This window comes from Chanos chanos, chromosome 9 (genome assembly GCF_902362185.1).
Source record: "Chanos chanos chromosome 9, fChaCha1.1, whole genome shotgun sequence".
In the NCBI taxonomy this organism is placed as follows: Eukaryota; Metazoa; Chordata; class Actinopteri; order Gonorynchiformes; family Chanidae; genus Chanos; species Chanos chanos.
The window spans coordinates 7,379,907-7,483,903 of NC_044503.1; the positions used below are offsets into that span (position 1 = coordinate 7,379,907).

The 103,997-nt window shown below is 42.4% G+C and overlaps 3 protein-coding genes across 4 annotated transcripts in view; 1 reads left to right on the top strand and 2 right to left on the bottom strand.

Annotated features, from left to right (window-relative positions):
* Window positions 1–2,790, bottom strand: part of LOC115820275 (sodium/glucose cotransporter 4-like) — a 6,442-nt gene extending 3,652 nt beyond the window's left edge. The window contains exons 1-4 of the mRNA XM_030783786.1: window positions 2,665–2,790; window positions 2,298–2,369; window positions 354–458; window positions 36–200 (exon numbers count right to left, since the gene is read on the bottom strand). Of these exons, the coding sequence (XP_030639646.1) occupies window positions 36–200; window positions 354–458; window positions 2,298–2,369; window positions 2,665–2,790 (468 nt within the window). The remainder of the gene's footprint in view (window positions 1–35; window positions 201–353; window positions 459–2,297; window positions 2,370–2,664) is intronic.
* Window positions 2,791–32,109: 29,319 nt separating this feature from the next.
* On the top strand, window positions 32,110–63,670 carry bcar3 (BCAR3 adaptor protein, NSP family member). Its single transcript, XM_030784695.1, is given in 12 exon segments — window positions 32,110–32,431; window positions 39,357–39,396; window positions 55,529–55,657; window positions 58,690–59,129; window positions 59,665–59,765; window positions 60,372–60,651; window positions 60,653–61,142; window positions 61,737–61,852; window positions 62,145–62,316; window positions 62,443–62,554; window positions 62,906–63,112; window positions 63,348–63,670. Coding segments are annotated over 12 exon segments (2,577 nt in total). The 5' UTR covers window positions 32,110–32,117; the 3' UTR covers window positions 63,524–63,670.
* Window positions 63,671–69,096: 5,426 nt separating this feature from the next.
* On the bottom strand, window positions 69,097–101,116 carry fnbp1l (formin binding protein 1-like). 2 transcript variants are annotated; one of them, XM_030783976.1, is made up of 15 exons: window positions 101,019–101,116; window positions 80,553–80,668; window positions 78,175–78,225; window positions 76,150–76,297; window positions 75,889–75,951; window positions 75,055–75,159; window positions 74,821–74,949; window positions 74,443–74,589; window positions 73,658–73,861; window positions 72,968–73,120; window positions 71,510–71,619; window positions 71,285–71,417; window positions 70,601–70,701; window positions 70,087–70,229; window positions 69,097–69,492 (listed from the first exon to the last, which is right to left on the bottom strand). In XM_030783976.1, exons 1-15 carry the CDS (start codon window positions 101,040–101,042, stop codon window positions 69,314–69,316), a joined length of 1,806 nt encoding a protein of 601 aa, XP_030639836.1. In that variant the 5' UTR covers window positions 101,043–101,116; the 3' UTR covers window positions 69,097–69,313. The 2 variants fall into 2 exon arrangements, with proteins under 2 accessions (XP_030639836.1, XP_030639837.1); XM_030783977.1 differs by lacking the exon at window positions 72,968–73,120.
* Window positions 101,117–103,997: the final 2,881 nt, after the last annotated feature.

Consider the following 103,997-nt stretch of genomic DNA (forward strand, 5'->3'; position numbering starts at 1 on the left):
TGATCATGGAACAGAATGTGCTTTCTCAGTCTTACTGATATCCTCGTGAAAATGTATACGATGAGAGAAAGGACACTCAAGTAGATTCGGATGCGCTGTCCCCCAAATCTCTTCCTCAGATACTCTGGCATGGTGACCACTCCGGAAGTTATATACACAGGCATAAAGATCCATGCCAAAGCGATGAGGACCCAGGTTGCCTGTGAGAAATGTTGTCAGTGTGTCTTTGCCTCCTTGCTCATTTTCTACACTGTACTCTCTAAATGAAAACTGTTTAAAAGGTTTGACAACAGTGAAGGTTGTATACATTTAATTAGTTACTGTAAATAGGTGTGGGACATAGCTTTGCTTACGTTCCACTCAAATCCGCCAACGGCAATTCCTGCTGCTGCTCCAGTCCCCGCTAATCCAATGAACAAGCCACTGCTCACATTACTGGCCAACAAAGAGGCTCCAATCTGGGAGACAGGTACACAACAATGGGTAACTATTTCTTAGTCCCTCCTCTTAATTTTTTTCTTTATTATTTTCCCATTAAATTTTTCCACACATTAATATCCCTGCCTGGAGTAATAAAGGTTCTTGGACTTCCATCCCACATATCTATGGTTTATCATATCTGGCATGACGTCTTTTCCTCTCTCTTTTGGCCATCCGATGCATTTGAAAAACAGAAAATTATTCCCTTGTATTCAAGGAAAAAAAAGCATCTGTTTATATGTGGCTACAGTCTTAAAACTGCGCTTTGTTCTGGGCTTTCTGCTTTGTCACCAAGAGCTGACCAAAAAACAAAACAAAACGAACAAACAAAAAAACCCCCACAAATTCAATCGAGATCCTATTCCAACAGGCATTGATTTGATATGATACTGTGATGCTCTGTGCGTGCCCTGGATACATCTTCCGGACGCGCTGGGACGCATCATCAGTGATATGACCTGGGATCCAAGGGTCTTTCAGGTCTCTCAACATCACACATCCAGGGTTGATCAGGCCCCGACTCGCGTCCCAGCAGCAACTGCCCCACGGATCAGTCCCCCCCCTGACCCAAAGCCACCTGGTGGCTTTCTCTGGGGCTTCGCTCGCAGACTGAACGACCCTCTTCTTTGCCGACCCCTGTAATGCCCAAGCGGTTGAGCGTCCTGCAGAGCCTCTGCAGTCCACCTGTATGGGCTCCTCGTATGTCTTTCAGCCTCTGTCCTGGCACATCTCCACCAGCTCCTGGTACTTTGCACATTTTCTCTCATTGGCTTCTTCAGTACGTTCTTCCCAGGGCACTGCCAGTTCCAGCACGATCAGTTGTTTTGTGATCATGTCTGGCTGGAGGGATGTTGCTATGATGTACTGTGGAAAAATTACTCTAGGTAGTAGAAGTACCTAAAGTAGAAGTACTTTTGCTAAAAAAAAAAAAAAAATTACTCTAGGTAGAGTTAAAATATCCCTCCTGAAAAGTACTTAAGTGTGAGTAAAATAGTTGCTCACTTACATTTTACAAAAAATGGTAATCTGTTTAACTCTATTTAGAGTACTTTTTTTTTTTTTAGCAAGAGTGCTTCTACTTTGACTTTTGCCATCTCTGTTCTCCGCGCTCCGTTTCCTCCCTGTTCTCACCTCAATGCCAGCTCATGACACCCTCTGGTCCCTGGAGTCCCTGTACTGTAGGGCTTCTCTTGTTCACGTCACAATTTTTACTCTAATCATTTTTCTTTTTAAAAATCATTTTCAACCATGCTTCCACATTTTATTGCAATATTACCAGCTTCCATTCTGGAACAGACTTTTGAAAATGCTTAAAGTGCCTTCATGTGTCGAAGCAAATATTAAAGAGCAGCATTTATTTTTTCATGTACCTCTTCTGTTATAAACATTGCTTATTAAGGAAAAATATTTTTTTTTACCATTAGGTGCATTCTACTGCACTGGAGTCAATAAAAAGGAACATGCCATTTTAAAAAGCTATTTTCATGATTTCATCATTTTGAAAGTAGAAAGTGTTCATGAAAATGAATAACTGGAGAATATGTGGAAAAAAAAACTCTGCAGAAAGCAATGTCCTCAGCTCTGTGTTTTGGCACATTATTCATCATTTAACTCTTTGAATTCCTTCCTCTTTATTTTACTACTGTAAATCACATTAAGCTAACTTTCTCTATGAAATGTTAACAAAGTCAGTGACAAAAAGGTGAGGACATATACCACTGTTTTGGGGGCTTTCTGAAACACATTTTGACTAATTAAAGTGCAGCTCTGCATGTGAAAGGCAAAATAGTACACTGAACAGAGAAGGGACAACTTACCGGCCACCATGTCATGGATCTGCCAGCTAAGAAGTATCCCCCCACTGTCCCACGGTTGGCTCTGATAGAGGACTATAACAAAACAGACATACAGACTCACTGGAATGCTGAATTCTTAACTATGAGAAAAGTCCATTGAATATGGCATTTAGACATTTACATTACTGTCTGATCATCTAATACTGAACTGTATGCATGCAAAACATCCCAATGCACATAGTGATAAAGTGCAGACTGCTCCATACGTCTTGACTTTGTAGTTTTTAAAGCAGGAACCATTTGAGAATCATCAGTTTAATCATGCACCAAACAACAGGGAAGAGATTTAAAAAATTAAAAAAAAAAACAACAACAACCTATATCTTACCCATATTCCCACGGCAAAAACAAAAACAAAATAGACCAAAATGACAGCAATGTCACCAGCTTGTAACACGAGTTTTGAAGTGCTTTCAGGCTGCGCGGTGCCTGTCACGGCAGGTGCAACAGTCATCTTGACAATGGTATAGAAAGAAGTTTGAGTGTAGTGACAATCCCAGACTTCGTCAATTATTAAATATGCTCTTATCAAAGGGGTGAAGAATACACCCTTGTCAGTGGCATATATATATAGTCCTTGAACTGTGGAAAAAAAGTGCCGTTACTCCCCTTATTCACATGTTGGCTCGTATATCAGCTGGTATAAGCAAATCATTAAATATTACATTCTAAATTTCTACAGTGAATTAAAGTTACTAGGCGATATAGCTGATGTTCACCATCACCAGCGCTCTCTTTGTGCCCTTTTGCGGCAAGGGCAACATTATTGGCATTAACGTTACCTAGCATTAACGTTACGTTACTTAGACTAACATTAACGTTACTTAAACTTGTCGAGAGTGCACACTACAACATGAAGACCAAAGAGCTAGTGCTAAAAGGTGTTCTGAAAACTAGTGAACTAAGGTCCATAGTAGTCTGAGTTCAGTTCACTCAGAGTGGTTTGAATTCAGTTCACTTTCAGAGGGGCACTTAATATCACTGGTGGATACGTACAAAAACGTATTTTTAGCAACAGCATGAAAGTCATTACAGAATATAATAAATAAAAGCCTGTGTCTGAGACTGAGATCTTAAAATAGCTATGCATAATGAAGCGCTATATTTAGTTTAGATTGTTGCCCAATTTAGCCCTGCTCAGATAACAGCAATATTTGAAATGATTGTAGTGGTTTTTATTTTAGTTCTCTAGCTCTGTGCCTGTGGAAACACAGTTTGAGTGCAACCTCAATAAAACATCACATTGTGAACTTTACGGAGGCACATATACAGTACAGTCATGTGCCGTATAACGTCCGTTCGGGTAACGTCCGACCGCATATACGTCCGTGGTCCCCTAAGGTATAATAGAGTTCAGAGATCCCAAGCGGAGAACGGGACGTAGCGGACCTAACCGGACGTAGCGAACGCAACAGCCTCCCGCAAGTAACACATGTATCTCATGTCTCTTGTATACAAAGCGATTGCGCTGCCAGGCGTATAATGGTATAGTACATATATAACCCATAATACATACATTTTGATAGACATAATAAACGCCTATGATACTGGCTTATGTATGTACTATGCTGCACTTTCTATCCTTATTTTAATGTGAACTTTCCCTGCTTACAAATAAAAAGTTTACTGTGCAGGTACATTACAGTATCCCACATAGCTTTGCTGAGTGTATAATTTGGTATTCGCACAACGTCCAAATCACATAACGTCCTACTTCACAGAACTTAAGCAACGCATGATTATAGTTGCTTAAGAGGACCACAAGGGGGTAGAAAATGATTAGGCATTTGGCTGGTTGCTGAGACGCACAACCGGGATGTTTTCACTAAAAGAAAAATTCATTTTGAAAACATTTTTAAAAATTTCACTTCAACAAAGTAACACTGCTCCAAGACAAACCAAAAATCTTCAACATTAAATGTACCCTTTTAGACTTTTTTTCACACCGTGCTCACAAGAAAAGTCTGACAGGAATTCCTTTGAGGTACGAGCATGGGTATTGCTGAAACTGAAACTCAGAAGATTGTAGCAATGAAAACTACTCAGGGCCTTCGACAAATGTTTCTGCATTTACATGAATTTTGCTTTCAAAACACAAAATGTTCATTGGTTCTTCTGCTCAGCTCCATAAAAAGGTTGAGGAGGGTGAGATTAAGACCCTCAGAAAACAGCAGTTAATAACCTCTACTTAAACGGCAATTTGTGGACACTGACCTCATCTTGATTTACTGATTTGACTGATCCAGCCAATCTGTCTCTGATGGTCAATGTTTATGCGAGCATTTATGCTGAGTTTACATGAGCAATGTGAGTTTACTGAGTGAAGTTAGTAGAACTGTCAGTACTTCATGTTCTTGCAATTTCTCCACCCAAACTGTCTCCTCATCCATAAAACTGAGGAATCACAGCGGCTCACTTAAGTGCTTTGCTGTCTTTTCAAAGTGAATTTCTTTTTATAATGCTGATGGATTTATAAATTGTATGTTAGATGAGGACAAAAGATGTAATAGAAGAGTGACATTTAATGTGAAGTAAAGTGACTGCGCATCACAAATATTTTAATATTTGATTTTTTAATTTGTAACACTGGATGAAAACTGATTTTTTTTTTTTTTTTTAAATCAGATTCTGGTGGGGCCAAGGTGCATGTGAAAAGGTCCTAATCATTGTATGTGGTTTCCCAAAGTGTCATCTCTTTATGAAAAAATGTACATTTTTGAACACAGAGTCAATAGTAGAGCTTGAAAACTCACCTTTTATCAGCATGTATTACTCTGAGCTGTCTCCACCCAATTGCTGTGGAAAGCAATGACTTTTCAACATGCAAAGCCTGGGCTTTGGAAATGCAAGCTATTCACTTTTGTCACAACACAAGTTAGTCTTTTATTCAGCTAGCACCAATGAATAAATGACCTTATTGTGACATTAATTTATCATCAGTCTAATTTATCATCTTTCTGTGTTATTGTGTGCATGGTCTCAGTTACCAGTGATCTGAGATCTCCCTTTTCAAAGCCTGGGTCCCAAAGAAGTGCACCATGGTTGGGCAGGTGAGCGTGAGTGATAAATGATGTCTGCAGAGGAGAAAAGTCTTGCTTTGTACACCAGATGGTAGAAAAATGCACAGACAAATGGCCTTTTTCTGTGATTGGGTGAAGGGACAGCCCCCCCCCCCTCCTTTTCATACAGAAACAGAGAGGCAGTGAGATGCAACAACATACAACAGAACTAATTAAAGTCTCAATATCTGTTAGTCTCTGCGTTAGAAATATAACAACTCAAATTACCCTCTGTTAGGAAGCATTCAGAAGACTCACGCGTTCAGGTATAATCTCAAATCTACTGTCATTTACAAATAGCACATACCAATGGGAGATTATTGCATGTAAATGATCGAATGCATTGGAGACGATGGATTTCAGCCAGGGCAGTAACTGTGACACAGAGCAAGATATTGTCTATATCTGAGGAATGTTCGGTTTCAGGGGGATCAGTGCTGTTTTCCCATGGTTCTGTTTTTCAGGTTGTGTGTTGAGACGACTTGTCAGGACAGGACTGTCCAGGGGCATCTGTACACTTACCTCATCTCTATCTACAGAGACTGCTTTTCAATGCCTGTAGATGAGGAAGATTAGATATAGATTATCAGGTGACTTTTGCTCAAAGGCTGAGTCATTTCATACACACTTAACCACACATATTTATAAAAAAATATTTACAAGTACTCCTGCAAAGAAAATTAAACATCCTCTGTTGAAGACTTTTGTCAAAACAAACTGACTCTGTCTTAGCGAATCATGTATCGAGCAAAAGAAACAACTGACAATGGCAGATCTGCAGTCTTGCGTGGGTAACGCTCTCCTCTATCATAGTAAACAAAAATGTGCTACAAACAATAGCATATTTGTTTAGCATCTCAGAGGGCTTTTTGTTCTGTCATTAGGGAGCCACTCTCTGGGCTCTATGAGGAAACTCTCTTGACCGCCTCCTGTAGTGTCAGCAGTGGAGATGGCAGTGCCAGGCATGCCATCCGCTGGGCTTACCAAAACCACCAGACTGACATGTAAATGACTGTTGTCCCATTTACTCTGTTATAAAAATAATAGTGTAATTTTGTGTGCTCACTGTCTAATTATGTGTTAAAATGTATTATGATTACGCTCTCAAGTGAAAAAGAACCCAAGGGACACATGTATCCAGTATCTTGGTGTAAATGTACTGATTCAGAACCAGCTCCCCTTGGTCTGTATAACTGTAGTTATTAAGATTAAGAAAAACAGAACTGACCCTAGATCAGCACTCTTTCTCTGAAAATAACTGATACGTAACAAGTCAAGACAGTCTTTTCTAGAAAGGCTCAGTTCTTATGGTGGAGTGGCTGTTAAGGAACTATAAATGTCAGTCAATATTTAACAAGAACAAAGCACCTTTGTGGGTCAATCAAGATTTGGTTAGAGTATTTGGCTATTTAGCTACAGTATTCCATAGACTATCAGCTGGCCTCTTGGTTTGTAGTGGTAAAAAATGAAAAATGGCTCTTATAGTGTAATGTACACATTTAGAATATGTTATCCTTAAATCATCACACACTTCTTTGGCACCATTTAATTTTTGTTCAATAAAGTGACCAGAGCAGTTTGCTTTTGTGCTCATTTACGGTTTGTTGAAAGCTCCTTCTTTCATTTGTTGAACTGAGTTCTGTGCATGTTCAATAATTTGTCAGCATTTATTTCACAGTTAATTGAACTCTAACAGGATGTTCATAGAGATAACAGAGCAAATGACAGCCCAAGGTCACAGCTCTTGAGGAACAATAGCTAGAGACAGAGCTGAGTTACTCTTGGCAGCTTGCCCCAAGAACTTCGCACTGTTCAAGGACCAGGTAATATCGCTGACTGCATGCCAAGTCCATCTATCTATCTATCTATCTATCTATCTATCTATCTATCTATCTATCTATCTATCTATCTATCTATCTATCTATCTATCTAACTAAAATCTGTCTTTAAATCATGTTAAGCCGTTGCCATTCTTACGACTATTTAATTTGTCACACGATATTTTCACCAGGTCGCATAGTACTCTTTAATACTGTCTACTGGTACTCTTAAAGCAGTTTTGTTTTCAAAGGGACGACCCGCATCGTAAACATCTAAACTCGTGTTTTGTTTTACTCTGCCCATTTGCAGAGACAGGTTCGCGACACTATGATTGGAATGTGCGTGAATCTATCGTCGACGCAACATCTTCCCACATTCCAGGGAGAGCGAGTTGAGGCGAATGCATGAGCTGGCGATCTGCAGCAATAGCATCCCTCAGTAAACTGCGCCGTGGATAATAACGCTATACCTTCAGGGGTGTCACTTGCTTAGACTGAATGTACATCCAATGCGTCTGGAGACTGAATTTGTGCATTCATTTCACTCACTTCTTTCTGACCGTCGGACGCACTGGATTGATTTTTTTCTTCCTCCCCAGACTTTACATCTGTGTCTGGTTTTCGGGGTAAGTTTTGTTTTGTTTTTTTACAAACATCACTTTATAAAACTTAAAGCTTATTTCGAAGCTTTCAGAAAAGGTTTTAGTAACGGGGTTTTAACGTAGTTAAAGTTAATCCTCCAACTTTTCCGCTGCTAAATAAATTAACGGTTATTTTAAGAACTGCATGAGCTGCACATGCTGAAATCTGTATCATATGCAATTGCAGACGCTTTCCCAGGTTTGAGTTATATTTATGAGGGAGTGATGTAAACGCATGCATTCCACAAGAACGTTACAACACTGTGCAATCACGTTAATGACAGTGAGTGACAGAGCCAAAGTGAGTTGAATCCTCTTGTGTGCACATCTCGAGCTCATATAGCAGGACTAACAGCAAATAAATAGCTGTTTTGTCACTAATGTCTTGTATTGGTTGGTGGTGAAAGTAATGGGACATCAAATATGAGTTTCTCCTTTCTGGAGACTCTGAAGTGAGGGGAGACGGCTGTCACCTGTACTGACATTGAGCCGTTGGCACTGACTCTGACCAGTTCAGACGTGTTAAGTAATGCTGAGCTATTTTGCTGATTAGCCTTTTGGCTCTCTCCATCTTCTAATCAAAATTTCAAAAAGTCAAGATTTGAAATTCTAAATCTTACCACTCACCCACGCAATTCAAATCTCTCTCTCTCTCTCTCTCTCTCTCTCTCTCTCTTTCTCTCTGGCTCTCTCTCTCTGTCTCTTTCTCTCTCTCTGAAACTAATTTATAATGATTTAATGTGAGATAATGGTTTGGCTGAAACTCAGACTCCCTGAGACACATGTCAGGCAGAACCAGGGTTAGCTGATGCTTTGGCTGTGAATGCAGTGGGGGGTATGGAGCAGTCCTGGCAGTGTTTAGGCTCTAACCTCACCGCAGTGCAGCAGCGTGTGGGGGCTTTAATGTGGTTCTTCTCATCATGAGTGCCATAGGAAGACTCAGGCATGTTTTCCCATTAGAGACCACGAGTCTCATTCAAACAACTCGCATGCTACAGCATTTCCCTATTTAATTAGAAGTGCAATACCAGTCTTCAGCTTAATTTAAAAGGTAAACCAATAATGTTTGATAGATTTTTAATGGGGAAAATAAACATGCCATCACTCTCTGGGTTAATGAGGTCGTTTCCAGTTGCTATGGTGAATCAGTGTGAAGTTTAACAACATAGATAAGTTTTGAACAAGGCTCTTCCCCAACAGTTGATTAATCATCCTCACGAGTCGATGGGCCAGCCAACTGAAAAAAATGTCAAGCATGACAAGCAATGTCACCAATCATAATGGAATAGCAGCTATCAATATGAAAGCTCATGTATTGCATGCGTAGTGTGCTAATTCTCTTGGCTGACATGAGAGTCTATTTGTCTAAATGACTGCGTAAACAGGTGAATCATCTAGCCTAAACTCAGCCTGAAATGCAGTATGACCCGCACTATGTAGCCTTGAAAAAAAATCGGTAGTAAACTGTATTAATCCTTTCCTTATGTCCTTCCCGAAGTCTTCCGCATCTCTCTTGTTATTTTACGTTGTCAGCATTTTCGTGTTCCTCGCTATGACCTACAATCTTATAGAGTATTTGTCATGTCAGCTCACGCACTAATGGAAATTGCATCGTTTACGTAGAACGCCACACGTAAAGTACTTCGTAAAGAGGTTCACGGTGTGTCACTTTGCTTTCAGTGGTGGGTAAGACGTTGCTACAAAAAATGTTTCATAACCGTCCACAACATACATGACGCTTTATAACCTCATCCAGCGGCTGAATTCCGACATATTCTTTTCATTTATACGTGGAACAGCTTAAACATGTACTCACAATTATGTCACACACTCTTTACTTGTATTGTTTTGTATAATCAGGCTAGGTCTTAACAGCTCAGCGAGAGGATATATTAAGGCAAATACAGTGTTACTCAGGCAGTATTAGATTCTCCATGAGTGGGATGTGTCATTGTCATGTTTGCAGTGGTGGGTTTTGTCATTGCTTTTATAGGGGCTTCAAACCTCACCTTTCCTGAATGCATTTTGTCTGGCTCCAGCTGGTGAATAATCATACAACTGTCCAAAGCGTTTGCCAGACAAAGTGCCTCTCTAGACTGAGGATTCAAAAAGGTTCATGCCTGAATGAACAATATTCCTCTACTGCAATGCACAGTAAAGCGACATAGTTTTATCACTTTATCATAAACCAAATCTCAGTAGCCCCAAAATGTGTCTCTCCATTTATATCAGAATTTTATATTGGGCCACAGATGTTCAGGATAAGATTTGTCTGCTAGTTTATCTTTGCCGTTTAGTGCATGTTTTAGGAGTTTTAAGGAATTCTTTGGAAAATGACAGACCAGCATAATGCAGATTCTCAGAATGTGGAGCATAATGATCTGTGACATTGCCTAGGTCTTTTGGGAGTCAAAACGACCCTCAAAGGTCACGTTCCCAAGTTTTGATGTTGAGTGTCTAAGCTCTTCCTGTTTGGAGAGGAAAATGCACCCGTTCCCATGGACTTCAAATCAAAACAAAATCTCTCAGTTTGTTTCTGCACTGCCTGCATGTTTGACCCAGATAAATCCAATAAATCTTTTTATTCTTCTAATTACGACGCTCGCACACCCTCTCAAATTTGCTCCACTTTGAGACATAACGTCAATACTTGCATCTAAAACCCATACAGTTTTTTAATCTCTCGCCAAGTCTACGCAATGTTTGTTTACAACACGGAGCTAATGTTTAATTCCACCCGCATGAAATGTTGCTCTAAACAGATAAAGTGCATAAACGTTATGGCTGTGGAATGCTATGAAAATGATCTCCCCTCCTAGTCTGCACCAGGAGTCTCCTGCCACTGTTTACTGTACACCCAACAGCTGCAGCACTGGGACTATCTGGCAGCGCGTCCAAAAAAGTGAGTCAAGCAGTGCCTAAGAATGTGATGAGCGTTCCTGGCCTTAACACCATACCTCAGGCATTTCAAACATGTGGTGGTTCAGAATGGCACATTTGGGAGGAAACTCACCTCCCCTCTGGGTCTTCACAGACTATATGCTCGGAACAACCTCCTCTGCGCTTTGCAACGTCCGTACAACACGTGCGCAAGACGGTGTTTAGCAACCGGCTAATTGGTACGAATATCAAAAGAGGTGGATGGCGTTGCTTTCCTGCACATGCTAGAAGAATTATATTTGGAAGCCTGATCAGTAATGATTTTACCAGAGATGAGACGTCACCTTAACTCGCTGAAGTTTATGAAAGGCAATCCTTGCAAGGCAGGAAGAATGAAACAGTATATTTGTACAGTAGAATTATTAAAACATCCACAAAGAACATACAGAGATTCATATTCCGCAGTCTTCCAGAATACTGAGAGATTGAAAGTAATAATGTTTTGTTTTGTTTTTAAACTCACCCGCAGTGCTTGCGTTGAACAGTTTTTATTTCATTAAAAAATAACAGATTATGCATTGAGACGGAACGGAACACAGTGGTGCCAGTCTCGTTGTTGTTTCCCAAAACTCTGTGATAGTGTTGCTGGAGGCAGATAAGAAAAAAGGTACAGAACGAATGGTTAAAAAAAAAAGTACTGGTACTCAACATGGTGTTATTTCTGCCAGTGCATGGCATGTAGGCTCGTGCCAAGCTCACGTCACAAGGGTATCATAAATATCTCTTGTTTTTCTTGGACAGATATAAAGGGGATACCTCCAAAGCTAATTATCTTTACACACACACACACACACATACACACACTCTCTCACACACACACACACTTACAAATGCACTCATCCACAGTGTTTTTAAATGAGGTCAAATTTTGTAAGCCCATATTTTAAACAGTGGACTCCTTTCTGTCCAAAAAAACAAACAAACAGTTCTTTACCTCAGAGAGGAAAATGTGTTACTCTGATGTGACACTAACATAAAACCATCATTGTCTCTGTCATGCCAAATAGCACACATATGTAGATGCATGTGGTGTTCCTATAAATCAACACAGATATGCTGCTTTCATTTCGCTTTGCCTCAATACCTCATGTGCCTTCCTCACAGGACCTCCCGCATGCACCACAGGGATCTAGAATGCAGGAATTCTAGAACTGTGACATCACTGATTGGCCTTACTATTCTGATGAGAACCAGTCCTGTCTTGTTAGGGCATAAAAGTTTGGCATTTTGTGTGTATAGTGTCAAGACTACATAGATGTTAGCAGGCTGTGTAATTGGGAGTCAGGGGGGGTTACATGATAACAGCATGGCTGTCTCTGCTTGGGTCTGTGTGTGGCATGAGAGAGAGAGAGAGAGTCATGGTAAGCCTACAGCATTGTGTGGAGAATTGACTTGGCATTGTGTCCTCTCCTTGCAGAGGGGAGCAGGTAACCATGCTGTTCTGTTGATTCAAAGCGACAGACATGCTGGTCATTGTGTAAGGTGCTCCCACTGTCTCCAGACAATGGAACAGGGACCACTTAGGCTGGCTCTGAACGGAACCATCTGGAAGCTGCTGAATGGTTATAGCCTGACGCTTTTGCGCTTACAGCCTCCATGTGGTTTTTACAGGCTCAGAAAGGACTGGAGGAGTTCGGGGAGACATGTAATCGGTTCAGCCTTAGACATCACAGTAAATGATGAGAGTAACAAAAAGGCACATTAATTACACAAGGGAATGTGAGGGTATGGAATATCCACGTAACAATGTCTACACACGCGCTGCAGGCCCAAGAAGCACTGAACATACGTGGACAATCACGTTTAACTATAACTGATAATAATAGTTAATAATAAATCTCTTCACCCATGCAATGGACAAGGTTACAATCACATTCTTAAAAAAAGAAATGTCTTCATTCATCCACAGTGCAGGATCACTGTGCTTGCCTACTCTTTGTCAAAGTCACTGTACAGAGGTAGGAGAGATTCAGATGCCATGTGGCAGCATCCCTGGACCAAGGACCAAGTGGTGGGAACATTAAAACTTGAAGCCCACCAGTACGTTAACGTCCCTGGGTGCCTTGTCTGAGATTGTTCTTGTATGGAGGCCTAGCCTAATAAGCTATTGCTACCTGCACTTTAAGTTGATAATAACTCATAATAGTAATAGTAGCAGTTAATCATAGTGCTGTAACAGTATCTAACAAGGACTTAAAAAGGTTAAATAAAGTGAAATTACTTCATGACCTGCGTTTCCTGCCTGCATTACATTATTTAAATCCAAAGAAAGAACAGCACAATGGTTGTACAATTGACGGCTATTTAAAGAGTCTGGCAGGATGATCCTCATCTCTGCAAAACCTGACGTCTGCGGCCACATCTAAGGCGAGAGGAAGCGGCCTTCTGTATCGGCCCAAACAGGATGTGTAAGGGAGCAAAATGCAGAAGTTCACATGTGGCAGAATGCTGTCTCCAGACTACAGATTGTAGTAATTAGTTCCTGTTGATGCATTGTCTAACATTCAGGTGCTCAATGGATCATCTGGGCTCCTTTTCAGATGTTGTGGTGCCGGGGTCGGTTTCAGTTTAATTTGTTGTATCAGGAGATTCATGAGGATTTTATGCCCCAAAATGGATCCATTCCATCCATTCCAAGTATCACCATGCTTTACATTAATGGAACATAAAAAACTAAACACCTTAGCACACATGAGATGCAGCTGTTTGCAAGAAACATGTTTATGATGTCAACCTGAAGAACAGCCAATCAGATTACTTTTTTACATCACTTGGTTTGAGTCACATTTGAGTAACTGTTTAGAGCTTATCATCTAATGTTTAACCTAACCTTGGAGCATGCAGGCAAACATACACGATTGATGAACAGACAAACAAGAGCTGGAAAATCTTCAAAATGAGTAATGAGGTCAACCAGGACCTTGTTTTTAGTGGGAACCTCCTAGAATTAAGTGACATACTGTGTGTGTATGCGTTTATGCGTGCTTGCGTGTGTGTGTGTGTGTGTGTGTGTGTGTGCATGCATGCGGTTGTGTGTCTTTGTGCATGTGTATGCGTGTGTGTGTGTGTGTATCTATGTTGTGTGTTATCTGTCCTTTGGGTCCTTAATGTGATTGAGGTAAGGGACGGGGTCTGATGAGACCAGCAGTGTGTACCCACGCAGTCCTGACCTCAGCTCTTAAGGGGATTACATTGTGCTGATGAAAACACCCCAGGACTGACAACCAATCACATTGCCATTTCTCATCAGCATCACTGAAGGAGATAACTTCATCCACAAGAGACTGTAGATTGCTGATTTATTTTCTTCTCACTCCACATGTGCATGGACTTAAGACGCAGGTTTTACATTTTCCCCATTATTAAAAAAAAAAAAAAACGCAGAGAAGACAGGGAGCAATGACGGGGCACTGATATAGGTGTGGGCTGACATGCAATGTTATGATCCTCTTCTCTGGACAAAAGAATATGTCACAAGATATTATGCCATAAAAGATCATATCACAAAAAGATTTCATCATGACATCTGCCTCGATACACTGAGTGCCAGGCTAAATGACACAATGCTGAGAAGCGTTTAATAATTCCTATGTCACCATATGTTGCATAATGTGGAAAAATAGTGGGAAAGGGGGCAATGTCAGTGAGTTATGAATGAAACTGTTTAGTCCAGTGACTGTTAATTATGCAGGGTCTTCTTACCTGTTGTTTGGACAGATTATACAGATCACAGCTGAGTCATCAATTAACACACTCAAGTTCACAATGTGGATTAGACCTAATTGTTTGGATGCATATTTTATCTAAGTGTATTTCCTGCTCATTGAACAGGACTTTTGTGATGCCAATTTGCTCATGAATGACAGTAAGATCCTGGTCTTTCCCTTGAGGGAGGTAAACACCTCTCTCTCAACTGTTAGATGAGGCGTGAAAATAGCAGCGTGTGTTTCTGGTAAAGCATTGACTTTATCATTTGATTGCATCTCTTTCTTTGATTGTTACACCGCATGAGCAATTCACCAGACAGCAAGCACAGCTGGGCTACCAATGCAGGCTGGATTAACTGCAGCTTTACTACCTTATTGTTCCCCCTCCAGGGTTTACAACCCATGTTTTTCACCTCCATTTCCACTTTTATTGGCTATTGTTGGAGAATGTTTCAGGGATTATTGCAGGAAAGCAACGCCTGTGCCCTGTTGGACTATAGCAATCATATGGACTACCACAATGATAAGTACAAACATTAAAGAAAATAGGGTGGACTGCAAAAACAGTTCAAGGAGAAAAATAATTACATTTATGTCATGTCAGTCTCATTAAGATCGATTTCAACGTTGTGAGAAAAGAACAAACCTAACTGACTTTTTCTTTAGGCCCAGGGATCTCTATATTCTGGCCTCATGTTCATTGGATGCCATGGCTGAGTGTACAGAAGTCAGTTGTGGAGATTTGCATTATCATACCATATCCACATCTATAAGGTACAGGGAAGAGTATCCAGTAGCTGGCAGACAGAGGCCTTGACAAAGCACTTCTGTCTAGGCAGGTGACTCAGGCAGTAAGGATGTACCTGGCACAACTGCAGCACGGCTGAAGCAATATCCTTAATGGCATCTCCATGAAAGCTATTTAAAATAATTGCACTTGGCTTGCCAAGTTTTAAAATAATGTACAGATTCTCAATTTTGTTCCACTTCACAGTGATATTGTTATTATTTTTTGTCAGATATACTTTTTTTTTTTTGACTTAGTATAGCTCTTTACTCTGCACTTATAATTAGCCCCCATGAGTCACTTATAGTGTAAAAAAAAAAGCCCAGGTTAGGTAACACCTAAATATATTGTACACCGCAGTGGGTTGGAACTACCGACTTAGATGGAGCGATGCAAGTTTGTACGGCAATTACAGTTGAGACGAATGCTGTAAATTTCAACAGCGGTAATCCAGTCACTGACTGGGTGGGTCTTTTTTTGTCCTCAGGTGTGTAGGGTGAATCAGCCTCGATGGGTGAGAAAACATCGTGTGTCGAAACAGTAGCTGTCTTTTATGTCTGCTTTCGAAAAAACTATAATATTGTTGCCTCAGGCACTGCATGGTTTTGACTACCTTTTTCAGAGCACGTCAACCCAACCCAACCCAAAAGACGATTCTTTGCCAATTTTACTGTATGTGCACTGTCAATGGACCGTATATGCATTGTCAATGGACCGTGTGTGCACTGCATACTAACCTTAAGTTTGAGATATATTTAGGTTACTCCAAAGGTCTCTCTAAATCTTCTGGCCTTTCACAAGAGTTTGTACAACAATGAGAAGAACTTTCTGGATTTTCTTCATGTTATGACCTGTTTTGTTTTTTTTTTATTTCCCCTTTTCCTCAGGCTTTAAAAAAAAAGGACCACTGAAGAGGCAGTGGATTTTCCAACATGAAACACCTGCCAATCTCCAAATGGCTGAGCCAACTAGGCCTTCCTCAGTACTGCACATTGTTTGATGAAGAGTATGACGGAGTGGAGGTGAGACTAGGTCAACAGACACAAGCCGCTCAAAACAGCTCATTAAAGAAGAACGTCAATCCATCGTTAAGAACCCTCTATCCATTATTAATGATAATTTGTTGAACCAGATCTATGATTAATGATGGTGTTATTGAGTCATCAGTTACAAATCAGTTCACAACTTTATAATTGTCATATTTTGTGAATGAATTGCTTCTTTTTTTGTACAGTATTGAAATTTCTTCACTCTGTAGATGATACATTGCAAACGGTTTTCCTTTCATGACTTCAGACAGTGGGAATTCCATCAGGCAGCACATACATACTATTCTGACTTTTGAATTCATAGCAGACTTGATAGATATTTTCCTTTGTACATTTATAGGTGGGTCTAGCTTGGCCGTCTGCTACATGAGGAATGTTTCTGATTCCATGCGCAGAGGCAGTAGCAATAAGAGCATGATGGCGTGTGAAACCAGGCTTGACAAAGTTATTTAAAGGCACTGAACAAAAGCATAGCTTGTACTGCATGCCTCTTCCATGCCAGTCTCTTCATCTTTGCCCAACGAATGTACCAGCCTCCACACACGCTTTAGTCCACATACCACGATCTCTGGCCCACAGTTTTCTCACAATTCCACTGTATCGTTCACTCCGAACTTCTTATGCCTTTTCAAAGCCTGCTCCACTGCCTCTGTCTAGCTTACAATGTGATAGTGAGGTCTGTCACCTTAGATCTGCACACCCTAACTCACTTTCGCGGGGTCATAACACAGCAGAAGAGGTTCAAATGCTGTGAGCTGTGAATAGACTGATATAGTACAGTGTGCGTTCTTAATCAAATAAACTGTATTTCTCTGCGTTTCCTTAAAGCTTCAGTTTAAGGAAAAGATGAAGAAAAAAATGGTCTCCTTAGCTTCAGAGCGACTGCTTTTGGTATTCCGCATAATTCTTCTTGACAGAAACAAGAGTCCAGTGACCCTAAGTGTTTGAGTGCTCAACAAGTCTTTAAAATGAGTCTGTCAAGAGTCTTTCGAGCAAAGAATAGAAAACAGTTCCGCGTCTCCCAGGGCAACACTGCGAGAGATGGAACTTGCCTGAGGCCTCTCCTGCTGAGTGTCCCTGACTTTCACACACAATGCTTATTTTTGGTAGTTTGGACAGATATACCCTATACTGTCTGTTGTCTAGACTCACTGTTTGTGATATATGTAATCCTTATGCTTCATGCTATCCACATTTTGATACTGCTTTATCATTAGTAATGAAGGTCCCAACCTACACCAAAGGACTGTTTAATTCTATAAGTAGGAATATTTTTTTTTATCAAATCCAAGTTTCAAGTATTCATTACCCTGTTCATTAGCATCTTTTTAAATTATACATGACAGATCTTAACATGCAGCAAACTGACAATCAGTAAAAGGTTTTTTTTTCCTCCATTTTTATGAGACACGCTTTATTACCACCATCTGTTTCTCCTCTAATAACAAGCCCTCCCCGAGCCTCCAAACGCACATGGCCCAGGTGCTTGGCTATCAATGACCTCATAAAGACACCCAAATGCTCACCCTTACAATTTACTGTAAGCGCTCAGAAAAGCCTTTTATATAGTCATGGGTTACTGTTATAGGCACATTAATCTTTATCAGACAGTGGACTTAGTCACAAAGACAAAACAGCCACCAAAGAGAAAACCACTGTTCAGCTTCAGTGGGTAGTGAGGTGGGATAAATATCGTTGTGTTCACCTGTCTTTGGCTGAGGAGTGGACGCAGCCATTGGCCGTGAATGATTTCTCTTGTTCTTCTTCACTAATGAAATAGCCGTGTTTTCAGGCAGTCCAAAAAGCTAATGAAACTTCCATTACTGTGCCAATACAGGCAGGATGAATAAAGAAAAAGGAGGATGGGTTCGGTTTTTATTGTGTTTTTGCCGAGTAATGGACTCGCTAATTAAATGTTTTTTCCCATGTCTATAAAGTGCAATTAGATTTGCTCTTCCATGGGACATTAAGCAACTTTGGACTGAGAAGAAGAATACAAGGCAAAACAAAACTCTTCTCTCTCAGAGTGTTGATTGGTTGTGACAGGTTTTGTGCTTCAGTGCCTTGTTAGAGACAGGTAGGAGAACTGGGGGTTTTAACATGTTTTCCCTTCCACCATAGCCCATCACAATCATTGTAACCAGACAGATTAGTAATGCAACAGATCTTTACCGAACGATACAGTGATGACTCGTCCCTGGGCTCTGCGGTATTACATATTCCTCTATGTTAACACAAGCTCATCTTTGAGGTACAGTGAACCAGTATTCTGCTTCCCACCACAAACAACTTTGAGGATGTCACGCTTATATTGCTTCGATGCTTTTTTTCCAGCCTGTGTGCAGGAAAACATTTTGATATCTGTTGTATTAGGTGTATTGAAGTGGTAACCTTAAAGTTATTTTTGGACCACACGTGGCAGGAAAACAGTTTTGAAGTTGAGGGTGGTTTTAGTCATAGCAGGGTAGGCCCACGTGTGAGTGTATATGAGGGCATGACAACAGGTCAACAAGGAACTATAGACCCTTACCAGCAGAAGTTACCTCAAAAAGGTAAACATGCCTTACTCTGCTTCTCTCTCTCTCTCTACTCTGGGCCCCTCTCCTCTCCAAACCTTCCAGTAAAAACAGATTTTGGACAAAGCCGGAGAGACTGGCTGGTGATGTGAGAGATTTGCCCTGATAATTGGGCCCAGAGATAAGAATGTACAAAAGGTCTAATGCAGCATGCAGCTGTTTTCTCTGTCCACTGCGCTGCCCAGTGCACCTGAATAACCACGGTTAAACACACAAGGACAACCACAGGCCAGAGCTGAAGGATTTCACATGGAGAGCGTTTGTATGGTGAATCCACAATAGCAAAGCTGAAGCTGGAAAGTACATGCATAAATTAGTTGGAAAATCTGGTATAATGGAATGATTCAGTTCAGTGTAATCTACTGTTGTGGTCTCACTGTACCCACAGTAAGTATGTGTGTATGTGTGTGTGTGTGTGTGTGTGCGTGCGAGTGTGTGTGTGTATATGTGTGTGTTGGTGTGTGTGTGTGTGTGTGTGTGTGTGTGTGTGTGTGTGTGTGTGTGTGTGTGTGTGTATTTTGGAGACATCACAAGCAGCAAGGCATGCATGTTGTAAATGCTGAACAGCAGAAAATAGCTCACCACCTACAATTTGAACATCTTTGTTTTGTCTCGCCAGGAACAATGAAAGCTGGAACGTCAAGAAAAAACAAAGCAGCGTTTTCTTTTTTTCTTTTTTTTCCCGAAGGCTGCAGAAAAGCATTGTTTTAAAACCTAAACAAGGTCAGGGACTGCGAAGTGCGGCGGTAATTAAAGACATTGGTCTAGTGTTTTTAGCGTCAGGGGAGGGTACTTTTGGGAGGGCCGACTGGCGGTCGGGTCTAATGAACGCGTGTGCGTACGACGACTGTCAAATTGCACAGGGCCTCTGTCTCTGATTTTTCCCTCCCATGTTTCTTGTCTTCTCCAGGACCTGCTACACATAACCGAGCTGGACCTGCTGGAGTTGGGGGTCCACTGTCGCCTGCATCGCATCCACATTCTGTCCAGTATCCAGGTGCTCCGGGAACGTGAGAGGAAGAAAGGTCAGTGTGCCCTACACTTGCTTTGCACAGAGGCAAAAAAAAAAGCAAAGCCCCAGTGAGAAAGGCCTAGAATCTGACGTCCAATGGGACACGGAGCAGCTCTTGTTCTTGTTTACATTCGGCCGCATTAGGTAGACATAATAGCCGACGTGACAGAATCGTAGACTCAGTAGCCAGTGTGAAGTCATGTGTGACACGTGTGTTAGTGTATAAAAACAAAGTATTTTTTTTTTTAGGAAGACACCTCTCTCTCATGCTCACACACACACACACACACACACACACACACACATACACACACACACACACACACACACACACACACACACACACACATACACACACACACACACACACACACACACAAACACACCTTTCCAAAAATCACAGGTTGTCTAAACACGAGTGTGCATTATCAGCTCCATCAAGTCTGGATGTTTTCAGTGACTGGGCTACAGTTCTGTTTGCTCTTTGCCTTTTAGGACCTGTTTGTGTTGGGCAGCTTGCGTCTGATAGCGCGCATTGCTAGACGCTGGAGAGATTTGTTAATCAAACACGAGAACACGCAACCTCACTAGCCTGGAGGGCTTACTCAGACGATGTTCAACGAACGGCGTATAACATAACATAACTCAAACTAAAACATTTATACACCTTCATCACAGAGTAACATCTGAAAGTGTTCTTGGAAGGTTTTGCATCTCTTTTTCTCATTGACGTGCACCAGAAGGCCCCCAAAGGTACAAGCTGGGAATCATTAGTCTTCAGGAACACTTTCTCTGTATTTGTGTGTGCGTGTGTGTGTGTGTGTGTGCGTGTGTGTGTGTGTGTGCGCATGTGTGTGCATCAGTGAATCTCATTTCTGGGCATGGGTGTGTAAAGAAATGAGTTAAATATGTGTGCTGTTGAGATTTTGGGAGTTAGCTGTAAACCGTGAACGAGATAGGATCCTCAGGAACTTGCTGGGAATCAGAGAGAGATAAAAGAAATGAAGGTTAATATACGGAGAGGACACAGGAAAACATAATAAAACAGGCCCGTTTTCCGTCAACACAGATACCATGTCATGAACAGACTTGTTTACGCCTCCAGTGTGTATAACATGCGCATTTACACACACACACACACACACACACACACACACACACACACACACAACATGGCATTTAAATCTAGGGGTCCCCATTAAAAATGCATGCCCAAAACACACACACACACACACACACACACACACACACACAATGCACGTGCACAGACACACATGCCCCCTCACTGTTACTGATGGTTGGCTGCGTGAGCCGTATAAAGCCGGGGAGTCACGTGGAGGCACCAAGAGGTGATTATAAACTCATTGAGAAGCCCACAGACCCCGCAGCCATCCCCAGCCCTGGGGCTACTGCACTGTTCTGTGTGTAATTACGACTTAAGGCAGCCCATGTGAAAGGCTCCACACGAACCAGAGACAGGCTAGGGCTTGTTTCCCAAGCTCTTCCAACTAAGTCGCTGCTCATTGCTGTAGCTATACTGGTGGGTAGGGAATCTCTGCCCGACGATAATGTTTACGTCCAAAATAAGTTTGTTATTAAAATACCTGTGGTCTAGCAGCTCCATCCCCGCGCTGTATCACGGCCCCTATTGTTTTTCATGAGATGATTTCGCCTGTTTGTGAAATCGCCAGGAGATCAGATTAACTTAGCTTTCACACCTTCCAATGGTTTATCCTAAAGAGTATTCACTCAGCTGTGACAGTCTTACACATCCTGTGTGAATTGCTAATGTTTCTAACACAAAGACTTGTTAGACTGAAATGGCTTCTTCTTCAGGTGAATATGTGATTCCTTGGGCGTCCTGTGTATCCTTGACTCATACAAAGAATGTTTTCAGCGCATTGAGAAAGAAAAGAAAATAGCAAACTGAATAGAAAAGCAACTTATTACAACTGGTCCAAACATTTTTTAAGTTATTTATGTGGGAATATGAAGTGCTATATTTACATGGATATGGCTTTGTGTTTGTCAGTTTTCATACTTGTCGTTCGGAGACCAAGCATAGTCCACTGCTCAGTGGTCCCCTGGGAACTGCAGGGGAGTTTTATCAACTGTGCAAATTGGCCAAATACTTGCTAATCTGCTTTGTCTGCGTGGAAGAATAATTTTCCAACTCTCAGGAGTCTCTTAGTGATGATCATTAAAAAAAAAAAAGTTCTCCCAAAGTATGTGAGTTCACATTTCGCTTAATGGTTCCTATGCAGAATGATCACACACAACACTGAAAATGTTATCTCGATAGCTGTATGTGTGTGAGCTTGTGTGTGTGTGTGTGTGTGGGCGTGTGTGAGCGTGAGCGTGTGCATGTCTGTGTGTATGTGTGTGTGTGTGTATGTGTGTTGGAAGACATTGCTGTCATTTGTAGAATGACACAGCAATGCGTCTGTGTCAGTGTCAAACTGCTGTTTTTGTTGGGAACCTCCAGTGTGCTATTAACTGGGAGGTTGGCATGCTGCTTGCCCTACTATTAGAAGTGATGGTGGGTTCATAAGCGTAGATGGCGTCCTGTGTAAATTGCCTACACAAGCCTTTCTGACCCAGATAAGAACATTTGAAGGACACAGTTCTTGACTGCACAACGTAAGGGGGGGGGGGGGGGGGGGGGGGGGTATATTATTAGTTTCTTTTTATGAATACTGGGCCTCTTGGACCGCAGCCAACAGTGCATAAACTCTCGTAAGAAAAAATATGCACCCGAACAAGCATATTAAAAGAATGTGTTTATTTAAGAATTCTTGTTCCACAGAGTGTTTGAACTGATATCCTTAGAAAAGGTGGGCTTAAAGATAGAAAAGTTGAACAAGTTTAAACAGCTCTAATCATAGGTAGTGTAATCCTGTGACTTCAAATTAGTTCAGTACTTTCATCATCATATCCCAGAGTTTCTCTATATTTAGATCTTTTTTTTAAATTCTGTTGCTTTTACAAAACATTGTAATGATTTCTGTGACATGGGTGTGACTTAATTCATGTTCGTTTGGGTATGGTTTACAATTCTGTTTATATTCACGAAGCAAGAATACACCCAAATATGGGAAAGGGATGGTCAAGGACTAAATATATAATTAGAAATAAGAAGAGAGAGTGTGAGAAGGCTGCTTAAAAACATGGGCAGATTTCTTCCCAAACCGCAGTCTGATCAAAGCGGTGGGAGTAGCGACGGGGTAGTGCATTTGGTTTCCTATCTTTGCTGTCACGTAGGGTGTGGGAATGGAAGTTTTGACAGTAGCGACTCCAGCATGTCACATCCAGCCAACTTCCTCTTCGAGAGGAAGTGACCAACATAAACAAATATCCCTCAGTGTTCGACCGCTGGGCATGCACTCTTCAAAACAAAAAAAAAAAAAAGTGATATTATGATTTGAAATCTTATACTGGTCCATGTGTTTCTTTCCCAGCGGATGGGCATGTATAACAGACTTAGTCAGCGCTCTGTTGGTTGGTAGAAGATCTGAACACCTTGTCTGTCTGTTTGATAAATACACAAGATGGTAGAAGGACCGTTACTGAACTGTGCTTAAGTATCAAAGGCCATGCAAGCATTCTTCTTCTTCTTCTTTTTTAACGACGTGTCAGGAACAGTATGAGTAACTGTCATTTCTTTTCTCAACTCTTGGAAAATGTGACTGCTGACCGGTGACTGTGTGGTCATCTGTCAGTCAGTGAGGGCCTCTTCTACTCCTCTGGATCTAACCTCCTAACTTCCCTCCGATGACAGCTAAGGGCTAACATGTGAGAACAGATGACTGAACTCCCTGACACTGACTGGTTGTTTACCCCAATGGTAAATATTTGTTGCCATAGCGAGAAGATTCCTCACCGTGTTTCGATGAGCAAGAGGTTCAAAGATAGACCTGCAGCATTCGTCGGTGTCTTCTGATATCGAGAGGGGGCTGGACACAGGATAACTTTCTCAACAATTCCTGTCATCTTAGTGTAACAGAAGCACATAAAACACACAGTGTGGGTGTACTGTAATAGGTACAGTGACCCTATTCTCCAAAGAAAAAAAGGGGAGAAAAAGATCTCATGTATCTGTCATTTTTTTCCCCCACTTTCAGGACACAAACTGAATTGTGTTATGTTGATGAGTAAAGGTATTCAAACGATGAGAGTCTGACACACAATGAATTCAATTTGAGAGGATTTTCAACAATTGTCACCTTAAATTTCTGCGTGCACCTCTGATCTTCAACTTCAAATTCTGAAAGCTGGAAGTTTTGCCAGTTCAAGAGGATGTTTTCGGGGTTAACTTGACCAGTTGTATTGAGTCGTCCTCTGAAGAATGTTTTAAAATACAGTGGAATAACAGGAGAGTTTACATTTCACACAGTGATAAGATGTTCTTCCTCTCAGCCTTGGGCAGGGCTGTGGAGAAAAGACAGACTTTGAGTTCTTCTCCTAGAACAAAAATACCATCAGGGTGTCAGAGCTGGAGAACTGTCCAGTCATTGTCCAGCTCTCTTTTTGAGATCTGTCAATGAAAAAGAAGTTATGGTATGGTTCTGGACTTGGTTTCTGGTGTACGCTTGATTTTTATCTGTCACAATAAACACTGCATGCTTGAGCAGGAGCTATGAGTAATCAAACACAAATAACAGTTCAGTGTGTTGACTCACTGTAAATGAACAGCATCAACAATTCATAGGAGTGGTTTCCCTATTCTTATGACAGAGCTTGATGAATCAGTGTGTGGAAATGTCTGAGCACCCACCAGGTTTATTAGAGTTCAAAAAGGGTGCAACTAGAACTAGAAGCCTTTTTTATTTTCATTTTTGCTCTTTCCATTCACTAATAAATTCCGTCGGGTGGACTGAGGGGAACTGGTCAACTCTGAAAAGTTCCATGCACATGGGCTCAGAGAGCCACGCTTAAATTACTTTGAGGAAAGTCAGTGCAAAGCGCTTTGCCTACCCCCACCTCTGCCGGGTACAGAGGGTGCAGGTGGCCAGGCTGTGTGTGTGTGTGTGTGGGGGGGGGGGGGGGGTACAGGTGCCTGAGGACAGGGAGGTTATCAGATGAAATGTGAAGGGGGTGCTCTGTTCAGTATCACTGACAGAGGATAGTTAAACCAAACCAGGTTTCAGGATGATCCCTGAAAAAAAAAAAAGTCAAGAAAGACACACTATCTTACTTCTTACTTCATCTGTCATAAATATATATCACTTATGTTGAGTGTCATGTCAAGTGAACCATTTTATGGCAGGCAGGATTGGTTGCCTGCGTTTACTATATGAAGATTAATGATGTTACCTTGTATGGCGTTTACATTAGATATTTCTCTGATGTTTTGATTATGGAAGTGTGATGAATGAACTGAGCTATGAGTTATGGTGTGGTGTTCAGGCAGGTGTGGTGTAATTTTAGGAGACTTTTGCGGGTTCAGATGCGGTGTACGAGCCAGTCAAAACCGGCTTCTTTTCAGTCTCCTATGAGTCAAAGAGCCGAAGAGTCATAGCAATGTCCTCACAGAGACACCAAGCAAACATTACCTGCCCGCCTGTATTCTCTTGCTTGGCTTAGCTAAGCCCGTCTGTCGTCCACAGTCAGGAAGGAACCCACGCTGGGCTGTTTGTTATCACCAGCAGACAATGAGGAGGAATAGGACGACAAAAGAAGGGAAAGTGTGTTTAGTGGAGACAACCTCAGCCCAGTCAGTGTCAGCGCTCAACGCCAAACAAAACATAGCAACTGTCCTCTCACAAAAATTCACTCTTAGCGTAGGTTCGTCGCGAACCGCGCAGTCGCGATGTAAAACTGTTGAGTTTTACGGACAGTGATCTGTTCTGGACGCAGAGCGAAATATGCGACAGCTGGTAACCCGAGAAGACAGAAACCTTTTTTTTAAATTCGACTGTTGCATCGGTCATGGTAGAATCGGCGTGCGGGGCAGGGGGATGTGGGGGGGGGGGGGGGGGGGGAGGGGGTGCAGAGAAATGTGAGCAGTCAGTGTTGTGTTGTGTGTGCTGCGTCGCACTGGTGACAGGGGAGACAGGAGCTGAACTGAGCCGAGGAGAGGAGTGCTGGGGGTTAGGAGCAGGACCAGGGGCAGGGGGTAGGGGCTGGACCAGTGAAGACTCCTCAGGTTCCGCCCAGCACAGAGGGTGTGTCTGGGAAGTCGTAAATCACTCCCCTGCAGGGCTGAGCAGAGGAGCCGGGAACAGAGCGAGTGTGAGTTTGTGTGCATTAGTGAAGAGAGAGAGAGAGAGAGAGAGAGAGAGGGAGATAGAGATAACGGCGTGACTTTCTGCTGCAGTAACAAAACAAGAGAGAAAGACAGACAGAGAGTTAGTCTGACATTCTGAGGAGCGGAACAACGGTCAGCGTGTGAGGTCTTGGATTGCCAGGGAGAAAAGCCGTACATGCGACTCTTGTTTTTTTTTCCTGTCAGTGTGAGTCTGCGTACCAGTGTGAGATCCAATCCGTTATGCCTGCAGCTCAGCGGTGAATGAGTCTTACTCACAGATTAGTGAAGGGAAAATCTCTGCTTCTGCTTAGTTCACCAAGGAGTCAGCTGTCTTTCCGAGACAGGTAAGTTCTGCAGAATTTCAGTTTATCGTGTTGAGAGTGGAATTTCTGCTTTTCTGTGTAATGAGGCTAATAACAGATAACACCTGTCAGACGTTTTTCCTTGAAAAGTGAGGAAAGTTTCGAAAGGCAGAGGAGATGTCTCTCACTTCGGATTTTTAAAGTTTTTTTTGTTTGTTTGTTTTTTTTTGTCTGAGCCTACAGACCGCACTGTGATTTATTCTGTAAACAATGTCATACCGGCCTTAAGAAAGTCTTCTCTCAGACAAACACCGAGATTAAGTCAAACGCACTCAAGGACTTTGAGAGGAGCTTGCAGAGTGGGATTCTCCAGAGGAAACTTTCTATGTCATTAATTGTGTGTAGAGTTTGCTATGAACTTGGATTGATTAACTCTTTGGTAAAGTGCCATAAGCATGTGGAGCAGAGCAGTGAGAACCGACGGAAGCTGTTCTGGGGTTTTGTGTAGCTTGATCTGCTCAAGTGGAACAGAGTGACAGCCACCGCTGAGGATTTTAATAAGTTTTGTGATTAATACGTAATACGCATCTTGGTCTGGGCCGGCCATTGAAAGGAGCTCTGTGGGACGCTCCATGCTGTGAGGAGGGTGGGGTGGGACCCCCCCCCCCCACCTCCTTTTCTGATATTCCCCCCCGCCTCTTCCTTCTCTTTCCTCAACAAAGGAAAGGCCCATGAAAAGTGTCATGTGACATTTGGTTTCATTGTTCCCCTTTTGGGGTTGAGTGTGAAAGACCAGCCAGGGGCAGTGCTAAAGCTATTCTGTCCTGCGTGTGAATATATACATACATATGTCTACATATACATATACACTGGTTATATGTACTTGCATGTATTCGGGTGTGTGTCAATCATTTGTCAGAACTTGATGAACTTGAAGTTTGCATACAAAGGAAGAGGCGCCATTCTCAGTTTCCAGTGACTCATTTAGGCCTGTTTTCTGAACCAGAATTTGTTGTTGTGTCATTTATTTTGCTTTTAGGCCCCCCTCATTAACTCTCCCGGCACACACACAGAGGTAATTAGGGAGGAGGCATGCTTCATGTGATCCAGACGGAAGCTTTCAAAGTGTCTGTTTTTAGAGCAAAGAGCTGAGAGAAAGCCGGATACTGCTGCTCGCCTATGTGCGCTGATTGGCCTCGCCGTCTGTTCACAGGTCTGCCGGTATTCGCGCCCTCCTGAGTGATGTCTATTAAAACGCTGGCTGGGACTCTCCAGAAATTTGGTCGTTTTTAATATCTCCCCCGAGGCTGATTTAGTGGTGATTTGTGCAGTCTTAGTGACACGGAGTCGAATTTGAGAGAAGGGAAAGTTGAACTTCAAAAGCCCTCAGTCTGGAGGGAGGAGGTGAAAAGGGTTGAGAGAGATGTATAGCTACCCCATATGTCCTGTGGGAGTGGAAGAGTGAGTAGCGGAGAGAGAGAGAAAGAGAGAGAGAGAGGGAGTGAGAGAGAGAGGGAGTGAGAGAGAGAGAGCTATTTCTGAACCTCGTGCACTGTTTTGTCTCCTGTTGCTTTTGTGAGTGAGGGAGGCGAGATGAGGTTGGCAGCCATAGCTGGGGTTGAGTGATGTATTTGTCTCTGTGAAGAACTCTCTTACCCTGTCGGTCTCACTCAGGCCTTTTGTCCTCACTAAGCAGGTCTGAATTCATTAAAGCACAACTGAATTATTCACGAGAATCCCATGAAGAAGAGTGTGTGTGTGTGTGTGTGTGTGTGTGTGTTGGGGGGGGGGGGGGGGCTTGTTGATGCTTAGAAAGTATGAAGTGATAATAGCTTGCTTGTTTTTTTTGAAAGACACTGGAACATTCTCCTCCTTCATGTCTTAACCTTTGGCTTAGAGTTTTTCAACGCGATCTCTCAGTTATTTAAAGACCATGTCTAAGTAATGTGGATAATTGACTGTGGCTTTTTTCTCATTGTTTGTGACTCAATCCATATGCCTGCATAATTTCAATTGTTGTGTGATTGTACGACTGTCTTAGAATAGCCTCATTTGAAGAATTTTCTTTTAAGATGAACTCTTACAAAGATGAAAGACAATAATGGAGTTACCTCTATAAAAGTTTTCATGTGTCTAAATAGACTAAATAGAGATTAAGATAATGGCGTCCCCAAAGAGCAAAAGCTCTCTGACTTTCACTCAGATGACAGGATGTTGCCGTGAAACTGATGGGAATCTAGCCATGTGAGTGCATGTCAGCATGTGTGTGTGTGGGTGAGAGAGAGAGAAAGAGAGAAAGAAAGAGAGAGAGAGAGAGAGAGAGAGAGAGAGAGAGAGAGTGTGTATGTGTGAGTGTGTGTGTGTCTTGTGACTGATGTACATCTTGATATCAGTCAGCAGTAGGCAGCTGGTGATGTTAGACACAGAACAGAGAGAGAGAGAGAGAGAAAGAAAGAAACAGCACAACAACACAATAGACAGAGTAATACAGAACGACAGGCCAGAATGAGGAATGAGTGAATTAAGCAAAAGAGAGGGAAGGAGAGAATGTGCGAGGTGGAGGTGGAGAGTTGGTGACGGAGGAGGTGGTGGTGGTGATGGATTAATCAAGACGCCAGCTCAGGGCTTTGCATATTCACGATGTGTGGGGAGAACAGAGAACGTTAACCGTTTAATGTCTGGCACGTGCAGACCGTGACCGCAGGGGGGGCTAGTTATCCCACAGCATTCCGTTAGTTCTGACAGCTGTCCCTGAACCACACAGCTGTTTGTGATCCACTGTAGACTCACTCCAGTGTCCCTTCCCAGGGCTTTTCTCCTTGGCATGAGAACGTATGAGTTTGACCTGGGGCTCCATCTAAGATGATTCTTTTTGGAGGTGTTCTAGAAGAGCAACAGTCTGTTCTATTTGATAACCCTTGTCGTATTGAGATCTGTCCGTTCCAGCCGGTTTGGAACTGAAATGAGATTCAATAGGCGAGTTCGTAAGCTCGGTGACGTCGAACGACTGAGGGCAGAGATACGTTTGAGCGCCGCTGGGGCATCGAATAAAGATAATATCAATTCGACAATGGCGCTTTGAAACTTTCGATCAAAATTTCAGCCGAGTTGAACGCATTCCCAGGTAAGGAGAGGCAGGGTAGATAAACAGCACTGACTCACTGCTTGTATGTGTTTGCTGTTAAGATGTTGAACGTTGTGAGTCAGAGAGCTATGGACTGTGACTCAAACCCCCTCTCACCCCCCTCCATGCCTTCTAACACGAGGGGTCGAAATAACTATCTGAGGAGGTCTGGAGTTTTTCTTATGTACTGAGATATGTGAGGGAGTTGAGAGGATGAGAGAAATGGGAGATTGAAGGCAAAGTATAATAATCAATCTATGTTACAACGCTCTTTGGAATTCAGTGCTAGCTACTTGATACATACCACATCAAACACTCTGTGACTTGGAGTGTCTTGTTACAGGGCCTAGAACAGTGCACAGGTGTTCCAGGTGTATGGATCTACTGTGCATACACACAGAACTGAGCTTTTGATTTCACTGCCCGGCAAAATATCCTGATCAAACTGAAATCTCCTGTTAGCCTTTCAGCATGGCTCGGGAATTTCTAAAATCCCTGTGTAAACAAATGAAATCAGATTGTATGCTTCGCTCTTACTCAATACTGAAACTTACCACGTTACTCAGAAGAAGGAAAAAGGAGAACAGAGTTGGAGAAATAGAGCAAACAGGATTTATGGATGTCTTACACTGAACTGTAAATACACTGAACCATTCTGTGTGTAGACAGGGGTTGTTGGTTCGTTTTTTGGGCAGACTGTGATGTCTTGACAGGTTAAAACATTCCCCTTTAGATCTTCTACAGGGAATTTCCACTCTTTCTAGTTTCCCTCACTTGTGATCCACTCGTGGCATGGAGCAATTTATATCACAGACAGCATACATTTTTTTAAAAAAAAAATTTTTTTCATTGTCAGTTGGAAAGAAAGCTGTAATATCGTGTGGTAACTAATGTAAATGAAGTTGCTTGTTTTAGAAGGTTGGAGCCAGGGGTAAAAGTCCCCTTCAGTCAGACTGAGCTCACTGGTTTAACGTTAGACCCCAAAAAAGTGATGCCAACGGCGCATTAGATTAAATTTCACATAGCACAATGCAGACCAAAAAAGCCGACTGCAACACCAGCGTGTGTGTGTGTGTGTGTGTGTGTGTGTGTGTGTGTGTGTGTGCGTGCGTGCGTGAATAGGGCTGCACTGCCTGTTTGTGGTGAATAGGTCTAACAGCACAGTTTAATGGGGTCAACACAAACACACACTCAACCTGTGTCTGGGTCACCAGACTCACACGCACACGCACACACACACACACACACACACACACACACACAATTTACTCCCTTTCTCCTTTCTCTTCCTATGGAACCAGCTCAACAAGTTTCTCAATAGAAAACAGCTCAATAAGCTTGCTGGTTTGCTCTTTGTCTCACTTTGGGCACTTTAATGTGTTTTCTTAATTAAACAGAGGCCCTGAATCCATGAATATGCCACAGAAAACGCTCAGACAAGGGCTGAACTTGGTGTGCTCTGTCTGTCTGAGTGCTGATGGATTACATTTTAATTACGACAGTGCATTTGCTCTAAAAGAAAGAAAAAAAAACAGCATTAATTAAAACATAAATCAAAATCTATTCAGGTTTTAAAGCCATGCAAAACAAACATTGTAGTATATTCAGTGTTAACAAAAGAAACATTATGAATGCTGCTGTCAACACTTTGGCAGGCAAGAATGAGTGGGATGCACAAACTACAGACAAATTCTTAAACAAAGATGGGGCTCTGATTGGATGAGCCATAAGTTTCATTTACAGGGGAGCTGGACAGCTCCCATAATGCATCTCTCTTAGACTCTTAGACAGAGTCTCCAGTTTTATCCCTTCAATTAGTGGTGTGCATGCCTAAGTCTGGAATTTTGAGGTAAACATGTTTTTTTTTTTTTTGTGATTGGGGGGCATGTTGATCCGTTGTCTTGCGGCCAGAGGCATGAGGGTAAGTCTGATCTTATGCACCAGTGTTTCTGTGGTCTGTCTATGCCAGGAGACACAGATTTAATGGACAAGTTTTTATTACACGCTTCTGTCTCATGTTTCAGCTAATGCTTACATAATACGATGTTGGCGCTGCCTGTCTCGGTGCCACAGGGCGTACATGGGCATTTTGCTTATGCATCAACAGAACCTGTTTATGATCCCTGAGTGAATATCACTGTGGTATATAGCCATCGGAGCCCTGGGCTGTTTCCATAACATGGAGATGAGCAGGCCTCTATTAGTTACCCCGACCACAGTTATGTAATAACTGCAGGTGAAAAGACACTGTGGATCTGATTTCCATGACTGTGGTGTAATAATAACTATTTAAATATTTTCTGCTTCGCCGCTGAGCGAAACAAGCTGCTGTTTTATTACACCGCCACATATGGTGACTAAAAAGGAAACAAATACAAACAAAACAAAACAAAACCATCAGTGACAACAGAATTGCCCTTTGTAATGGTCATCTGGGCAACAGACCGTAGCAAGCTGATTGGATCTGAATGCATGTTTAACATGTGCTGTCTCTTATCGTCTTCCGTAGAGCTGAGGATGATGGCAGAAGGCAGGTTCGCAAGCCTGCCCAGGAACATGCATGTTGGCAGGCAGTGCCCACTGGCCTCCTCCATGGACCTGCTCAGCCTGCAGCCGTCTGTGGCCGACCTGCCCGCCGCCGGGGCGTACCAAGGAGTCTCCATTCACGGTACTCTGCCCCGGAAGAAGAAAGGAGGAGCGGCCGTGCACTCGTGGGACCAGCCTGGCTACATGGGGACCATGCCACAGCCAGCCCGTCACCGTCTGCCTCCATCTCCTCTCATTCATAACATCATTCAGGAGCACCAGCCTTTCCAGTTCACCGCTTACAGGTACAATCTTTATCCGTAGATCTTCCGTCAATTTAATAGAACGGGGTCACGTGTGAACGCAAGCTGGAATCAAAATTCCAGAAAAGTTGATTCGGAAACTGTCTGGGAATAGGACCCAAAATCTCTCAGTGAAGTCGCATTATAACTAAAATCACTCGCAAAAACTGTGTACTAACTCCAAATGCAGTAAGCAGACTGTTCAGATTCAGCTCCATTTACTGGAAATGCACTTTGTTCACACCCAGTTTCCCACCTACAGTTGTCAAATGGGGACAAATTATGATTTAAAGCAGCAATTTATTATGAATGACTTGAAGTCTTTGGTGAATTAGACTTTTGACAGCAATAGAATGCGTATCAACTATTCATTTCTCCAAAGTACTGTGTTTCTCAGAACAGTAATAATAATTTGTCCGTCACATATGTAGGAACGTCAAAACAAATCAACCACATGTCAGCCAGCCCCTAACTGCCTAATTATATGACTCGGCATAATTTGCAATGCATGTTTATTTCAAACAAACAAAACATTCTTAGCATATCTCATTATTTTTCTCTGACTGTAAAGTTCTGAGATAACATTACAGAGAGAAGAGCAACAGAGGGGTGCTTGCTTGAAGAAACCTGTTCAGTGTTTTCTGCCCATTCAGAGCTGTTGTGTTTAATACTGATGGGTTCTGGTAGTCATTAATGTGCAGTCAGTACATGAGATAGCCTGATAGGCCAGACTGCATGTCAATCACTCTTAAGACAGGTCAGGACTAGTCTGTGTTCACTCGTGCCCACCTACTTTGCCTCGCAGGTACTGACTCAGAGCTGTAGCTCTGTTGCCCTTCTGATTCTAATCATAAGTCAAAACACACCTCTTTAGTTTTACTTCATTTCATGATGAAAAACAGAAAGGTTTAAAGCAAAGGGAACTGAATATAATACAATGAATATAGTTTTTTTCTCCTCTGCCAAATGGATACAGTTCAAAAGGGATTTTATTAGTTGGTGACATAATCTGGGTGGTCATACATATAAATATATTTTGAAATATTTTAATGATATAAAAATGAAAATATATTTACTGAAAGCTCAGAAGACACAAATAAGAAGAGAGACATGCATGAGTGAGGTTTTAACTCTTTGCTCATTTAAAAAAAAAACAAAGCCTCATAACAGTCAGACTACACTCCAATATAAGTGTCATAAAGTAAGAGACGCACCTATAGAGGAGTTTTTATATAACTTGCAGTGCAACTTCTTGGCAGGATCTTTTGTCCTCACAAACACAGGCCTTTTAAAGCGTGCACAAATGACACATAGGTGTTCAATCAAGTAATGTGACTACTCAACCCAGTGAGTAATAAACAAGTTTAATGAATAAAAGCTCTTCCATTCTGAGCAGGTTTACACGTGGTAAAGACAAGGTTTAAATGGGTAAAATGGAAACTTAAAATAGGGGAAACTCCAAAATACAAAGACCAGGGAAAAAACAGTGAAGATAACTCCTTCAGAAAAGTGGATGTCTGCAGGACAATACTAAACTGGTGTGGTGTCAGCAGGTGTTATTAGAGCAAGATTTGAGGCAGAGGTGAGTGTATGTGTATATGGACATTCAAATATAATTTGTGTGGGCGTATGTTTATTGGGTGACAAAATTAAGACAGCATCTGTCCCTTGACATTTGAAGGTTCCCTAATGCAGGTCTACTATTTCACTCACACAAAGCCTGTGGAGTGAAGAGGGGTGAAAAATGAAGAGCACAACAAAAGAACTCTGCAGGACTGACGTTAGCGTTGGCGGTGACCTCAGGTGAATCTAGGGTTTCCATAACAACTCTTTGGTATAACACTGCATGACACATGGAGGCAGCGAGATACAAGTGTGACTTTCCTAAAAAATACAGGAGAAAGTGAGAAAGCAAGACAGAGAGAGAGAGGGTGAGAGAGGGGGAACTGGTCCCTTATGCACGTTTGTTTCTTCAAGGAATAACTCCTAGGACATCAGATAAAAGACATCTTTTCAACATCTCCAGGCAGTGGCTCGAGGATCCCAGTCTCACAATTTCACCTTCATCTAATGTCTCATCTAACTGTCATATAGAGGAATAAAGTGGACCTAACCCGGTATGCCCTTAGTGAAGTTTTGAGGAAGACTTTTTTTTTTGTGTGTGTCTGAGTGATTTGATTACAGACTTGACTGCTTGTGCTTTGTGTTGACGTGGTGCGGAGCTGTTACTTTAGTCAAGTTACGGTGGATGAGATTTCAGGATGACTGAAAAAAAAGCTTTGTCTTGCGCTCCTGTGAGAAAAACATGTCAGATAACTTTAGATTAGAGAGAATGCCTTTGCGTCGGTATCTGGGAACAGTCATCTGTCTGGCGAAGATTTAATCTCACGTCTACACCTCAACGTGTCTTCTTTTTTCTGTTGTTCTCTCTCTCTCTCCCCCTCTCTCTAATGTGGGTCATGTTTTCTTCTCTTTTTTTGGCTCTCCTGTCAGATAATCTGGCTGTGCTTGTGTATTCGTCCACATAAGTAAATTGAATAAATCTAAGTGAAGTTCTCATACCTATTTTTGTCCTCAAAACAGAAATGCGTAAATGAGTGAATTAGCATACTTCTGTGTACTCTGTGTTCAAACTGAGGTCATTCTATGGTTATCCACTTCATGATTTTTTTAAGACAGATTTTAGACCTAAAAGACTCCATTTCTTTTGTTCAAAGTCTTGTAAATCCATTTTATGATAGCAGTATCTGTTGAGTCATTTGCAGGATTTTCAGCTTTGGCGTAGTCTCGTCTCACCAACATGTGTCAAACAGCTGTTCTATTGGAGGACGCTGGATTTAGATGGTTTTCCAAGTCCCTTTCAGCTGAGGCAGGTGAAAAATTAGGAGATTTACTGCCTGACAGAGACAGATGAAAGAGCTTCAGGGAGAAGTGTGATGGCACAGAGAAATACACAGACAAAACGAGATTTGAACCTGAGATTAGCTTCACACAAAGAAGCTACCCACTGTGAGATCAAATCCGCTGACTCATAGTCAGGGAGGAAAAGAAGAGTGCAAGCGATTGAGTGAGTGAGTGTGTGTGTGTGTGTGTGCGCGCATGCGTGTGTTTTCAGTGATGGTACGGATCAGACAGCCTTGGGGGCTCATTAAAGCTGATGAAACATCCTGGAAGAACTAATTGTTGGTAGAACTCAGTGTACTTTTGGTACCAGCCCAATGGCGTATCCTTTTTAGGAAACATGCGGGGGGGGGGGGGGGGGGGGGTTTGTTTGTTTGTTTTGTTTCCTTCACCTTGCCAAGGTTCTTTGTCAAAACAATTCAGACAAGTCATGTGGACATGAAGGACATCTCCGCCAACAAATCAAATTAAAACGCACTGATGCAAGTGAGCAATCAAATCAGAGATGTCTGGTGTGACACCAAGCACTGTAATGTCATTGGGGGCAATGTTTTTATGCTTTTTAAAATGATTATATAACATTGAAGTCCTGTTTTCTGTGAGACACACAGCTTTTTAGGTAGTGAGACACCATTTTTTCTTTCTTTTTCAAACTGAGGCAAGATTTTCAGTTTTATGTAAGCTCATTACAGTTGCTAAGGACTCTAAGCATAATCCTAAGCATTCCCACACTGAGTCCAGGGGGGTATTCCAGAAAGTGGGTTTAGTGAAAACTCAAGAGTTAGTTAACTCAAAGTAGTAAACCTTCTAAAAGAAGAGCCCTATGGCCTCATTCTCCTAGCAAAACAAAGTCATAGGGCTCTTCTATTAGGAGATTTACTACGTACTCTGAGTTAACTGACTCTTGAGTTTTCACTAAACCCACTTTCTGGAATAGCCCCCAGGTACAGCCCTTGCTCCTCCATTCAAACTCATCTAGCAGATAGGAACTTGTAAAAAAAGTTGTTCAACCATGAGGTTTTTGTTTGATATTGAGTCCAATACAATATCTCTCTCACTCTATCTGAAACAGCAGTGTGCATTTCAGTACTTAGAGAGCACATGCCTGCACATGTGTGCACACACACACACACACAATAAATCCTCTCTGAATCTATCAGACTTTACTCTGTCATTTTAATGAAGTCTGCTCACACAGTGATAAAGTGATCAAAAGTTAATAATGAACCCTTGTGAAACTTTCAGTGATAGGAGGTGTGCCAAGAGAAGACCTACTGTACACGTTTCTCCATAGAGTCAAGCTGCCCCTACAGTCTGTGCTGTGCATTTGTTTTTCCAGCAACTGTCACACATGTGTTCATGACTGATGTTCTGACCTCTTGTGGTTTTTCATGTCAAAGGCTTTACTCTTGTGTTGGATGTTCAAACCCAAAGAATCGGTCACAAAGAAACCCAATTATCACTTTCCGTGACCTGCAGTGCAATCCCGTTTCGACATTCGGAGGTTTTGGGAAAGTCAGTGGTTATGCTGGGTACAAACTTCTTTTCTAGGACACAATGCATCTGCGGCTTGGCTGGGTTACAGACGGTCAAAAGAGATGAACAGGCCTCATTTACCAACCATTCTTAAGAAGAAATTTGTTTTTTAAAACCCACTCACGCAGTTTTCTGACATTATTCTTATTTAGGATTTGTTCTTGGGCAAGAACAGAATCTACGTACACTCAAAAGTACACTTACGCACATTTGAGTGCTGACATGTTTGTGAAAAATAATTGTGTTTTCTTAAATTCTGCGTGTGTTTAATATAGTATTTAAATTACAATAATATTTCATCATTTATAATTTTTTAAATAATTATTTATTATCTTACAAAGCATTATGGTCTTTTAAAATAAATAAACACTACACTAGCACTTCATGTAACACCCCAGAATGTAGTGCATATTCATTCATACTTTTGTACTATGAACAAAAAGAACAAATTGAGAACAGCTGATGGAGACTGTGATAAGTGAGCAGTAGTTTTACATTCGCTATTTATGGGTTATTCCATCTGAAACCAGACAAATAGTAAAGCAGGTGTGTGAGAATCAGTCGGTTTTACTTTTACGTATTGATAAATATTAAAATACCTGGACAGAGCAGACGCAGCCATTGTAGCCTTCGCTCCTGTCTGCTACTGTACGCGCGTCGCATTGAACCGTTAAAGCGGGAGCAGAAGTAATGGCTCAAGCTACTTGTTGGTTGTTAGAAAAGAACTCAGAATTACGAGGGAAAAAAAGTCAGAATTACGACGGAAAAAGTCATAATCGTGAGAAATAATACCGGAATACCGAGAAATAAAGTCGGAACTCCGAGATATAAAATCGCAATTCCGAGAAATAAAGTGGCAATTAAGCAAGCTTTTTTTTTTTTTTCATGTGGCGGAAACGGACTTCCGTTTTCTGTGTGTGCGCACGGCCCTGCAGTCTCATGCCCTTTTATGGGGATCGGTGGGGCGTTTACCTATGCTAATTAGGAACAACTGGCACGAGCTTTCAATTTACGACGACAATGGGATTCATCATTATCAGAACAAGATGCGAACAATTCTGCGGTTCAAGAACACGTCATGAATCTGACGTAGACTTTTCTTAGACTTTTCTCGAAAACAAATTGAAGAAAAAACTTAGGGAGATATTGGTGAATGAGGCCCAGTGTCTCAACACCTTGAACTGCCTACTGCTCTCTGTTATCTAACTCCAGCTGTAGCAAGGCCAGGTTTTTAACCTCCATGGTCACCTCTGTCATAAATCTGAATATAGCTCTCATTCCCCTAAGGGACAGATACACCCAACAACAGAAAAGAAAGAAAGAAAGAAAGAAAGAAAGAAAGAAAGAAAGAAACAGAGGATGAAAGAATATCAAGAGAAGGATCTCCAGCCCGCAGTGTGAGGGGGCAGTAGAAGAGAGGCTAAAACAGGAAAGAGGGAGCTGAGCAGTGCAGTTAGCTGCCGTAGCTGGCGCTGAACTCCTGAAATCTGGCTTGCTGGCTTTCTTTCTTTCTTTTTTTTCCTTCTTTTTGGAGTTTATTTTACTCTTGCCACTGTTTTTCATGCATTCTTTACTCAGAGAAATGCACCAGCAGGCATAAAATGACCCAAGATCATTGCTGTTGTTAGTATAAACTTGAGATAGATTACAATCTCGAAATCTTTTGCAGGGATGAACTTTGTACAAATATATGATTATTAAAGATTTTCCATATCAGCTTAGCTTAATTCTCTGTTGATGTTTTCCCTTCTCAAAATTGCACGCCACAAATGGGTGCATTAAGTGTTTATTGTACGCTCTCTCAGTCTGAATTTTTGAAGGAATTCTTATGTAAGACTGGAAGAATTAACACCCCCCACCCCTCCCCAAACTATAATCCCTCACATCTTGTAATATGGATTTAACTCTACATAAACACAATAGTGGAAAAGCTTTTTTTTCTAGAGGGGGGTAGTTGAAGGAGAGCTAAAAACAAACCAGATCTTTAAGTCAGACTGTGGGATGTATGACCCTTGGCAGAAATGCAGTTTAGTTTCCAGAGCTGCTATATGTCAGTTTTCATGAGGTATTTCCTCTTTTGCTGTATTTGCGTCGATAGCTGCTCTAGTCGTGGGGGGTGGGGGGTCTTGGAGAGGACAAACCCTTTGAGGCTGGGTTATTCCCTACTGTAGTGCTTTGGTAACTGGGGAATGTGTATATGTGAGGGGGGCTGGCTCTGGACTCATATGGCTGCGTGAATTAGTTAATGTGGTGTCTGTAAAGGGGGGGGGGCACGTCTGGGTCAGTGGTGGTGGGGGGGGGGGGGGGGGGGGGCAGGAACGTTGGAGGCAACCTCAAATAGAAGCCAAGCTACTACTGCACTGGAGAGAAAACACTCAGCAAACCTCAGAGGCGAAACGCCACTGTGGTGAGACAGACACTCTGCAGACGGTTAGACAAAGAGGAACAAGTGAATGTGTTCACTAAAACGAACCCTCTCTCTCTCCTCCAGGGACGCCAACAGCATGGACCCAGCCATGGAGTACGTCAAGGTAAGAGCCCAGTCCTTCTCTATCAGACACCTCCATTTGGTGTTTCTCATTTTATTTGAATTGAATGTGGAATGTCTGCTATCTTCAAGAATGCTGAAAAATTCCAGTGGAACTTTTCAGTTGTTTTAGGATTTAGGATTTTTTTCTTTTGTATATCTCATCCAGTGTTTTTTTGAGAAGTGGAAAGGGCAGAAAAACAAAAGATGGTTTACTTCCTGGGACTTCTGAGTGTTTAAAGAAGTTTAAAAAAAACAAAACAGGGGTACAGGAATAGGACAGGAACAGGGACCTAGTAATCAGTTCTCTCTGCTATTTTAAGCCAAATTATAAAAGCTTTGAATTTATTTGCTGACTGTAACACTTCATTTGCTGACTGTAAAACTGCATTTATTTCTACAATGAGTAGACAGGTGTGGAATATTGTTTCTTAGTCTGGAACTTTGGCCAGACTTTTTGCACTGTTCAAAGATCCACACAAAATGTGATGTGTATATTTGGAGTGTGTTTCTGTAGGGTGTGTGTGTTTGTGGGTATCTGTGTGTCAGAGCGTGATTTTTATGTATGTATATACTTGGTTTTCATGGGTGGGTACCTGCCCTTGAATTTTGATAGTGGTATTTTGATCAGACTTTAGTCATAAAAGCCTCACCTGTCTCAAGCATGTGTGTATGCTTGTTTTTTTCATTGTGTTTACTAGCTAACAGTTTGTTCCTCCTTCTGGTCATACCATCTTTCGTTGTGAACAATTAACACTTTGTGTGAAAAGTAGAAGCATCATTTTAAGACCTGAAAAACCAGACCTGTGCCCTTTAAACTGTGAAAGCAACGAAAATTTGTAGGCTTGATGGTAAAAACGACAATCTTTGTCTACCATATTTTGTCTTTTGTGGAGATTTGTGCTTATCTTTCTGTGTAAATTCATATTATGATGGTTGTACTTGAAGTAAGCTGCGCTTTGCCGGAAGCATCTGGCCAAGAAAATAATCTGTTTTGAATGATCCGATCAAGGCACAATGACAAAGGGATCCGTGATAGTTTATACGCGTTAACAGCCTGGGGGACAGTAGCAAAGAAAACCATTGATATTGAAAGCTATAATATAATCAAATTCATGAGAGCTTAACGTCATACACAGTAAACTCATTTGTAACGATAACCTTATTTTTCGGCCAGTTGGACAGCTCTCAGAAGTGGGCTGCTGTATTTGTATTGCCTTAATTACATTTTCCATTAACATCACCTGCTGCTTTGACTGGGCGTTTGAGCGATGACAACTACCAGTTTGTCCTGGTGCAATACCAAAAAAACCTTTGGCAGTCAGCTGAGATCTCTCTTTTCTCTCTCTCTCTCTCTCTCTCTCTCTCTCTCTCTCTCTTTCTCTCTCTCTCTCTGACTCCATCTGAGGGGTTTGCAGGCCCTTGTGAAGAGCAAAGCCCATCCTTGTCTTGTGAGTTTACCTCGCACATAGGAGGGTAAAGCAAACAACCCATGCATCACAAACCATATCAGTCTGCCTACCAACAGCATGCCAACAAAACTTAAGGAGTCCAGAGTGACTCGGGGAAAGATTCCGTATAATCTCAGGGAACATTCTTACAGGAAAAGATTCAGACTGGAAAGGATATCAGGGTTACAGCTGAGTTTTAGTCATTTCATTTGAAGGGAGCTTTTGTTTTTGAGTTTTTGAGATGAATTTCAGGATAATTGTACAGATAAACCTGCTGTAAAAGTCTGTGTTGGCTATACAGGCGGCAGAGGACAGCTGTCTAATCTCACTGTTTGGTGTCAAAGGGGTTATCATGAAGATATCACATATCAGACATTTCTGTTCAGAGCACAACTTGGCATGATGTCATGTCCTCACTTAACCTGTGTACCTCAGTGTGTGTGTGTGTGTGTGTGTAGGTAGGTGTGTGTGTGTGTGTGTGGGTGGGTGTGGGTGTGGGTGGGTGTTGGTGTCGGTGTGCGCGGTGTTTGAGGTAATAAGTCCTTTCCAATCCTTTGCCACTGTGTCTATTTCAAGGTGAAATTTACCCTGGCCTCATTAGTCAGGGTACTGTTTCCAATCCAGTGTTTAACCAACACTAGTGAGGCATGACAGAACAGTGCATTTTTGACACAGTGCATTCTTGGTTTTAACTCTGTGACTGTAGCTTGCTCCAGTGTACTAAGATTTCCACAGGGGGGGAAAAACCCTATATGACAGGAAAAAGACGAAACAGGAAAACCAAGCTTCTGTTTCTCCTTTTGTTACAAGTGAAAATGTAAGAACATTATGGGCTTCTTGGTATGTTATTAATTGCCACATAAAAAAAAAAAAAAAAAAAAATCAATAAAACTTTCAATATAATTTCTCTCCAAATCTAATCGGCTTTTGAAATGCTTGAAGGTTTAGTTTACTTTGACAGGAAGCTGAAAGTGGGGGGAGGGGGGGGCATTAAAGCATTCAGAAGCTGATGTCATTTCCTGTTTGCCCTGTGACCTGAAACTGACCACCAAAGAGGTCAGAGCAGACAGTATTTCAACAATACTAAATAGCAGATTATTGTGTTGAAGGGTATGAAGGATACTCCACAAAAACAAAGAAAGCAAAAAAGAAAGAAAGAAAGAAAAAAAAAAAACCCAAGAGGGTGTGGTCTGTTCTGCCTGGGGTTTCCGTTCTGTCCATCATTTCGCCCGGCTAATGTTGCGTGTGAACCACTGAACGCTTCAAATCTGATGTGCTACAGCCACTATCATCAAAGAGCATCTCGAAAGAGAGAGGGTGGAAATTGTTCTGGAAGGAACGATTGGCTAAAAATACCACTTTTCACTGGGTGGGGACCAAAACGTTCGCCTCAGGGGGGAAGATGGTGAAGTTTGCGGGTGAGGGAGTGCCATAAGTCAAATTGCACTAATTGCACTGTTCATAAATGAAAAAGAACCCAGCGTTTAACGTGACTCATATTTGGCTGTGTCATATTTTGTGTTTAGTGTCAGGTTGGGACACTAGTGCACAAAACGAACATGATCTGGGTGACGTCTGAAGACAGAGCCAGTCGGAAAGAAGAGAGAGGGAGAGAGAGAGAGAGAGAGAGAGAGACAAAGAGAGAAAGAGAAAACTGGAGGAAATGGTGTGAAAAAGTTGACCTGCTGAAAGTGACCCTCAGTAGACTCCTCCTGGAGAGGAACTTTTCACATGAGCCTTTGAGAGACTCATTCTTTCACATCTCTCTCTCTCTCTCTCTCTCTCTCTCTCTCTCTCTCTTCCTCTGTTTCGTTCGCTGACGGCAGAAACACACAGTATGGCCTGCTGCTCAGTAAGCAGCTAAGCTCTCATGAAAGCGCTTTAGAGAAACAATGGATCTCTGTGTGGCCTGACAGATCCGCTGCCCCCTCTGAAAGACCCTTTCTGATGTCCTGCAGCCAGTGCACAGAAATACACGAGTCTCTGTGACGGACAGAACTGGGACCGCCCAACAGGGTGCCTTCTGTTTGTCCAAGACTGACCATCAGCTGTGACTGAAGTGCTGGTCATTCTATTCGCTGAGAATTGCTCCGTCCTGGATCAGGAATGAAGAATAAGGTCCTGCGTTTAAAGGACAATGTTTGACCATCCACTGACCTCTGATCTGACATGGTGTTTCTCAGTTCATTTCTACAGGCCCTTTTATTTCACAGCATTTCACTGGACTTAGACTGGTGTATTTGACTCAGTATATTTTCAAGAAGGGTTTGGTGACCAAGTAAACTTAAATGAATGTACTGAAATGCCTAGACATGCATTGAGGAATATTTAGTCAACAGCTTTGTTTGTACTAATATCATCTGCTAAAAGCAGTAAAAACACGATTGTCCGATTAAATAATCTACAGAGAGGTCAGACAACGGTCAGTCTTCTGTCTGACTCGAAGAAAAAAAAAAAAAACTTGATAGAAAAAAACAGATCCAAAGTAAATGAGATCATTCAGAACATTGTAAAAGCACATAGTCAGTTATGTGAAGATAAAATAGACTGGTTTTATGACAGTAAAGTGATTATGATCATGATAAGAAAAGAATAGTCATGCTACACAGTACCAGAGCCAAAACTTGATTTTTTTTATTTTTTATTTACATACTCTGGCCTGTGTTCAGTAGTGATAAAAATAGCATATGGTTTTAATAACGCTTGTAAGAACCACAATGCGACTATTTGAATTTGCAGTAACAAGAGTGTTAACTCGGACCCATGTTAAGCCTTAAACGCACTTGCTGGAGGAGTGGATTACGTATTCTATCTCCGACACGTGAGCTTTAAAGTTCTCATAAAAATGGCACCATGATGCCTTAAAATACTCAGAGTAAAGTCACGTTTGAAAAGCGTGAACATTCACTGCTAGCGAAATGAGCAAGAGCAAGGCTCTGCCGGAATGACTTGTTGTAAGCCCACTCATTTCCCAAGCAGCGATAGCGGAGGCGCTTAAGGGACAATATTGCCCTCTAGTGTTCATATCAGTCTATGACAACGCACATAAAAGGTGGTGTCAAGGCTGCACTGATAGCGATGAATAGGATGTGTAACATAGGAAGAGAAGCTTAGAATTTCCATTATACGCCTTTAACTTAAAGATTGTACGTTTATCCCTTCGGGGCATGTTATGTAACTGTCATCTGAAACAAACTTAGGAATAATTAGATCACATTTCGCTAAGCTCAAATAGATTTCCTCTTAAGTCTTTATACTAGTGAGTATTTTATACAACCTGAGTATTCTACTACTATTTATTTTTTAAAATATTCTGTTAAACGTCAGAATCTCAGTATCTGACTTTTAGTGTTTGACGTAGTGGTATATTTTTCCTCTACTTGGGAAACAGCTTTTACGTCACTGATAGAAGGAGAAAAGATGTCATGTTATGGGTATAGTGATACAATGCTCTTTCCCATATTTTGCTATGTGGAAATGCAGATATGCCTTGTGTTTGTATCTGAATAAATCTTTCCTATCCTAAGGATAGGTTCGTTGTTTAAATCTTCGGGACAAGTAATTCTTCTATTATGAGACGCAGGGACACAGCCACAAGTCAAACTTAATATTTTAATTGAACATCGTAACTTAAAGCGTTCAAAACACTAGTTTAATTGATATTATGTATGCAGGAAAGTCCATAACTTGCATGAGGCTGGATTCAAATTTGTCCCGGCTTGCAGTCTATCCCGCGTCGGTCTGTTTTTAAACCGCTCGTTTTCATTTTCAGCCTTACAAAAAATACCGTCTGGGCCTCTCTGTCCGGGGAAAACTCAAAAAAATGTATTCGCTCGCAGGCTTTCTGGGGCTTTATTGAGTGTAATTAGCTTGTTTAGGAGCTGTCTTCTGGGAACGCGTTCCTCTGTTGCGAGGAGGGTGTGCCAGCCGGACTAAATGGCATTGTTTACCTTTTATGAGCGATTTGAGAGCAACAGAATTAAACATACCTGACAGACATGCAACTCTTTAACATCCGTAATATTTTGTCCGTAATTACGACTCGGGCATGACACCCCTGGACTTTTCCCATTGGCACAAACTTCTCTCTCAATATGATTCAAGACTTCCCTCTCTCCTTTTCAGGCCCCTCACCTTTTTTCTCTGTGTTTTACCGTAAAATATACATGATAGTTCATGCACCTTGGAGGACTGTAAAATAGAGAAATTGCAAAAACATGCAAGGAAACAGGGTTTTAAGTACGGCAGGCGTTTTTGTAAATTATAAATAAATAAATAAATAAATAAATAAGAGCGCAAGTCATGAGAGCGAGATTGTCGTGTTTGTGGTTATCACGCACACTTTCACATGCTTTCCGCAGACTTGTGGCGTTCACATTATAGAATTACAGCAAATGGTCATCTAGCAAGTCTGGGTTTCCCCGAGAGAGCAGACGCTTTTATCTAATTCTCTTAACGAAGGAGACAGACCAGAGAAGGTGCTTATTAGCTTTCTGTCGAAAAACAAAAGCCCTTTGGTTGGAGCGCAGCAGTAAAAGTGACTGCTTACTGAGGTGGTATTTATTTAAGCTCCACAGGGAGTAATATTGCAGCCCTCAGTCCGCTGTCCTCCTGCTGTGAGACAGGACAGTACTGGTTGTAAGTGGTCCCTTTTGGGTATTCTCTCTCTTTTTTTTTTCTTTTTTCTTTTTAGATAAACCTGCTCTCATCTCAGCTCAGCAGGACAGAGAGTGCTGACAGTGGCAGTGGAGTGATGGCACTGGGAGACAGGGCTCCGTCCATAGTGCAAACCTGTCACTCTTACTGATACTGCTGCTCTTTTCTGCTGCTCTCTGCTGTTTTCTGCTGATCCCCTGTTTCAGTCCAGAAACAGAGAAACTTCAGTTCAGAACTGCAAAATGCAATCCTTTGACTGCATATAGCTTTACCCACCCCTTTACGTGCGTTAATTAGTGAATGAGACAGAAGAACAGAAACACACAGAAATTAGAAACCACTGATTTTCTGTTCGGTAGGACGGAGGTAAATGTGTCTTGCTGACAGATTTGGAACTGAACGAGTGAGTAAAACAATTCAACGTTTAGAAAGGTGACACAAAAAGGGCATTCAGAGCGGCAGAACCAGTCAGACTCAGTTAGCGGTGGGTGAGCAGTAAGAAACACTGCCGCTCACAGTCTTTCTTTTCTCCCTCTCCTCCACCTCACTCTGTCTCTCTCTCTCTCGCTCTCTCTCCCTCCCCTCCTCTCCCTCCCTCCCTCCCTCTCTCTCTCTCTCTCTCTCCTCTGTCTGGGAGGGTTGTTGGGAGCGTAGGGTAGGGATTGGCGGCAATGCAACGAAGTGCTCACAGATGGCTAAGATTTCATTTGCCAGTGAGTAGTATCACATGGGGGAGTCCACAGCTCCATACATGGAGTGACCCGGGAGTGGAGCGGCATATGCAGAACAGGGCTCAAACATACAGAGACAGACTGTCTCACACACACAGAGAGAGCAGGTAAAACATGTTCACACTGATGAGTGGAGCAGAGATCCAGTTCCATAGAGACTTGGAGACTTTTTGAATTTGGTAGTCAAGTAAGGTTTTTTTTTTTTTTCTTTTTTAAAGAGGGTCTTTTTCAGTGTTAGTTTGTGTTGAGAAGTAAAGAGATGTCTGAGAGATGCAACATTCTGAAGACCATCACTGCAGCCCTGTGCTGTTTTTACCAGAAGAGCTCTGTCATCGGAGCCAAGGTGAGTGTCAGCCTGAACCCCATTTTCTACAGCCATCTGCAGTGGATGGACATTGTGAGTGTGTGTGTGTGTATGTGTGTGTGTGTGTGTGTGTGTGTGTGGGGGGGGGGGGGGTTAAGGGTTAAACTTTTAATGAACTTAGTATATCACAGAAAGTGAGGGTTAAGGGGTTTGTACCTGTTCAAACAAATCTATTTGTGTAGTGCATGGTTTTCATGGATTTACAACTAAGGGCAATTGAACATTTTGATATTACAGAATTTTATAATATCGCATGCAGTTTATCCTCAGCCAAGGTATCATGTTCACTGGGTTGTTGTGTGTATCTATAGGGAATCTGTGTGGTGCAAGCAGAAAAAAGATGTACCAACTGAAAGAGAAGAAATGGGAGGAGGGGGTGGAGAGAGGTCTCAACATCTTGTGTTTTAAAACCCAGAGTGTAGTTTTATGGTTACTGTCTCGGTTCTGGGTGTTTAGATATATTGCTCTTTTCATTAGGGTAAGTGAGGAGACTGGCCAGACATCTCTCCCTGTGTGACACTAACTGTAGAGGGAGCATGTGTATGTATGCGTGTGTGAGTGAGTTCTGCTTCCGTATGTTTCCCGTCAAATGTTTATGGGTACGTTTTTAAAATCGTTCGACCTCAAAAAATGTGAAACCAGGTGAAAGTAACCAGGAAACCGTAAGCTGTGAAGGAGTGAGACATGTAACATAAGTGATCTGTTGTGAGAGCTTCTCCTATTCGCCATTGACAGGTAGTGTTAAATAGATTGCTTTAAATAGTGTTAAATAGAGGCTTTAAATAGAGGAATTATTTATGCATCTGTTTATGGCTTACATAGAGGCAATATTTAACTGTAACATAACGCTCCATGAGTCAAAGGATACATTAAAGTACAGTAGTATTAACAGTAGGAAAATCTGATGGGAAGAAAGAAAAAGAAGAAAAAAAAAGATTTTTTGTTTGAAGTCATTAAAAGCAGCTATTGGTCAGAGGGTACGAATAAATCGTGGAATTCAAGGATTAAAGGATTTTTATTGTCATTTTTCCTAGAAATATGTCCATATGTTGTTAGTCTCATGGATTAGTCCTGGATAACGACGTATGTCATCAACGTTGTTTACCGTTGTCCAATAGCAGTTGAGCTATTGATCTCCCTTTTCGTTTTGTGTCGAAAGACTCGAGGCATTTTGGGAACACCATATTTTGTGTATGTGTATCATTCCCCTTCTTCAGATCCATCTTGCCTGGGATGATTTTTTTTTTCCCCCAGAATAGCCACCGGTTTGTTATTGCTTTCGTCTGGCTGTTTGGCCCACTGGGCCTTTAGCGAGGACTGGAGGTCTGCTAATACTTCAGGGCCTGTTTTTTCCTCGGCCTCCTTCCTAAAATAGCGGGGGGTTGTCATGGAAACTTCCGGTCTCTTGTGGACGGCGGGTGGACGTACAGATGTGGGGGTCTGAGAAAGACACAGTGGGCAGTGTTGGGTCTGGTGCATGGGGTCATTATTACCAAGACTGGATGGAGAAAAGCGAAACAGACTAAATGTTCGGTAGCGAAACTTTAGTCGCACAGGGGCTAATTCTGGTGCGGAGGGAACCGTCGATCGTTTCCTCTCTTTGAGGATGGCACGGGGTGTATCTTTATTTTAGTCGGTGTGACAGGCCTGTAAGCACAGCTGTGAGCGGAGCCATGTAGAGTACAGCTGTGAACTAGTCATACCCTGTAGAGGCATGAAATCCAAGCCCTACAGTCCGGCCTTAAATAAACAGGGTTACTCGCTTACCAAATGGCTATATTAACACCCGTCGGATGCTTCCCACTTAAACTCATCCACCATGCCCTACATAGACACACACGCATACACACAAAAACACACACACACACACACACACAGTGTGAGATGTGGAGAAGAAGGCAATATGGAGTATAATGAAATGGTCTAGCAGAACTGAAAGCTCAGCAACAGTGTGTGCTTGTGTGTGTGTGTGTGTGTGTGTGTGTGTGTAAGACAGCTGGAATCCACTGACTGACAGGAGATGGTAAGGTGCTGTCATAGCATGTTTGGATGAACATTAATGAAAGATGCTTTGGTCACAGCAGACAGCTTTGTTTAGGCACCCAGAGACTTCTCCGTCTCACTCTGCTTCTCCGTGCTCTTGGAGACTTGTTCCTGTCTGACGCACACGGTCTTGTCGTGTCTGATACGCTTTTCCTCCGTCTCAGGCATGCCCTAGGAAGAGAGTCTTCAATCTTCATTCGCTGTGCCACAGTAAAGACCTCTCTCTCTCTCTCTCTCTCTCTCTCTTTGCAGTCTAAATGCAGTTCGCTTGAGGAGACATTAAAGGAGTCGGTGTTTCAAAGTGATGCTGTACAGCTGGCCCTGGTTCCTAATCCTTTCTGCATGCCCTCCACGGGGGCTCTTACATGTTCTGGGCCTGATAGGGGCACAGTAGGGGTTAGAGAGAGAGAGAGAGAGAGAGAGAGAAAGAGAGAGAGAGAGAGAGAGCAAGAAAGACAGAGTGAATGAGCAAGAGGGAAAAGAGGAGAGAAATTCAAAGATTCTGCTCTAGAGCATCAGAACAACACGTTTACCAGATGGTCACACTTTAATCTGTTCTGACGATCAAACAACATTTTACAAATCTTCATTCAAAGGTCACTCATTGGATTAAGAGAGGTCAAAGGGTCGAAAGGGGTACTTTTAAAAATTATAATAGGAAAAAAAAAAATAGAACAGCGACATGAATTAAAAAAAAAAAAAAACAACTTAAATGCGCATAAACCCTCTTCATACATTCATCATGTTCCATTTGCCAAACACTCTCCCTGCCTCACTATTATGTTACATGAGCAGTCTCTGTGTCTCTATGTATGGGAGTAAGTGAACTGGGAAGCTCCTGGGAGCTCAAATGGAGTGGTGTTATGATGGAGGACTTAAGTGAGGAAGCAGACCGGAGGCCCTGGGGATCCCCGGGCGTCATCACTCAGAGATGGGACACTTAGATGATCTTCTCTGTTTACGTGTGCACAGGAAGGGTGAGACCCAACACCAAAAGGCCCTAGATGAGGCTGATACCACTGGTCATAACAGGCCCACTAATTTCCCCATTGCCAGCGGGACTTTTAGTGTCTTCATCTCTCGGTCACCCCAAAGGAGCCTACAGGAAAACACTAACTACAGTTTGATTGCTTGTGATGCCGAAGCTTCGCTGTAAACATTTCTAATGGCCGTTTGCACTGGGGATGACTCCTCTAGGTATCTGACCTTTTTCTGCCCTCACCTAACATAATCTGTGTGGCTTCCCACTTAAACGTGCTTTTTAACCATTTGTGCAACATGGGCTGTGGTACGGGTGAATGCGTAGTGGAGCAAAGAGGATTACGCGTTAAGGAATGGAGCGGGGGAATGGTTTCTCATTCATGGTCATTAACTAAAAGCGGCTTACCATGGTTTCGTTCTCTGTAAGTTCAGAGGTTGGCCCATCAGCTTAATAAAAGACTGGTCTGGTGCTGATACTCTTAGTTCTCTAAGGGCCTAGAACTTCCCATATGAGTCCATTTTTTTTCTTTCATCTTTGTTTTTATCTTTTGGTCTTTGTCTTATCTTTTATCTTTTTACGATTCTCTAGAAATGAGATGAGGGTTTACCAGGCTCTCCCACTGTTGAGGAAAACTGCATTAAATCTAGAACGAGTTTAAGCCACCCAGAATCGTGTAAAACACGGACGTCGTTCTCTGTCTCAGAATACAGGCAGAAATGCTAAGAGCTGCCCTTTATTCGCTGACTTTGGAAAATTGCCTTAAGCCTTTGAACTGGTCAACAAAGATGAGATAATTATCATTACAGGCAGTAATGCCTTGAACTGCACTGATGAGAAGAGATCGAACAAATGGGCATTATCTCATTGGTTGCCACAATCATAGTGAAAGCATTCCGTTCGTGAATAAGCCCACTCAGGTGCCTAAGTTAAGAGTGTCAGTACGATGATGTCACAGAGCACTGGATGACTGTCATGACATACAGCCAGAGCAATTCCCGTGTGATTTACTACTAAAGAATCCATGATGACAGCGCAGAAAGCAAAACTTAAAAGGGGGCTTTGTGGTCAATCACTGAAGTGTACTCAACACATGTGTCACTAGCTCTAAATGAGTGGATTAATAAAAGCATGGAGTGATCAAGTGATATTACGTGCGGACGTGTCAGCGATGTCTTTACCTGATGAAGGGTTTAACTGCCGTCATCTCAACATCATGACACTCGTGACTAATCACGCTCATGGCTATTTTTACAGCCAGGTTCAACGTTTTATGGCTTCAGTTCAATGCCAAATGGACCCAAGCCCAATTTCGTCGCTTGGGATAATGAAGCAATGTCGTATTGTCAAAGAAATGTCGAGGAGATGCCAGGAGCGTCTACCTCAACCGACCAAAAAAAAAAAAAAAATCTCAAAAGTTGCTATAAAAATCTAATGCATCAAACTCTCAAGCTTGGGAAGATGTGAGTTGAAATTTTCAAACATGTTTTCACAACCGTAGGTTTTCTCTCTCTCTCTCTCTCTATTTTTTTTTTAAATTTGGCTCTTGATTTATGTATTGTGTAATGCTGTTGTTAGACTGAAGCTTTAAAAACAAACAGTTCAACATGATGTCTCTCCCAGCCAGCATAAAAGTATACCGTCATCTGGTCACAGCAATTTGTGGCTTGTGGGGTGTTGGTTTTTGCCCGCTGTTGAGAAAATTGTAGAATACGCCTCACTACAATACCAATGCCATCAGAGTTTATTTCAGTCTACACTTAGATCAGGGACTGTCAGCCACTATAAATATATTACACATATGAGAAGGGTGGAGAAAAGCAAAGACAGTTCTCCATAAAGAGAAAAAGCCACCAAAGCTGTAGTCACACTAAATATTATTCAGAGCTGACATCTTTTCTCATCTTTCTAATATATCATTCATTCAGTGGCTCTGGGATAGGGTGTCTCCATTAAACTAAATCAGCTTTGTCTGATTCAGAAGTTAATCTACCTCCAGCAAGCAGATGTTGGAGGTAGATAAGTTAAAAAAATGTTTTAGGGAGGAGACTACTGCCTTAGCGTAAAAGAAAACACTAAAGTGTTGTTTCTTTCCATCTAACAATAACGTGTAACTCCTCTCCCACACTTGTAGCTTAAAACCCCGAAAGAGAAATTTGGCAAATCCCTTTTTGACTGAGGCGCACCAGGTTCATGCCTGTTCCCATGTAACCGTGGGAACAGCAGTGTGGTGCCTCCAGAGGCATGACACATGTATGTTCACACATGAGTGCAAAGAGGCCTGGGTCGTGACCCCCGTACCACTCACATGTTCTTGGTGGTAATTAAAAACCCAGTTGGAGGCAGTTACACTGCACAGTTCTCTCTCTGTAAGGCCCTGAGGATTTCCTGTTATTGAATGATTGGCAGTTTTCTGATGTGATTTATATCAGAGCGACACTAGGATAGATTGTCGGGTCAGGATTAATCATCACTGACTGAAAACAAGCCAGTGATCCAATGCGTCATTGTGTGTGCTTATGTGTGATTGATTTTTTGGCTTGGTTTGTTTGTTATAGCGTGTTTTTACAGTCAAACCCCCCACTCACCTCCTTGAGTGTGTGTGTGTGTGTGTGTATGTGTGTGTGTGTGTGCGCACCCCACCCCTTGTCATAGCTGTGCCCAACTCCCTTTTGCTTTCGGGATGAAAGGTCTGAGAACAGAACACTCGTCCAAGCAAAACATTCCGACACACCACTCAAATACCTAGGAATGTCCCAACATTCTGCTGTGGGCACTTGTACACATGGAAAGATCAACAAAACAAACAAACAAACAAAAAAAGGAACAACAAGCACGAATCCAGCTTTTGTATTTTTAGTTTTTAGTTGAAGTAAACTTGAGGTGATTTGGCTACAGAGTTCATGAAAAACACTGACCAGTCTGGATGCTTTAATGTTCTGCCACCAGACCGCGGAGAAGGCGTTTATGATCATTCTAGAACACAATCGCTGTGGACATTTTCTTTGAAACTTCTATGGAGCTATCCAGTGCTCACTGTGAAATCTAGCTTATATTTCACATACAAAAATCAGTATCAGTCCCCTCTCTCTCTCTCATAGGGTTAGAGCTCAATATCAGTATGCTGGGTTATAGTACTGCTCTCCCTGGCTGGTTGATGGGTATTGGGGCACGGTGTGGTCTTCCATGCTGACTTTATCGTACTGACAGCGCTGACAGGCCTCCTGCTAGAGCTGCACCCCCCACCCAGACTGACAATGAGAAAATAAAGTGAAGGCATCCCAACCCCCCTGGGATCATGTACTGATAGAAGCTGACAGCACTTCCTTTTCCTTTCCTTAGCCCCCCCCCCCCCCCCCCCCCCCCCCCCCCCCCGCCCCTTTCTCTTAAGGGTAGGCCGTTTTTTTTTGCTTTGGAATTTCAGGTGAAGTGGAGCTGGTATGACACACAGCAGTATTTACACAGGCTATATATGAAGAGTGCATATACCATCACAAAAGCATTCGATGTTACTCATTCAGCCCCTATAGAAACTGCCTCAGCAGGTCTGTCGCTCAGTGACATGACATCAGCCTTAAAAAGCCAGGCTCTTAGCGTAAGGAGCGCACAGCTAGTTTTCCTTGTTTTTTTTTTTTTTTTAAGGGTACAAATCAAGAGTTAATCAAGCCATAAAAGCTGTTTTCATCCGATGGCTTCCAGGGACACACTCTCCCAAATGGAACCGGCTAATAAAATATACAACGGCAAACGGTGGCTCCACGGCTGGCTGACAATAGCTCAGGCTACTTAATTAAGTCTGCGCTGAAACAAACAGAGCCATATCAGTTTAGGCTAGAGTTTCCATTGCTGTCCACTTAGCCCCTACGGCTTCACTTCTCCAAATTTCCTGTGTGCTGACGTCAGTTTTATTTGGCATGCAATTCTGTGCTCCATAATAAAAAGCTTGACTGTACAGACTAGCGGGGGAGTTTTTTTTTTTTTCCTTCCGCAATGACAGATTTAGCCTTGGGGTTAAGCAGCAGGTACCGCGTTCACGGCATCTGAGGCGCTGTAGCCTACTACTGTGGTGATATGGAAGGTGGTACTTTGGGTCTCTGAGGCTGAAGACCGCACATAGTAAGCATTCCTAACATTTAACCAACATGGATTGAAGTGCTCTGAATGTGAGGTGGTGATGTGTGTCCTAGTTGTAGTAACATGCCAATATTAGATCGATGTCCACATGGTCATTACTTTCAACATTTTACTCTAGTGAGTCGATAACTCTCTTAGATAACTCTTACACCCTCAATGTATTCAACCCCATATAAATAGCAACAGGATGATTAAAAGTAAGCAGTGCCGTTCAATAGTAGTTGAAATAAGCGAGTGACTCCGTGGCGTCATCTCTTTAGGGTGCTTCGGAAAGCACTCAAATCGGTTAACTCTGTGTCATCACTCAGCTGTGATTAATACGAATCGTATAATTTTAAATGCGCGCGAGAAAAAAAAGAATATTGCACAGTGCCAGTGGCTAAGAATGCAGCGTGCAGCGTATGCCTCAGCGGTTACTATTGAATTGTCGGATTATTGAGTTTACAGTAAGTCTCTGGCTCGGTGTTTGTGTGACTTTGGGTCGATATAATGAAACCCATTACCTCTCGTCTCCTCACTGCCTCCCCTCCCCTTTCCAGTTGTCATGGTGCAGAATGGCTTGAGTGGTCTCTTATCAAACAAAAACTCCGTTTTTGAGGGACACAGAGAGACAACTTCCCTGTAACGTTGGACTAAAACAAAACTGATAACTAACAACAATAACAAATAAAAAAAGCAAGAAAGAAAGAAAACCTACATTTACAGGGCTTGTACTGAAATTTAAATGACAACAATTATCATTAAATATATAATTTTATAATCCTGTTAAATATTTACATCTACATTTAGTCATTTTGCAGCAGGCAATGAAAAATAGGCTTAAAACAACAGATCTCAGTACACGGAAGGTAGTGGCAAGAACAAATCCAAGGAACCTGCATGGTTTTAGTGCTAAAACACTAAAACCATGCATGGAACTGGGAGTTGATCCTGGATTTTCAAGATTTGAAAGAGGTGAGTTTTGTTGGGTTTTATGAATGTGTCCCGTGTCAGACTGTCTAGTGGAGACAGGCAACTTGTTTCACCACTTCGGAGTTAGATCTGAAAGATAATATTCAAGTTGATATGGTGGCGCTATCGTCTTAAAATTTAGTTGTTTTGACGAACAGTTGTTGTCATCTGCCAATGTAAGATACATTTTATCAATCAGGAAAGCAGTCGGCGAAAACTGACTCAGATGCTGGTGGTTACATGGCTTGCGGGCTATAAAGCATGATATAAATTCTGTTGGATTCCAACAACTGCTAATGTTTTTTTTTTTAAAATATATATATATATCGAACTGATGTAGGTGTCTCTGGGAAAACATTGTGTTAAGTTTTGTGAAACACGGTTTACAGGAACCAGTGTGATCCATGGAATTACCACCCCCATACTGTCACACAGTGTCTCATCTTATATCCTAAGGAATGAGTCAGAAGCTGGTGTTGCGAAGCAGGTTATGTGTGTGTGTTTACAGGTAAAGGGCGAGGCTTGTCCTCGGGGCCTCAATGAGGTGGTTGGGGGGAAAAAGGGGAAGAGCTCTAAATTCATAGTAATCACTGCCTCCTGACTAGAGCAGGTACATTTCCAGCCAATCAGAGAGCAGCTGGATACTCTGTGTGTATATGTAACAGAGAAAGAAAGAAAGAGAGAGAGAGAGAGAGAGAGAGAGCGAGAGCGAGAAGTGTTCTGGCATTAACTGACACACACACACACTCGCACATGAAAAGTTTGTGTGCAGTGTGACCATGAATCTGACGTTACTGAAAGAGTCTCTTGTTCCCATTTATGTGCAGTTCTCCCGGGACAAGTACATCATGGAGGGCCCTCCGGAGAAGCTTCGCAAGGAGCTGGAAGAGGAGCTGAAGCTGGCCAGCGAGGAGCCCCGGAGTCATGCCTGGTATCACGGAGCCATCCCCAGACAGGTACTACCACTCAGGGCTAAGGACCTGAGTGCAGGCTGGAGGGTACTGGGTGGATACCGGCGAAATGATTCTAGATAGTATCAGATAAAAAAACACAGTAACAAGATGTGGGGTGATTTCCTACTAGTTTCTGTTCTTCCTAACACATTGTGTTACTGCATAAGTTGGTATATATTCGATCTGACCGCTTTCAAACTGTTAGAATTCAGGTTTGTTTGTAGTGTGCTACTGAGGATTCAGCAGCTGTTCTGGCTTTTTTCCCCCCTTGTTAAATTGTTTTTGCTCCTGATTTTGAGGAACACTCAGAAATGGTAGTCATGCCTCTTCTTTGGCAGAGGAACATTCGCCTTCTTTGTAAAAACTTATAATGAAATAAAGCCAGGCAGCCCTGTCTGCTCGGACTCCAATCTCTCTGAGACACAAATCCAGTTCAGGGAGATAGCAAAGCTCACGGGGGTTTAGACCTCATGTAACACAAAGGTTTTAGAATCCAGTTTCTCACTACGACTGGCTGTTTCATTCATTGCCTTCTGTAGACTGTTAACAAGAAACTGTTGCTCCAAAATATGGGTAGCATATTGACCTTGTTGGGGCAGGAAAGCCAAAGCTATTGCAATACTTCATAAACATAACATGGATAAATGGTGGCAGTCCTTTTAAGTTCTTCAGCTGTAAGAAGAGAGTTGTGGGGGTTTGGGGGTCAGTGTAACCGTGCCCTGTCTCTTCTTGTGACCCACATGTTAGATTTCTCAGTACATGGAGAGGTGGCAGGTTTCCTATGGAGAGCGCTCATGCGAAGCGCAGCATGGAATTCTGTGGCCTGTGGTTCGCTGAGAATGACAGTACCCTGACCCTCCCTGAAGGCTTTGGGCCTGTTTTGAAAACAAGCTGAAAATCCATGATGCACATTAGCTAAGGTCCTGAGTAAGAACAGAGCTGTGATAAGCTTAGCTGGTAGAGTTTAGAGGGACACCCTGTTCACTTGTAACACCCTGCGACATTGGTTAGCTGTTCACTTCTCCAGCTTGGTTCTCTAGGAGCCAAAAAGTCTTTCCCGCCCAGGACTGGTAGAGCCACATTCACATCAAGACCTGCCTAGGACGACAACCACAACAACGATTAAGAAATGAAACAGTGAGGATTTGAAAAGGCTTTCTTGTAATGAATAATGGGATTGCAAAACATCACCGTCAGACAGAATTACAGAACCTGACTCCGGTGAGGTCATTGACCGAACATGTCAACAAACTGATGAGACTCACAGTTGCCCGCATGTACCTTAAATCATTTACTTGAACCAAAGCTCAAGAGTTTTGGTTCAGGTCACAATTAATACGGTGTAGTCATGTTCCATTCCCCTGTTGTCAACGTGTCTTCACGAAGAGGAAGTCTCGTTCTGAGGTGCTGGGCCTGTGCCTCAACCTGTCTGTACAACGACATCCCCTAGAGTGTATTTAATGTGATTGTAATGCAGAAACAGCCACCATTAACCATATGACTCATATTTATGCAATAGTCTCATACAATCTGGTTTGGTTACCTTAAATTTAGCACTGCCGCTATGGACGTTATTGGGTTTATGGCACTCAGTAGCATATCACTGTGCCCCTAATCTGGCAGCCACTGCTTTGCTTACCTTAAATACACTACCAACAGCACGATGCTATCGGGTCTGTGGAACCCAGCAGGACATTACTAGACCCACACGTCTCCTGCCAAAACCATTGTATTGGTTCTGCAAGGCCTTGAGCGATGAGCTGCGACGTTCATGCCATTATCTGTTAAGGTCAGCTCAGCGAATGTGTAAAACACGCCCTGGTATTGGTAGCACAAAGCAACCAGCAGCACGTAGGACTTGACTCTGGTTGTATGACCACGAAGCCAGACAGCTCTGAGTAGGAACGAGTTGAACCAGCTTGATTAAAGACAAATGAAACAAACTGAAGGAAAAGAAAAGCAATGAGTCACTCATTTACTTAGTGTTCGCTTGTCATCTATTAACAGAAGGAAACGTGTAGTCGTTATTAACCCCAAAATTCCCAAGAATCATGTGATTTGTTTAGATTTTTTAAGATATATTTACAATTACGAGACACGTGGCAGATAGCACCATGTAGCGGTTATCCACCTGAGGTGAACTGCTTTTATCACTTACCTGGGAAATTGGCAGGACGTTATCAGCTCACTGGAACTATTATAGATTACTTCTCAAGACACTGTAAATAATGTGGAGTGAAATGAACTCCATAAGTTAATTTAGTGGACTTCTTGAGAACCTTTTATAGTGATAAAGACTTTTAAAAGGTGTCAGTCACACTTGTTCCAATGAATTGCTTTCTTTGAGGGAGCAGAAGGACCTGAACAGTATGGTTTATGGGTAAACATATTCATATTTAAGCCTGGGCTTAACAAACAGAGTTTGTTTTCAGGCCTGGCTGCAGGCATGTGACAAAGTAGAGCACTGACCTAGCTAAGACTGTGTCCACACAGCACAAATTTGAGAAGAAAAGACTTTTACGCAACCACTCTGAAAACAGTCTAGTTGCTAAGAGATCCTAATCATGTCTAATAACCCTCTTCCTGCTGCTACTGATGCCTGATTGTTAAAAAGGCTACATTTTAAATCCCAATTTTTAATTAAATGTCTGAGCCCTTCAACCCACCAAAAAGATTGTATAAACATTCATACTTTAATTAAGAACCCCTAAATTAAACGGAAGATAAGTTTGGGGAGGGATTTTTGTGTGAAAGAGGTGGTTCTTGCACAAGTTCAAGTTCAAGCAGACTCGACCATGTGACAGATTCTCAGGTTTTGGTTCATGTTGAGTTTCAGCCAATGGGCTCCGTGCTAAGAGAACAGCGATATTGTGACATCATCCCATGGTAACAAGAACCCCTGAGGGCCCAGTTGGAAAGGCTTACGTGTTATATGATCAGAAATAAAAGCATGGGAACAGCTGCAGACACAGATGTGTGGAAAAGCAGCCTGACTCCTAATGCATCCTTCCTGTCCGTGTGCAATTGTTCCTCAGGTGGCAGAGAACTTGGTTCAGAGAGACGGGGACTTCCTGATCCGTGATTCGTTGTCCAGCCCAGGGAACTATGTGCTTACCTGCCAGTGGAAAAATAGCCCACAACACTTCAAAATCAACAAGAAGGTGGTGACCATGAACGAAGCCTACTCGCGAGTGCAGTATCTGTTTGAAAAAGAAGCTTTCGACAGTGTGCCTGCTCTGGTGAGGTACTACGTGGGGAACCGTGAGCCCGTGTCCGAGGTGGTGGGTGCCATCATCTTCCAGCCCATAAATCGGGCGCTGCCGCTGCGTTGCCTGGAAGAGAAGTACGGGGTGGGTTCTATCCGGGTGGAGACGGGGCATCACGAACGAAACGCTCAGAATTCTAAGCGACTAAGCCTCAACATCATGAACGGACACAACCAGGATCACACCCTCGGCCGTGGAAACCTCCTTAGGTAAGAGATATGCTGTGGGCATACACAACATCACTGGTATAGAGAGCCAAACCTCTACTTGTTTGAAAGCTTTGTTATTATTAATAACAGTGCTGTTAATATATAGTGTTATACATTATAGGTGGCTGGATTTAAATAGTCTGACTTTAAACATCATTAAAATATGATACTTATTTGGACTCTGAATGTGTTGTTGTCATCGTGAAGCAACAGCATAATTACATTGGCCCTGTCTGGAAGTCTAAAATAAACTCTCACTGTGGCTGAGAAAGGGTGTATTCCTGTATGTGTGTGTGTGTGTGAGCTTAGAATGGAGATAGGAATCTGCATTGCCAAAACAAACCGTGACAAAAAAAAACCTCTTTCAAAATTACAAGTTTCGTTTTTGCAAACATACACACAACGTATCAGATTTCTCGTTTTGGTTCGCTCTATACACGCAGTGTCTTTTTTTTTTTTTTTTTTTACGGCCAATCATAGCGGAGCAAACTGAAGGTCATTCAATCAGACTGACCTCTTTGTTCTTCCCTCACAGCAACAAAGACAAATGTGGGAGCCAGCCCGCGTGTCTGAATCACGTTCAGGAGAGAAGACGACCCCTGAAAACTCACCAGTCGGAGAGTTTTCTTCCGCTCGGTAGGCGTCTGTCTGCTTTCTACCTCACCGTTTCCTCCGCCTGTCATGCTGTCCTTTCTGATAATATTCACTTCTGACAGCCCTGAAAACCTGTGATTTTCCTTTCGTGTTTGCTTCGTACAAAAACGCAGAGTTTTTCAGAGTTGATTTGCCGTCCTCCCGTAAAAGTTTCACCTTGTACTGTCAGCTTTGACGCTTGAAGTGGAATAAGGACTTGAAATGCATATAATTGTTTTCCAGAAGCATACTGAGAGCAATTTAGACTGAGAGTGGACATAGACACGCCTTGTGTTTGTGTCAGTTAAGTAAAAGACTTGAAAGATGGGAGAGATCTGCGGTTGTGCATTCCAGTCAGTGACTGAGGCATATAATTAAGCTTTCGATGCACAGAGCACAGTGAAGTTTTCTCAGCACATCAAAACAGGAGCTGCTGAATGAATGAAATGCATTTTTTCATGCATATATACATACACACACACATATACATATATATATATATATATATATATATATATATATACACACACACACACACACACACACACACACACAGTGCAGAGCTGGAGACGTGCTTTCCATGTTAAAAGTGTCTCCTCTGTTCTCTAGGTTCCAGGCAGCAGCCCCAGACCCAGCCAATGGAGCTGCAGTCCTGCCCAAAGTCACCCGTATTCCGGACCGGAAGCGAGCCGGCTCTGAGCCCGACGGTCCCGCGCAGGATGGCTTTTGAGATCCAGGCTGGGGAGGCCATCCGCGGTTCCGACAGCCAGCTTTGCCCTAAGCCACCCCCCAAGCCCAGCAAGATCCCTTCCATTAGGATTCCGCGATCTCCATGCCTGCAGCCTCTCGTGCCACCTGCCACCCCACCAAAGCCTCAGAAACAGCGGCCCCCCCCCCCAACAGCAGCAGTCCAGTCCGGAGTCGAGACACTGTGACCTGAGCCTCGGTAGTCCCGCAGAGCAGGAAAAACTTATCAGCTCACAGCCCAATGCTAACGGCTACGTGGAGCGTCTGAAGACAGAAGAAGAGAGTTGGAAAGGCAGCTGCAAACTAGACCGCAGCTCCTATCACCACGCCATCGAGGCCCTGGAGAACGGCAGCGACGAAGAGGATGAGCCTGAGGACGTCCAAAGACTGGTGGACCTGGAAGAGTCCAAAAAGGAGCAGGACGGAGAAGAGCATCCGCAAGACAAGACGGGAAGCTTCCAAAAACCCGTGTTTGAGATGGTGTCCGCGTTCAGACCAGGAGATACTCGGTTCAGACTCCTCCCCTCAGAGAACAAGCCACTGGAGATGTCCGTGCTGAAGAGGGCCAAAGAGTTACTGCTCGGTCAGGACCACAAGTCCATTGCTAAGCATATTCTTCTGGCGGACTGTCAGGTATGCTCCGCTTCTCATCAACAACCATTTGACCGCAGTCACAAAAGATTACATCATCTCCAGGCGAGTAGGCCGACAGCTTAGACTTAAAATAAAAGCCAGGATTCCAATGCCAGATGGGTGAGGCTTTGGATATCAAAGGGTAGCTATGCCACACAACGAGGCCAGAAAAAGCAGATGAATGCAATTATCTTAAAGTCCCAAACATGTTAAAAAAGAAGAAACCCTGTGACTAGGTGTCTGGAAAGAGAAGAAATATCTTTATTTGTGTTATTTAAAGAGCAGCGTAAAAAGCAACAGTCTGTTTGTTGGATTAGAATTGAATTATATGCTTTTTTTTTTAAGAATTTAGACATGTGATAAATATTATGAGTGAAAAACAGTTCCTAGGTGTTTGGGGCAGAATGTTAAAAAAAACAACTCAGCAGATAAAGTGGACATATTTATCTTATATTCATATCCTTAACATATTTTACCACGATATTCTAGGCCTCACTGACAGTCCTCTAAACACAGATGTCTTGGTAACGTTAGTGGTCTGTTAGTCACGAATGTGAAATAATGCAATGTTATTGTTGTATGTACTCTTGGCAGGTTGCCAGGATACTTAATGTTTCCGAAGAGATGAAAGGTCAGATGGGCGTGACCTCTGGCTTAGAGCTTGTGACGCTTCCTCATGGTGCACAGCTGCGTCAGGACCTCATAGAAAGGTAAACACAGTCTGTTAACACCTCAACACAAGCTTATACTGGCTACCATGGTGACCTACATTCTGTTGTTCTGTCCAGTTCATGACAAGAGAAGTCTTTCAATTTAGACATATTTTTCACCTGAGCACATGCCACATTTACATAGCAGATGTAAACATGATCTCTAATTTGGATTTGTGGAATCTCAAATCTGTCATTTTTCGTTTAAACTGGATCTCGTCGGTATTCTTCGACATTGTAATCGTGACAGTGAATTCATCTCTTTTCATCTCTAATTTCTCTCTGTGTTTAGGCACAGCACCATGGCTATCGGGGTGGCTGTAGACATCCTGGGTTGCACAGGAAGCCTGGAGGAGAGGGCAGCCACGCTAAACCGCATTATCCTGGTAGCACTGGAGCTCAAAGACTCCATGGGGGACCTTTATGCATTCTCCTCCATAATGAAAGCATTGGACATGCCTCAAGTAAGACACTTTTCAACTTGCTTTCTGTTCCAGAAAGCACTGACAAGCATTAAACGTCAGTCGCACGTTTTTTTCTGAAGTTGGATTAAAAAGTGTTCGTTCCTCTTCATTATTTTTGTTTTACAGATCACGAGGTTAGACCACACCTGGACAACCTTACGGAGGAAATACACACAGACAGCCATCACGTACGAGAAGTCCCTGAAGCCATTTTACAAAGGCCTATATGAAGGAACTGGTGAGTTTGTTTTTCTCCTTCCAGGTACCTTTAAGAAAGCAAGGGGAGTGTGTCTGAACATTTTTTTACGTACAACCCTCTGAATACATCAGGTTGAGTCAGGCATGGATATTTGATTTTATTATCTTTTGCAGTAAATTTATCATTCATCAGATCATTTCTCTAAAGTCTAAACCAACTGATTTCGTAGTGGAGCTGAAAATTGCACGGTATAACATGCCTTCCCGAACAACGACTTAGAATTAACATCAGACTGTACTGACAGTCACGTGGAAAAAAAATTGAAGCAACACCTTTTTCCTCTTTAAGACTGCCGGTAAAATAACATCCTTATCTTCTCTGTGTCTTCAGTGGAGCTCCCTAAGGGCAGTGCAAGCGTTCCATTGTTGATGCCCCTGCTCACGCTAATGGAGCGACCAGCTGTGGTTTTCGAAGGCATGGAACTCTGGGAAAATAACGACCAGGGCTGTGAGATCATGCTTCGGCACCTGGAGGAGGCTCGAGCGGTAGCCCGAAACGCCGACGCCTACAGCTGCAACGCGCAGCGCACCCTGCAAGGTAAAGAGAGCGATATCTTCCCTTTCGAACGCGCAGAAATGCGAAAAGTCAAGAGATATGAGTGCAATTTTAAATTTCTAGACAAAAGCCGTTAAAAGGCTAAAGGCTGAGTGGGTTGGATACCAATTGTGTAATTAGTTTAATCTATGGGTCATTAGGGGAGACCTGTTTTGTTTGGTTCATTACCGGGGTTGGACGGAGGGCGTGCTTTAAGCTGTCTCTGTTTTCTCTTCAGATTTTAAACCAGATGAAGACTTGCTGGAGATCATGAAGACCGACTTCCAGCTCCGGTTGTTATGGGGCAGCCGAGGTGCGGCGGTCAACCAGACGGAACGATACGACAAATTCAAACTCATCCTGACCGCACTGTCCAGAAAACTAGAACCTCCTGTCAAGCACACAGAACTCTAAAAAGACGGTCCGCCCCGACCTGGGGCGCAGGACGAGGGACCGTACCGAAGAAATGAAAGACATTTGACTGTTTTAAACGGAGACAAAAAAAAAAATCACCTTAAACAGGGGTAAAAGAAGCCCCAGTTGAGCTAGATTCTCTGGGAGTTCACTGGAAAAAGATGAAACGAACTTCCTTCACCTGTTCGTTCTAAAGGCCAAGGTGTGGTCTACACGTAACGAACGGGTTGTAGCTGTATTTCAACAGGTACACGTGAGACAGAGGAACGTATATAAAATAAGGGAGACACTCCCCACTGACTTCCTTAAGGAGCCTCTGCCTCTGTAGTAACGGCATAACATTTCTCTCCCGCTGTGGTTCTTCGTCCCGACCAATTATACAAATCAAATTCTGGAGAACAGTACAGACCATTTCAATAAAGTATCCAAAGATAAGTCGACTTGAAGTCAGAGGAGTGTGTAGGAGTATGTAGAAGTGTTTTCTGTTAAAGGACATAGGTATGTGTAGTATTCATATACTGTGTGGGGTGGGGGGGGGGGGGAAACCATTAACACTCTAAGCTGAAGGGCTGGGTGACGGAGGGAAACGGGGCCTGTCAGAGTCAGAGGAGACAGGATGAAGGTTCAAACTGGTGGTTATTTCTGAAATGTCTGAAAACATTTGAAAGTACTCTTAAAACATAATATTTGTACATTAACTAAGTCTATAACTGTGTAATTCTCATATCATAGTATATGCAGATGATCATTAAGGAAAAAAAAATTGTGTTTATCTGCTTAACCAGATGTGGAATATGGTGTATATAATCATTAATAAGGTAAGCATGTGAATGCTAGACTGTGTAATATATTTTCTTCTTAAATATTATTAAAATGTAAATAGTCATATGATAATTTTAATAACTTTTTAATGAACTGTCAAGAAATGAGTAGGTCAAGGTCTAAATAAAAACTGTTTTTTTAACTATACATATGAGAATGTGTCTGTGGTCCTTGAATCAGCTGCATTGGGGGAATCTTGGAAGAAGAGTACAATGCATAATAGGTTTATCATGTCAATGAATGTCATTATTTCTTATCATTAATCATTCTAAGGATAATTTCATGAAACTGATTTCATTACAGGCTCAAGTAACCTATTATAAACAGTCTCTCAGAGCTGCATGTCGTCATCGTTAAAGAATTAAATTTGGGAGTTATTGCAAATCTGTCAAAGTATATCATTATGAGATTATACTGCTTAATAGACAAAAAATAACAAACGCCTTATTAAACATTTCATTAGAACAATTTATTCAGAAAGAAAGAGGAGAGAGAGAGAAAGAGAGAGAGAGAGAGAGAGAGAGAGAGAGCGAGAGCGAGAGAGAGAGAAAACATAATTTCTCACATCACAACATTCAAAAGTAAAAAAGACGATGTGCAGAGATCGTTATACTGAACAGTGAGCACGACGCCTGGGATGACGGTTATGAAGTTGAAAGCAGAGTCATTAGTAAAAACCCATTATTAGTTTCACATTCTCAGGTGAGACCAATGTCTTACCGAATGAGAAACACTTTTTGTTCAATATTTTTAGGTAATTTACTGAGGCAGTAATAGGGCTGCTAAACTGATTTAACTTGGACATAACATTTTTTTGGGGGGGGGGGGGGGGTGTCTTAAAATCATTTTAGCAATGGTTTTGATCGAAGAGAAACCATTTATCACAACATATTCTGGTCAGGTTTCCACCCCTGATGCCTTTGGGTAGAGTGTCAGATGTCTCCACATCCTGTTTGGTCAACAGCACACCTGACATGCTGAATCATTAGGGTGTGTCTGACAGGAGCCCAGAGCGGCAGAAATGCGCAGCGATTGTATAGTCTCCTTCTATACCGCCTGCATTTTAACCATTCGTTTTCAAACGTCTATCAACTTCTACGTTGCCATGAGGCTGCAGTCAGTGTATAGGCCAACAGTTAGCAACCCTCTTCTTGCTGAGGCAAAATACACACAAACTTGAGCTCCAGCACTCATCTAGTGTACCTCATTGAGTTAACCAAGGCCTTGAAGATCACCTAAAACACCTTGATTTTCTGCAATACGGGAGGATCGGAAATCCGCAAATGCTCCAGCTCTGCGTGTGAGAGGTTTTTTTAAGAGCTACAAAATAAATTTGATCAAAAACGGGGAAAACAAACAAACAAACAAACAAAAAGCCCATGGGATGTATAGTAGCGGACAGGGATATTTCTCCCACAAAGATACCGAATAGAGTATTGCATGTGTTAGGGGTTGTATCAAAAGTAGAGCAGCTCAACATTTAAACACAGGAAGCGTTAATAAGAGAAGACACAGTAATGTAACTTTCACAGTTTCAGAGTATTAATTAGGTTACATGTCAACCAATAGCATAAAAGCTACTGGTAGCGTTACACTACTAGCCTTTTTTGTCAACTTAAAAATCTGGAATTCATTCAGACAATTAGATATGACACTATTAGTTCACAGAAGACCAACAAAATTATTAAATGCTAAGCCATTTTAATGGCAAAGGTTTCAAAGACGCTCCATACAAACACATCTGACGTTAATGCTAACAATGTTGTGGAAATGCCACAGAAATCGTTTCTTACAAGAGTAAGTACACTCCAGAGCTTCTGAACGGGCAAAAAAACAAAAGAAAAGACATTTCAGGGTTTATTGGATGGTTGCTCTTATTCATCATTAAAACATCTAAAAACTTAGTGGTCAACATCGTCTTCCTGTACATTTATACAAAAGGTAGCACAAGGAGTCAACACCTTTCATTCGTTCATTCATTCATTTGTTCATTCATTCATTCGTTCGTTCATCCATTTGTTCATGCATTCATTCGTTCGTTCGTTCATCCATTTGTTCATGCATTCATAATCAAATTCAAACTCAATAGGATAAAAAAGTGCATTGGTTAAGACGAGAGCTCCAATCAGAATAGTGTTCAGACAAAAAAAGGAATGGTTACTTGGAGCCAACAGCATGATTCTGAAGGGTGAGTTATTCTCTTGATTAAAAAAAAAAACCCTATAAAAAGTCACAATAAAAAAAAAACACATTCAGTATGAAATAAAAAGATGTTAATACATACAATTCAGTAATAAAAACTAACTACATATATGTATATATACATAAAATGTAAACACACGTCAATGTGCATACATTTCTGTATAGATAGAAATCACATTCACAAATATACGCACTTTGAAGAGACATGCCACTCAGGTCTGAAGCAGTTGTGAAGCCACAGCAATATTTTTTTCTTCAAGCACCTGGGATGTGACGAAATGGAGGCAAGTGGAGTCTGAGCTTTCTCGATTCTCCAGAGGGGCAGCAACAGCAGAACGTCGAGCATTCTTGTGTATAAAGCACTGAGTCAAACCGGCACTCAGTAAGCCCTCCGTAGGCCCTCCGTCCAATGGAGACGACCGCTAAGGCAGAGACTGCATTAAGAAGTGGAGTGTTGACGTACTGTACGCTGGTTCGGGAGGCCTGGTACGGTGAAGTTTCGTTTTATGCTGAAGCGCCCCCTGTCGGCCAAAGATGGTACTGCAACAGCCACGGCCTCAGATCATCCATCTGTAGCGAAGGCGATGAGGAAGGCATGAAGGGGATGGGGGCGGGGGAGGGGGTTGTGTTGCTATGGGGATATCGCCATGGTTACTGCCATCCTGTCCTGCCTCTATTCTTGATAGAACATGCTTGGCATGGCACAACGCACATTCACGACAGTTAACATTCCGGAAGGGCGCAACATGGAATGTGGCCAGAAAAAAACAAACAAACAAACAAACAAAAAAAAAACACAAAACAAGACACTGAAAGATGACCGAGGAAAGCAGGGAAAAGAGGGATTAGAAGTGAGTGAATGGACTTAGTCAGGCCTCAAAGACAGTTCTGAATGTCGCATTAAGGTTTTGACAGAGTTTTGTTCTTTTTTTTTCTTTTTGGGGGGGGGGGGGGGGGTGGATCATGCATAAGCATGTTAAGGCAAGCGTGTATGGTGTGACACAAGCAGATGCCCACCCCCCTCCCCTCCCCCCGCCCATGAAGCAAATGAGATGAGAGTGTGACAGAGCAGGATGTTAGTGCTAAAGACTGTTGGATAGTATCTTTTCTGACATGGTATATGCGATAGGCATGTCTTGGAGTTGACGTCAGTTTCGAACAACAACTACGAGTTTTCTCTTACCCTCTCTCTGTCCTTTTCTTCAGCCCTTTAAGAGTGCTTTGGGTGCTGTAAAGATTGTTAAAGGCCCCTTCTTCCCTTCCAACCCCTCCCCCCTCCCAAATCCTGCCCCTCCCCCTCCCCACCCCCCAAGAGACCTATTCCAAGAGTCTCTGTTACAATGGTATGATGTTAATGGCAATGGATGTCAGCATGCAAACATGCAGCCTTTTCTCCCTAATTCACGCTCTGGGAACCCCTCCCCCTCTTTTACAGAAGCTTCCTCTACACCCCCGTTTTTTTTTTTGTTTTGTTTTTTTTTTAAGAAAAAGGCTCAGAGCAGAGTGTTCCCGCCACCAAAGCCTCGCCCAATGCCACTGACCCCCACACATCCACTCAGGAACCTGCAGCCACAGAGAGAGGAGAGAGACCACAAAGTTACTCAGCCAGCTTGCTCTGAGAATACACACGGAGGACAAGAACTGGCACAAGAAACAGAGAAACGGAGAATCCCAGATACCACCAGTCCAGCTGCAAAAAAATAAATAAAAAAAGCCTTCACCTGTCCACTAGAGGGCGATCGCGTGTGGATGCGGATGTAGAGGTGCATGTATGTGTGTGTTTGTGTGTTGAGAGTGAATGTATGATACAGACGTAATACAGATGCATATCATGTCACACAGCTTTCTGAAGGGCTGCTAGCTAAGACCCCCGCTTCCAGTATGCTGGTATAGTATAGGAAAAGTGCAGGTTGGCACAACTGGGAATAGACTGCCATCTACAGGAAGCTAGAGGAATGGCAAGTTGAGAGGGGAGAAAAATCAAAGCATCTAGTTAAGATACTCAAACAGAAAGTGTGGGCAGAGGGAATTGCGTAACAGTGTTTAAAATGCGTGTGTGATGTGCAAGAGAGAGCTGAAGGTACAAGGACAGAACTGAGCATGTTTTTCCCTACTTGTATTACTGCACAAACACGAACATCTGCAAAGATCCATTGATAAAACAGTAAAAACATGACAGAAGACTGACAATATTTACAAGTATCAAAGGAGAAGAATGAGAACGGGCCAATTCAGAACAACAACAAAAAAAGTTATTACTATTTAAAAAAAAAAAAAAAAAAAGACGACAAAAATGCTCTGTTCGGTAAATTTCAGGGCAATAGGTCAATGAGCGATCAATACAGGTCTGGGTCTGAACGTTGCAAGAGCGTGAACTAAATAAAAGATCATGTATTTAAAAAAATATTAAGACTAGAAACACATTAACTTTTAACAATCCAAATAAAATTAGTTTTAGTGTTATTTCTCTTCCTGCGTGTCCCGCTACAACAAAAAGATGAGGGGGAAAAAAAACAACAACAACAAAAAAACGACCCTCTGTACGTAGCTATAATACGGTATCCGTGGCTACTTCACAGAGGTTTACTTCAACGAGAGTTTTGAGCATGCTTGTCTGTTGTTTCGTCCGAAGAGCTCACACAGTGAACAGGAGCGTCGCGCTGGGGGACACGGCCCCAGTGAGGGCGGGTTGGGTTGGGCTTGGGTTGGTTTGGGGGAGGGGTTTGAGGAAGGTCACTGCCCTACAGGGTATCCCCGTGAGTGATGTCATATGTACGTGACCGCACCTTTGCTGTTCCTCTCCATCGTGATCTCCACGTAGAGGGTGGGGACGTAGCCTTCCTCCCCGGTCTGCTTGCGTACTCTCGTCCAGCCGTCGCCCTTGTCTTCCTCTATGATGTACAGAACCTCATCCTCCTTCATTACCACCGTGCCTTCGTTCGAGCCTGGATGACCACAGACGTGACAGCGTTTGAGGCAACCCCGAGATGTAAAAAGACGCTATGACATATAACCAAAGAAGCCAGGAAATGCACACACCGGTAATCTAATCTTAATATGACGTAATCTCATTAGAAAAGTACGGTATCCCTCATGATGTATACAGAGTGGAGAACAATTTACAATGCTATGTACAAAAACAGAAATTAGACCCTGAAATACTGAGAAGGAAAAATTCACCCATGTTGAAATTTGGGTCTACTTTAAGCCCATTTGACGGTTTGAAAATCAGTTATGTGGAAATTTGCTGCTGACAGAGACAATGTTATTGACGGAGCATTAATTCGCAGTAAATCTGAGTGCCCTGTGGGTCATTTGGGAAAATTAGCATTTTGACAATCAACTAAAACAAAAATAAAAAAAATCTACAAATCTGTTGATTCGCTAAACAGCCCTATGGAGATGTTATCAACGTTCGTGGAGGTAAGGGTAAAAAAGAAGAAATAGTTTCAGGATCCAGGACTTCAGTCTATGGTGCACAAAACAAGCATCAAATTTTCAAGAAAGTCATCACTTTTCTTTTTCCTTTGGTTTCATACCGTCAAAAGAGTAGAGCGCTTTGCAGTGGCCAATGGCAGGAAGAGGGTCGTCGTCATCAAACTCGTCATCAAACTCGTGTGGGTCGGGCTGAGGCGGAGAGCGGTGTTCTTGGCTGTGGTCATCTGTGTAGCTACCCTCAGGGCTACGAAAAACAAATAAACAAACACAAAACCACGGGACGAGTTTATTTAAAAGCTTTTATATCCATCACGAGGTCACAAAACGCATCCCGGGACATCCCAGAGAGGCGCTTAACAATAAAGATAAAAAGCTAATCAGGCCAGGAGTAGGATAACAAAACTGTACGTATTCTTTTTATGAGTACGTAATCAGCAAAAACGTCTGGTGCAATCGTATCGTCGTTTAAACAGGGGGAGAAAAAAAAAAAAATACGAGAGGACGCACTGCAGTGAAAACCTTCTTTGATGTTCTGAGAGGAGAAGCAGCCGTGTGCTTAAAGCCTGTTAGACGGTCATTGGTGTGTAATGAATGACAATGTGGTTGAGCACAGACCTCTCTCTGCCGTGAGGAGCGTGGTGGTGGTGGTTTACGTCTGCGCTGGGCCGTCTGTCTCCCCGAGAACCCTGCTTCCCCTCCACCTCTGAAAGCCAGCTCTGTCCGACGCAAAGAAAGGAAATAAAAAAAAAGATAGAAACATGGAACGAAATGAAGAGACTAAACAACTGGGGGTGGGGTTGTGTGTGTGTGTGTGTGTGTGGGGGGGGAGGGTGGTGGGGGGTGTTGTTTGGGTAATGACAGACTATTCAAGTTGTTTTTATTCTTTCTTCTTTCAAATGAATTTTTATGTGAAACGTGCCATTGCTGAGTTCTTACAGCACAATGTTCCTTCTTCAGTTTTAGTTTCCTTTCAAATAATTGCAATATTTCCTTTTTTTTTTTTTTGGTCTTACAAGCTGAAGGGCTCCTCACAATTTCCTTCTATTGCTCATGAGCTGTAAGAACTGAAAAGGTCATAATTCTGTGTCTTCCTGAAGCGGGAAAACATCCTGAGAGAAATCAGCCTGGGAAACAGCTGTTCCCTCAGGGAACGGCACTGTGTCCTTTCCTCCTGCAGGGGGCGCTCTCACACAGAGCTCTCGCAGCTGTGTTCCAGCTAAGCGATCCAGATGTGTGTATTCACACTCGCATTCCCTTATATGACCATAATAATGGGGGCACCTCACTGGGGAGGGTTACCTCATTTTTGTGGATCTCGGAACGAAGCCTTTCGATGTTGCACATGGTCTCGGAGATTTTGGGCTGAAGACTGGCGGGATCTCCCATCTGAGGGTTCTTCTCATAAACATCCTTCATTTTGTTTAGTGCATCCCTGAGACCAGAACAGTTACGGTCAGAAACATCTCACAAACGGCAGCTCAGCGCTATAAAAGGCCTACGGCGATGAGCGTTCGGCTTTGATACCTTTGGTCTATCTCCTTTTGAAGCTCTCTGTTCAGCTCGTCAATCCTCTGCTGCAGTTTCTTGCGTCTCTGCTCAGGAGGAAGGTGGCTAAGGTCTTCTACTGTTGGTGCCTGCAGACAGATAGGGACAAGGTTAACTGTCGATAGTTCTTATTTCCGCACCGCTGCACTCACGGAGCTAAACACTCAGGAGACTGCAGGCGAAGTAAGGATGGAAAGAGAGAAGAAGAGAGAGAGAAAGCGAGAGGGTTAGAGTGCATTTGGATGAGAGAGAAAGAGAGAGAGAGAGAGAAAGAGAGAGAGAGAGTGAGTGCGAGTGAGAAATGCCTTTCCCGGAGTCTAAAAAGTTCATTTATGGCTTAAACCAAGAAAAATGAAACTGTGGACCACAAAACTATTTTTAAATGTGAGGAAATAATGCTATCTGTACATATGAGAACAGTTTTCCTCTCTACGCTCGTGTATTTTGGGAACTACTGTCCGACATATTTACAGTACACTAACCCAAACTGTGGGAAAGACATCTTTCAGCCATAGACTGTGAAATGAAAGGAATGGTCTCCTCTCTCTCTAGGGGGACTGAAAAGTCATTAACATAGAAAAAAAAAAAAGGAATTCTCGCCTCAACAAAAGGGATCTTCCCAACAAAAGGGGATACAACAGCCACTACGATGGCACTGCAGACTACACTACCACACTTACCTGTTTCATAGACCACTGTGTAGTGTTGGTTAGACCAAGCCATTAAAAAGAAGACAAAAAAACAAAAAAAGTTGTTTTTTTTTCTTTTATATCGAGACTGTGCTTCAGAGATCATGGGTCCCACTGCTGGAGCGTCTGGGGAATTTCAACTCTCTTTGGTTTTGTGTTTGAATGCTTTTTTTTTTGTTTGTTTTTCGTTTTTTGTTTTGTTTTTGTCAGCCAAAGGTCGACGGAGGGCCGGCCACTTGCTCTGGGCTCAGAGAGGATCATAACCCGTCATGCATCAGCTAAACCAACTGATTATCACATCACATTCAGCCATTCATTCACTGAGTGCTGAGGTTATGGTTCTCTGTCGATGATGTGAGTTGACACATGTATTTTAACAACCATGGTTCGATTCAACAGCAGATTGTTTAAGATGTATTAGTGCCAGCCAGGAAGAAATCAGAAAATCTGGTGAGGCATATGAGGCGTTATGTGGCATCATAACATAAGCACAGCAAAAAACAAACAAACAAACAAACAAAAACACCCAAAAATCCCCAGGTTCCCCTCCAAGCCCAGTCTACCCCACTGCACACACAGACACTGCTGACTTCACCCCAGCAAATTAGCACTACAGCAAAAAGACTCGCGTACAAGGAGAGCAAAATCACTGCAAACCCCCAAAAACCGCACACGCGCACACACACACACACACACACACACACACACACACACACACACACACACACACACACAATTAAGCTCTTACCACACGCTTTAGACCCCTGAAAGACGGGATCTTGGATTTGACCATTCTCATTTCAGACAGATAGTTAGCTATCTGATCAGCGGCAAGTTTGCGAGATTGGAAACGCCCGGAGGAAAAGCTAGGGAGGGGGGGAGGGGGGAATGAAGGTGGGAGCTGGGATAACAAAGAAAACTAATGACCAACAACTAAATGAAGCATAACAAACAAACAAACAAACAAACTGATGAACGTAATTACTGAAACTACTCAAACTACTGAACCAAAAAAAAAAAAAATAAAATCTTTCAGAACAAACAACAGACAAATAATATTTCAACGGCATAAAAAAACATATTATAAAAATGATATAAGCTAACAGTGTGAGATGGGTAGGATAGGTATTTTCCTTACAATTAAACATTTCCCAATGAATCAAGCCAGAGCAACAAGAAACGGGAATCAACAAGTTAGTGATTAACTCCTTTTTATGACCAAAGGAAGTCAAAGTATAATCTTGATTTAGAATGTGTGTCACCTGCTTTGAACACATAAACCTTTGAGTTTACATGACAGAACGGGAAGCACTAAATACAAAGGGTTAGTCTGGTCTACTTCTGCCCGTACGTGGTTACAGTGCAGCTTAGTCAGCCAAAATACAGCAGCACATGAAAGTGAGGTGAAAATGTGTGTGTGTGTGTTTGTGTGATTCACCTTAGGTTTTTTCCCAAAGAGCCAGAGTTTGTTCTTGGCTTTGCTGATAGTGTGTTTGGGGTCTGGTTTCCCGCTTTCGTTCTTGGGGGTTCCGATGGTACCGTCGGATCCCGTTCTCTGGATGTTCTGACTGTAGTCTTCAAAGGGGAAATCTCCAGGGGGCTCGAAACCCGACTTAAAAGATTCCACAACAATTGCAGAGTCCTGTGGAAACGGTCATATGAAGGAGAAACTTTAAAATATCACATTTGGAAAAAAAAAAAAAAAAAAAAGACTGTCACAAAAAAAAACGTAACACAGAAAGATAAACGACAAGCGGTTTACAACATGTTTACTTATGGGTGTGCAGAGTGCTATGACTTCACTAGGCAAAGTTGTAGATCATTAGCCAAACACAGTCTAGGACACTCCTATGTTGTAAGCTTCGGTATGAGCGACAGTTGGAGGCATACATAAATGTAATAGAACACAGAAGAATGCGTTGTGGAAAGGATTTGGATAGGTTGTGGAAAGAACGTTTGGCACACATATGTCAATGTAACAGTGCCATAACAGTGTAAAAAAAAACCTTGATGTAACATTGATGGAACACGAGCGCAACACTGGCTAGTTATAGGTGGAGGGCCTGCGATTCGGGCCAGCTAACGACGGAAACACTGGTGGAGACCGTCGCTCGGGAGCCGTTTAGAGGCTCCGAGGGACGGATTGCCTCAGCTCTGGCCGCCGCTCGAAGAGGATGAGTAATTTAGCGCTCCGCCTGCCGCCCACGCAGGCTCTGGGCTCACCCTTCGTTCATCCACGTTCTTAGCGGCAGTCACCATGCCCTCCAAACACTTAGAGATGATGGGGATGACTTTCCGCTCCGCCTCGGCGAAGCTCCTGTACGTCTCACCCAACTTCACCGTCCGCCGCTCGTCCATGTCCTGAAGATTCTGGAGGGACGGAACATCATCATCATCATCATCATCATCATCATCATCGAAAAAAACCCCAAATGTCATATTTTGGATATTTTACATAAATGTCAAATTGGAAATACTCTAGATATTCCATATATTTCTGTGTGATGTTCAAAGAGTCAACTTCAAAGAGAGCGTAGAGGTCTTATCCCCGAAGGACAAGGTTGTTTAGAAAGAGCATGTGAAAAAACGATAAGGGTTTACCTTGAATATCTGAGGCATGTTGACATTGAAGTGTTTCCATTGTTCTGAGTTGAAGTTCTGAAGCTGAGCAGCGTATTCATTCTTGCTCTCGTCGGCCATGTGCGTTCTCAGATACAGCTGGGACTTGGCCTAAGAGTATTTAAAACGGGAAAAGATTTGCCAGAGGATTCATACTTCTTCAGACTCTGACATTGCCAAAGCCAGCGTTGAGGGGAAGATGACTGACTCTCTTACCTTCTCGACCTCCGATTTGGTAGCGTTGATGTCGTTGTCTAACCTCTCGTAACTGAGCTGTGCCTTCTCTGCTTCTTTGCACTCTCTCTCAAACTTCTTTTTACTCTAAGAGATTCACAAACACGTGTATGTTAATGTATGTTAGGTCTCTTAACAACATAACAGCAAGTGAATGGAGCTCAAATCACCGTATGAAGCTGGATACTATCAATTAACGTGATAAACACCAGAACGAAACTGAAGCAGTTTCTGAGAAAGTATCGATAAACAAACAAGGGAGAGACAAAAAAAAGAGAAACATGATGAAATTTGTGCTTTCGGATTGCCAGAACATCTGTGTTGCATTACGTGACACGGCAACAAAAAGGAATACCTAAGACATTAGAGCAGTGAAATTCTCAGTGCCAGATTCAGCTGTTGCTGGCCACAGCCACATAAAACCATAGAGCTGCATTAACGCTCTCGCTCTAGAGACTGCGACACACTGACAGACAGGAAGCTACATGGATGCCGGAACGCGGAGCTCTCTCTGTGTGTGCGCGTGTGTGTGTGTGTTCGGGTGTATGTGTGTCTGTAACAAAGAGAGCATGAGTTGGAGCATCTGCCAATAGGTCTCCTCTTCCCTCTCTTTCTCCGTCTCTCTCTCTCTCTCTCTCACATACACGCGCACACACAAACACTCAGATGTGGATGTTGGTGAAGGAGAGCAAGTCGCAGCTGGAGGTACGTGTGTGACACGATCCCTGAATCTCACACTCTGCTACTGTCACAAAGACACACACACACAGACACACACAAGCACATGTGCGTGGACACACATGGAATGGAACTCACATTGTCCATCTGTTTCCAGCAATGGTCCAGATACTGCTGTGCTTTCCTGCCCTCCTGGAGGTGCTGTGGAGTCCACACAACACACATACACACAGACATACACACGCACGCACACACATTCACACACAAACAGAAACAGACATGAATTAAAATCCCCTAATTAAATCATGGAACTGTATATGCCTAGGGTTCATCTATTGCACTATAAAACAATGGGGTTTCAAGTCAAACACTGAAGCTGTATGAACCAGCACCACTCACTTGTTTCCTCTCAGCCTTCAAGTCTTGAGAATACCTCATCAGCTCCCCATACACCCTGTGTCCCATCTCCTCGGCAACGACCTCCCGCTGACCCGCGTAGTCATTCAATTCGTTCAGGATGGAGTAGAAAGACAGGCACGATGTGAACCTGCCCAGACGGATACACTCATGTGAATAATTATGTCACTACACACTCACTATTAGGACATTGCTTTGGGCACAAATGTCTCCCACTCGCAAGAACCCAGCACATTGAAAAAAAACCCCCAAAAAACCAAAAAAACGGTTTTAGACACTGTTCAGGAATTTTTATTACTGTGATATTTTAAATTCAGGAGGCCAATGACTGCATGTCAAAGAGAACACCTGGAGCTACAGTAGGATTTTCCCACTACCTTTAAATTGCCAGACTAATATGGAAAAGCTTTAGCCTCTTGCTATGGGGCGACTGGTCAGTCTCCTAAAGCGAACACTCATGTCTCGTCTATGAAAATACAGCTGTTTCCTATTTGCTCAGCTGATGCATGTACCTTCCATTTAGGAAACTGACCAATCGGCTCTCAGCAAGAATCCAGAGCTTCTTTGAAAAAAAAAAAAAAAAAAAAATTGTTATTCCAATTCAAAATTACTCTTCGTGCTCACGTGGAATTCGATTTCAAAGTACCCCCACTGACACCGAGTAAATAACAAACCTACATCTAATCGGGTGTATTTTCTTATTCCATAATATTTAATAAGAAAAGTCACGAGAAGCAGATCAAATGCTCTTTTCTCCTTCATCTCAACATCCTGAGTGGTTCCTTGTTCTTGGCATTCTGGTCATCTTGTATACATCTCACCCGCATAACACAATTACAAATTAGATCTATTCATAGAGCGTCCTTTATCAAGAACGCATATATTCATATCAGAGCGACAGTGACTAATGTTGCAGTGGGTTTGGGCAGAGTGCCTTTCCAACCCCCTCAACGTTGATAAAGTACAGTGCGCGTTATCGGTGTTGTACAGACGCACATGAAAATTAAGCTCAGAGAGAGGAGAGCAGGTTCTGACTCACTCTCTCTCTCTCTCTCTCTCTCTCTCTCTCTCTCTCTCTCTCTCTCTCTCTCTCTCTCTCTCTCTCTCTCTCTCTCTCTCTCTCTCTCTCTCTCTCTCTCTCTCTCTCTCTCTCTCTCTCTCTCTCTCTCTCTCCTCAGACTGGCGGCGAAACAGAGAAGGCCCTGAGACCCACAGAGGCACAACCCTGTGTTTATATTGACTGGAAGCCAGGGTATCCCACGGCCCTGCATCACATCTTTATTAAAAACCACCCGCCCCACACCCCCCCCCCCCCCCACCTCCTCTCCATCCCCCGCAAACAAACACCGGTTCTGCACCGTCATGCAGGACAGACGCGCTTCAACCACCCGTAGTCGAAAAGTAAACCCGCCTCCTCCACCATCCCTGGCGTTCTATTAAAACGCCAGTGGCTGTGAAGCCGTGTACCGCTCAGGAATGCGCAAAGCGTCGAGGAACAGAAGGAGTAATGGTGCATGTCTAATGTAATTCATTAGGAGGATAAAGGAGGGACCTGTAGTTATGTCCTACACTACTGTACCACCTCCCTTTCTTCCTAATATGTAATAACACAGACACTGTGCAAGGGGAGAGTAGCCAGGGATTCTGACATCATTTCTGTGTGTCAGTGGCCAGTGTGAAACTGCAATGGAATATCACTGTGGTTACAGTTTTTTTTATGCACTGTTATTACTAGAAAAACCAGACCAAGTTCATGTAGTCAGATGGGGGAAGTACATCAGAGCAGAAATGTTTTTGTTTTTTTTTTTACAGCTCGAGTAATGAGTTAAAGCTGAGTGAGAATTTGAAAGAGCTCCGTTGGCCCGGGGCAAGGGTTTATCAGAGTAATTTTCAGTGACTGGACTACGAAATGGGAGGGTCGCAGCGCTGTCTGTTTAAATGAGGTGACCTTTACTGTTAAAAAAGAAAGTCTCACGTTCTGGAAGGGGGGGGGGGGGGGGGGCTTACCTAGGCTCATCGTCTTTGGAGCGCTTGGGGCAGTATTTCTTCACCAGGTTTCTGTTGTTTGCAGAGAGAGAGAGAGAGAGAGAGAGAGAGAGGGAGTGTAACAGCAGGTATAAAAAGTACACATGAGAACCACTTCTATCTCTATTTTACATCATAATCTAATGACAAAAGAAATTCAAATAAGCAACCACAACAAATGTAATCCCGTCAAACTGAATCATATCCAAAAACAAAAGAATATTGTTCAGACGGTTTGTGGAACCTTTAGGTTCCCCTGTAAAGTATCTGACAGTTAAAGTAGGTCAGAGCCACCAGAGCAAAAAAGAAAAAAAAAAAAAACCAAAAAACCGCCGGCATAACAATTTCTCTTTTCGTACAAACTAATACGTTCAGAGGAATAACCAAAAGTCTTTCTTTGATAAGTGAATCCTCTAGAGGCCTGCGTTACTGCCTCCATTCAGGCATGCTCCTGCTCCTAAGGGAACGGAGTCTGAAGTGTGAGGAGCAAATAAACCATGCACCTCCCCTCAATGAGCCCCCCCCCCCCCCCTCCTCCTCCTCCTGCTGAGCCTAGCTAATGATTTTTGACGCTTCCCTTAGACATGCTTCCCCATCACTTCTACTTCAAAAGCAGTTCAGCGGAACACTTCCCCACCCGCTCTGTTCAACCTCAGTCTGATAAAATCACACCCCCCCCCCCTCCAATAAAGGAACTGTGCCCAAACTGGAGACTCTGGGTCCCATGTAATATCAGATTTTATGATAGTATGAATTATGAATGCAGAGGCAACCCCATGATCAGACAGGGAGTTTATTCATAAAATCTATCATGCCGGTTCACAGCTTATTAAAATGATTTTGTCAGTTATCGAATGTGAGGGCTGTGGAACTTTTCTTGATATTAATATCAACATTTCTATGACAAAATAAACAGCTGTTCCCTTTCTTACTCTCATTTCAGGGAAAAATACAGCAGACCATGTAACCTAATTACATTCCCTGCCATCTGACTGGGTGTGTGTGTGTGTGTGTGTGTGTGCGTGTGTTTTCTGTGTGCCTGGTTCTATGGCAGGCAGGTACAATGAATGCGCCTCTACTGTAGAGCTCTCACAGAGATTCGGAGCGAAGGGGGAGGGGGAGGGGGAGAAGGGGGGACTCAAAGCCGTATCTAGGCAACAGGAGGCGGCCCCGGAGGAGGGAGCAGCGCGGGGTGTTCCTCGGTGAGATATAAGAGGCCGCAGCTGGAGCTCAACGCGTGTCCTGCAGCGACCGAACGGGCGTTTGCGAGAGAGCGAGAGAGACACGGTGCCGCTGCGTGTCTCAGACCACACGGCCCGATTTGTCTGATCACATCTTAAAACCAGCGAAGCCCTGAGGAAGAGTCTGACATCCTAAGAGTCTCTCTCTCTCTCTCTCTGCAGACTCCACCGTCTCTCCCCGTGCTGAGCAGAACGCTCGCCGACATTCACTTCCATTTTCGCTTTGCTGTCTTTTATGCCGTTAGTATATATCTGCTTTTGTTGTTGATAGGCTGGTATTCATTTACATGCAACTGGCCCCTTCTCTGTAAAGCTCTACTCCTCTTTGATAAGACTGTGGTCATAGCACACAACGCTATTGTACTGCCCTTAAACTTTGATGTTTAATTCACTTTAACCCACGGTTAACCTCAATATATTAATAATGAATGAATGGTAACTGATAATAGCAGGATATGACATCAACGGTACCGAAGCACTGAAGGCCATCTGTTCATTCATTCATCCGTATCTTTTCTCGGATGTTATGAATTATATCTGTAGAAAATATGCATCATGATCAAATGGTTCTGGGTTTCAACAATAGCCAAAAAAAAAAGAAAGCTGAGTTTTTAAAAATTTGATGCTGATAAACAAACCCCAGAGAGAAGGCACATATGAGCGTGTATAAAGTTAAACTATTTCCTGTAAGAAGAAAGACCTCGACAAAACTTTTTCAATTTCACGCATTTCACCACTCTTCTCTTCTCTTTTTACAGTCTGCATTGGTGAAAACATCAATTTATGAGAGTTCGACAAAGTTAAACCGAACTGACTGAACGTTGCTATTGGAGACTAAAAATTGGATAAAATAATAAAAGAAAAAAAAACGTGTTGACCACTTCACTTTACTCCCTCCAATTTTTCTTTTTTTTCAACGGATTTGAGAGTCACTAACACACGTAAAATATCATAAAACAGCAAACTGACATGACATTAATGTGCATCCACTGTAGTGTCAGTGAACACTGAGCAATAACCAAAAAGAAGAGAGAAAACCCACAAAAGATTTCATTGTGGATTCAGCAGATGAAAGTCCGAAGGCAGGGGAGTCAAGGCAGTTTATAAATAGGTTCTTACCGCAACTGTTTTGCATACGTCTGTTCTATCTCCAGCCTCTCTTTGACGAACTTTGCATACCTTTCCAGGAAGTCTATCCCCCATTGCGTATGCTTATCGAGGTTATCAAACTGGTCCTGTAAAGACAAAAGGGGGACAAAAATGCACATTTTTTTTGACTTATTGAAGTAAATATCATTTGATAATAGAAAATGATTCGGGTTTATGCAAATGTCTTCAACCTTTTCGATGTGGGTGCACTAAACTGCAAACGCTCTACTCCACATCAGTATGCCCATACCAGCAAAAATAAATAAATAAATAAATCAAAAGATATTGCGCATGCTGGGCACATGATGACGTAACACAGAAAAGATTTAATAGGCCACCAGAGAAGCGTAATTCAGCTCAAGGTGTGCCACAGACTGCACACGCGACGCTCTATGTTGCTAGGCTGTAGCTACGTAGCGATGTGGAAACAGAGCAGACAGACGGGAGACGACTGGATTAGTCAGCGCCTGAAGAGGCAAAGTGATTGCCAGCCTACGCCACGCCGTCCGGGCTGGCCGTCAACGCGGTTGGACAGAACGCACAGTTGACGCTGCTAATCTCGCTGCTGCAGACGAAACAGCGGGCTCAGAATATCCATCTGTACATTATAGCCTCTCCACTCGATCGACCATACAGCCTTGTCCGGCCGACGCCTTCAACCTTAACCTCGCAGAGAAGATGAGAGGCTCATGATATTCAACCCCTGGGATCCGAGACTCAATGCTCCTACAGACTTTTAAAAAAAAAACAACCCTGTCTCAGATTTAGCTGACAGAAATCAGTGTTTTCCTGAGGTGCTTTGGGATACGAGACAAGAGCTGGAGTCAGATCTCAGTTCAGGAGTTGTCTGTTCAAAGGCTTCTGGTAGTAGACTTCCTCCTGTTAAGTCTCCAGTGAAGCTCCACGGGGCGAGGAGGCTCACCGATGGCCTGTAGCCCTGTCTGAGAGCTCTATGCTGGGGGAGAGTTGGCACAAGCTCTGCTAGACAGACTGAGCAAAGGCTAATGGAACACTGCCAGCCCACTTCCTCTGTGAGAGAACAATGGGCAGGCCTTCCCAGTGAAACCTCACGCAGTTTCACACAGTGCTACAGTACCATAACAAACCAATTGCACGGAGTCTACGGACGAACACAAACAGTCTGAAACAAAACCGGTTAAAGCCAAGTACAGGCTCCAAAACAATGGTCATTAGGCTAGTCATGACTCTCCCCATAGGTTTCTGATCTGGCATAGACAGTCAAAGGCTCAAACCACAACATGAACGGGTCATGAAACACAATTACAAAAAAAATAAAATAACCAGCCAATCTCTGAGAACATCAAAACGAGGAATTGCTCAATCGTACACGTTAGCGCAATCACACTGTGACCGCGATTCACGGACGTCAAATACACTTTGACCATAACACATAACACATGCTCTCTTCAGCGTTTAAATCATCCAAGCGAAGAGTTAACAGGTCTGGAAGAGTGCTGACAAGCAAGTGTCCAGTTAAAGAGGTTAGACGACCAGAAATAAGCTACGGCCTTAACGATCAAAGGTCAGTTTCTCAGAGGTCATTCTTCTCCATGGCTTTTGGCACCACACAGAATGAGTCAGGGTCTCCATACTTCCCCAAAGGGTTTAATCAGAGGTCTAACACTTGTCGGGTTAATAGTGTCACGGAACAATGGGAGTGGGGGTGTTGTATCCTTAGCCCTTTAAATCATCATATTTCTTTGTCCAAGTTAATCATTGCTTCGGCATGAATAGCACAGGCAGTTTCTGTCATAATGCGTTGAACCGATGGTGCAAATCAAGTGATTTGTGCGGATAAAATCTAAACGAAACGCATAGAAATACAACGAATGAAAGAAATCTAGGCTTTGGTCCAAAGGATACTCCTAGACATTGAGATGAGGCAGTGTGTGTGAGAGTGGTTTGATGTACAGATGCTCAATGCATGTGTGTTCGTTCATGTGTGTGTGTGTGTGTGTGTGTACATGCCGCGAGGGCCTTGCTGATTGTATTACTCTCAGTGCAGTGAACAGCCAGCTCTGGTCCTGCAGCTAAGCCTGTGAAGGAAATCACTTTAACAGGAGACTGGTGCTCTACTCAAGTAGAAAAACAGCGTTTCCATATCCTTCTGCCCAGCATTCTCCACCAGTTAGCTTATGGGCAGGCAGATGTGTTTGTGTATGCACGCACACAAGCATACACACACATTATCTGTCAAACAGTAACACATTCACACGTGCACACATAAGCGTGCACATAGTCACCGTACGACTGCACGTGCACACACACACCACCACGCAGACGTTACACACAAAACAAACAATACACACCTCGTTTTCAACACAGCTGGGTTCGTGAAAGCCACACCTTGATGACAACCATGTAATATCAATATATCCACACAATCTTAATCAAATATCAAGTCAAACACACACACAGAGACACACATGTACAGTTTGCTAGAGACATTACACACACATACACTCACACTCACTTAAGTTTTCATCATCACGTCACACAGCTTGTCATATGACTTGAGACACTTTAACTACCTTTAGAACACCCACAATAAAAGTCAGCCTAAACCAACCAAAGGTTCTTCTAGACTCAAACCAATGAGTCACCCGGTAAAAACCATTGGAGAGAAATACTAAGTGTTGCATAGCTGAATGAGGTCGGTTCAATGCAATGCCTTCCTGACATGGGTGTGACTCACCTGAAAATACAGAAAGTACTATCTATTTCCATTAAGCTCAATAGGAACAATCAGAGAGAATAGAATCACTTTTCACGAACTCAGAGACACAACGAAAAACCTTGAAAACACCATTGTGTATTATTTCTCATTAGTGTGGGACTCCCGCCGTGAAAGATGCAAGGTTACAAAACCAAGCCTTCAGCGATGGAAACAGAACTCCAGGCAAATGGTTCCTAATCAAAAGGAGGAATTTTGGTAGCATTCATCTTACAGGTCTTACAAGTCAAAACGCAAGAAACCAGGAACTGACAAATGAATAGAAAATTCTAGAACAAACAGTGTAGTAATCTTCTGGCTTAGGCTAAATTAGTCCACTGATAACAGTGAGACTGAGCCCATTCTGGAAATTCTAGGTGGATTTCTGTCCGTCATAAATCTCGGTGCTGCTGACTATGTGATGAGGTAAGCACGTCTGATAAGCCTGGAGCATTTAATGAGTTTCTCTTATAATGAGACGTCCCTAGCCACCGTGTCCTCGTAGCCTAATGGATTAGTTTTATAACTTATTTCAGTGCAAGATTGCAGGCTGCCAATTCTCCTTCTCTGGCTTCTCCAAAGACAGTTTGTGAGTTAGAGTGATAGTAGGCCTACTTGCTATGGCTGTAACTAATCGAGTTGCACAGATGGGGTAAACTAGAGAGTCTTATTCATGCCAAATGCATACGGCCGCAGAGAAACATAAACCGACTGAAAAATACTTACCTTACACTTGATTTATTTCTCAAAGGACAGGCGCTAATCAGCCACGAGAACACATTACATTACTGCAAGCGGGCTAAATTTTTTGAAGTTGTTAGCTTCAACTGTAAGTAGAGCATTCGTTGTCTGAATCTTCTGAAACTTGATTTTAAAAGCTGAGAGATCAATATCAAGCAGTACAACCTCCCATTAGTCACTGAGGGGGGGCTTTTCATGAGCACTAAGGACAGTGATGCCCCGGGGGTAAACAGAAGGCTGCTCAGTTAGCAACCAGAGGTCTTTAGAAAAGGAGGAACTCACTGTTAGCAATTTGTATCGATGGACAAAAGAGACAATAGACCGATACCTGCAATTTATGACTGAATTCTTGGAAATCTTTGAGCGAAGAAAAATGATCACATCTAAGTGATCAACCTTTGGCCCAAGATGTTTATGAATAATATTAAGTTTTACATGCAAATAACTGCTTGATAAGAAATATGCAACAGTGGCACAGTATTGCACCCAACATAGATGAGAGTACAAAGTCAATCTGTTGGGGCTACACCATCCAAGGTTGACATATTGCATATCCATATTCCATATCTCTGGTCAGTGCTTTGTTTCCTATGAGGTATTGTGAATGCCAGGGGCAGATGGGGCATGCTCAGTGTGTCTGCCTTTTTTTGCGCTTTACGTCAGATCTCTCTCAATGCTAAACGTTCATGAATAATTAATTGCATGAGCTCATGCAAGCCGTTCTCTCCGCTGACTGACTGACTGGCAACCATTGTGGCTTTGAGACGGAGCAGTCAGCCATAGCGGTTCAAATTTCGGAAATCTGACCACCACTGCAGCGTCAACTCCATAGAAAAGCTTACAAGAGACCCCTTGAGGTGAAAGCACATGCCTCAGAGAGAGTGCCAAGCACAATCCGGGTCGTGTTTTTTTTTTTTTCTTTTCTTTTTTTTGGTGGGTTCCCCAACATATGATGGAAAAAAAAAAAAAAACATCCCACACTCTCTGGTGTCCCAAGAATTTCAGGAGGACATTCTTGGAGTTCCTACATAGTGGATTGGACTCCTCCCCCATCTGAAAGGTTTCTTCTCCTGCTCTCCTGCTCCTGAGGTTAATGACTAAACTGTGAGATGTTTCCACTATGATCTGCGTGCCATTTTTCCAAAATACTCGCTGTAGTATTCCCTGTAATCCAGCTTGCTGTTTGTTTTTGTTGGGGTCTGATGTTCAGATTTCAGTGTAATTCCTGTGGCTTGTAAACGATCTCTCAATTTCCATTTACAAAAAAAAATAAAAAAATCTTTTTTTTTTTGTCTTTTGCTACAGATCCCTACCACTAATATATACTGTGGGAAACGCTAATACAGTTGAGTTCTCAGCGTCAGTAAGAGGAAACCTGGAGCACCAAACAGCACTGAAACTCGTAAGCAATGCCATATCAAAATATACAAAATGATCACCACATTAATGTAAATGTCAACAAAGCTGCATCGTATTAAAACTTTATGCTAAACATGCGATGAAGTGGTAGGACTGCATTCCTACAACAGGGTCACCGAAGGGATATCGCTGTCATTTCAAAGTGCTTATGATTTTAAACAGATAATGTACTATATACAAATCACAACAAAACCAAAAGCCAGAAAAAAAAAAGTTTTTATAAATATATACAGCGGGGCACTGCTGGAATCTCCGAGGACAATGCTTGTGTCTGGAGAGGCAACTCCCTAAGCTGAGGGAAAACATCCTCCTACAGAATAGTGCCAGGAAGTGAAGACATTTATGCAACAATAGCACGCATACCAAGCAACGTTTCAGGACTCGTTGACTTCAAATTACATCAGACTTCTTTATACGCGCGAGTTTGTAAACAAAGACGGATAAACACCGCGGGAAAAGCATGTTGATGCAAATTTGATCTCGATAACACGAAGACGCACGGGGCTTGATTTGCATTACGTGAAGCTGTACACAGACAATACAGCAATCAGTGCCAAGCATGTAAGCTGCTCTCTCGCGAACGCGTCGGACGCCTCGCCATCAGTGCGAGAAGGGGATTGGTGGAAATGTCACCCTGTCCGAAATGCTGGAATCCTTCTTTTTTTTTTTTATGCTGGAGCTCTTAGCTGGTGTGGTGTATGTTAACCACAGCGCTAGCAACGCCACCAAAATTAACTGTTGCTTGGGGGGGGAGAACACTGCTGCTCCCGATTTTAATTTCATGAATAATACATGGAAAAATAAAAGAAAAAAAAAATCACTCCACTTCTGGAATGGGGGAGGGGATCCACTAGAATATCATTACCACATAGTGACTGCAATCGTGCAGTGACAGAGCAGGCTCGGTTTTAGTAGGGCGTCGTAAACTCGCTTCTTCCTTCAGGACGACCTGCAACTTGTATTATCATTCAGACAGTAAACCAGCGTCGGCCTGTGTTCTCTATGGGGTCTTTTTGTAGAGACAAATGTGTGTTGAACATTCCCCAGTCAAGGGGCTTTGAGGTAAAGAGATCCATGGCAGGGGAGGGGAGGTGAGGGGAGGGGGGTGGGTGCCGGATCAGCAGTCTCTCCACATCCTGTCAGTGGCCTGGTGTCCTTAATGAAGTGCATAGGAGCATCAGTTCCATCTCTTTTTTCAGTCAATCTTTCTGCCTGCACCAGACGCTGGCCTAATCTAACCTTTACATGGCTCCGCATTTGATGTGCATGTTTTTTTTTTTTCTCTCCCCCCTCCCTTTCTATTTCAAGCTACTAGACAAAGGGGGTGAAAAATCTATCTTGTATTAAGTTGCCTTGGGGCCTGAAACATTTATGACTGTGGATAGTTGATCCTGAGGCATTGTGCAGGGGGTCTCCAGGCCTTGGAGCTGACAGGCCAGAAAAAGACAGTATCTCTGTAGCTGTAACCTGATTCTCGCTCTCAAAACAACAGCAACCTAGTGTGGATCACATAAAGAAGAGGAAGAAAAAAAAAAAAACACATGGTGAAACGGGAAGAAAGTAGAGTGTGTGTGTGTGTGTGTGTATTGGAGGGAGGGCACTTTAAAACCCACACTGTCATAAAGTCCAGCATCGCACTCCCCATTCGACTCTGAGGACCGACTGTTAAGAAACAGTCTTGTAGACTCCAGTCTCCGGTTCAAATCCATTTCCTCTCTCCTTACACAGGAAGCCTGGGTGGACTAGCTAGCGGCCGAAACAGTTTTTTCCGCCATGTGGATGATGCGGTAGCGTCGCTGGCAGGCGGTTGATCAAATCACGATTCATCCTCCCGACGAACGCGATCGGTTTCGAGGAGTAAAATAGGACAGGAGAGGGCCACGGGGCCCTGGGGGACATGGGAGCAAACAATGGTCACGCTGTGGAACTGGAGTGGTACCTCCTGGCAGGGGTTTTAAGCTCTCTGCTCTGTAGACTCAGAGAGAGAGAGAGAGAGAGAGAGAGAGGGGAAATCACTGTCTGCACTAACGCAGCCTGAGGACTCAACTCAGGCTCACAAGACACACACGGTAGTCACGAGCATACTGAGGAGCCAGCTCTTGACTCAGTCTCTGAAGAATCTGTCCACAGATAAACATAATCTCCTTCAAACTCAGCTTACAAATGCTTTAAAGGAAGATGACACATGGTATTAAGGCTTGCACATTTACATTTTCCTCCCCTCCCCCCCCCCCCCCCCCCCCCCCCCCCCCCAAGAATTTAAACCATCCCATCCATGTTATTTTTTTTTAACCATATTTGTAAGTCAAATACTTTGACATTTTTGTGGCATAGTTTGCTTACTCACAGTCATAAAGTCAACTAATGACCTTCTGCAACATAGAGAGGAGGTCTGATTCTCTACATCAGTATGTGGGCTACAGAAAGAAAGAAAGAATGACAGAGAAAGAAAGAAAGACAATGAAAGAGAGACAAAGAAAGTGAAAAAAAGAGAGAAAGAAAGAAAGAAAGAAAGAAAGAAAGAAAGAAGGAAAGAAAGAAAGGGCTAAACATTTCATGTACAGATGATAAATTGCGATGAGGATGATGTGGATAATGTCATTTGTGAATCATTTATGGCCAGTGGGTTGTAGAGGAACACTGCTGTCTTTTTTCCACAATAATACTAGTATAGCCAATTGTGGGAGGAGACATTAACACAGGCACTGTGGACATGTGAACAAAGGCGTCTTGTGATGGCTAAAGTGCCACTGATCGTTCATACACTTTCATAACCACTCTAAAAACAAAAGTCAATTGTGGGCTATGGCCAACCAGTCATCCACAAAGTCAGAGAGGGCAACAAACAATTCCCTTTCATGAGAAAAGTGTCATGTCTTCATGTGGACACAGATTGTAACCATGCTTTCTGACAAAAACAAAAATTATCTTTAAAAAAAAAAAAAAAAGAAGAAGCATAATTCGGTGACCAGCTGCACTGGTATATTTATCTCAAATGCAGCAATACCGGCAAACATCTATGTAAATAGAGGTAACCAAGGTAACCATAGGGGATGTAGACTATACACTTTGTATGAGGATTAACATAAGAATCTTTATGCTCCATAGCATAAACAGGATCTATGTAAATGGATGATGCAAGAAGAACATGTTTCCAAACAGATCCAGGGTGTTTGCAAGAAGATATCTACTATGCACTACATAATCAAATTCATTTCCAAACCTTAGGCTAATAACTGGCACCGCACCAATGATTAGCCTATCAAGCAAAAACTCATGACCAGTTTGTTTGGAAAAAGACAAAAATAGTTCTGGGTAGAGGCAAACACTAAACTATTTCCTTTTCAAATGTAGTGCCATCTATAATTACTAGATGGCAAGTCTTGGGAAAAAAAAAAAAAAAAGGAAATGTTTTTTAGACATAAACATAGACTTCTCCTCTGCAGCAACCTTGGCCATTGGTTTAGCTGGACTGCCAAAAGTTAAAAAAAAAAAAAAAAGAAAAAAGAAAAAGAAAAAAAAAAAGTGACCCTTACACCATATGGGCTAGAGCTGGTGAGCTCATCACTGTTCTCCGGCCAGAGAATGACATCTGCCAGAGTGAAGCTAGCAGATCGGCTCCCTGGAGAGGATCACTGAAACAGCCTTAAAAAAAAAGAAATCAGGCAGGCAAGTGCATAAACACACACACACACACACACACAAATGTGCAGAACGACACATTGGTTTCCTGCTAAATCCCAGAGATATCCCGACCTTTCACGCTCATCACCGTTACTCGATCAATTTGGCCGAGAGGCACGTGGGGGTTTAATAGGGTTGCGGTGCCAGATCACCCTGATCTAAAGGACATCCAGAGGCCGACTTAATACAGGGGTCAAAAGAGAGACACTCAAATGAAAAAAAAAAAGACATCTCAATCACGACACGTGTACCAAAGCATAAAGAAAGCAGAATAGAGTCCTTAAAGGTGAAGGAGAAACCACCGAAGAACAACTGGGCATTCCCAAATAGTGTTACAGATCAATGCACTCAAAGGCAGAAGCGTGTTTAGAGTTATGATTTGAGAAATTCTCTGGATACCTGTGCAGTATTCCACAGGACGGAGTTTCTCAGCTTGCTGTAAGAACCCTCTACAGGAATCATCCTACTGGCCGGTTCTGATGTGTGATGCAGCTTATCTGAAAAATCCTTCTTTGCAAAATACCCTATAGGTCTATATAGATGTCTTAGCTGGATGTAAAAGATATTGGAAGCCTAACTGGGTGTGGTTTTTAAACTGGGTGTGGTTTTTAAACAATATTTAATCTGTACGCAGGGCTGGGCTTAAGCAACGAGAGTAGTGATGGTTTCGTGTTAAATATTTTACATCGTAAAACCAGTATCAGGTTTCACGGGAACCTCCTTTGCTCATTCTCTGCCCCAACCATGCAATACGACTACAACCCTGTTCCACAAGCCAAGTAGGTTTAATGAAGTCACACAGTCACGACGGGGCATAAAAACAACAGAGATATCTAAGCAACTTGATCCTGTGCTCAGATCAGTGGGTCATTATCTTTGTTGTTTTGAGCTTAACTTAATCATGATTACTTTCATATATTCACATTGATGACAGTTGGTGTTTGTTTTTGTTTTTTTTTCTCAAAAGAACATAATACTCTCTCTACCTAGCATCTGTTTGTCCAGTACTCACTCTACAAGCGATAGGATATCAATTGCAGACACTGGTAAGGTTCAGTGAATTGGTGATAGAAGCCAGCTGCTGGCTAGCAAATGCAAATAAGTGGGGTAGTGCGCAGTGGTTTTCTCCAAGACCATGTTCGTAACCTAAAAGAAGAGGTGATGCCTGAGTCACAGGCCTACATAATTTTCCTTTGTGACTCAGTGTCTCCTAATCAAGTTGACATAAATCCTTTGTTCTCCTTCATCTGTACTTAACTCTGATGGAAGTCACTGACTGATAAGATAATTATGTAGAAGCTTCTAAAGATATAACTCTGATAAAAAAGTTGAGGATCTCTCGTTCCAAATGTGTGTCTGTCCTTGTAGGTCTGTTCTTGCTGATGCGCGCTCCATTTATGCAGATCTGTGAGCATGTTGCTTGGTAAAGATCTGCCATGTCAGACCTTCTGGGTTGGAACTGAGATGTGACCAAGCACTTGTGCTGTTTGTTTTGAAGTGAGTTCAAATGAGGTGTGTCGAGAAAGTCAACACCGCACACGGGGAAACAAAGTCCTCTGCTTTCTCTGAGCACGAGCACAATGTGACATGGTCAATAAACTGGCCACAGGTCAGTCGATGCCCTTACATGGGAGTTACACGCCGCCGCACGCTGGAGAAAATACCTGTCAAAGTTCATATTTCTCCACAGAAACAAAGCAAGACAGAAACACACACACACACGGCCAGAAGGAGGATTTACACCTCCTCTGTTCTGTCAACACTTCAGATGTTTAGCACTTTATTAAATCTAATTTTAAAACACTGTTGCGATGAATTTGGCACTCTCCTTTCCTACAGAAAATCCTGCAGAACCTTAGATATTTGTAGTGAAGCGGAGGAGGAGGAGAAGAAAAAAAAAGACAATCATGTACCTTTAATCAAGCCAAAGCCTTCGCACAAAGAACACGAGAAAAGGGGGGGGGGGGGGGGGTCTGGACACTAGCATGACTCATGTCGTACAGAGAAACTCTTCAGGCTGTACAAGGCAACTATTAAAGAGCTGTTCCACACTGATTATCCCTCACTCAAGGCTACCTCATTTCCTTTCTTTCTGATGTTACACTACAAAGCTACCCCTTGAACTGTGAACAACGCCCGAGTCATCCTCTTCTCGTGCTTTGACTCAGCCAGCTTGCGTCCCACGGAGGAACCGTGGCTCGGGGGCCAATGACGTGTGGCTTTGGACCCCCCCCCCCCACCACTGCATTAACCAACAGCCATGTGGTGCTATTCAGGATCCCTTGCCTGTATATATAAAAAAAAAAAAAAAAAAAAAAAAAAAAGGGGGGGGGGGGGGTGGGGGGGGCTGAAAACATCCGCAATCAATTAAAGCTTCGGCATACGAGAGCTGGGGCAGGGACAGTCTTCCTTCCTGAGTCTCCTTTCACTTGAGTCACGGAGGACAAGGTCACGAGGGAGAGGAGGCAGGCCATACGATATGGTCGTAGAGAGCCACAGACGGACCGCATCACGGCTCCACAGCTGGCTGAATGGATTCGTACATCCACCAGACTGTGAGGCGCTCCGTGTGGAGCTTCATAGCGGCGATGTTTTGGACTAGTGAGGCAGGACTGATGAACAGAATTTGACCAGAGACCGGTCGGGTCCACTGGTACGGATCAAGGGATTAAGCTGTTCTCTTTGAGACGGAAAGAGAGGAAAGATGTTTTCCCTTTGTGTCGAGTCAGTCCGTTCGTTAAAACCCGTCAAATCTCTCCTCCTTGTCCAGAAGCTTACGGCGCAAAGTTTTCCACAGTCAAACCAATACATGTTAAAATGCATCCTTATATCTCTCTAAATCATAGCCTGGATGTTTTTAATCAGTCAAAAAAGAAAAAAAAACCCTCAGCAGTTTCCTTGGCAGGGGTGTAGATGGGTTGGCTAGGGGAGACTGGGGGGGGGGGGGGGTTAACATACAGAGTTTACCCCCGTTTTGTTTGGCTCCATTCCTAGATCATTCCAGCTTCTGCTTCCAAACGCAATACATGATGTAAAAAAGCTGTAACAAGAATGTTAAATGTCCTCCAATGCTGTGTCCTGAGTCAGCCCTAGCAGCTGTAAATGGAAACCCTTCACTCTGGAGTCTGACAAGGTAATTTTACAGCACTGCTGTTCCTGAGTACTTAATAAGGGCCTTAATGATCAGTTAAAGGACCGCATTTGTTTGTATACTGGACCAAATGGCAACATCTCGAATCTTGCTTACCGCTGTGACCCTCACAACCAAACAGAAACAAATCAAACACTGAACAATGGCCAAGCATTTCTGACACGATTCCAGAACGACCACGACTAATGACACCCACAAATCACAAACACACAACAGACTAAAATGTTTTTGCACATGCTAAATCAAAGACGTGACCAGTGACTGTGTCATAAAGTATATACTGACCAATCAAATTTTTGTATGTAAATATTTCTTCATTGTTGCCCTATTGGTCTATTTATATTAAATCACGTGCAGTGTGACAGGAAAAAAAAAATGACCAATTGTTTTCATTTCAACTTTGCATTACTCAGAGTGATAGATTTAGTATACTACGAAGCAGCAGTAACACCGTGCCCTTGAAGTTAGGCCATCATAAATGTGATGAGAGTTTGACACATTCCTGAAAGTAACAGAACACCCTGGGATTGCTGGATCGCAGGGGGAGAGGAATCATTTGGAAACCATTAGCCAAGCCACTTTGGACCCGCATTAAGGAGATTTACAAACATCCGCAGGTCTATGAGAGAGAGAGAGAAAGAGAGAGAGAGAGAGAGAGAGAGAGATACACATCAGTGGTGCAAGTGTTCTGTTATAGCCATTTAATGAAGACCTCTTAGTTCATGAATATAGCTCATAGTGTTTGGAGAAGAGCTGAAGAACAGTCAAAGCCCCCCTCCCTCTACTCTCCAATTTATCTTTCTCTACTGCCTCCAGCTAGTGTGGAGGAACAGGGTTCCATCCAGCTTCACTTAGCCCCATTTCACAAGGTGACTTTCAACAGCCTGACAAAGCTTCTCACCATTTTCTGTTGGATTTTTCGTGCAGAATCAACAAAAGTGACAACCAAAAATCATGAGCAATAGCAGGCTCCTTTTCAGGTTCCGTTTCTGCTCTAAATCATAAATCACACGCCTACACAAAAAAACAAACAAACAAACTGAAAAACAGGAGAGAATGAAACACGAAGCCATGCTAGAACTATGCCACAAATGACAGAATACATCCCATTGACAAAATATCCCATTACAAATACATTGCAAATATTGTCTTAACGGTTGACAAGATTAAACGACGATCCAGAGAAGTAAAGAAATACTGGTTCACATGTCTGGGACTAGAGCGCTTTCCAGTCACCAGGCATGATTTGTTTATCCGCTCGGCTGTTTAATGTTTAACTCGCTAACAGCGTGACACTTCCATTTTTCCGCCGGGTAAATATTCACGTCGTAACCCATGACATAAGTCTTAAACTTAAGCTAACAAACACAGGGGCAACAAAATTCTTCTTCAGGCGATACAGACTGAGGCGCACCATCTGATTTATATAATCACATTCACAATAATAGCTAGCGTGAAAAGTCACCTTCGGTGCCTTGTTTTACTTGAAAGCAACACAGCATACTGTGTGTTGAAGAGTCAGCATAGCACAAAGCTACCTTGGAGACAAACTACCCAGTCTTTCTGATACAAAACCACAATTCACTCCTGATCTGTTAGTATGCAAGTCACTAAATCAGCCAGAATCTTTCGTTTTTGTCCCCTTTTTTATATATTTATATATATATATACTGGAATCTTTTGTGAGAAAGGAGAGAGAAGAAAATAGCCCTGCAATAGCAATCAAGGTGAGTAAATGTACATTCTCAATACATTCTGGACATTCCCAGAAATTATTCGGAATGTCTGGGAATGCTTCCATGAGCAATAAACATGGAACGTATGTCATCTCAACAAAAGATTAGGAGGGGGGAAAAAAAAGTCCACTCTTTTTCTTTGTTTTTTCTCTCTCTCTTTCTCTGTCTCTCTCTCCTTCTCTGTAAACAAGCCTGAGCTATCCATCAGCCTGTGAGAGGCCCAGCAAATGTGAATGGAGAGTTTGAGAACATTGAACTCTGTTACCCCTATGTACAGCTATGGGCTAATTCCCACAGAGCCAGAGATCTCCAGACCAATTTATTTTCCAGGCACTGAGAACAATGGATCCCAAACTCTAAGGTCCCTCTGATGAATAATTAAGTGTTTGTATGTTAGGGGACACTCTACCGAGGGGGGCATCTCCCGCACTGTTTCGTAACAATGTTCACTTAAATTACGTAATATGCTAGCATTAATTCTTATTAGCTGCGATATAAACTGGTTCCTCTATTCACAAAGGCTTTAAATAAACATATTTATAACTGCACAGTGGTGACGGATATACGCCGTGCAGGTGGGCAATGACATGCAGGCCGATGTGGGAACCTGTGTTTGGTACACAAGAGTCTGTCGTCACCGGCGTGGTTGAGATGAGCTGAGGTGAGTGGATGCTGGATAGTGTTGAGAATGTTACCATTAGATTTGACAAGGTGAACTATGAGGAAACCAAGTAATTGCTGAGTATATTAAGTCTCTCTCGCTCTCTCTCTCTTTCTCAGATAGGCGCATGAAAGTGCTAAGAACAGATTTAACTGCCGAAAATGACTCTTTTAAGGAAAATTAAAAAGGCCAAAGTACAGCGATTAAAATAACCACAAAGTATTCATTTAAGTGAGAATAAGCCGCTCTCTCTAAAAAGTATGTTCCAGTCCCCCACTGAGTAACTGAACATAACATCATACAAAAATTATGACACTGACTGTTGAATATTCCCCCCACAATTCGTAACCACAAATGACTAACAGCAAATTTATTTTTCACAGCAAAACAACAGTAAGCTGCATCAGTCTCATATGAGAGTATGATCAGTAATAGCCTGGCCCAATTTGTTTGGAATTCATTCAAAAATAGGCAAGATGACCTTCATGCATTGCTCTGTTTACCCAAAACAGCAGTAAACTAAGAGAGTGCAGGTGTCAGCAAGAGTTACAGTTTGGCTACCACTGATGTAACTGTGCAGCTGTTGCTAGTTCTCCTAGCGCGCGATGAGGAGGTATTAGCAAGGGTCAGTCTAAAACGAGGCACACGTAAAAACACGGGTTTTAGCCTCGACTTTAAACTTTACAAAGCAAAGTCTGTTTCTTAAAATGCCTCGGTGTTCAGCAGCCCAAATAATTTCATTTCTCATCAGCCAAACCGAAGTTCTGCTAGTCAAAGACGAATTTCTCGCTAGCGCTACGCTAACATAAGTGGTCAAATCCACTTGATGTGGGACAGCCAGACACGAGCAGATAGAAAGCCCAGCTGCCAGGAGTTCGGTGATTACCAGAGAGAGGAGACAGAGCCAAGAGACTGCATTAACAACTACAAAGCTTTACTTGTGTGATTACTCCCTCTGTTTTACACTGATCATCAAGGGCTTGCATTGAGGCTAATAGCAGGAGCAAAGAGCAACTTCTTAACCTAAGCTGAGATCATGAAAATAGTACTGCATGTTTAATAATATTTTCACTAAGAGGAAAAATGGATTATATAACCTTTTAAATATGTGTGTGTGTGTGTATGTGTGTGTGTGTGTGTGTGTGTGTGTGTGTGTGTGTGTGTTGGGGGGGAGGGGGGGTGTCCACAAATTGTCGTGACTGAAACATTCACGGAGATGAATATTTTGGGATCACTGATTGGAAGTAGCGGTTTGTTTTAACAGTATCAGCAGTTCTTACACAGAGTGCTCCAGTGAACCTTCCCACATTCACTTGACTGAAAATAGGTCAGAGACAAAGGAATCTGCTGGATCACTGCTAAACCAGTTTTCTCAACCCTCACGACTGTCACCAAAATAGTTTTTATAATAAACACCTCAAAACTATTGCAGTAACTCGCTAACAGAATGAACCTGGAGGCCAGACCAAACAGTTGTTGATCTGAATCACTCCCAAACCCCGTTGCGTGTGAAAGGGGTATTCCTGCAAACTGGCAACACCCCAAGACTTGTCAGAAAGAGATTAACACTACTCAGAGTCTCACCTATGCTAATTTAAGGTAGTCCAGATAATCACTGTGTGTCAACCATTTGTAGCAGACATTAAGCGAACTTGAGCTATATTTGTATATTGCATAAACACTTGCTTATTTTAATGAATGAGCACAATAAAACCGACAACACTTGCTGGAAACAAAACTTTCCTCATGTTAAATTCAAACCTGCTGAGACTGTGTCTCAATGGTAAAACAAGGACACATTGAGTGTGGTGTGGGGTTGACCCGTCAACTGTAAGAGTCAATGTCACTAAAATCAAGAAGTTCATGACGAGGAAAGACGCTGAAGCTTCGTTAAACACTGTCAATGTTCAGGTGCAAACGCAAAGTCACAAAATCCTTACCAAGCTTCTTTTTCTTCTTATCTCATGACCAAGCTCTAAACTACATATAACAAAAACGCTTGTTAAGCCAGTGCTAAAGGGGGAAGGGGGGAGGGGGGGGTCAGATGGCCGATAACACAACCGGGGTCACTATGTGTTGCCAAGCTCAGAGGATTACCCTTAGCTGAAGTGTCTTTCAAAGAAATCTGGTTCAGCTACAGCAGCCATCGCTTAAAAACCTCTGACAATCTGTTAGCTTCTATACGGATGCAAAAATCACTCGCTTTCCAGAACTCCCTCGTAAATCCTATGCTTTTCTATTTTTTTGTCACAGGCAGAAGTATTACATTTCCTTTTGGCCAAGATTCTTCAAAGACCTCATCTTAATGGTAAGGTCATTCAAGAGTTCTGTGGGAAGAAAAAAAAAAAAATTGGCCTATGCTGCTTCAGTAATTCATCGATCAAATTAGCCTAACCACCTAAATCTCCAACAATCGAAAATCAGAAGTGTCTCCCAACTAAGATTAGCGTTGTCAGATCTGTAACTCGTCAAACCAGTCGGTACGGCAGCAAACTAAAACCGCCACGAGTTAAGCGAAGTGTAAACTCAGCCTGTCGGCACCTTTCTGCAACAACATGAATCTGGCGGCCTGAGTTGTCCTCCTAAATAATGACCTGATACAGTTCAACCAAGGGCTGCACGTCCAATTCTAAATCTGAGACTGGAATGTGACGACTGGTCCGTACTCTAGAGACGGCCTTGCAGACCTAGAGCAAACAAATAGGGCGAGATGTTTAAGTTTCTCTACGAAGGATGAAAGTTGTGCTCTAAAAGATGTTGTTGAATGTTTTGGTCGAGTGATCGTGGCTCAGTGACCGTTTCCGGTGTTCCCTCAGCTCCTCCGCGTTCAGCTTAATTTGCTTGAACTCAACCGTGTTTCCCCTCGCTGTTCTAGGTGTCCCCGAGGGGAACATTCCTGGACGTTCCTGTCTCCACCAAAACTCGGCGGGCTCTGATGGACCTTCTGTCGCTTCTCTTTATTGTTCTCTGTTAAACACATCCTCCTGTACAGCCTGTACGCATGGTTTCCTCCCATTAAAAAATCACTTCCACAGTCCCCCATCCCCACTAACAGACACACACAAACTCTGCATATATGCACCTACACACTATTTTTGACCCACACTCTCCCATGCTCCTTGATGACTAAATCTTGAAGTAAAATAACACACTCCCTCTCAATGTGGGTTTACATGTCCTAAAATGAACTATGAGGCTAAACTTGGGGCCCACATTGTTCAACAGAATTAAACAGGCTTTTCACTAAGAGGTAATATAAGTAATTAAAGGTTTTTGTTGGACACTCAGGCAAACATAGTTATCAAGGCTGACTGGTATTGTCCAGATGTAATAAATGAAGAAGTTATGGTTTGGCCTGCAAATGGTCACCATGGGTATAAGAAAAAAAAAATACAAACTCCGCGTTGGTCTTTTCTTAAGGACCAGGATTTTGCCAGGGCTGTTTTCAGGTCTACCCATGTTAGAACCGGTAATTTTCCAATACCTTCAAATATGCTTCCCTCTACGTCTGTCACCCACATGAAGTCTGCAGCATTAACAACGAGTATGGGAGGTTTTAATGCACACGTCAAGAAACCATTTTTACAAACGAATGTCTTGGCTAGTGTCACGCCCTCAAAAAGCGTCGCTGAGAAAGACAAGATAATTATTGAGCTTGAACAAGAGAGGGAAAAAACTGGAATGAAAAATGTGTGTGTGGGGGGTGGGGGTGAAAACAGGTTACATTTATTATGTAACCAGGGATCAATAACATGCAATTATTCAAATATGGCAAGTAAAACTTCAGAGACAATAGTCTATTTGAGATCATTTTTTTCCCCCTTGATACTTTTCTTTTCATATGGATGAACTGAAGTCATCACAATTGGTTTCACCACACCAGGCACAGATTGTTTCAATCACTTACTATGCCATTAATAAGGTCAATGAGGGGTAATTAAAGTCATAACCTTTAAAAGCTTTACCTCTTCTGTGCAGCTGCAAAGTGGATAACAGTTTGCAGTTGCACTAACTCTGAATGGACAGGGATTTTACCCATCACAAGCAGAAGGAAGACAGAGGGGAAAGAAAATCACTCATCATAATAGATGTGCAGTTTGGTTGAGTATTAATCCAAAGCCTTGTGTTTATGGTGATTTTTTTTTTTTTTTTAACAACCGATTACTGACCAAAAACAGTAAGTCTGTTTAAAATAAATGGACACGGTATGTTACATCAGATAAGGGGTTTAGCCTACATAATCCCACACAATTAGATTGATAATCCACACAAAGTCTAGGGTCAATGCGGAGCTTTAATTCACAAAGAAAAACACAGATGCTTTAGTAAACCCATAAAACAGTTCCCTCTCAGCAAGTCACATTCAGTTACACGTTTAAACTGTTCCTAACTGTGGGAATGGAGGTTAAGGTTTCTTTAGTGTTTAGTAAACAAACCACACGTGAACCTCAGAGACGTTCACAACATACCTTCCACAATAACATGGTTTGGGTAAGGTTCTTAATTAAGTACAATGTGTTCTGTCAAGCACAGAAACTGTCAATCCATGTCAATGCCTCGAGTTCGCAATGCTGAAAAGTATTTTTAGCCCATACACGAGTCCTTGTTTTCAGACAACGCTGCACACAACATGTATCCATAAAACGGACACGGCAAATGTACAAATCCTGTTTTTATAGTCTCATATTTATTTGACCAAATATACACGTACAAGAACATGAAATTTAAGGTCATTCAGATCATTTTAAAACAATAAATGCACAGCTTTGTCATTTGAATTAACATTGGCGGTAACTCCCCAAACCTCCTACCAATAATGAGTCATTCCTTTAGAACGAGGGAACATAATACTTGAATTCCAATCGCCTTTATTCTTACTGTTACTAGACCATTATGTTCTAAAAGATTTTTTTAAACCAAGTCATGCCACATCGATGGTTCAATAACTGAGATCACTTGGGATATATGAAAGATGATGTCATGATGTCATACAGTGATGATGTCAACACGCTGCGTTGTTTTACGCCACGCTGAAGTTTGTGCAGTACAAAGCTTCATTAGACGATAAGAGAAATGATACAGTGCACAAACAAAGATTACGCTCTTTTTCCCCTTCGAAGAAAATTTGCTTTGGAGGTCAGTGCAATACAACCGATTCACTAACAAAGGTCCAACTGTACCAAGGCTGAGGAACTACTCGGTTTCTACAGGGATCTTGACAGACACGTAGCACACCTTAGTAGCCAATGATATTTGTAGAACAAGACAATAGTTTGGTACTTGTCCTTCAGCACCATCAGGCCAAGCACATTTCAGTTTTTCTTAGCTCTGTTCTGCTCCATGCTAACTCTGATGCTTAGAGTGAGCCATGTAGGTAATTGTAGGTTTTGGACGCTGACCAGTGACCAAATCTGTCTTACGGGCACCACCCCTTTAGCCGGAAAATTATCGACAGTTCATTGTCCCCGCTTTTAGATAAATTCGTGACCAAATCATCGTTTTTAAAAATGATAGTAAATGGTGTTTCTTAAGGTATGTCAGAACACAGACAATAAAAGAAATGCTAACGGATTCCAAACGCTTTACCAATGAATGAAACAAAAGTCTTGGTTTCATGGAATCGGTCGAGCATGACAAAAGACGGGTGATTAAAGGTAAACATCTTTTGCGATTTTATTCTTTTATGCACAGGCGTTAGATTCCGAAAATCATATTACTCTTTTATCAGCTATCCTTATATTATGTCAGGTATTTGCCTCGAATTGTTTGCGCAATCAACTCACACAAAAACGGACAACAGCAACAATGCAGAACAGCAATGACAAGTTTACAAATCCAGCCTTCATTAGAAGTAATTATATCACGCATAAAAAGAATTTCATAAAATGAACCGATTTCTGATATGCAACAAAATCGGGGTGCTAACCCGTTTCAAAAATATTCCCTCCTCTATTTCAGACTAGCTGCAAAACTGGGTGTGAGGAGCATACTGGGACATACTGTCTGATACGGGAACATAAGCAGTGATTTAGTTAAAAAACGAAATACGGATAAATCCATCAAATCATATGAACAACACGAGATGAACTCGTCTATATAATTTACTTCATATCACTCTGCTTTTGTTTTCTCGTTTCTAAGGTAGCTAAAGGTGGGTGCGCTTATTGTCAGGATCAGCCAGCACTGCCTTGAATCGCAAATGCTGCGAGGTACGATCAGGGCACCTTTACTTGAAGTCATGCCAAAATTGCGGCAATTTCATGAACAAATATGAGACAGAAATAAATGAAAGTCAGATCACTCGTCTCACCCAGAGGTCCGTTCCCCAACTCATCGCTCTCCTGTCGTTAAGAAAAAAACTCTGCAATTGTTAAAGTATCCCCCGCTCAAAACTCTCGTCTGTGTGTCTCGCCGTCTGCCGTCGTGTAACCTATCCCCGTGAAGCTCTCAGCAGTGCTAACGACTCATGGTTTTCCACTTCCGACATTGGAATGTTATGGAATTTATGTCAAGATAAAAGCCATTGTTCTATTCCGTTTTTAGGAAAGCGAGTGGAAAAACCGTAAGTTTTGAGTACGCAGTCAAAAACATTATGCAGCACACTGAAAAGAATGTATTGAGAAACAGAGGAGAGATCAAAAGTAATATCAATATTCCATAAGCGGTCAATTGGGTAACATTAATGCCTCCATGGATGGTGATGCTGTAAATGTATGTTCATAATTAAGTTAGAGTATTCACTCTAATATTTTCCAACTGGAACAATAATTTGAACTAACTAGCTATTATTGTATATTGAGGGGACTCTCTTGCCTTGAAAAACGAAATGTGTTCGTTTCTTGTCTTTTAGTAGTGTGGTAATACATCAAATGAGTTATCTGAAATCAGTAGAACAGCCATGCTTACTAAGAATGTACTACTATATAAGGTAAAACGTGTTTACTGTGAGAAACGGTATTAAACGATGTTAAACGGTATTAAAACACTAAGCAGGCTGATACTTTTGTCACAGAACAATAGTACTGACTTCTTGAAATACTAAAGGAGCACAGAAACAAAGACCTTACATAAGAAAACACGCTACACAGAAATGATAAGCAAGCGCTCAGTTCGCATGTTCAGTTGTTCCAAAGTTTACTGAGCTATACAACATGTAAACCTTACGATATCCAATATCCAGTCACACTGGAGTTAGGGGACTTTTCGTTTGATATATAAAATGTGGAGACCGGACATCTCCCTGCCTCTATTGTTGCCAAGAGAGGGAATTTGTATTTTACAGTACTAACATGGAATAATTAACGTAACAACGTTTCAAAATTACAACTCTGTTTCCTTTTCTCAGTTTGTGTCTGAGAATCTGCTGATCTTCTGTTTCATCTGACTGATTCGTGTGACCAAGGCGACAGAAAGAAAACGAGCTTCTGAAAACACAGTTTTGTCACCCAGTCTGTCACTCCGGCCGTATTCCAACGGTCAGTTCCAGACCCGAGTAATCAAAGGTTCTCGGGTTCCCATACACTGTATAACACAAACACGTGACCAGCATTCTTAAGCCTCAGTAAACTTTCAAAGGCACTTGTCTAGTCGCTGTCACGTTGAGAAGAGACCTGTAGCTGAGCAGCCTGTTGCTATAAGGCACGTAAAACAGACATCAGTTTCTATACATCAAATAGAAAAGGTGAAATTAAACACTGGGAAGAACAGGCCGCAGTTTGTCCACCAGATGGTGCTTTGAGCCTAGTAGGTTTCATCTGCAAAATTGCAATTTAGTATTATTCCATTGACCTGTCGTTCAAGGTTTCATGTATTTCTTTTTCAAATTTCATATGTATGGAATATATTAAACCACCATAGTATTCAGCTTGAATTATAGATTGATTCAGTGGCTTTGTGTTACTAAGTGACAAACGCTCTACACAAACCATGAGACATGTGCAGACAAGATGTATTTAACACAGTGGCACAAGTCCTAAATTCAGTGGAGCTCTTAAGCTCCTATATTTAACAGAACATATGGTGTTAATCTTACACAGCAGATAAAGAGCGACAGATGTGTTTGCTTCAACCTTTTGTTTTATTTATTATTTACATCAAGTGTAACACTGACAGGGAGGGACTTCACAGTAAATATACTATTAATAGTGAGCTTTAAATTAAAATCACACAAAATATATTTTTTTACAAAAAAACAGAAAAAAATACTGTTAATTTGTCAACCTCTGCCTTTTATCCCTGTTAAAATTCACATATTTAAAATTAAGAGTGTTCCATTTTCATTGCACTTGTAGCACTGAAGAAGCGGCCTTTGGTATAAATGATGTTTATATATAATTTCTTCAGCAACCAACCATTACAAATAGACAGTTACCAAGAATGTGTGAGTTCCAGGATCCAAAATTAAAAAAAAGAGAATAAATAAAACAAAATAAATAAGGGAAACAGAATTGTCAAAATGACTATAAAAAACGGGAAAAAAAAGAAAGAAAGAAAAATAGAAGAACACAAACTGGGAGTAAAAAAATGATCAACATAAAATCTGGGGAAAAAAAAAAAAACCTTTAGTGTAGTGTATTCAAATACACTCTTACAAAGCATATGGCCACAAGACACACAGTACAATGGCTTTGTAACCACTGAGACCTTATTTGGCTCAAACAGCATCAGTGGGGGTTTTCTATTTGTCATTCACCCTTTCAGATTGTTGTGGCACAGGCCAGCAAAAATCTCAGGCAATTAAACAATCCATGAGCGACAATCCTATCATTCTTTAATGCACAAACCTGTTGCACAGCATGGCTGAACACAGATTTTTAAAGGTTGACTGGTTTGGCTAAAATCGATCAAACCATATGAGCCTATGTGTATGAAGATATAATTATATCAGACTATTAAAAAAGAAAAGGCCAACAAAAAAAAAGAAGAAGAAGAAGAAGAAGAAAAAGAAAGAATAGAAGAAGAGAGAAGGCAAAATTGCACAGAATATTTCATAGCTAACTATGAGTTCAATAAAGGACTTTAAAGAGTGTGTACAGGTTAAGGTGTACTGAGGACCAGTGTCTGTGCTATTAGTTACCATCAAAACAGGAAGTTACATAAGAGTGTGGTGATCCAGTCTGGAAATTTGTGTCCTGTGATGACATTTAAAGGATCTCTCACAGCACAACATCTGTCTGCAAGCACCATACTGTTCTCTGTAGGATTTTTCATTGCACATATTCTATTCAAGTTGGAGACCTTTTAAACCCTGATGTGTGAAATGGTTTTATAGGTTTCGAACAGGGTAGCT

Coding starts and splice junctions, on each gene's coding strand:
- fnbp1l (XM_030783976.1), bottom strand. CDS start 101,042: ATGAGTTGGGGAACGGACCTCTGG. Junction 73,862..74,442: donor AGAACGTGGATGAACGAAGG/GTGAGCCCAGAG, acceptor CCGTTTCCACAG/GACTCTGCAATTGTTGTGGA. Junction 71,620..72,967: donor TCAGGGGTCTAAAGCGTGTG/GTAAGAGCTTAA, acceptor ATCTGTCTGCAG/GCACCAACAGTAGAAGACCT.